Source organism: Pangasianodon hypophthalmus, chromosome 29 (genome assembly GCF_027358585.1).
Source record: "Pangasianodon hypophthalmus isolate fPanHyp1 chromosome 29, fPanHyp1.pri, whole genome shotgun sequence".
NCBI classification, from domain to species: Eukaryota; Metazoa; Chordata; class Actinopteri; order Siluriformes; family Pangasiidae; genus Pangasianodon; species Pangasianodon hypophthalmus.
The window spans coordinates 13,519,495-13,663,673 of NC_069738.1; the positions used below are offsets into that span (position 1 = coordinate 13,519,495).

Genomic DNA, 144,179 nt, shown 5'->3' on the forward strand with positions numbered 1-144,179 from the left:
AAATAGATGTTTTACACACAGTCTGAACTGAAGAATGATCACAGAATTAATGAAAGCAAGCACATAATGTGTTCCTTGGAAAAGATTAAGAATGCAAGAGAAGGCAGGAAAAGATTACAACAGCCACTGCTAATCTACAGCAGGGTCTGACAGTCTGAGTCTATTACGAATAATTATCTTAATGTAAATCTAATCTATTATTCAGGAGTACTTGAATTAAATTTGGGATAAGCATATTTTAGCTGCTTGGGGAATATCTTGGGGGAGAGATGTTAAACCATGTGTTTCATTCACATTTACACACAATTAGCATACTAAGTGAAGCTGAATCAAATAGGATGACCCTCTATGTATATTTGAAATAACGTTTTTATTGATCATAAGACAGTAAGAAATACAGATTTTCTGTCATGAACTGGCCAAAATACTGGGCGCACACACACACACTCACTCTCTCACACACACACATGCTTTCATCTCACACATATACTTTCTCTCACATACAGTTCTTTCTCTATTTCTGCATATTTGTCAAACTGAATGGCTTCAGATCCTCATACAAAATGTTATATAATAATATAAGACAAGAAGAACATGAGGAAACACAAACCACAGTTTTAAAGGAAAGTTATGCAGCACCTATATCACCCAACTGAAAAAGTAATTGCACCCTAAATTTAATAACTGGTTGTGTCATCTTTAGCAGCAACAACTCCAACCAAATGCTTCTGATAACTGGAGATGAGTCTTTCACATCGCTGTGGAGGAATTTTGGCCTACTCTTCTTCGCAGAATTGCTTTAATTCAGGGCTTTCAGGCACGAACTGCCTGTTTAAGGTCCTGATACAGCATCTCAGTGGAGTTCAGGACTTTGACTAGGCCACTCCATAACCTACATTTTGTTTCTTTTGAGCCATTCAGAGGAGGACTTGCTTTTATATGTTTATAATTGCTGTCTTGCTGCATAACCCAAATGTGCTTGAGCTTCAGATCACAGACTGGTGAGCAGATATTTTCCTTCAGGATTTTTTTTGTAGAGAGCAGAATTCATGGTTCTATCAATTATCAATCAATTATGACAAGACTCCCAAGCCCTGAAGCAGCAAAGTATCCCCACACTATTACACTACCACCACCATGTTTCACTGTTGGTATGATGTTCTTATTGTGGAATGTTGTGTTATCTTTAGGCCAGGTGTAACGGGACCCATGTCTTCCAAAAAGTTCACTTTAACATTATCGCAAAAGGCTTGGGATCACCCTTTATGCTCCTCTTGGTTAGTAGTGGTTTTTGCCTTGCAACTCTCCCACGGATAGAATTTTTGCTTGCTATCTCTTTCTATTGATGGAATCATGAATGCGGACCTTATCTGAGCAGAGCGAGGCCTGCAGTTCTTTAGATGTTCATCTGGGGTCTTTTGTGACTTTCTTGATGAGTCATTGATGTGCTCTTGGAGGAATTTTAGTAGATCAGCCACTTCTGGGAAGATTCACTACTGTTCTCAGTTTTCTTCATTTGGAGATAATGGCTCTCAGTGTGGAGTCCCCGAGCCTTAGAAATGTAACCCTCTCCAGGCTGATATATTTCAATAACTTTCTTTCTCATCTCTTCTGGAATTTCTTTTGATTGCCATGTAATGTGCTTGTTGAGACCTTTCAGCCTACTTCACACTGCTGGAAAGATTCTGTTTAGATGAGGATCTGAAACAATTAAGTGTGACAAATATGCAAACATAGAAGAAATACTTTTTCACGGTGCTGTACATACAGTAATGAATAAGGACATATCAAAAGACTGATAGCAGTCGATAGTAGATAGCAAACATTAAAGATGAACACTTGTACCACAGTATAAATGATTAACTGAAGTTCTGTAGGAGACCAAAAATGTGAGAGCCCTCATTCTCGCTCATAGACACGGGTACACACAACATCTCCAGCACTCATAGTCTGAAACAAAGAATTTAAAACAAAAGAGTTATGTCATAACACTCAATGGATTTATCATCAAATCACTGAACTATTGAAATTAGTTCAACAGGCTCTTGGATTCAGGATTTCACTATGGACCTGGCTTCATGCACCATGTACGGCAGTGTGTAGTAAAGTAAACTCCAGTTGCTTGCAGTTCTATGGTTATTTGATTAAAAATCACTGCCATATATTTAAAACTACTTTAGAAAATGGTAGGGGGAATTTCATAACTCTGACACGTTGTCAATATCTTACACTGACCTATGAAGCTGTGTAGCTTATTTGTGCAAGTAGTACTCATTCAAACACATTAGTAATTAAATAAAGTAACTAATTGGATGTGAGGCTTTAATCAAAGTTACGGTGTTGGATGACTAGCCAAATCTAATGGATTTACAGGGTAAGTTCTGATATCTGATAAGTCAATCTTGTCCCAGGTAAATTTTCCAAAAGTTGCCCCAACTATTTTTCAAAATGAACTAAAGTACACTATATGGCCAAAAGTATGTGCACCCCGACCATCACACCCATATGTGGTTCTTCCTCAAACTGCTGCCACAAAGTTGGAAGCACACAATTGTATAGAATGTCTCTGTGTGCTGTAGCATTACAATTTCCCTTCACTGGAACTAAGAGACCCAGATCTGTTCCAGCATGACGATGCCTCTGTGCACAAAGCGAGCTCCATGAAGACATGGTATGTGAAGGTTGGAGTGGAAGAACTCGAGTGTCCTGCACAGAGCCCTGACCTCAACCCCACTGAACACCTTTGGGATGAACTGGAACACCGACTGAACCCCAGACCTCCTCACCAACATCAGCGCCTGACCTCACTAATGCTCTTGTAGCTGAATGAACACAAATCCCACAGCCACGCTCCAACATCTAGTGGAAAGCTTCCCAGAAGAGTGGAGCTTATTATAACAGCAAAGGAGAATAAATCTGTAATGGGATGTTCAACAAGCACATATGGGTGTGATGGTCAGGTGTTCACATACATTTGGTCATATAGTGAATAAAATCTGGTTAGTTCAAAGACCAATTCAGCCATTTATTTAACACCATCCTGTTCACTTTACATGAAATCTATAGTGCATTCAGAAAGTATTCAGGGCCAGTAATTACAATATTTCTGACAATTACTCTTAAAAATAGCCTTAGATGTCTAATCAAGACAGAAAATAATCATCTAAAAGCTGCAAATTTATAAAAAAAAATTGTTAGGAAGGTTCTCAGAGCAACTCTTAGCTTGGAGTAGAGATTAATCCTCTACTCTCTTAATCATCGTACGTTTATGGAATACTACTACTACTACTAATAATAATAATAATAATAACAATCATCATCATCATCATCATCATCTTGATTCGTCATCATGGTTTATAGGCGTATTAGTGTGAAATTTAAAAAAATGTGGGAAAAAAGTATTAAACCACATTAATAGTTTTAATGATTATGAATTTAACACAACTTCCACTGAGGACATCCAGTTACAGCGGATCTGTACTTATTTTACCAGTGTTTTAAAGACTGTGCCTGGCATCTAATTGTTCTCTGTTTAAATGCAAGCTCCACTGGACCAACCTTACCAACCTTATAGATGATTAGAAGGAAGGAAGAAGGAAGGAAAGCACTAAATGGTAGATTTGGGTAAGTGACGTGCAAGTGCAAGTATTTGCTTCAAATCAATCAGCATACAGACATATTCGCTTGTTAAGTCTACAACACTGACTTTGAGGAGGTAACTATACATCAGTCATCACAGTAAGCTGGCTAGACTGAACACGTGAGCACCCAGGGTTTTTCCCCACTTTGTAAGTCATACACACAGAGGTCGAAAATGCTGTAATTCCAGGCTTAATGGTTGTGTCACAGTCAGCCATTATTGTTTTGTTTCTTATAGCTTTGCTAGAGACCTTTGATTACTGAGTAATTTATTTCAAATCACATTAAATTCATCAATCAGTTGCACTACACCCTTATGAAATTATGGAAATTGTTGGGTGTGCATCTTTTCTGTCTCAGAGTTGCCATATTGTCACTATTCTTAACCGTTAGAGACAAATCTGAATTGTCTCAATTTAAGAGTATTTTTAAAGCTAAACAAGGTTTTCAAGTTTTGCTTCCAAATGTCTTTTGAAAAAAAAAAAGCTAGTATCATATTTTCATTAGAAAGCTGCTTCACACTTGGGTTTGTCCCGTCACTATCCATGCACGGATATTAAATATTCCTCGCTGTACTTATAGAACTTTTCCCGCTTTGGAGCTTTTGTTGTCTAACCTGTGTTCGGACGTTCCTCCTCTTGTGACTTTGTTCTACTGAAAACTTAGAGATCTTAAGGAGATCTATAGCCATGAAGAATGATTTAGCTAACTAACACTGTCATTTACATTTAATTCTCAGATGCTATGAACTACTGTCTCATGACATGAAACATGAGTAATTTGGTCAACTTCTATCATTTTTTAATTATGAGGTTAAAATAAAATGCTACAGTATTAATGGTTTCAATTCATTTCATGTTTTTATTTGTAAAAGTATAGAATATTAAAATTCAGCTTAATGTGTTATTGACAATTCCATCACAGATGCAACGTCACCACGATCCCCCCGGGGTTTGCAAACATATGTTTGGGAAACCCTGCTCTAATTCTTAGACCTAAATGACCTGATTTCTAATTTCTGACACTTAAGTCCAAACATTTTTAAATACTATATACATACCTGCCCAAGCCCCTTCACTTAATTCCTCATTTTGTTACTAAAAAATTCTCATCACTTTTCAAAGACTCTCCCATAATTAAAAAAAAGGTTCACAAAGCTTTGTAAATTTATTAAAAAGTAAAAAGCTGAAGTGTTACATTTACACAAGACCATTTCCTCAGTACTTTGTTGAAGCACCTTCTCAGCAGTTGCAGCCTTCTTAGGTTTGATGCTGCAAGCTTAGCACACCTTTGTTTTGTTGATCTTCTCCCATTCTTCCCACAAATCTCTGTGTCAGGTTGGATGGGGAGCGTCGCTGTTACACTGTTTTAATACACATGGGTTCACTTCCAGGCTCCGGCTGAGACACTCAAGCCGTCCCTGTGTTCTCTTGGCTGGTGTTTAGGGTTATTGAATAGTGAACTTTGCCCCTAGTTTGAGTTCCTGGGAGCTCTTGAGCAGGTTTACATGAAGGATGTCTCTATACTTTAATCCCTTCATCTTTTCCTTCAGTCCTGACAAGCCTCCCAGTCCCCCAATGAAATCCACAGCATTCAGAATTCAATTTTAGCTTCATCAGACCATGAGCTCAGAGGTCTTTAGGCATAAACTCCAAGTGAGCCGTCATGTGCATTTTGCTGACGAGTAGCTTATATCCGCAGATATCACTCGAGACCTTAAGCACTGCAGAAATCTTTCAGTAACCCTCCCCAGATCTGCGGCTTGTCGCAAACCTTTTGCTTGTACATTCAGTGTCAGCTGCAGGGCTTTATAAACACAGAGGTGTGCTTTTCCAAATCAAGTCCAAATCAACTGAATTTACCACAGACTTCAATTAGACTTCATTTTATTGTTATTTATAATTAAATGAGTGAGAGAGGCTGTAGGGTGAGGCCGTAACTTAAACATGAGGAAATATATGAGTGTGAATACTTTCTGAATACACTATAAATAAAAGAATGCCATATACAGGATGACATGCTGTGTTTAGCAGCTAATGCTTATATAGCAAATTTAACGACGGCCTTACTAGTATGAGCTCCCCGTTATCTGTCAGCTCACGAGACCAGGATGTCTGAGGTCCCTCGCCTTTCAGCAGTGTCTGCTCACAGCTGATCTTTCTGTCAGTGTCCCATTTCGGAAAACTCTGAATGGGAGGAAAGACAAAGACAAGAGAAGGTGAGTTGGAGCTGAGCATGTAACTGAGCGCTCTCATTACAACCAGCCAATCATGTGGCAGCAGTGCAGTGCATAAAAACATGCAGATACACTTCAAGAGCTTCAGTTAATGTTCACTTTCACCAAAAAAATGTGATCTTTGTGAGATGGTATTGTTGTTGGTGCCAGACGAGCTGGTTTGAGTATTTCAGAAACTGCTGATCTCCTGACGTTTTCACACACACACACACACACACTCTCTAGAGTTTATACAGAATGGTGTGAAAAGCAACAACACCAACAACAACAAAAAAAAAACATCCAGTGAGCAGCAGTTCTGTGGGTGAAAGCACCTTGTTGGTGAAAGAGGTCAGAGGAGAACAGAGATGGGGCCCCAGGAACTCAAATAAGTACTCTTTACAAGTGTGGTGGACAGAAAAGCATATCAAAACACACTACATGTCAAACTTTGAGGTGGATCGACTACAACTGCATTAGACCACATTGAGGTGATGTCTACAGTGGGCACAGACTCACTCCCACTGGACAGGTGAAGATTGGGAAAAAGTCACCTGGTCCGATGAATCTCACTTCAAGGTATGGTTTCAGCTGATAGGACAGAAGAAATGTCTAGCAATAATAAATAAAATGTCAGAAACTTTCACAGACATGCCAAATTACTAAATTTACCGTGCACGGTCGTCCATCTACAGTGGTCTCGTTGAAGATCTGGCCCACGGTGAAGGACACATGAGTAGTGCGAACACTGGTGGATGTCTGTATCGACAGAGTCTCTCCCTGCTGCTTGATCTCAACCGAGGGCCTGGATGCTGCTGCTACTGCGATTTTCCTCAAAAAGACATTTACACCTACAGAAAACACACACAGAATAAGGAATGAGAGCATAGCTGGATCAAAAGACTGCTTCTTGTGGTTACCTGATTTCCTGACCGAATCCGCTAAATGGAATGGAATGCGTTTCCCATAAACATTCCTGTAAGTAATTAAAATCAGATACACCAAACCTCTTTTCTCCCAGCTTGGCCAAGGAAATACCGAATCAGGAATAAATATTTAGCCATGGGAGATGTCCTTTTAGGAAGTTTATTTCACTTGATTAAACAGCAACAGCAAATAAAGTCACTAGCATAAATAAGGGACCCCAGGGCATAAATTCAGTAATGATTCATTACTTTTATTAAAGTCAAATAGCCTGTAGGTCAAAAACATTAAGACATACAGAACTGTAGAATAGACTGAATAGACAAAAATAAGCAAAAAGCCAACAAAACTAACCATAGAAAATCTTACGATTATTACAGAAATTACAGAAATAAAGCAGAGGTGGAAAAGTACAGAGAAACTTTCTTAAAAGTTCTTAAATAAAAGTATTGGTACTGTGTCAAATTCTTACTCAATAAAATAAAAAAAAAAATCTACTTAAGTAAAGTCAAAAGGTGTCTACATTTAAACATTTTCAAGCATTCAAATGGAAAAGTAAATATTTTTAACTGATCAAAAATTAACATGTATTTATTAAATTATGTGAAATATTTTAAACATTCTGGCAAATCAGTCAAGCCTAGAATTTGGTTTGCTTATTAAACTAAAGTTTAATAATGTTTAAAAATAACATTTAATTATATTTAATGTTTAAAATCAATTTTTTAAAAGGGAAAACACAACTGATTGGCATCCCATGTGGGCAAGAAGAAAAAAAAAAGTCTCACGACATTGAATTTTTTAAAGAGCACTTTGAAGGTCAAATGAAAATGCAAAGAGTAGTTACTAGGAGTACTAGGAGTTTTTTTTTTCTTGTAAATTTACTTGAGTAAGAGAACAAATATTCAGTTTTAATACTTGAGTAAAATTTTGGGTGAATTCAGGAAAATTGGGAGAGTTAGACTTAGCAGCATTTATTTTCTGGCCTGATGACTGAACGTCAGAACTTTTGTTACTACGCCGTCGCAGTGGAATTGCTTGACAGAAGTAACATGGCGGAGGTGTGTTCATCACCAAACAGGAAACTGACCCCCCCAAAAAAAACCTGGGGCAGAAAAACAGACTCATGCTTTCGTTATTTTTTTGCTAAGCTTATAAATTGTCATGACTAATTTATTCCACAGAGTAAGCAGAAAGTTAGTTCAAATCATGTAGTGATGTTTCTAATGTAATCATTTTCAACATGGCTCGTTCATTTGAGACAGTGTTATTCAGGTTAATTAGGACAGCCTTAAAATACAATAAGCAGAGGAAGGAAAAGTGAAGGGATGGATGAAACACCAACAACTATGATTAATGATGCACTGATGGATTTTATGTGCATTAACTGGTATTTTTATGAAGCAGGGGAATAATACAGACTGGAAAATTTAGCACATGACCTAGACCTACTACTGAGTATGCAGAGATTTTTACTTAGTGTTCTGTGTTCATATAATTTTACAGCTTGATGATGAGATTGATTTCGATGTTTATTATTTTTTGTAATGATGTGTCATGCTGCGACTGCAAGAAATAAATTATAAAATGTTGCTTACCTTTTAGCGCTGGGTTTTCAACTGTGATTATTACTTAATCTGTTCAAACTGAATTTTAGAAAAGATTGGTTAAAATACTGAATATTTTCTAAACCTTGTTATTGTTGTTACTGCTGGAAGAAACGAATTATAGAAATAGTTTCTTAGGCCAACATTTTACTATGTAGTCAAATTTACTGAGTCCACTGTGTTAACGATATTAGAATACAGCAATGATAAGATTTTTAAAAATCCTGTTATTGGTGCTATTAATAAATATACTACTAATAAATATGATTTGGATGATAGTAAAAAGCCTAATCCAATGGAAATGTGTCCCAAACGTGTACCGAACATGATTCAAATGTTTAGACAAAGAATATCATTCAGAATATGATATAAAGATTTTGGATGGCAGGAAAGCTTAGACAAGTCAAGAAATCCCCAGTATATTGGAAAATGTCCCAATATATCTGAATTCACGTATAAATCTTCCAACATTATATATATATCCTCAGTGCAAGACGAATGAAAGCCCCCTTGGAATTTGCAAATAATAATAATAATAAAAGTTCATGTTTTCAAGCTTTCATGTGTCTTGCCCTGAGGTGAGGCTTCCATCTGGCCCATATGGGTGGAGTGTTGCCATGATGGTTGACCTTCTGCAAGTTTCTCCACACATGATCTCTGGAGCTCAACCAGAGTGACCATCAGGTTCTTGGTCACCTCTCATACCAGGGCCCTTCTCCTCCGATTGCTCTGTTTGGACAGCTGGCCATCTCTAGAAAGAGTCCTGGTCGTTCCAAACTTCTTCCATTTAAGAATTATGGAGGCCACTGTGCTCTTAGGAACCTTCAGTGCAGCAGAAATTTTTTGTAGCCTTCCCCAGATCTGTTCCTCAACACAATCCCGTCTCTGAGCTCTGAGGCACTTCTTTTAACCTCATGGCTTGGTTTTTGCTCTGATATGAATTTTCTGCTGTTAGACCTCATATATAGACAGATGCGTGCCTTTCCAAATCATGTCCAATCAACTGAGTTTGCCACAGGTGACCTCCAATCAAAGTGTAGAAACATCTTAAAGATGAATCAGAGAAATTGGATGCAACTGAACTAAATTTCAAGTGTCATAGCAAAGGGTCTGAATACTTATGTCAATGTGATTTTCCAGTTTTTTTTCTTTGTAATAAATTTGCAAAGGTATCACAAATCTGGATTTTGCTTTGTCATTATGGGGAATGGAGTGGAGATTGATGTGGAAAAAAATAATTTATAGCATTTTAGCATAAGCCTGCAACATAAAATGTGAAAAAACTGAAGGGGTCTGAATACTTTGTGAATGCACTGTGTGTGTGTGTGTGTGTGTGTGTGTGTGTGTGTGTACTTGCATATAATAATGAAGCCTACTGTTACTCATGTATCTTCCAGTCCTGCTCAGCACATTACATTTACTTACACAACATTTTCCATATGATTTCCATAAGATTTCACTCATTTCCACTTCCATTATCATAATATCTTTTTTTTTTTTTTTTCAAAAAGAGGGCGAATTTTTTCGTTTATAACAAGCAGGACCATTTTGTTACTTCATGTCAAAAGTTTTGTTCCCTCGCGCATAATTTTTTTTTATTATTTATTTTTTTACAGAATTGCTTTCAGAACAAAGAGGGGATGAGGTTTACATATCCGTCATCTTTTGCTCCTTGGAACGTTTTCGACTCGCTTCACTGTGTGATAAAAGCAATATCCAGGTTCTTCAGCAAGCTGGTTCACACTGCAAGAAATTATAAACTATATCTTTTATAAAACGATATTTTAAAAGAGCAATCACTTGAAGTGCACTCTGCTTGCATTTACGCATCTTAATTAATAATAATAATAATAATAATAATAATAATAATAATAATAAACCCCTCACCAAGCGCTTTAAGCAGCTCCTCGAAGTTTTCTGAGCTTTTCATTCTCCAGGTTCCAGAAAAATCAGCTACCTGGTCGCTCATGTTCATTTATTCCTCCAGACGAGTTCGCTGTTAAAATTCCAGATGTCCCTCTTTTCCCAGCAATCTCTCTCTCTCTCTCTCTCTCTCTCTCTCTCTCTCTCTCTCTCTCTCTCTGATTGGCTAAGGGCTCTGCTCAGTGCTTTAATTCTCCTCTAGCTGTTACACACTAAAGTCCACAAAGGCTTTGAGTTCTTTATACTTTTCTGTACCGTTATCACGACTTAAATAAACAAAAGTTGTTTTCTTGAGATAACAACTTGTTTTTCATGTGATCCTGAGATAAAAGGTTGTTTTTTTTTGATATAACAAAAGTTGTTTTCTTGAGATAACTTATTTTTCTCGTGATCCTGAAATAACAAAACATTTTCTTGAGATATCAAGTTGTTGTTTTTTTAGATAACAGCTTATTTTTCTTGTGATCCTGAGATTTATTTATTTTATTTTTTTTTTTGAGATAAGAATTTTTTTTTTTTGAGATAACAAGTTGGTTGTTTTTTTTTTTTAGATAACAGCTTATTTTTCTTGTGATCCTGAGTTTTTTTTGTTTTTTTTTTGAGATAAGAAAAGTTGGTTTTTTTTAGATAACAGCTTATTTTTCTTGTGATCTCAAGATAACAAAAGTTGTTTTTTTTTTTTTTAGACAACTTATTTACAACATGATCCTGAGATAACAAAAGCTATTTTCTTAAGATCACAACTTATTTTTCTCATGATGTTGAAATGCATGATTAGGCCTACATGCTGCACATCATGGATGAGCGCAACTGTTTTTCCTTTAATCAGTGACTGACACAAGAGGAAATAGCTGTATGTTTATCAGTGCTAGATCATTTCCAAATTTCCAGTGTCCATCAGAAATCTGCAGCTACAGCGTCATGGACACTACAGTGATCCTGAACAGGGGATCAGTTTCACATCACATTACCAGCCAATGTGATCGACCAGGACATCTCCATGGTTACCACAGGATGTTTGAGACATGCTGCCGAAATGGTTTGTTGCTCACAAGACAAATGGTGAAGAAAATCTTTGGAAATAAGACGTAATTACTGCAGAATCACCAAAATACCAATATATGACAGTGTGCCACTAGCTACAACGATGCAATGCTAGAAAGCTACTGCTAAGTTGCGAGATCGTAAGAAAATTAAGTTATAATCTGAAATCTGAAAATAAATAACTCATGGCCTTTCTGGACTTCTGTAGTTATAGTCTTTGACTTTCTCTCACCCTTTGTCTTATTCTCTTTTTCTTGTCTCACACACATCCAAACACTCTTAGCAGTTGCCTGCCATTCAGAAAACACATGGCACCTCATCGCATTTGTCTTGTCGTCATTGATAGAGAAGAAAAATGCCTTTTCATGACAAAAATTCATAATCTTTAAGCTTTTGTACGTTTGACTGAACCGTACACAAATGGTGGATGTCCATTAAAACCTCTGTTTAGGTGAATTTTACAACTGACTTCATTTTCCATATATACACTAGCATTAATGAATATTCCATGTTGCAATGACATATTTTAAAACATGTGTCAGGCTCAGGTCTCTGGAAGAGAGCTCACGAGCTGCACGCTGTAGGTAATGGAAACAACACGCGGCCGTTTCTGCTAGATTTAACATCCTCCCATGAGGCCTGAAAAAACTTTTGCGTGCTACGTGAGCGATCACAGCTTCAGCCAGAGAAAATAAGTTCTCATCACGACTGTACACTAGGCTACTCTGACTGTTTGATGAAAGAAGTCGCTCACACTGAGATTGATGCACTGCACCAAAGAGTGCTAATGAGGCAAGCGAAAGAGGATTCAGCAGTCCACTGAGAACTGAGGACAACAGACATTCCTGTTCATAATCCTGCTAATCCCTGTTGCCATCATGAGGCCTGTTCCAACACTTTATTAACTCAAGTTAAGACTATTATTGTTTATTAGATGACTCTTTGGATTGAGCTGACATGTCAGTAGCAGGACTCGTACAGAAGGCATCATGATCTGAGACAGTTTCTATTTTCAGAGCAACAAAGAAAAATTTACATATACAGGAGCAATAAAATATAATATAACCAGGCATGAAAACCATGAAAAAAGTATTCAGTAACACACTCTGCTGTAGAGGAGGAGTAATGAGTCTTGAGATTAAACTACAGGGAAAAAAAATATGCATTTCAAGTGAATAAAAAAGTAGAAAGAAATACACCTTCTATTTTATAGCCATTTTTTTTATGGTTATTCTGATTTTTCTAAGTCTTCTGGCACTTAGCATGCCCTGGTCTATCAATTTTCTAAATTACTGTGAAAATGTAATTCTAGATTCCCTTCACCTCGGTTTTGGCCTTCAGGTTTAGCTCCACTTACACCTCGCTCCTGACTCAAGCTGAGCTACATAAACCACATTTTCCCCATTTCCACCTCCCTTATTCTGAACTCAAAATCACAAAAAAAAACACTTCAATTTAGCATGACTGTAACTGCAAAAACTTTACTGAGAACTAAGGAGCTAATTTATCATTAAACATTCAACAGCAGACAGAATTTTCCTTACTGGCAGCAGCTCCAGTGTTCCCAGTTCGATGTCCAAAACCATGCGAGAAGCTGGATTGTCGATGCTAAAGTGCCTGTAGCTGTGAATGAGTGTGTGTGTGTGTGTGTGTGTGTCTGTGTGTGTGTGTGTGTGTGTGTGTGTGCATGGTGTCCCATCTGGGATGAATTCTCCTACATGAGAATACAGGAGTGGATATTGATTGGCCAAGGCTGCTGCATTCATCCTATATTTGTCCTGGGTGATGATTGGCTGGCAGATAGGACCTTATAAAACCAAGCTTATCAAACTGAGTTTGTGTTTGGAGATATAATATTAAACATTCAAATATTACACTAGAAACTTTGTAAAAGTGATGAATTGATGAAACGTATGTGTAGGTAATAAGTACATTTTATTTATAAAGCACATTTAATACAACAAAAATTGACCAAAGTGCTGATTAGGATAAGGCAGAGAATAGACAGCAGGTTACACCAGGTTAGCCCCGCCCATTCACTTTATACCAGGTTAGCCCCGCCCATTACTTTACACCAGGTTAGCCCAGCCCATTCACTTTACACCAGGTTAGCCCCGCCCATTCACTTTACAACAGGTTAGCCCCGCCCATTCACTTTACACCAGGTTAGCTCCACCCATTCACTTTACAGCAGGTTAGCCCCGCCCATTCACTTCACAGCAGGTCACTTTACAACAGGTTAGCCCCGCCCATTCACTTTACACCAGATTAGCTCCGCCCATTCACTTTACACCAGGTTAGCCCCACCCATTCACTTTACACCAGGTTAGCCCTGCCCATTCAGTTTATGACATTTTAGCCCCACCCATTTAATTTACATGTTAGCCCCGCCCATTCACTTTACAACAGGTCACATTACAGCATTCACCTTACAGCAGGTTAGCCCCACCCATTCAATTTATGAAATTTTAGCCCCGCCCATTTAATTTACACCAGGTTAGCCCCACCCATTCAATTTATAGAAGATTAGCCCCACCCATTCCCTTTACAGCAGGTTAGCCCCACCCAGTCACGTCGCAGTCTGCAGCAGTGTTATTGGTGTGTCAGGTGTTGAAGCACTGTTTTCAATGTGCTAAACTATTTGTTAATTCTGTAGCTAGTCATCAAGTCAAATACCAGCTGAATGAATTTTTGCCTATTTTTAATGGATTAAATGGATTAGAATGTGTTCATGTATTGGTGAAAGGTTGTGAAAGATACACCTTAAAATGGCAGTGTGTGTTTGATAGAGGGACAGACTTCGATTAAAAGTGAACAAAGAGGTCGAGAAAGAAAAGAAGCGAGTGAAGAGAGAGTTTGTAGATAAGGGAGGTCGTGTAAACTGAGACGAGATCCCCTTGCTCCAAACGTTCTGAGGTAATCACCAAGTCCTCTTTTTCCCACTCTTCCCATTCTCACCTCCCTTTCTCTTTCCCCATCTCCCCCTCCCTCAAGCCCATTTCAAAAGCTCCATTTCAGCGTGTCTGCATAAACGATACCCCTGGAAAAACTAACAGAGAGAAACAAGGAAGGGGAGAGTGAATGAGAAAGGGAGATGGAAAAAAGTGGGGGCTGCATTTTTTTTTTTTACTCCAAATGGAGTCAGTGGCAGAAGTTCAGTCAGTTCTAGCACTCCCTCTGGACGCTTTATTAAAATGAAATTCAGTGGCCTCTTTTTAGACTCAATAACAATCATTTGAAATGGAAAAACATGGTGTTCCTGCTCCCACAGTCACCTAGCAAAGGCCATTTCTCCTGTATTTAAAAAAGAGTATTTGTATTAAAATTAATCCAATACCATGCTAAAAGCAGCAATCTAAATCCTAACAACTGAGAAATAAATGGTACGAGGAGGGGTGGAGGGTGTTATTGCTTAACCACGTTACACTAAAAATAAAGGGTTTTTAATACATAGTGCATACTCCTTGCATTTACAACATTAACGTTCTGCTTTTTTTTTGGAAAATTCTGTGTGTGTATATTAAAAGTCTTTGTTTTATAATGAATCTGAGTTTAAAAAGATGAAAAAAAAATCAAGCAAGTTCTGCTGTGTATTCACACATGCAAGACTGCAAGAATGTTTGTGACCACTTTCCAACTTAAGAGGGCAGTGTGGAGAAATTATTTAAAGGGAAAATATCATAATAATCAATATGTTTAAAACTCATTTCCATGGTACTCTTCAGTGGACCTGATCCCCAAAAGTGGGGTGGCCCCCCTGAACTTCTTCCTTCCTTGTTCCTTCTCTGTTTTGTGTGCATATCTTTCAACAATCATCTGAACAGAGTGAAGTACACTATATGGCCAGAAGTATGTGGAAACCCCTCCGTATGATCGATTTGCTCGAAATGGTACACCATGCAAACTCACAGAGCAGGGCTGCCAAGTGCTGAAGCACATAACACATAAAAAGCTCCCATCATCTGTTGCATCACTCAATACAGCGTTCCAAACTCTGCGTCCAGAGCTTCATGAAATGGATTTTCATGGCCGAGAAGCTGAACACAAGCCTAAGATCATGACGCACAATGCCAAGCATCAGCTGAAGTGATGTAACGAATGCCGTCACTGGACTCTGGACTCGTGGAAACGTGATCTCTGGAGTGATGAATCACGCTTCACTATCTGGCAGGCTGATGGAGGCCAGGAGAACGCTATCTACCGGACTGCATAGTGCCAACAGTACAGTGTGGTGGAGGAGGGATAATGGTCTGGGGCTGGTTTTCAGGTTTGGGCCCCTTAGTTCCAGTGAAGGGTAATGTTAATGTTGATGCTACAACATACAAAGACATTTTAGAAAATAGCATGAGAGACAGTTTGGGGAAGAACCTTTCCTGTTCTTGCCCCTGTGCACAAAGCCAGCTCCATAAAGCCATGGTTTGACGAGTTTGGTGTGGAGGTAGTCCAGGGACCTGCACGGAGCCCCGACCTCAACCCCACTGAACACCTTTGCAAGCCTGGCCTTCTCGTCTAACATCAGCGTCTGACCTCACAAATGCTCTTGGGGCACAAATTCCCACAGACGCTCTCCAGAATCTTGTAGAAATCCTTCCCAGGAGACTGGAGGCTGTTAAAACAGCAAAGGGCTGGCAAATCCATATTAATGCCCATGGTTTAATATAAGCTCATATAGATGTGATGGTCAGGTGTCCACATAGTTTTGGCCATGTGTAGTGCATTTCACTACCTGTGTACGACCTTCATATGACCACCGTCTCTGACTCAAACACAGCGTAGGGTTGAATGGGAACTAGTTTATATGTTCGTCGTTTCCGCCCGAGCAGCGTTCACTGGTGCACCAACGCAAAATGGCGAACCACCTTCGCTTCGTTGCCCGGACAGTGATGGTTCAGGATGGAAACGTTGACGCCGCATATAAAGCTCTTAATAGGTATTTTATATTTTATGTTATTTAAGTCGCCATAGTGTTAATGCCTGTGCTGTTTCGTTTCTCTGTGGTTAGCATGGCCTCGGTGCTAGGACCTGCTGTGTAAATAAATTACTCAGTTATGTTCTTTCTAATAAAGATCCTTGTATCTGATATCAAACACAGGAGGCAGTGTGTAATGGCAGTGTGTATGGGTGGCGTGTAATGGCAGTGTGTATGGGTTGTATGTAATGGCAGTGTGTGTATGGGCCGTATGTAATGGCAGTGTGTGTATGGGCCGTATGTAATGGCAGTGTGTGTAAGGGCTCTATGTAATGGCAGTGTGTGTGTGGGCCGTATGTAATGGCAGTGTGTGTGTGGGCCGTATGTAATGGCAGTGTGTGTATGGGTTGTATGTAATGGCAGTGTGTGTAATGGCAGTATGTAATGGCAGTGTGTGTAAGGGCCGTATGTAATGGCAGTGTGTGTAATGGCAGTATGTAATGGCAGTGTGTGTAAGGGCCGTATGTAATGGCAGTGTGTGTGGGCTGTATGTAATGGCAGTGTGTGTGGGCTGTATGTAATGGCAGTGTGTGTAATGGCAGTATGTAATGGCAGTGTGTGTAAGGGCCGTATGTAATGGCAGTGTGTGTGGGCTGTATGTAATGGCAGTGTGTGTGGGCTGTATGTAATGGCAGTGTGTGTAATGGCAGTATGTAATGGCAGTGTGTGTAAGGGCCGTATGTAATGGCAGTGTGTGTATGGGCCGTATGTAATGGCAGTGTGTGTATGGGCCGTATGTAATGGCAGTGTGTGTAAGGGCTCTATGTAATGGCAGTGTGTGTGTGGGCCGTATGTAATGGCAGTGTGTGTGTGGGCCGTATGTAATGGCAGTGTGTGTATGGGCCGTATGTAATGGCAGTGTGTGTATGGGCCGTATGTAATGGGCAGTGTGTGTAAGGGCCGTATGTAATGGCAGTGTGTGTATGGGCCGTATGTAATGGCAGTGTGTGTAAGGGCCGTATGTAATGGCAGTGTGTGTGTGGGCCGTATGTAATGGCAGTGTGTGTGTGGGCCGTATGTAATGGCAGTGTGTGTGTGGGCCGTATGTAATGGCAGTGTGTGTGTGGGCCGTATGTAATGGCAGTGTGTGTGTGGGCCGTATGTAATGGCAGTGTGTGTGTGGGCCGTATGTAATGGCAGTGTGTGTAAGGGCCGTATGTAATGGCAGTGTGTGTAAGGGCCGTATGTAATGGCAGTGTGTGTGGGCTGTATGTAATGGCAGTGTGTGTAAGGGCTGTATGTAATGGCAGTGTGTAAGGGCTGTATGTAATGGCAGTGTGTAAGGGCTGTATGTAATGGCAGTGTGTGTAAGGGCTGTATGTAATGGCAGTGTGTGTAAGGGCTGTATGCAATGGCAGTGTGTGTAAGGGCTGTATGCAATGGCAGTGTGTGTGGGCTGTATGTAATGGCAGTGTGTGTGTGGGCTGTATGTAATGGCAGTGTGTGTAATGGCAGTATCTAATGGCAGTGTGTGTAAGGGCTGTATGTAATGGCAGTGTGTGTAAGGGCTGTATGTAATGGCAGTGTGTGTAAGGGCTGTATGTAATGGCAGTGTGTGTAAGGGCCGTATGTAATGGCAGTGTGTAAGGGCTGTATGTAATGGCAGTGTGTGTATGGGCCGTATGTAATGGCAGTGTGTGTATGGGCCGTATGTAATGGCAGTGTGTGTAAGGGCTCTATGTAATGGCAGTATGTGTAAGGGCTCTATGTAATGGCAGTGTGTGTGTGGGCCGTATGTAATGGCAGTGTGTGTATGGGCCGTATGTAATGGCAGTGTGTGTATGGGCCGTATGTAATGGCAGTGTGTGTAAGGGCCGTATGTAATGGCAGTGTGTGTATGGGCCGTATGTAATGGCAGTGTGTGTGTGGGCCGTATGTAATGGCAGTGTGTGTATGGGCCGTATGTAATGGCAGTGTGTGTGTGGGCCATATGTAATGGCAGTGTGTGTATGGGCTGTATGTAATGGCAGTATGTAATGGCAGTGTGTGTGTGGGCTGTATGTAATGGCAGTGTGTGGGCTGTATGTAATGGCAGTGTGTGTAATGGGCTGTATGTAATGGCAGTGTGTAATGGCAGTGTGTGTAATGGGCTGTATGTAATGGCCTGTATGTAATAGATGTAATTCCCTTACCTCTATACAAGCATCAGAATGTTTCTACACAGCTGAACTCCACAGACAGATATGGACATATATATCTACTTATAGCTTTCTCTATCTAGTTAAACACAAATTAAATAACGCACTAGTCCGAGTGAAAATTGGTTATGTGATTTAAATGCCAAACTTCGTATTAGCTATTAGGAGACTAGCAGCACAAACTAAGCTACAAACACTCTCTAGAAGCAACAGTGATGTCTGCTACTTCCTTCCAAGCTTTACTTTTCTTCCTCATGTCTCTATGCACTTTTAATGAGAGGTCTTCTGTGACAGGGTGAAGTGAAAACCCAGTCATAGGTTTTTCTTCCTTTTTTTTTGAGTCGTTTTTTTGAGATAGAAACTAAACTTGTGAGAAAGGGAAGACAAAATGTTGTCCCACACATGCACCATAGGAATCATTCGAACCAGCCATCTGGATTTATCGCTTTACTGCGTCATGTTTAATTTGTATAAAGGTGAGAAAATCTCAATGCACATGTTTCTTTGTTGCTTGCCGCAGAAATCGCAACTCCGTGTTGCATGTGTCTGTAGAAAAGGAACGGTTTGTTACTCACTAGTGTGAACGCAGGGTCATCCTGTTTGGGAAATGGAAAAGTACAGTAAAATGTTATGTGCTGGAGTACTTGGATTACTAGCACCTCTTCTTTAAATTAGGACTGCACACAATATTGTTCATTAGTCCTAATCTCAATATTGGCCTTTGTTATGCAGATGATCATTGTGACTGTGAATGATCACACAGATTCTAGGAAGTTTCATTTATTTGATAAAGGAAGTACTCCTGTGATCATTCCTGTTTGCTTACACTGAAGTGATTGATAAATCTCATCCTCTGTTTGCTGTGTCTCGCTTCAGAGTGTTATCGCTGGATGGAATCATTGAAACCGTAAAGCGCAGGCGCTACTATGAGAAGCCGTGCAGGCGGAGGCAGAGGGAGAACTACGAGAACTGCAAGAGGATCTACAACATGGAGATGGCACGCAAGCTCTCATTCGTCTCCAGGACAAACCGACAAGACCCGTGGCTGGGGTGCTGACCAGCACTGAAGATCATCACCACGTACATTCAGAGTGGACAGCTGGTGTGAAAACATGCTTATCTAGATGGAGAAAGGAGATTCACTCGTACATGAAAACATTATGTAACACTGATGATCATGTTCTGATGGTCTGTTAGTTTTCTGAGATTTTAATTAGAAAATGTTTAAAAAAAAAAGTTGTTCCTGTGGACTTTACTCACAATCTGAAATGAACCATTTAGCATCCAAGCCTTTTCGTAACTATTAAATGTCTCTGGGAAATGAAGGTGTGGGTGTGTGAAGACTTTGTCATTTGTGTGAAGCTGTGTGACTACTGTTGCATTCGACGTACCTTAAAAGTGGGAAGACGGAATTACATTGTTTTCAATCTCTGTGTGTTGTTTTTTGTTAGCAACAAGCTAGTAAATACGAGGATAAAGCTGTGCAGTTATAGTTATTTGCTGTTTAAAGCAGGGATATAAGCAGGGCAAAGCCAGGCCTTGAGTAAATTTGCTTGGTTTTTTGGCAGCTAATTCATAACAAAAAGTCATAAAATCTGGTTTTACGTGCATTAAGGGTTTTTTCCCCAATGGGAGGTGACAATTACTCGTCCCCTGTTCATTTTCAGCGAGAGGAAGACGGGTAAAAGCGACACAAGTGCTGACTTCAACCATGACAAACTTTCAGGTGTATAGCTCCAAATTCCAAGTTATCAACTTTCTACATCAGCTTTGGCTGACTTTCTCTTTTCCCCTTTCGTTTCGGTGTTGTTCTGTCTATTCATAATTATTTATGACCCAGATAGAAGAGTTGAATACATTTTAAATAGAAAATGTTTAAAAAAAAAAATAAAAAATTCCTGAAATATATTTAGTAGTTTGCCACACATTTGTTTTAAAGTATTTCTTGCAGAGATTACGAATATTTTGCTCCAAAGCCTGTTATATAATCCAATTAATTTTAATCACCAAAACCTATTGCAACATTTACATTAAAAAAAAATTCTTTAAAAAGAATTTAAATCTTTTATTGTGCACTACATTAAGCAGGGAACAATAAAAGGCTGTAATTTTACTTCTATATCAAACACAGCAGCTAAAATAAAATAAAACATATTGTAACACTTAATTCTACAATTATTTTTATTACCTAAACACAAAATTAGATAAACAAACATTTATATAGTATACAGTATCGTGTCGAGACCAGCCAAAAAAAAAAAAAAAAGTTTGTTTCCATGCTGTATAAAGAGACTTTTGTTGGGATTAATTTAATTTATTTATCCTGTAGTGTAAGTGAATTTTGTGTGAAGTAGTTCCAATGACATTCAGATATGCCACATGTTGGTTAAACGTATCAGGTAAGAGCCACATGTTCCCAGATGTACTCTGTCTGTGATGGAGAGAGGATAGAAAACCATTTGAAAAGAAAAATCTATTGTAATTTATCTAAATATCAATAGAACTCAAACAAGATCATGTGTGGTATCAGTCTTCAGTGTCGATTGCCTTCACCTCGATAGACGCTCTTTCCAATCACATGAGCTGTATCAGTTTTGGTTGCCACTTTTTGTTCATCTTCTGTAGTTTGCTTTCTTCTGAATATTTGTGTAGCAGTAGTTCCTGGACACACACAGGAGCTGCTCAGACACACAGGACAGTTTGGTATTTTCTACACTATATCTAATTCAGGATTGCATTGTTGATTAAAGCTGTCCTCTAATCAGTGTTCGTACTGAAGAGTCAGGAATAGATAAAATATTAAAATGAAATACTAATACTGAATACTAATCACAGGTTGTGGGTCTGCTTTTAGGTGCAGGATATAGGAACTGCCCCATGCTTCAGCAGGAACGTTTTGACAGAGCCTGTCTGTATTGTTCATTCATCATTCATTCATCGTCAGTAACCGCTTTATCCTGGTCAGAGCTGCAGACGATCCGGAGTCTACCCCAGGAACAATCATTCTACCAGCATGTTTTTGGGAAATGAGAGGAAACCAGAGAACCTGGAGGAAACCCACACAGACACAGAGAACATGCACAGAAGCTCCACACAGACAGTAATCCTGAAGCTGTGAAAAATAGTACAGTACGCCAAATAACCACTCTTTACAGCCGTGCTACGTAGAAAAGAACCCCAGAAAGCCCAGCACAATGAACCATGAGGCAGATGGGCACAGATTCACCCAAACTGGGTCACTGAAGACTGGAAAAAGACAATGCAATGTTTTTTGACACCATTCTGTGTAGACTCGAGAGACTGTTTTGTGTGAAAATCCCAGGACATTTTATAAGCATAGCGCTGCTGCCACGTGATTGGCTGATTGGATAATTGCATTAATGAACTGGGGTACACTGAAAAAACGGCCTTTTGAATTTAATTATTTATTTTATGTCAAGTAGTTGCACAAATTTAATTTGTCTACATGTAAATGAATATTTGTAGTAAAATTTGCAAATTTTTTTAGTTATTTTAGCTTAATTACTTCAAGTGAGTAATTCCAACTACATTTAATCATATTCCATCTACCTGAATAAATCTTATAGATGAAGTCACAAATAAACTATCATGAGTAATGTTAACTTAATCTAGCTGCATGACACTGAAATATAATCAGTAAAATTTCCTTTAAAAATCTGGCAACTTTGCATTAGCATTTATTTTTAAGTAAAATTGACTTCATGTCAATTGAAGTAAAATCTGCTTGATTTAAATGGTTATATACTGCACAAATAATACAAGTAATTCAAACCTTTGCTCCCATTTTTATGTAAATTTTATTTATTACATGCGAGAGAGCTTAAATAAATGATGGAAATCTAAATGCTGTAGAAAAGTACAGATTATCTAAACTTTATTTCTTGCTCTCATTAGGAAACATCTGATGTTGCATATCATTTATTATTACTACTGCTAAAGGACTAATAGCACGTTAAGCTGCTCAAAGCAAAAGTAGTGCTCTAATGAGAACACACACTTACGTCAGTCGTCATAAAGACTGAACTAGTAAAACCCAACATGACTACTTAACCAAATCCTGCAAACACACATGCAACTGACTGAGAAACACAGAGAAAGTGAATTTTACACTTTTAAAAATATTTTACTGAAATACTTGATATTGCAAAACCTTTCATAACACAATAGCCCTAGGCCTTAAAACCAACTCAAAACGAGAAGTAGTGAAAACAACCCTTCCATAACACTTAAAATGAAATCAGTTTAAAGTTCCTCAGGCCAAAATTGAGTGCAAATCGAGTGTATGAAAGGGCCCCCAATGGCTGATCATTTAAATAATCAGAAATTTTCATCCTAAAATAATGCACAGCAACATCTCAGCACCCTTTGTGGGGCGCTATCTCTTCTGAAGACTCGTTTCTGCTCCTGTGTCACCCCTTCACACTCGAGACGCATGAGCTTTAATTCCTGAAAATGAAATGATAGGACACACCTATCTGGCAGCCAGAAGTGCAAGAGAAAGAAGAGGAGGAAAGGAGGAAACAGGACAGCGGTAAGTGATGGAGATAATGACGAATGAAGTAAGGATAAGTAAAGATGAACAAACCCACATCTTCTTGTCCAATTTCAGTTTTATTTCACCTTATTTGCAAGATGGATTCTGTTTTAAGTAGTGTTAGCAATTCAATTCAATTTTATTTGTGTAGCGCTTTTAACAGTGGACATTGTCACAAAGCAGCTTTCTAGAAATAAATACATTCAGATTAAATTGAATCAAAATAAATAGTAAATGTGTGAATTTATCCCTAATGAGCAAGCCAGAGGCGACGATGGTGAGGAAAAACTCTGAGACGACATGAGGAAGAAACCTTGAGAGGAACCAGACTCAAAAGGAACCTCACCTGGGTTTAGCTGTTCTTAATGTGGGCTGAAATGCGATAGGTGTTACCAGACATGCTCACAACACCGGTGGCACAGATTTCCTATTTGTAAAACGCACCATGTATTTTAACTGCTTTTAAATGTACATTGTATAATTATATCTCTGGGTAACATGAAGACAGAATAACAACAAAAATCTGTCAGAAGGGCCCTATGCATTTTTATTTGGGTCCCCACATAAACTAGGTTCGTCTCTGCGTAAAGGAAAAGTCTGAAGAAAAGTAAATATATAAAAAATATATATATATATATATATATATATATATATATATATATATATATATATATATATATATATATATTAAACTAAGTATGAAAAATTTTGGAAGACATTTTGCTGAAAAGTGTTAATTTCCCCTATGTATGGAAACTTTATATATATATATATATATATATATATATATATATATATATATATATATATATATATATATATATATATATATATACACACATACATACACACGCATATAATGTGTTTCAGAGTTGGCTATTTCTTTAAGTAAGAAGTATTTCCACATTACTGCTGTTCCAGCTGATGGCTGCTGTATGAAAGGTTTTGGAAGACATTTTGCTAAAAAGTGTTAGTTGTATATATATATTAAATTATATATGTGTTTATTTCCCTTATGTATGGAGACTTTTGGGATACCCTGTGTGTGTGTGTGTATATATGTATATATATATATATATATATATATATATGTAATGTGTTTCAGAGTGGACTGTTTCTTTAAGTAAGAAGTATTTCCACACCACTGCTGTTCCGGCTGATGGCTGTTGTATGAAAAGTTTTAGAAGACATTTTGCTAAAAGTGTTAATTCCTCTATGTACAGAGACTCTGTATATATATATATATGTGTGTATATATATATATATATGTATATATATATATATATATATATATATATATAAAACTAAGTATATATACAAAGTGTGTGTGTATATATATATATATATATATATATATATATATATATATAACACATATATAATTGTGTTTCAGAGTGGACTGTACGAAGTATTTCCACACTACTGCTGCTGTTCCAGCTGATGGGTGTTGTATAAAAAAGTTTGGAAGACATTTTGTTAAAAAGTGTTAATTTCCCCTATGTATGTATAGAGACTTTTGGGACACTCTGTATATATATACATATAAAAACACACACACACACACACACACACAATGTGTTTAAGAGTGAACTGTTTCTTTAAGTATGAAGTATTTCCACACTGCTGCTGCAGCTGATGGCTGCTGTATGTGAGTTAAACAGCAGAGGCGGTGAGGAGGCTGACTGAGGCTCACACTCTGAGGCTCTGCTGCTGCTGCTACAAAATGGCGGCTGGTGGTGAAGCTGTAAGCGGCAATAGCCGCGGCTCCAGCACTGTTCTCGAGTCCACCTTAGACCGGCGTTTTCAAGGCATTTCAAACACAATGGAGTCCATTCAAGGATTATCCACCTGGTGCATCGAGAACAAGAAATATCACAGTGTCATCGTGCGGTCCTGGCTGAAGTGGCTGCGAAAATGTGAGTAGCAGTTTGGCTAACTAAGCTAAAGCTGAGCTAGCTTAGCTAAAGAATAGTGAATAGTGAGTTAGCAAGTTAGCATGAGTAGCAAGTTAGCTACTTATTGAGCAATGCAATTAAAAATATAACAACAACAACAACAAAAAAAAACCCCACAAACATTAGCCTGGCTAGGACATCATTCAAATGAAGTGTTTAGCGGTTGGATAATTTGATATCGTCATGCTCTGAACAGCTATAAAGCTAACGCGCGTGCTTGCTACTTTAGCCAGCTAGCAGTACAAGCTACATGGAGCTTAGCGTTTGTGCAGGCAGTCAGGTCCAGGTACCTGAAGTACCTTCACACCTCTGTGGTACTCTGCTGGGGTACTCCACTAGCATGCTAGCATGGGTTAGTTAACTAGGATGGTTAACTAGGTTAGTTAACTGGGTTGGTTAACATTTAAGTAACATTTGTATGATTGCGAGTGCTTTTGGTTCTGCATGGTTCAGTAGGTTTAGAGGTCCAGAGCCTCCAGAATGAATAAAAAAAAAAAATAAAATAAGTAAAATAAAACACATAAATTCATATACATATAAATAACTTATTGTCAGTGTGCTTTAACTTATTGTCAGTGTTCTTGCACCATTACATATTTAAGCGATGATTTCTGACTGCTGTTTTTTTGTGCTTAATTGTGAAAAGTCTTAGTTTTCAGTTGACTCATTTCCATATTTCCTGTTTAAAGTTATTATTTTTGGATTATTTTTGTTCACTGAGCAAATAAAAACTCCACTGTACATCCCAGTCCCGTGTGTTTGGTTGCTCTGAAAGCCTTGTTTACCAGAATATAAAACAGCCGGCGTAATATCCCTGCTGAGAAAAACAATATAAGCCCTCACCGAATGGAAACTGTTAATGGGTTTAATGGTTATAATGGGAATTGTAATGGGTTTAATGGGAATCGTAATGGGTTTAATGGTTATAATGGGAATCGTAATGGGTTTAATGCTTATAATGGGAATTGTAATGTTATAATGGGAATTGTAATGGGTTTAATGGTTATAATGGGAATTGTAATGGGTTTAATGGGAATTGTAATGGGTTTAATGGTTATAATGGGAATTGTAATGGGTTTAATGGTTATAATGGGAATTGTAATGGGTTTAATGGTTATAATGGGAATTGTAATGGGTTTAATGCTTATAATGGGAATTGTAATGGTTATAATGGGAATTGTAATGGTTATAATGGGAATTGTAATGGGTTTAATGGGAATAATGGGAATTGTAATGGGTTTAATGGGAATAATGGGAATTGTAATGGGTTTAATGGTTATAATGGGAATTGTAATGGTTATAATGGGAATCGTAATGGTTTTAATGGTTAGCTGATGGTTTGTACTGGTGTTTGTAGTGGGAACCATTAGAATTTCTGTGATGGTTTCTGTTGTTTTTTCAGCAGGGATATTAAGCTATGGCATGGCGAGTTAGTTAAGTACATTAATGAAAATGAAGGAGAGTATGATCTTGTAGTACGTTGCGATTTAAAAAAAAAAAAAAAAAAAAAAATTTTGTTCCAGATTCAGAAAAGATCGTCTCTCATCTCTTCACGCTAATTAACGTGATTCAGAGTTTTCCTGCCTGTCGGATTGCACCTCGGCCGATGTGTGTCGTGCGGCAGGCGGTGGGATTCGGAAGTGTGCGCTATAGTTACGCCATCGAGGTGAATGTGTAGCACATTAACATAAATAACAAATGAAACCTTTGCTTGGTTAAAGTCAATAAAGCCCTATTTGGATTGGTTTAGTTTATCAGCAGGACGTCTACAGTAATTTTTTTACACGTCTCTTCGGTGATAAAAGTCACGTTTCCGGACGGCAGTAAAATTCCCACAGAAGGCGTGATTTTCTACGTTTCTGTTACGTGTTCATATGATCATTCCTTTAGAATGAGATTGCTGCAAGATCTCACTTTACTTAATGATTTTATTTTCTTTATTTCCTGAAAATGCTTTCCCAGGCAGTGTGTGTAGTCGAGGTTTTACCGCCCGGACCGAGTATACAGCTGAGCGTGTCTTCTAAAGCATCCGTTTTTTTGTTTCGTGATTCAGGAAGTGTTTAATATCTCGGGAAGGGACACTGATGCGCGCGTTACGAGGCAAGTAGCTGCAGCCAAACACCTTTTCTTCCCCCCAACGTGAGGCGATTTGAATGAATCCGGTCGATACTGAAATTATCAGGCGACTGCTGAGTTTGCTGAAAAACAGTAGACCTGTAATTTTCATAGAGGAAGACGGAGGAAAACACAGACATCGCCAATCTAGATGCAGATAATATCACAGAGTAGCGCCTGTAAAATAGAAACGTACCCCAGGACATTTAGTCCCATCCAAATAGGGCTTAAGATGTTTGTTTTTTTTTGTTTGTTTGTTTGTTTGTTGAGTCCATTTATCCTATATTTGCTATATTTGGTCCGCTAGTGATTTGTCCACACTTGGTTTCTACAGTGGCTTGAGTGGAAAAAAATTCTGTTTGGCTTTAATTCTAATTTATATCTGTACGCCTCTTAAGTAAGTTTTGTTAAAAACCTTAATGGCGGTATTTTTATGCTTTGTTATTGCTTCTATCATGTCGACCCCCTCGGCAGAAAACGTATGCATCCCTTACATTTCACAGTGCGATACAACTAAAAACAGCAGACTGTCTAATTTTAAGAGATTCACAAGTACACTATGTGACGCTTCCACTTTAACTGTCGCTTTCCTTCTCTACTTTTTCTTCCTCCAAAGCTATGACGAAGGCGGACAACCTCCTCATCGCCATAGTTACACCATTTAATCTTTATCACTGACAATAATATATCTAATCTAGATAGCATGCTAGGCTTATTATTGTACTGATACTAGCTAGGAATGGTAAAAGTGTTGTTATAGTTACTGTTTGTCCATCATTCAAGCTGCTTTTTATATATATATTTTTTCCATTTTGCTCATTTGCTGATTAGCTGATTTGCTGAAGATTAACACGTGCTTCCTCCGAGACACGTGACGCCACATATTTTCATGCTGTTTCACAGGGCGGTGTAACACCCTCGGAGGAAAGCGCTATCCGCCCTCTTCTGCATACATGAGCGAGCTGCTTTTTTATATTCTTATTTCTTTATTATTACAGTATTAGTACAATGGTTAGGCTGGTGTTTTTCCTGAACAAAACAAGAAAAATATTTTCTTCCTTGTTTTATTTTTTGTTGTTGTCATTTCCATTACGAAGTCATCAGTATTACGAATAACGCCGGGTTTATGCTTTTATCCTTTTAACTACGCCTACACAAGATGGCTGCCGCATATATCCTGTGTTCATTCGATATGTTTTGTGATTGTGCACAAATTAATGTGACGATTGTGCGTGTGGGACAGTAGCAACAGACTGAACAAACTCGTTCTGTGTCCTCAATCTCAGACTTACGCACTGGTTTAGATTTTTGCTGCAATGGCTAGATTTTTAATTGGAAAAAACCGTCTCGTGTCCATATTGTGTGACGATCTTATGGATATTGTAGATTAATAAATATTTTCTAATGTAAGATCGTAGATTTCGATTTGAGCTACAACTCGATACGGTGGTGGAAAGTCATGGTTATGGATGAATCTAGAAATATCGTAGACTATTAACTATTCAGTCTCATTCGTTAACCTGTTGAGTCACTTGAGTCAGATAACCACGATTTAAAAAAAAAACAAAACACTACGTAGTATGATAGGGTGATATAATATCAATATCGTGATAAATTGATTCGGTTTAACAGTTTGTAATATTTACGGTTTAATCACCACTGTTGCATTATACTGTACTGATATATATATTCTAGAAATGTTCTCAGGTATCGTGATATAATATTTTTGTCATATCGCCTCACCCTGGCTAGGTAGTGGAAATCTTTAACTTCAATCCTAATAATCGGTGTAGTATCACAATTATTGATTCCAAAACGATACTTTGGCCGAAAATAACAATTCGACTCACTGGTATGCAGCATGTAACGTTGGCTTATTTAAATACATCCTCGAAAGCAGTGAGTTTTAGAGAATTTAAATGTTTACTTCGTTGTAGTAAAGGTATCAAGCCTTTGATATCTCATGCAACTTTATCAGAAACTGACAGCCGAAGTATCTTTTCTCTTTTCACATATTGATTTTTAATGCTGCATTTGGGAAACGATGTTCCAAACGAAATGACAGCATGCAGGCGACAGAGAATTTAGACTCTTGTTTAAAATGCTCGAGGTGGTTTGAAATGCCAGTCGGTGTAATTTGAATAAAAATATAACTCTCGTCAAGTGGAAAACATTAAAACAGAGCTTTTCTAATGGTTAATGTTTAGTTTGCGCTATGACTTTGTTATATCAGTGGCTTTTATTTCCAGTCAGAGCTTCATTTATACCAGGGGTTCACAAACAACCCGAAATGGATATTGTGAATTTTCTGCGACTTCCAAGCCTTGACCACTTTATTTCTGTGTTTCTTTAAATGCGACGTTCACCAGACGGAGCCAAAACATCCCTGTCCATCAGGTTTCCACGCCAAACTGTAAACTTTTCAGCTGTTTCATGCTCAGCAACGAGCTCTGTTTTTCTTTAAAGCATTTTGCCGTCATCGTGATTGCTGTCATGAGCTGTGTCTCAAATAAAAAAACTCTGACTTTACACTCAAAAGTATTTACTAATTCAGAGCAGACATTTCAGTAGGTTTGAAGGCAACGTGAGAGGTTCAAACACTGTAATAGGAAAACTGGTTAGTGTTTAAGACACAATGCTAGTTTGTTTTAGCGGAGGGAGATGGATAGGGAAATTAGTTTCTATTGCTGAACTCTTACACCAGTAACAGCTTAAAATATTAGCATACAGAATCCTTCTTAGCTTCTTCTAAATTGTAAAATAACTCAATAAAACAAAAGAGGAGTTTGCGAATTTCTCTCGTGACCCGGTTTGTAAATCAAATGAAACATTTCATTACTGTATTTGAGTCATTTCTTTATTTTTCTTTCATTTTGCTTCATTCGGTCACTTGTATGTAGGAACTCTGATGATTAAATTGCGCACGCTTGTAGCATTTCTCTGATTATAAATATATATAAATCGTACAAAAAAAAAAAAACATATCACAATTCTTGAAGGCATTTCAATGATATATATGATGTGCATCACGATACGTAGGTTTGCTCGCAAACTGCCAACAATACAGTGATTTAAAAAAATATTATAATTTTAATAAATAAATAAATAAATAACTGTTCAGTGATTTATATAGTGTCTGTAATTTTTTATTTTTAAACATTAGGTACAAAATTTTTAACTTCAGATCAGCTGCTTTCCAGGCAGTTTGAAATTAGATTTATTTAAAAAAATAAATAAAATAAAATAGTTATCATGATACAGATGATTTCTCAGAAAATCACGTTTATCAGGCATCTACATCTTAAAATGTGATGTGCCTCGAGCTTTAAACAGATTAAAAAGAGAAAATAAAACCTATTATAATCTATATAAGGGAATTTTGTAGAATTTGTATTAGACGTGTTACAGGTAAATGTAATTTTATAGTTATTCAGACACGAGCAGAGTGGACTAATTATGTCGACTATCAATGAAACTGCTTTTAATATAATCATTGGTTTGAAAATTGCGGTTCTTGCAGTCTAGTGCTTCATTTCAGTAGCTTTAAAAGACGACAGGAAATAGAAATTGGATTGAATTCTCCACGTGACTCGAATGTCGAGGCCCCCGCGTGCACCTCGATGTGTTTTTGCTCGCTTTTTTTGTGTGAGAACAATTATATTGTCTTCTATGTGATTAGAAAAGGTGAATTTAAGCAAGAGGAAGAAAGGTCAGTTAATCCGTGAGTCCAAAATAAGTTATTAATCCACACACACACACACACACAGACAGTTTATACTGATAGTGAGGATGTGTTGTGTGTCGTAGAATTTGTCAAGTGCATCCTTACACAGAGTATACAGAGGCTTGTGTGATACTGATTTATTTCCCAGATCATGATTTTACGTTTTAAAATATCGCGATAAAACGATTTAATCGTTCAGAACCGACAGGAGAATGCACGTTTCCACCATTTTAGGTTGAAGGAGATTAAAGAGTGTGATTGTGCTGTAATATTACCAGCTGTGCAGTGGGAACTGTGGCGATCGCAGAAACTCAGCTCAGCAAAAATTCTGCAGTAAACACCAACAACCCATAACATTACACTCTGACGTAATCCTCTGAGAGATCGGATGTCTGATTCTCACATGGCGGACATTTTCTCTGTTCGTGTGCGTCAGTGTGATTAATCGCTTTCTAATTATCATGACCATTAGCATTATTTGTGAAGTGTTAGATCTGACGTTTCATTGTAGACCTTATCCTGTAATCTTTTTCTTTTTTTTTAAACTCTTTCAGCTGTAGATTTTCCATGACGTCTCTAATAAATATAGTAAACTGATGTTAAATATGTACTTGTCTAAAGTTCTGTAAGTCGAACGTATACGTATAGACTTTATTTTAAATTAATGAACTCAAAACATTCTCCTTTTCTCGAGACGGAAACGGAGAGCGCTGTGCGAGCCCTGGGTAAAGGGGGCGGGGCTTCCAGTAGGTGTCTGTATTTTTCTGAAAGTTCGAAACCGCCTGCTGTTTTATCGTTGAGGATGTTCTTTTGCGTATTTCTGAGTGATAACTCATTCTAGCGTTACCTTTCCTCTTCTCACAGAGCTCCAGGCCCGGAGCTCGCTGAACTTTCTGCCCCCTGGAGTAATTTCCATATTTTCAGTTCTTTTTAGGGTAAAATTTTTGACGACTCCTTATTCAAAATAGTGCGTATAAGTTGATTATAAGCCGGCTGTTGGTTCTGCTAAACTCTTGGACATCAAGGAAAATATTTCTGATGTTTACAAAAGCTACTGTTGGTGTGAGAACCCACATTTTGCATAAATTTTTTCCCCCAAGGAGTTAAAAGCATTGTAAAGGTAATGAGAAGGCGATGAGGATCATTTATCAATCTTTTAGTAAAGTTGTGTATGAATTGTAAATGTTTGCCAAATTAAAATTTTCTTCTGAATATAGAAAACTCTGGTTTTCTTCGTATTCACGTGTGAGTGTTGATCACCCGTAACGTGCACAGTGTGTTCCTGACGCGGCTCATTTGCATGAAGTGACGCCCACAAAACTCCATAAAATGAAATGAATAATCAGGGTAAAGCCTGAAAACCAGAAGTGGAAGTTATTTTTCACTTGCTTTTATGCCAATAATAATAATATATAATAATAATAATAATAATAATAATAATAAGCGAGCGCGAAATCTGAGGCGTTTGTTTACGGCTTGCGGCTCTGCGCACACAGAGCGGCTCGTCCTCCGTTTATACACCACCGTTTCTTTTGTCATTATTGAATGATTAGTTTTATTCGTCTTAATTTATAGGTTTGTGTTGGCTCCCTTTTTTATTTTTTAATTAATGCCAATAATATAAATGACTGGTTTTCACTGAATGTTCTGGATGTTGCTGTTTGTCCCTGATTTAGTGAACAAGCATGAGGAAGTGTTTTTGTTCGAGACTCTGAAGCTCCTCTATCAGTTGCTCTGGATAAGAGCGTCTGCTAAACGCTGGAAATGTAATAAAAATAAACAATTTAAACTCGACAGTATATTCCAGATAAAAAAAAAAGTGCAGTAATTTGTGCAAATCGCATGATGAAGTTGATCGAGTCGAGGTTTACATTAATTATTCATCCTATGAGATGAACATTTAAAAAAAAAATCATGATCTTCATGATCTAATTTTTTGTCCGAGGTGCCAAAAAATAGGCACCAAATTATTTCTAGGCTTTATGGCACTCGGTAAATCATTTTGCACTTTGAACAAAAAATTAGATCATGAAGGATTTAAAAAAGGGAAGAAAAAAGATGAAAGAAGAGCGGAGAGAGAGAAAGACGCGTAAATACGTCTCAGAGGATAGAGTCTGTCTGTAGTGTGTAAAAGTAGATCAGTTCTTGGCGCGCAGAAAAAAAAACCCAACAATGTCGTAGGTGCGAAGTCGTTTAATACGTCAAACTGGATGGAACTTTTGATTAAACATGGGATTAAACTCCGTCAAAGTTTCCGAAAGCGCTGCTCTCACGCCGATGAGGATTTTCTTGATGGAGATTAATCCTGTGTTTAATTAAATATTTCAGAAAGTTTGACATGAATCGTTAAGATATATCAGCAGTATCGGCTATATGATTAGCGTTAGTTACAGTGATGTGTGATTTTATTTATTGTCACTATAAGATCAAAGATATCAGGGAAAAAAAGTATTGTTTTGGTATCGAATTGGTTACGGTATCAATTTTTAAACAGCAACCCTTCAATAGATGCAGCTAATGAGGATTATAATAATAATAATAATAATAATAATAAAGAGCTCGTATTTCCTTTTTCTGTGAGAGACTTCCGGTTTGATTCCACGCTTGCTTGTAAATGTAGTAAAGTAACCTTAAGTACTGAGTTATTGCTGTCGTTTATGATAATAAACAAAATTATTCTGGAATAACTCGCAAAACTTTAACTTTTAATGCCTAGGTACATTTCCAAGTAATTTAACCCAAGTAGAAATATGAACAGAAAGCCTTTATGTTTATTCAGTACGAGGTTTTTTTACGTTTTTTGATGTTGCGTGTTGAAGTTCTCCTGACGAGACGCCGCCTCGGAGTTTTCCCCGGAGCCTCGGAGCACAAACACTTCTCTGGACACGCAGCTCCTCTGTAGGTTTTCTGTCCAGAAAGTGAAAAGAACAAACGTTCGGTCACTTCAGTGTTTTCTTTACATTCAAAGCTTTTAACCAAAACCAAAGAGCTTCCTGATGTTGAGAAGGAGGAGGAGGAGGATGGAGATCCCATGGTGTCTCACGTCCACGTTCAGCTCTGCTGCATGGTTTACGGTTAAAGCCTTTCGTTCGTGCCAACTCGTAACTGCACGAACAGTCCCAGCGCTCTGCAAATCCATAACTGCAAACATTAGCTATGAGATATTATATAGCAGTGTCGATAGATGCTCTGATGAATACACGCTAACCAGCTAAAATAACTCGGAAATGGCCGACTCGAGGTCTTAAACAAAACCTTTTGAACTCTTCGAGTCCATTGGAACGCTAAAAATAAGGCGGATAGCCTAACTGATACCGCCGTGACTGATACCGTTATTAATCAGTGACTGCAAATTAAAATTAGTGTATTATATAAGAACGAACAGCTCACTGATGATGAAGCAATAAACTAATACTTTGAGAGAACTGAGAACTGGTCTAAAGTTTGTTTTATTCTGTGTGGTCCTTTTTTTACGATTATTACTCGATCGCAATAAAAATTTGACAACATACTGTGCCGTAACACATGTACTTCATGTCAGATTATACGATAAAGATCCTACGATCCTGTGAACCTGCGATTAAATAAAATGACTGCACTCTGTCACACTCGGTTCGCAGCGATGCAGGACAGGTTTGTAGCGCTTCGACTGGAAAGCGGGAAATAATTTCATGTTGTCATTATAGTAAATAAACACGATGAACAGAGCGTTTGCAAGTTTAATCAGCTAACTACACACCAGGAAGCTGTAATTCATCCTCTATTTCTTTCATCCCTTTCAGTCCTGTCCTGTGCTGAGACACGTTATGGAGTCGTTCTCTCTGCTGCCGCGATTCAGCAAACCGCTCGTCTTTTATCTTTACGTTTATCATCACCACTACAGTATTTGTAGCTGCAGCGTGAGCTTTGTGTCCTGTGCCGTCCTCCTATTGGTGGATTTTAGAGGAGTGTTGTAGCGACAGCACTCGTCTCACACTCTGAGATTTTAATCCAAATTTTCTGACACAATTTTCCCGAACGTGTGATAAGACGACCGATCTCAACTCCCGAACAAAAATGATCCTTTACGATGTTTGATTGAATCTTCAACAGTAAAATCAGCCTGAAAACACAATACAGTATTAGTGACGTGTATCAGACATTGAACCTGTTCATTGTACGTCACTTTAAAAAAATAAATAATACTCAGGATAAGATGATGTTTGGGCAAGTTTACGAATCTTGATCATTCCAAACGGGATAAAATTGGTTCTTTGGACGCACTTTAGAAACTGATTATGACTGGATCGGGTTTTTTTCAGACGTATTTGCGTACGTGTGGATTGGAAATGTTCTGAGCCATACATACTAAAAAGGGAAAAAAAAAAATCTCATGAAAAGAGTTAAAGATCTTGTGTGCACAAACTTTTTTGGCATTTTCACATGATTTTTTTTGTGTAATGTTTTAAATGTGATTATTATTGTGTGTGCATCGATTACTTTCTCGTTTTCTTTAAGGAAAATATCTTGTGAAAAACTACGTTTTCATGTGTACACCAGGTAATTTTCCGCTTTGATGAGTCATTTTTAAATTTTATTTTTTGCAAAGGTCCTTTCAGGGTCTGTGTAAGAAAATTGTCATACATGAGATTTGAAACTAGGTGTGGCAGATATATAAATAAATAAAATGTTTTTAACGCTGAAAATTTTTTTTTTAGAATTATATAATTTAAAAATTTAAGTACAAAACATGAAATCAGTTGCTTTCAGTTAGTTTGTAATTATATATTTCAAAAATAACATAACAGAAACAAACGATATCCACAATATTTCATAAAAACACATTGTGACGTAATTTATTGCGAAAATTGATATCATATCTTAGCCCTAGTTGTCCACATCTGGCTAATGAGAATGAGGGACACTTAATGCCTCAGTGTCAATCATTAACGAAATTTCCATGTGCAGAATGTAGTAAGACTCATTACAGTTTAAAGCGACGGTGAGACACTTCAAGGCCCTGAATGAATAAACTCTCGCCTGAGTTTTGGTTAATGTGCGTTCTCGTCTTAAGAAAACGTGCGCAGGATTTATTGGTAAACTGAAGTGAGTGTGTTCAGCCTGTATTATTGATAATGCAATGGGATGTGATGGCTTATAGGTGGGGCGATACGACGAAAATATCATATCGCGATACTTGAAGACATTTCTATGATGTGCGATATCACGGTGTATCACGATACATAGGTTTGCTAAGCAATTGCCAAAAGTGGTGCATTGGGAAAGAATTACAATATCTAGAAGAATATTACTGTAAACTGTAAGTTTTAAATAAGTTTATTCACAAAAATTGATCACGATATCAGTATCGTGTGTATATACAGTATATCGTATCGCCCAGCACTAATCCCTGTGTGAAAAGTACACTCAAATGAAAAAGCTATCCATAGCAGAGATTTATATAAACTCCATCTGCTTAAACATGCTTGTTTGGTTTATGCGGAAGATCATACGCATGTTTTCTGCGCAAATAAATCCCAGCGTGGATGCAGTTTTTCTTCTTTAGACTCGTTATAGAGAATTGAGAGCATGACTAAGTGAAGCGGCACAAAAGGCAGGGGAAAAGAAGAAGAAAGGAATATATCATCAAGCAGTTATCGTCACCACTTCCAACATTGCAAACGAGAAAATCCGACGAGAGTGTGAGAGTGAGTGAGAGAGAGAGAGAGAGTGAGTGAGAGAGAGAGAGAGAGTGAGTGAGAGAGAGAGAGAGAGTGAGTGAGAGAGAGAGAGAGTGAGTGTGAGAGAGAGAGAGAGAGAGAGAGAGAGTGAGTGTGAGAGAGAGAGAGTGAGTGTGAGAGAGAGAGAGTGAGTGTGAGAGAGAGTGAGAGTGAGTGTGAGAGAGAGTGAGAGTGAGTGTGAGAGAGAGTGAGTGTGAGAGAGAGTGAGAGAGAGAGAGTGAGTGTGAGAGTGAGTGTGAGAGAGAGTGAGTGTGAGAGAGAGTGAGTGTGAGAGAGAGTGAGTGTGAGAGAGAGTGAGTGTGAGAGAGTGTGTGTGAGTGTGTGAGAGAGAGAGTGTGTGTGTGCGCGAGTGTGTGCGCGAGTGTGTGCGCGAGTGTGTGCGCGAGTGTGTGCGCGAGTGTGTGCGCGAGTGTGTGCGCGAGTGTGTGTGCGAGTGAAACAACAGAATTTTACCTGTAAAAAAAAAAAAAAAATCCAATTTTTAAAGATGAATTAAAAAAAAAAACAAGTTTAAAAAAATGACAAATCAGCTGCTTCCATTCAGTTCTGTTTAGTTTGTAATGATTAAAAAACGTGAATGAAATTTTTAAAAAGGTATCACAATACCAACGATATTTCTGGAAAGTGTATCGTGACGTCATTTATCGTGATATCGATGTTCTCGCCCAGCCCTACTGCACATGACAAACTGCAAGTAGTAGACGTCAGTGAACGATATTTACTGTTGATTAACTGACTTTTCTGACAAGAAATTTAATTTAATTGCAATTAAATGCAGTTGTCGTATACAAAAGGTTTAATTTATTTTAATTATGACGTATAGCACGCGTACTAAAAGAGATAAAATTGCTGATGTACAGCACAATCCAGGGTCGACACAGAAACGCAAAAATTCACCTTGTTTGCGTACTTTTTGCATGAGACAGAATTTCTCCACGCTGTTTTCTTCACCGATGGTTCACCGTAATGCCGTCCTGATGGCATGGATACTGGATAGGATGTAAATGTAACCTGAGCTAGCTGTTTTTATTCCAGCGTTACGTTTTCAGGTTGCACGTCGGTCTGAGATTCTCGATGGCGCGATATCTCATGAACGAGTGTCTATATGTTTGTAGGATTTATACGGAATTATCATCGTAATCAGGAGATGAACGGATTAGATTTTGGAGTTGATCCAAACTAGGGTCATGTCACAGCAAGGTCAAATCTCTGATAGTGTTTCGTTAATAGCTTCCTTCCTGTTTAAAGTATATATTTAAGGGTATTTCTGGTGTACACGTTAGTAACTAGAAGGGTGGTGGAGGAGGACTCTGTGTCGCCGCTGTTGGCTTAGAGCAACAGTACAAGCAATAGTTGTGATAAAAAAAAACATGTTGTGACCAATACTTAATGTAGTAATAATAATAATAATAATAAAAGCTGCAAGCAGCGTTTTTTTCGGGGGCCAAGCACCCAGACTCGGTGAGCCACACATTCGCAGATACGCTACAGTTGTTGCTTAAGCAATCACAGGAAAGCAGAGCCATAACTTTAGGCAAAGGGATTTGAGGAGTGATTTGTAGTTTCACTCATGATGTGTATGCTTTGACCACAGACAGTGGTGGAATTCTCTGACTGTAGGAGGAAAGATGTAGATGAACAAATGGACAATTACGGACAAACCCTTTGGACTATTAAAAATTCTTTTGATAACTTTTGTGAAGTTATCACAACTTGAACTGTGAACTTTTGCTTACTCTGAAGATGATGTGTGTCAAATTTGGCGGTGATTGGACCACATTTGTAGGAGGAGTAGCGAAAAAGAAAAAAAAAAATTCTGACAAAATCCAAGATGGTGGAAAATCTAATTAGGCGGAAATTGATGTCATAGGGTGCATTGAACTCGTCTCAACCAGGGAAACTTGGCTTTTAAAGTTTGGACACATGGTTCAAAGTTCATCGGTCAGAAATACAGTGATGGAAAAAGGCTAACATGAGATAACTAGTATAAAACATTTTATGTGTCGTGTACAGCATTTATTTTCTTTTTTTGGTGTCGTTTGAAATATCCAGAACATTTCTTCAGTGCTACAGCTCTGTCTTTTGTGTCTCATGGCTCAGTTTAGCACCTAGGAGCTACAAGAAACTCGGATGACTCTTGGTTTGTGACGTGGTGCATTATCCTGCTGGAAGTAGCCATTAGAAGATGGGTAAAACTGTGGCCGTGGAGGGATGCAAATGATCAGCAGCAATACTCAAATAAGCTGTGGCATTCAGGTGATGATTGGTATTAACGGGCCCAGAGTGTGACAAGAAAACATTCCCCACACCATTACACCACCTCCACCAGCCTGGACTGTTGACGAAAGGCAGGCTGTGTGTGAAAATCCCAGGACAACAGCAGCAATAGAAATACTCAAACCAGCCCATCTGGCACCAACAATCACGCCACGGTCAAAATCACTGAGACTGACACGTTTTTTTCCCGCATTCTGGTGGTTGATGTGAACTGCATGTATCTGCATGATTTTATGCGCTGCACTGCTGCCACACTATTGCCTGATTAGATAATTACATGAATGAGTAAATGTACAGGTGTTCCTAATAAAGTGCTAAATGAGAATCTTTTCCTTTACAATTTAAAAAATTCTTTTGGAGTAAACTTGCAGACACCCTGTTACACATGGACGTGTAAGTGTTGTTTCTTTCAGGTGTAATTGTCTCCCACAGATGATGGACAGACCCTCAAGGTGAATTAATGTTATTTATGTGGGTCTTAACTTCCTAACTTTTTGGCGAAAAGAACCTTTTCTGCACCCGAGTGTACCCTGTTTAAAAAGTCTTGCCTGCACCTTGGATTAAAAATTAGGGCTCTGTTTCTAGAAAGATTTAATTTTGTTGTTTGTTTCTAAACTTTTGCTGAAGTTAAATGTGTTTAAAGGAGTTTTTACTCAACACTCAGTACTAGATTTGACTACTTCTGGGTTGTGTATGCTCACAAAGTTAACCTATAGAGAAAAAAAAGCAGCAGCAGTTTTACAGCAAGACAAAAATTCAGACAAATGCATCAGTTGCTGTTGAAGTTTTTCATTACTCATTTATAGAGCTGTTAAACTCTCCCCACTATGTGCTCCCTGAGTCAGTACATTTACAAGGCATGATTTTTGTTAATTTCTCACCAGCTAGTGTCTGATTGACAAGTCCAAATTTGAACTTTGAGTGTGTGAATGGAATGAAGGCCCCTTTCCCAGTCTGTCATTAGTCCAAAGTTTAGTTTAATACTTAACGCATGACATGACTCGTCTTGCTGTCTCGCCTACATCTTGAAAAAGCAACCACCATTAGATGGCACATCAGAGCCAAAAACATTCCTGTGCATCTGGATTCCAAGTCAAACTGTAAAATTTTCATGACGGTGGTGTTAAACACGCTGAAGAGCTCTGTTTCTCTTTGAAGCTGTCGTCTTGATTGTTGTCATGAGCTGTGTCTTAAATCGATAACTCTGACCTTACATACAAAACAGACCTTTCAGTAGGCTTGAAGGCTTTTAAAATTTAAACATTACCAGTAATAGGAAAGACAGGGAGTCTTCGTACTCAGGAACGGTCTAGAATAGTACAGAAGTATGTGATTTGAGACACAGCGCTAGTTTGTGATTGCTGCCCTCAGTATTTATATTGATAGTGAACCATCCTGATGCGTAGCATTAATTTCTGAGGACGTGCGCAAGTGACGCTCCAAACAACCGCATGATAACATGGCAGCTATTTCGTGTAGTTAAACCTGAGTATAATTCAGCCTTAAAGCCAAACTACACAGTTAGAAATGATCAAAATAAGACTTTAAGATTGTGTTTATTTTTTTAAAATTAATTTTGCCAATGTTTCTGTTCAACTGTATCCAAAGAAACTCCTCTAATAAATAGCTACTCTACAGCAGCACTTGCTTGGTGGTGGTGATGAATTAAACCAGAAAATCCCGCTTCTATCATGTATAATTTATTCCATTTATGCTCTAAAAGTTCATTTGCTGATGATGTGCATATGCTTTGCATACACCCTCGTCTGCGCAGACTTCTGCTGCACGTACATTAGCTTGTTATTTATAGTTTCCATTTTGGCTTCTAACACAAGTCCATATTGGATTTCGTGGCCGACAGACGTGACTTCATCAAAATTAGCAACGGAAAAGTTTCCATAGATAGCATCACTACAGTATATATGTTTAGCACAGATCTGAAACGTACTCTGATAGTGAGCTGGTCAGGTCTTAGTATGTGTTATCATGTTCGTATGTTTTAATAAACATACGTATTTATTTTAGACCAAAAGATATGACGGATATTAGACCGATAAAGTCTATTTCATTTATTTATGCTATGTCTTTCATCACCTGTATCATTTTCATCATCATTCTTGACAAAACAATGATGCAAATATAATTGTAATGTAACATTTTCATTAATATTGATATAATTTTTGGAGTTACTGTAGCCTTTTTTCGTTAATTTCCGTCTTCCAGGTCGTCAATATGTATCAAACATGTGATGCTCTGTCCCTTTCCTGGACTCCTGTGACTGATCCAAAATACAATAAACAAAGATGAACAAGTTAATAAATAAATATTCACTCTGATAAAGAGTTTTTAGAAAGATTTTTTATTTTTTTTTAAATCTAGCATATCCACTAAAGAGGAGAACGAGCTGCGTGTAGTTCCTCAGTAGAGCACAGTGTCTAAACGCTGGTTTATTCACTGGATTGTTCACATACGCTTGCCTGTGTAATTTACGTACATATTAGGATTAAAAAAATGACGTCACCTAGACGATGCATCAGATCCAAAACCAACTATCCAAATCCAACTATGCGGCAACGTTAAACACACTGACGAGCTCTGTTAAAACCTTCTGCCATCGTCTTGATTGTTGTCATGATCTGCGTCTCGAATTGAAAACTCTGACTTTACATTCAGAAATATTTACTAATCTAGAAGATCCAGAAGACCGAGCTTTCGGTAGCTTTAAACAGTACATGAGAGGAAGCATGATAGGAAAACCGGCTGGTGTTAGTACTCGATAATGGTCTAGAATAGTACATAAATATGTGATTTGAGACACAGCCCTAGTTTGTTTAGTCACAGTGTCACATGATGCTATACTGCCCCCCCATTACGTTGATATCGTACTGTGTATAAACACAGTGTTAATGTCTGATGTTGTGCATAAGTTGCGCTCCGGACGGCAGACATCTTGCGTACGCGAGTATAATCCAGCAATTAAAATAATTATGTGAGGTGACTAACAGAAGTCTTGAAGTGTTACCGCATATCATTACAAACAGAAATTGATTTTTGAATGTAAATGATCTTTATTTATCGTACTCTGCTGCTTGACTATGTGTTGTGTGACTATATTAAAGCAGATTATTCCAAATCTGTGGTCACAAACTGTTGTTTATTGTACAGCTGAGCAGTCAAGGGTTAAGAGTCCTGCTCAAGCACCAAACAGCAGGTGATGCTGGGATTTTTTTTTGGCTTGCAGATGTTTCTTTTCTACCTTTTTGTTAGATGCAGACCTGCCAACCTTGTGGAACTCTGCATTTTAAGTATGTTGAAGTAAGCTGCGACGTGTGATCACTCAGAAATAAGCAAAATGAACCGGCCAGTGTTTCCCTCTACGTTAAAACAGCAGAATGTTTGACAGGTACAAAGGTTTCTGATATTAACTCAGATCCTGGAAGTCCTGCACCTTCACCTCATCTCACATTAGTAATATCTTTTCTCCTTCTCGATTTTCCCCAGGTTTGAAAACCACATTTAAAAAAAATGGATTAACCACTTAAAAAAAAAAAATAAAATAAAAAGATTATACACTTGAGCTAGAGATGAAAATGGCTCTAGGTATCTGCTAATGTAAAGTCATTTTATTTTTATTTTCTCCTCATTTTTTTTTTTTTTTGCCCACAAGGGGGCATTACATCATATATTTAAGCATCCTCTGTAGAAATTATAGACTGTGGAGACTAAAAGGTGATCTGGTTTTTGCTGTAAAAAGCAGGTTGATCTTTTTTTTTTTTTTTTGGTTTTAAAAAAGTAGTGTTGTGACTGACAATAGCTTCTTCTGGTTGTTATTGTTAGAAGTTGTTATCATTATTGTTATCACTATTGTTCAGAACCATGATGTAGAATGTTATTGGTAGTCGAAAAGTTCAGGATGCTGTTGACCTCTGCTTATACTTCAGTGACTCGAACAGAAGTGTCCTCAGATCTGTCCCTCACACATGCAAATATACACACATTTTCTGAACTGGATTTCTTTTTCCATTTTCAGCGGAAGCTTCTCACAGGCTCAATCTCTTCTACCTGGCCAATGATGTCATTCAGAATTGCAAGAGGAGAAACGCTATCGTCTACCGCACCACCTTCACTGATGTTTTGCCCGAGGCTATTAAGCTCATCAGGTGAGACTTTTCCCCTCTTACATTCTCAAAACCTCGACCAAAGCTTTGAAACCTTTCTGGTTATCCTGACTAATTTTCCTGCACTGATTTTATTCCCCATCTGTCATTAGACTTGCACTTAAAAATGTCTGTTTCACCTTCTCTTTGCACATACCTAAGCATTCTCTCTCTCTCTCTCTCTCTCTCTCTCTCTCACTCTCTCTCTCTCTCTTTCTGCAGTACTGTGAAAGACGCCAAGGTCCGGAAATCGGTGCACAGGATCCTGTCCATCTGGGAAGAAAGAAATGTTTACTCAGAGGAGCTTATTAACCAGCTTAAAGGTGGTCTCATCCAGCAAGAGGAACCACCAGGTAACAATCTTTCACCACGTATTCCACAGATCATCTAACTGTTTCTTAAATCACGGCTGTGCAAAGTCAATCCTCTGACAGTTTACAATCTGGATGTGCTCAAAAGAAGGTTTTGGTAGATGAGGTTTAAACCAGTGACTGTATATAAAGGTGGACGTCCTAATAGGGGTTTAAAAGTGAAACCATAATGTCTGAGGCCCTCTAGTGGCTGGCTGCAGTACAATTTCTAACCCCGCCCATTCCTATTTTACTGAATGGATAACAAGCTAAACTTAGGTTTCATCTCCATGAATTATTTCGAGGAATCTGCCACGGTTCTGTCGTTTTTACAAGATCTGTTGACTTTGTTTGCCTCTTTATAGGCGTTATTTGATGATGAATAAAAGGGTGTGGTTGATGAGGTGATTGACAGTTTTACACTTTCCAACACACGCCTAATGTTCTGGATGGTTCTGTAGCAAAGCCATGTCTTGTTCTGCTGTAAATTATTCTAACAGACTCTCAGCAAGGAATTCAGTTTTTCTGGTATGTAGCTTATTTTGATGTTTAAGCTAACTCGTCGTATTGATATTATAACCAGCAAACCAACTTGAGTGAATGGCATTAACCGTGGCAGCTAACACAGCTAAATTTCATAACAATTGATTGACAGTATGACCTTCACAAACACTCGAAGTAGCTTGATGAGATTAGCCTTATCGCCTTTTTAAACAAACTCCACAGACAGAACGAGTGGAGCATAAAATATCACTCCTCTGTTCAGATGGCTGTAGAGATCAAAGCCTGATGAAAACCATGGAGATTTTTTTTCCCTTAAAAAAAAAAACAGACCGTGCTGAGTGTAAATGCTGGCTGCTATTTATCAGTATGTTTTCAGTTGGTATCTTACATTATCTATTTATACTTACATTACTTAAAATTAAAATGATGGATTGGATAATGTCAGCTCGCTAGCAAAGAGTAGCTCAGTCAGTCATGATTCAAACTTTCCTGTTGTCAGGAAAAGATTTTAAAATCAATATATTTGCGCAAATTATATGACTACAGTTAAGCATTTTAGATATTTATTAATTAATTGCACTGCACTTTGAGATCACGTTCTATCTTAAGCTGCACTTGAGATAATAGTACTAAATGTGCAGGAGTTTTTCCATTAACAGTATGGGTGGAGTGAGAGGCAAACCCACTGTCTTTCCGGCCGTATCTACTGCACATGCTCTTTTGCAAGATGGCGACTCCCACTTTGACCAAAAAAGGCCTTAAAACCGCACAATGGCAGTAGATGGCGCCGTGTTTTCCACTCATATATACAATGACTGGTTTAAACAGTGTTTCAAAACACGTGACGATGCATATTACAGTTCTTTACACTAATCCTAACAGGTTTATTGTATATCTGAATAACATGTATTCATCCAAATTTCATTTCAGCTCCCGCCAACCCGAAAGCTGAACTAAGATCCAAGATAGTCGCTGAGTTTTTGGTGAGAGTTTTTAACTAGACGTGGATGAATGTCATCTGAGAGACTGTAAATAAAAATCTAATTAAAATGCCATTTCTGTAGCATGTACTCGCTGTCTGATCGCATGATCACTTCTGTCTGATCTTTTCTTTGGGCAGCCCTCAGCATTTATCGAGCATCTCACCAAGTACAGGAACTCCATGGATGAGATTGAGCTAAGAGAGAAGCAGCTAGCTGCAATGAGAGTGGATGTCTGCAGCACAGTAGCTCTGAAGAAACTCAAAGGTAGTAATAACAAATCTTTATACGGGAATTTATGTAATCATCTTACCTTTTTGGATCAAGCTTATGCTCTACGGTAGCTTCATGATACTGCATCTTGGATGGTCAGCATGCTTTTGCATGAAATTAAATATTATTGTTCTGCATTCCTTTTTTATTTTTTTTAGATAAAGCAGGTGGCAAACGTTTTTCTAAAGATTTTGAGGATGGTAGTGCGAAACTGCAGGACTTTGTAGCCTTTCTGGACGGAGAGGTAAAAAAAGGACCTGCTCTGATTGAGGCTCTGGAGAATGCTGACATTTTCTATGAGATGCAGTACAAAGAGGTCAAGATTGTGACCAATGTAAGTCACACTGGTAGTCTATCTTTGGGTTTAATACAAGGTGCCTGTGAGTTCAAAATAAATGAAGACAATTTAGTATATAAATAAATTTTATTCCATTATGTAGCTGATTAAAAAACCTGCATCTCCTCAGGCTTATCAGACTTTCGCCAACCGAGTGTTGCATCTCAAGAAGAAACTGGACGCACTCAAAGCTTCTTTACCTGACCCAGATGACTCGCCAATCCCCTCCCCCTCTGAGGACGCGCCATCACCCACAGGTTCTGAGTCACCCTTCCATGGCTTAACGCGAATTGGTACCCCAGACCCAGAGCTGGACGGTCAGGCATTGGAGGAGGACCTGATCGCTATAGGTGATGCACCTAGTCCACTCTCTTCCCCTGGGGATAAAGACAACCGTGACGTAGAGGACATGGAACTCTCAGACGTCGAGGAGTTAGCGGAACCAACCATCATAGGTAAGAGTAAGTATCGACTTTCATGGTGTGCATTTGAAGGATTTGTGAAACCTATCTGACAAGCTTTCTTTGCTATTTTTCAACTCCACAGTTGAAGAAGGAACAGAGCAGCCTGGTCCTGCCAGTGTGTCCAATCCAACACTGGCTCTTAGTGTCACTGAACCATCTCAAACCAGTCTGGCTGCACCAGAGAGCGAACCTACGACCCCAGCAGCAGCCACGACCCCAACAGCAGGGTCCCTTCCCATTAACCTGGCTGGTGTGGATTTGGGCAAAATCAGCTCTATTATTAGCACACTCACAAATGTCATGAAGAACACTGGTAAGACCATTACAGATGCATCCTATAGAAGTGGAAATACTGACCCACTAAATCTATTTTAACAGTAACCACTCAAACCATGATAGTGGAATATATGAATCATTTGTTTAAAGGGTATCTGGTGCCATATCATCAGCTTTGCATATCTATCCCCCCCCTCCTCTCTCCTAGCTACAGGAGTAAACCCAGCATTTCGCCCATCCACCAGTACTTCAAGCACTCTTTCTTCAGCAAGTTCAACACTGAAGAGCCCCACGGTCTCTTCCTCACCAGCTGTTCCTGCTTCTAACTCGCTGGCCAAAATACTATCCAGGGTGGACATCAACCCTGGCACCCTGCTAAACGTCTTGTCTAAAACCCAAGCACAAGGGATTGGCCTTCAGGGTATGATATTGAGTGTTTTGTGAAACTAAAAATCATTGTACGATTACTGGAACTGTTAACCAGAGAGATCTACATGGTGTCCCAAAAGTCTCCATACATAGTGGACTGTGTTTGCCAGCAACACGTTGGTTGTGTCTTCGTCAGTGGATGTTCGTGGACGTCCACATCTCGGTTGGTCTGCAACACTTTCAGTCTTTTTGAATTTGTTAATAAGTTTGGCTGCAACGTCGTGTGTGATGTGCTCATCATGTTTCCTGTTAAAGTCCAGTACAACCTAGCGACAGCTTCTCGATCCAGCCATGAAAATGATTTCAATACCTTCGTCTTTGGTCAAAGGTGATCTTAAAGGCTAGCTGAAAAAATACATAATATGAACTAAGTATGAAAAAATTTGGAAGACATTTTGCTAAAAAGTGTTAATTTCCTCTACGTATGGAGATTATTTAGGACACCCTGTATCGTGATGTGGTGATTGTGCAAAAGCAGACAGAATGCAGATGTCCCTGTCTCTGGCACAGTGTACAATCATTAATTTGATCTGGAAGTTGGGTTTTTCTTACGAGGTACAAGAGAGCGCTTCCCAATAGAGAATCTTGGGTTGAACAGTTGAGCTTTGTTGACTTTGTTGATTATTGCCCCCTTATCTTTTTTCTTTCTCTCTCATTCAGGACTGTCTTCTTTCCTGAACAATCAGACCACAGTAACCTCAGCTCCTTCAGGCTCACATTTGGACCCATCTCCAGAAGCCCATGCCTCTCCCAATACCAATCCAGTGCCACCTGCTCCTACAGTGGTAAGAGGCTCTACTCCTCAAAGGGCTGTGACTCTCCAGTCTTCTCAATCTCCCAGCACTATTCAGACCAGGAATCTCCAGAAGGAAGCAGAGGACAAAGACAAAGAGGAGCCAGTTATTTCTGTCAGTTCTACACTGGACTCCAAAATTGATGGTTTCCTTCAGGGGAATCCAGGGTTGAGAGGCATAAATATGGGTTTCCCACCTGTTCTTCCCTGGACTAAAGCTGTTGATAGTCCTTCAGCGAGCGCAGAAAACCTAGGGGGAACTCCTGTGAGGGATGAGTCTGGTGCAACGCCAACTCAAGATGAGGTTATGGATGAGCCTGCAGTACAACCATTCTTATATCAAGGAAGACCTCTGCAGACAGCTTCAACAACATCTGCTTCTGCACCCGCAGTGGTCAGTGGACTGCCCATGTCAACGTATGCTAACGATTCCTGGCAAGAGCAGAACAGGCACGTTTTGCAGTATGGTCCTGGGTCACAGCATAGTGGAAATCGGTACAAGAGGGACTTTACAGTAAAACAGGACTTCCCGAGTTCAGGGCTACCTCTTATAGAAACAGGACGTCCTCAGCACGTTGAATCTTTGTTGCCATCATCAATGGCAGACAAGAATCAGAACTCAAATAAAAACAATGAGACCCTGGAGCGAATTAGCCTGGCAACACCATTCTCCAGTACTGGAGCAGACAATGCTAGCTTGGCAAATGATGGCTGGTATTGTGATGCACGTGGACACGATCAAGAACAGCGTGCAGGTGCCAACTCTGAATCATATAAAGGAAAACAGCACCAGTCTGAAGAACATAGACATGATACCAACCCTCCAAATTTCTTCAACACCCCATTACCACCCCCTCCACCAATCCCCCAGCTTCCACCTCCTCCTCAAGACTTTGTTCCTCCAGTGGTAGGTGGAGTCAAAGATCCTACTGAGCTGACAAATATCGCCGACAGTGTACAGGCTGGTGGAGATGTCCCGGTGTATCGCTCAACAAATCCTGTTTCTCACGATGATTACGATGAACGTCTCTTCAATCGGATCCCAGCCACAGAGACTTTTCATCCTCATCTCAACACGCCAGGGCCACGGCATAGTGCAGTTACGCCACATCCTGTTCGTCTGGGCCCCCAGAACGGCCCTGTGGACTTTAACCATCGTCCCAGAGTTCCTGTACACAATCAGCACCACCCTGGTATGCCCCGTCCAAGTCCCCCATCTACAGTTCGGGGTTACCATGAGGCTCTTAGTCCATCACATGCTCCATCTGAGGATGCGTATCTGGACCCACACTGTGATGCGCCGCCTCGCAGCCCTTCTCCTCCTCTTTACAACGTTGAGCGCCCGGTGTCGCCTCATACGCGCACGTTTTATCCCGAAGAGAGAGCTGTACCACTGCACCATCCAGAACCTAGATTACGTCCTCAGCTCGAGCACAGGCCTCCTCCACCGCATCACTATCGTCCTCCACGGCCTGGTCACTACCCACCACAGAGACCTCTCCGTCGTCCTCCACCGCCACATATCCCTCATCCCGGTGAGCCACCATTCCAGAGAGGGAAGAGACACGGTCTTCCTTTTGGAGGTCCTTCAAGACCTGCGGGTCCGTTTTACCCTCCGAAAAGACCTTTCATGCCTCCACGGTACTGAACTGTTAGCACATCCAAGAGCTAGAGTGCAGGATTTACGTGCTGACAGCCACGCAACGCCGATCTTCCACTAGGCTTCATTAGATTACACCCTGAAACTCTACACTGACAGTCAGTACATGTACGAAAAACACCGTGGTCTCATGCAGCTTGAGGATCTGTACTCTGTTGCTTGAATTATGGAAAGAGCTTCAATCTCTATATGGGCTGTGAAGGGGAGCGGCTGCGTCGTCCTGTAACGAAAGCCGAGTCAGCAAGAGAATGGGGGGAAAAAAGATGACTGAAGTAGAAGAATGAAGAGAATCACTACAGGAATCCTGGAGAGAAGATGGATCATGGAAGTGGAGCAGCCAAGAAATTGCAAGATAAAGAGAAAATGAGGTGGTTATACTTTTATTTGATTGTTCTTTGCCATTTATTTTTATTCACAGTTCTAAGGCAACGTTCAGAATGATTCGATTCTAGTCATCCATCTTTCCTTCCTTTAAAGTGTGTGTGTGTGTGAGTGTGTGAGTGCATGTGTGTGACTGAATGCCTGTCTTTGGGTCTGTGCCTGAACAGGTGTATCTGTCTGTTTAAACCAGAGGTGCACAGCTCCTGGTCCTGGAGGGCAGTTTGCTCTTTTCCCTGCACGGAAACATCTGATCCATTTCATCAGTTGCTTACAGGGAACAAAGCAGGCAGGGAAATTGTTAAACTGTGCTTATTTTTAACATCTCCAGGGTAGAAGGTGTGCAGTGCTGGTTTAAACTTTACTATTTGCATTAAAAAAAAAAAAAAAAAAAAAAATCAACTGTGATTTCCTGTTCAAGTTCGGTTCACTAGCTCATGTACGTTTTGTATGTGAATTAAATCTGGATGTACAGTTGCCTTAAGTAGACTAATTTCTACTTGAGTAACGGGGAAACTGTAATCCACTGAGTGTCAAGCTAAATCTTTTGAGATTTGACACGTGTTCCATGTCAATGTCATCGTTTGAGTGCGTTACCTTCCGCCGTTCAAGTTTTGGGATCGCCTTCCATGGAGAGTTCTGGAAATACTAAGAGAGCTGAGAGAGAGAGAGAGAGAGAGTGTGTGTGTGTGTGTGTGAGATTTGGGTGGGTGGGTTGGGAGGAGGGAAGTTAAAGGAATTATCAAGTTTTCTGCACTGACTGAAGATGCTGAAGAGAAGAAGTTATTCTGTTGTGAGGCCTGAATCCACATTTTTCCCCCCTCCAGTTCCTCAAGAGTCATCACTGTACTGACTTAAATAAAAGTGTTTGAAAAAATAAAAACTCCATGGGAGAGTGCACTGTTTCTCAACCATGGTGTGTCCGAGTCATTTCATCTTCGATCTACATCACAGACTGCTTTCTCTCGTTTACATACATTTTTTTGGAACTAATTTCATACCAGCCTGCAGTAATTTTCTTGAATTTGAATTTCTTGAATTGTAAATCATAAAACTATACATCCATGCTCGTAAACGTGACTTGTGCAGCTAAAAATGATAGTGTTTCATTTAGAATTAAAAAAAAAAAGCCCAGATAAATTGAAAAAAATTTCTCATGAGCTCCAGCATGAAACCTAATTTTGTTTATGATTTTAGTAGCGCTGCTTCTCTCTTATTAGCTTTATTTAAAGCTGATGGAATGAAAAGACGTCAAGAATTAAAGTAAACTATTTGTGCTAAAATGAATTTAATTTTTATTTTAAACCTTAAAGCTTTTTCTAGATTTGAACTTGGATTATTTAGGTAATTTTCACTGAGATAGCATGCTGGAAGTGTAACTTAAAAAGGTTTTTTTTTTTTTTAAAAAAAAAAAAAACAATATTAATGGTTGTCTTTGGCAGTCTACTCTTCTGATGCACAGATTTATCCAAAGTTCTGCATAATTATTAAATGTAAACAGCCATTCAGATGAAAAATGCACCACTCTCGAGTTATTGACAGAATCATTTTTAATGGCAGTCTTAAGAACCAGGGATGCAAAAGTGTTTAAAGACTACCTTATAAAATTGTTAAACAAAATGGTTATGAACACACTACCAAATAACTTCAGCCTCCAAACCACGATCACAAAGTGTACCAGGGCGAGGTACATGCTGTGCAAAATCGCGTGCTCTCACGAAGTACAACACTTTCAGTCAAGTCAAATGGGATTTATTTTAGGAACCTATGGACCTTTGAGAGCCCTTAAGGACCATTTTTGCTACCTAATAGTTGAATAAAACAAACAAACAGTTCATTAGCAGAGTATCTGCACTCACTGCATCTTCTGGCTCTAAACGTGGCCTTGAATTTTAACACACGTCAAACCCAATTCTGAATAATCTTGGGTGTTTAGTGAAGACCTTTACAATATTGCTATATAACTAGCAATATGGTGTATATATATAGTAAAAATATAATGTAGAGAGGGGGAAAAAAAAAAGTGGAGAGCTCTGTAATATAAACTGGTGATAAATCCATGATGGTAAACTTTGTAATGGCCTGGGGATTACTTTTGAAAATTCCCAAAAATGTGTTAGGTGAGGGGATTTTAACATCAGTAATCGTTAACTCAATTCAGCAAAAAGCAATTGAAATGTTGGAGTCGCAGCTCCACAGTCGATGTCTTGAAATGGCTCACTGCTAGAATCCTAATTAAACCATACAGTTTTTCTGAGAATTCAGAGTTTTGAGTTTGAAAATCTACGGGGTTGTTCGAAAAAGTCGCAAAAACATGCAGCGGCTGTGAGAATGAATACAGCGAAAGGATGAACATGTAGAGCACGTGTTATATAATGTTAAATAATAAATGCAAAATATTTTTAAAAAAAAAAAGTCTATATGTAGTTTTATCCTCATTGTTTTGTGACTTTTCAGATTCCTGGTAGAAATAAAGGTAAAAAAAAATTTCCCGCACTCAAACTAATCTTTGATACTTTTATGAACAAATTAAATTTCATTTTAAATACAGCGAGGTATTGAGGTATTTTTGGAGTATTTTGTTCAGGGTGATTCTTGGCCAAGCAAAAATTTCCACTCATTTGGTTTTGTCAGCTTTAAGATTTTAAGTCTTTTTCACTAATTTTTTATGAATTTGGTTGGTATTTTTCCGTTTATGTTGTTTACAGATGATGTCGCAGTTAAAACTTTGCAGTCTGTATGTACACATAAATGAAAGCAGGCCTACTTGTGGAAAAATCAGAGATTGAAAATTTCCAGTTGTGAAAACAGTCGTGTCCTGACTGTTGAAAGGCTACAACAAATAAACAAACAAACAAACAAACAAATAAAAACCCTAATAACGTTTCGGTCAGTTATCTATTTAGTTAACACAGGAGTTCTAAACCAGGGGTCGGGGTCGCTTGATTTACAAAAGGAGATATGAGAGCGATTCTCAATCTCATTTGTTTTATTCATTTAATTTGTAAATAAATATTACAAATATCGCTCTAACTGTAAGGGCTGAGTATTTTGAAGTGCTACTTGGAGTCATATTCCTACGAAAATGACTGCATGTGCTATTTTGCGCGTACATCTTGTTCGCTATCCTCTCACACTGCGTTAGCGTAGGAGTTCAGCAATAAAAATGGGCAATTTTTTTTTTTCTAGCAGTCTACCTCTGCTAGTTCCTCAACAATATCAAGTTCTTCTGACTCGGCAGAACAACGGCATGAAAATATACCGAAACGTTTACTGAACACGAGTTTACAGCCGTAATGGTAAATAGGGAGGAGAAACCGAAATGCTGAGTCTGATGTTTATTTTTTGGTCGTTTGCTCAAACATTTTCAGAACGTCCTACTTCATACTCAGGCAGAAGTCGAGTTATTCCCCACAGTGATCAGTGCTCATACTGAAGACAGCTTTTAAAAAAAATCTCAAAACAATATTTACGCTTTTTGGTGTGGCCATGTGATTAGGCTATTTTTGTGATTTTTAGCAAAGTTCAGCAGTTTGTTTGTTTGTTTTGGAAAAAAAAATGGTTAAAGTAAGTCTTCTCCTTTTCGCCACTTTCTCAACTGTACATATTTATTTATTTAAAAAAAAAAAAAAGGCACAAATCCTGCAGAGTGATTCTGATTGTGGTTTCTTTATCATTTCTGGAAGCATTAGGAAGCAGCTCAGGGACTTGGTGATACTATTAATTTTGGAGTGTGTTTTTAAATCGGAATATATTTTATATTGAAATACTGTACATGGCGTTTGAGGCAGAGCTTTAAGTAGGACCGATTCTGATTCCTCAAGAAACAATGTAATGGCCATGTACCAAGGGTGACCGGGTCAGCATTATCTGCCAGCTGCGTGAGGTGGTGATTTCATAGAGATTAGACTGTTAAACTAATGGAAACCTTTATTAGGAGTACAGAACGCAGTGACTAAAATGAAAGAGTTGGACACGAGGCTTGAGTCTGAGTCGAGTACAAAAGGCTGTGCTGGAAGGAGGAATATTCCTACATTGTTTTTGAGTGCCATATTATAAAAACAGTGGCAATGTTTAGCTACCTTTTTTATTTATTTATTTATAACTGTTTAACTTTCAAAGGTTAAGAGAATTACAAGATATGGGGCAAAACATACCAGGTTTTCAAACCCTACTTAATGTTATCTAATTAACGACTCGAGCAGATCTCCATAAACTGTGAATGTTTTTGAGCCATAAAACCCGAAAACATTTTGGTGCAATAAAATTTGATTGGTCACATGATTTCTCTACACTACAAAAAACTGTGTTGTAGCCAGTAAAAATATCTTTCATATAGGCAAATTCAGCTAATATTTCTGTTTATTACATTATGTTTAAACACATAGAAAATTATTAAGCTTGTTAAATGGCAGATTTGCATATTTCGAGCATTTGTTTCTAGGAAAAAAAGATAATTTTAAGTAAATTAGTAAATATGTCTAGCTTTATGTGTAGTTTAATGTGTAGCATTTTTGGAAGCTAGAAACCCTTTAAAAACCCTTTCTAAGAGTGAAAACAGTGAAAAAATAACTAAAAGTTTAAAATGAATAGAGGGGAATTTGCTAAGCACATCAGTTTTTACACAAAAAGCGTGTCATAGCAGCATTTATTTGAGGAATTCTGTTTTTGGGCTGTGAAAACTGCTCAAAGCTTATAGATGTGATTCTGCTGGAGCTCAAAAGATGGACAGAACCACAAGTGATTCAGGAGACTGTATTCTGCAGTACAACTTAAGTATGGCAACATAGTTATAAATAAATGAATGAATGAAAGCTACTAGGTGTAAGATTTACGGGACTTGGCTGCCCTCTCTGGTGGAAAAATGCTATTGCGATCAACTCGTGAAGATTTCGTAATGTAGGTTGTGCTCCAAAAATATTATGCTTACGTAGTATTAACACCACTGATATGCTGATGTAATAGTTTGTTTGGAAGTGTGCTGTTTGGAACGTGGCCGGGTATTTTTGTCTATGAGGATGTCATTATCTGATCATGTTGTCTCAGTATTACACAAGCGGTGTAAATAAAATCTAGAGTAGCTAGCAGATAGCTAAAACACAAGGTGAAAGGGAGGCCCGTGTGGATACTTCAGTGCTCGGCTTGTACTCATGCAGCGCTGAGGCTAAAAGACTGAATTAAACTTTCAGTGATCCATTTTATGTTCTCTGTCCTGCCTTGTATCTAACTTTATTCTCTACCTTTGGCTCTGTGTAAAGCTGCAATTCAGGGCTAAGGACTACGATTGCCATGAACAGTTTTGCCCTCAGGTCTCCATCAGTGAACAGTGGAACAAACAGACTTCATGTGGAAACTGTAATCAATTTCCTGGTTGCACAATTGCACTATTTGTCCGTATAGTACACAATTATAGAAGGGATTTATTTATAATGGCACTATCTGTTGCACCCAGATGAGGATGGGTTCCCTTTTGAGTCTGGTTCCTCTCAAGGTTTCATCTCAGGGAGTTTTTCCTCACCACCGTCGCCTCTGACTCGCTCATTAGGGATAAATTCATATATTTAAAATTTATATCTTGAATGTATTTATTTCTGTAAAGCTGCTTTGTGACAATGTCCATTGTTAACAGCGCTATACAAATAAAATTGAATTGAACTGAATTGAAGCCGGACTTCTCTTCAAGGTTGGGTTTGACGATGTTTGCATCAGAAAATCCCACCTAATTAAACTCAACAGCCTTGATTGTAAAACTGCTATTAAGGGGTCATGGAACTCTCAAGAAACACTGGCACACTCCTTTTCTTTCCCTTTTCCTTAAAAAACATTTTCATTAAATTACTATACTTCCTGTTTGTGATTTGTGAACTATCCAAAAGTCCATAAGAGCTCATGCCACTAATACCTGGGAGAATTATGAGTGAAGTAGAAATGATGAAAACTCTGAGTTTTCATTAATTTTTTTTTAACTGTTCTCCATGTTTAAATTAAGGTTGTTAATGGAGCAGTAACTGACAGGTTATGTATCATGCTACGTGTTGTTACAGTGGTTAACTCTGCACTGAGGAAAGGGCCGTGTCTGACAGTGGTTCATACAGTGGTTCTCCATTTAGTGTTACTGATTTGGATAATGAACAATAGCAAAATGAATTTCAGTATGGCAGCTGTCTGCTTGTTTTAGATTGGCTCATGGCTACGTTCCAGTACTGCTTTTAAGACCTTGTCGACTTTGCCTCATCTTTTCCCCTTGGAAGTATCCCTGTTGCTACTGTAACTCCAATAAGCTCGGCTTATGTAATGTTTGTTAGATCAGATGTTGAAGGCCTGAGGACCAACATGACTAAACTTCAGGATCTAAATTTACCAGAAGGCTTTGGAAGCTGATGCAGTTTCCTTTTCAAGCCACAAAAAATGGTGGATGAAACAGTTTGTAAATCTGAAGACTAACGTCGATGAGGGCGATAACCACACTGAAACAGAATATTTTGCAAATTTTCCTCAGTTGCTTTACTCAGCTCTTACTTTGATACAAGAGCTAATTCTTCATCCAAGATAATAAGCGAGTGAGTACACGGATGTCATGTACACAGGCTGTTGTAAGTTACATGGTGCCATTGAAGGGGCGTCCTAAATATTATGCTGCCCTAGCTTCATTCAATCCCAAAAATAGAAGTCTGATATTATGTACAGAACAATAAAGGTTACCTTTAAACACGTCATTCTTTATAACAAAGTATTATGATCTATGAAATTGGCTGTGCTCTCTGGGTGGGCGGGTGTCGTTATTCTCTCTCCACCGTCAATCACAGTGTCACTAGACAATCATGGGCATCTGTGAGCTGATGTATGCAGAAGAGGGCAGATAGCACTTTCCTCCGAGTGTGTTGCAGTGCCCCATGATGCAGCATGAGCAGCAGTTTGAAAAGATGTAAAGGAAATTAGCCTTCACCGTCCCTGGTTGGAATCTGGTGTATGATAGGGGGGAGGTGGCAGAAGATCAGATTAGGGAGAAAAGTAGGGTGACGAAATGTGAAAATATGTTTTTGCACCAGAGTTGAGGCATGACTAGAAAATTAAAGATGGGAAGGAAATGGCAGCGTGTCTTTATTATCGTCTAAAATCTCTATGATGATTGAAATCACATAGCCACAGCAATAAAACAGCTTAAAACCTGGTCCAGGTCGTCAAGATTGTCTTTGTTGTGATGAAAAAAAAAAAAAGTTTGTGAAAAGTTTTATGTGATTGTTGAGTAATTCCATAAACTGAATTATTTCCCATGAAAATCCAAAATGATGTAGTTGACCTCTGAGCAAATGTTTAAATTCTTGTGTGATAAATTAGATTTCTTACAGCAAGCATTTGTAGCTATTGTAACACCTGAATAAAAAATTTCTTTTCTTTTTTGTTTTTTGTCCAGAATGACCTGTTGCCTTAGTAACAAATTACCTGTTGGAGTGTAAACACAGAATTTACACAAGACATGAGACGGATTTATCTGTGCAGAGATGAGTGTCCGGTCATATTCACTACTGAAGACTCTGGACATGGCCCGTGGAGTGGACAGAGTACTCCTCAGATCCAGTCTAAGTGCTGATGGAACAGAAGCCAGTGAATAAAAGTGCACACAAACAGCATTGAAAATTTTCCTATCACGCTGTGGAAAGAGAGTGATGTAATGATGAGGGTTTCATGTTGCAGTACTACTGGAAACAAACAAAAAACAATCAATGGGACACAGTGTAGTGCAAATGCAGAGACGTTGTCAGGACCAGCCTGTGTGTTAGACGGTACAGGTGATGGACTAGAGCCCTGGCATGGTGAGTGCACCAGCTGACTGAGAGCGTTTCTTTCTTAATGAAACCTTCTACAACCCACAAGCTGCTTTTTTAAAAAAAAAAATTTATTTTTATTTATTTTTTTTTTGTATTTATTTTTCTCGGTGTCTTGACGTCTTTGTCAGAGATGAAGGCTGTTGTTTTCACTCTCTTGCTTACGATTATAGAACCTAGAAAACGTGAAAATGTGTGCTAGTTGTCACCTAGTGCTTGGTTTTATAGTTAATGCACCATTTACTTGCCAAAAATAATACCAAAAATAAACTTATTTATGGACAGATTATATTTTTTGTTTTGGGACATTTTTGTTTTGCTCTGTAAATTAAATCAGAAGGGCCCATTCTGATTGTGCTTAAATAAAATGTATTTAAACTTGTACAGTGTGGCACATAATTTTCATCATTTCAAGCAAGCGTCTTATCTACTTGTGAGTTAGAGACGGAGACGTTGGTCTTGACTGAGCCAGACTGAATTATCATGCGTTTGTGAGAGCGTGACTGGCCGGTTTATTGTAATGATTATTTGTACCAGTTATAGTTCGAAACTTTACGCCATATCGCTGTTGAATTCTCGAAACTGATTGGTCAGAAGGTGTTGTTTAATTTCAAGAAAAAGAAAGAAAGCAGAAAGCAGAAAAGAGATGCTGGTGAAGGAACGACTTTATAGCTGCTGTAGTGTAAGTGAGAACAGGAACCCGTAACCTGTATCAAGGACATTCCACATTAATTTAAATTGTAAATGGTTAAGAGTATGACATGTCCTTCATCAATAAATAAAACTCTGGCACTATGTCACTGTGGTGTAAGAGGAGTAAAACACTGTGTTGTGCTGTTATAGGAAAATAATCCACTTTCGAGAGGTCATGTGGCATCACACCACCACATTGTGGATTATTTTCCTATAACAGTTAACATTAAAGCTTTTCTTTTGTGCCTAGAGAACTTTCAACACCATTCATTCAATATTTATATATTTCCATAGTTTAGTCGTAGATGGTTGGTACTTAAACCAGTGCTTCAATCTTAGCTCTTACTCCGTAGTCTTTGGTTTTTGCGGTTATTTGTTACTGGGCGCACATGAACGTTATTTGTGTGCTAGTTAACACAAACTCAGCTTCTTAACTACAGAAACACTTTATGGCCAAAAGTATTAGTGAATCTGACCATCACATCCATATGTGTTTCTTCTCCAACCTGTTGCCACAAAGTTTGAAACACACAATTGTATAGAATGTCTTTGTATGCTGTAGCATTACAGTTTCCCTTCACTGGAACTAAGAGGCTCAAACCTGTTCCAGCGTGACAATGCCCCTGTGCACAAAGAGAGCTCCATGAAGACATGGTGTGTGAAGGTTGGAGTGGAAGAACTCGAGTGTCCTGCACAGAGCCCTGACCTCAACCCCACTGAACACCTTTGGGATGAACTGGAACACCGACTGAACCCCAGACCTCCTCACCAACATCAGCGCCTGACCTCACTAATGCTCTTGTAGCTGAATGAACACAAATCCCCACAGCCACGCTCCAACATCTAGTGGAAAGCTTCCCAGAAGAGTGGAGCTCATTATAACAGCAAAGGGGAATAAATCTGGAATGTAAATATAAACAAATAAGTTATTTCAACCACAGTGAGCCTGACCAGGATAAAGCATTTACTGAAGATGAGTGAGTAAATGAATGAACGCAGTAAACGCACCATCTTCAATACGCTCCCGTGTTAATGAACATGGTCTTTCTTTGTACTCTGAGCTTCATATCACGAGAATAAAAACCACCTGCTTCCACACGTTTTTTGTCGTCTCCTACAGAATCCCAATCCTGATGCTCGTATATGAATTTGTACATTTTTAGAAAATTCTCACATGATCCTTTCCTTCATTTTTCAAATTAGCATCTCTGATTGGGCAGAGGTAGGCCGGGTTGAACCAATCAGCAGTGAGGAACCACGCCTTCCCAGTGACCACTGGACAGTGTACAGACACTGAGAGCAGAGATGCTGCAGAGCATTATAATCACACATCATATTCGATATAATGTACAGATTAGTTCGTGTTACTGAGAACGGATTGAGCGCAGGGATTTGAATATTAAGGCAGTGGAACTCAGTATGTGTTTGAGAGTGAAAAAAATCTATGTACTTCTTTCCACTGGGGTCCAAATTGTGTAATGAGCATTTTGAACAAACAAAAAATAAACTCTTCTTTTTCTACACACACTACACTCATCCCGGAAGATCTTTTAGTGGATATTAGGGTTGTTTCACCAGGGGAACTCTTAAAGGTTCATAAGAGACCTGATTTTTAAGAAAAGCTCAAAAGGTTCTTACCAGATTCTTTTTTTGTTTTGTTTTGTGTTGAATTGAAATGAGCCCAACATGTGATAGATTTTCTTAGTGATACGCAATGTCCCTTTTCTCAAGCACGTCTTTTCCTTTTCTGTATCAATTCCAGCTGTGCCCATGGACACTCCCTATCAGGAAGAATTTGGTCTGCCTGGCAACAGAGTGGCTTCGAGAGCGCTCAGTGTTCACCTGCTTGTAATGCGAGGTAATCAGTACTTTCACTAAACATGCTTTATAAATGTAGAAAAGTTGTAGTTTTAGCAGAGCTTTGTAATGTCCATTAGACGGCATTCACACTCCACTCAGATCAGATTTGCCTCTCAGATTGCCATTGTGTGTGTGTGTGTGTGTGTGTGTGTGTGTGTGTGTGTGTGTGTGTGTGTGTGTGTGTGTGTGTGTGTGCGCGCACCTGACAGGATTTATGAGGTTAGTAATTGTGCTGGAATAAAGACTGGCTGCGATTTGAATGTGGCCCTGGTGAGAAAAGCAGAGAGGACCTGGTGCTATATTGCATTATATATTCTACAATAAAGCTTATATCAGAGATATGGGAGATATTAAGAGACCACTCAGTTCTCTAGTCTGCATTTATTTGTTCTGATCTGTGTGTGTGTGTGTGTGTGTGTGTGTGTGTGTGTGTGTGGTGCCTGTATACACTGTTTTCACTCCACAGGGATCAAATGTCCCTTCTCTGATCGGAAAACATGCAAATTCCGATGTTGTGCAGCCATTTTGATGGACCTTTTGAGGAACAGTCTTCTTTTTCCTCTTTTAAAAAAAAATACACTGAAAGTGGTTTTTACTGAACAATTAGAATCATCCATTTTGGTTTCTTGGTTTGTAGGAAAGATGGAGGTGTTTATAAAGGGCTGAAGTGTCCTTGAGGATTGTAATATGGCCTAAGTGTTTGTGTTTTGAGGAATCCGGCACATTGCATGTTGTCTTTCGGAGCGTTTTGAGTCGATTCAGAATCCTGGATGTTCTGTGTGTGTGTTGTGTTTTATGGTATTTACTTTTCCAACATGAAGCGTGTGTGTGTGTGTGTGTGTGTGTGTGTGTGTGTGTGTGTTTGCTTGCTGATACATCTCCTATAAGGATCCAGAGGAGTACCATACCATACACGAAAGACCTTGTGGGTTTTTTTCTGATTTGTTTGTATTGTACATCTGTCTTGTGAACTCGTTTGTGTTGATTTAAATGTAAACTATCAGTAAGCCTGTGGCTTGTGTTTTTTTTTTATTACTCTAGTCATTCTTCTTTGTCTGTGATTACGTGTAGAACCGCCAGGTGTCGTTAGGCATGACGCCAGGGTCATTTCTGTGCTCTTAACCAGGTCTGATGAAGCTTGTGTCATTGTGTATTGAGCGGATCCTGGCTTTCTGACGTGTGCGGATTGAAGCTCGGGTCAGGAGGTGAGGAACCTTCAGTGTGCACACTGGGATGTGGATGGGATTTTAGGAGCATGAAGCAGATGGCCACATGAAAGAAGACATTCCTGTAAATCCACACCGTTCATCTCTTTTTGTCTGAGAAGGAGAAGAAGGAGGAGGAGGAGGAGGAGGAGAAGCGCACAGCCCGGTAATAATACACAAAGCACGCGATGTTTGCGTTGTGAGTGAGTGTGTGTGTGTGTGTGTGTGTGTGTGTGTGTGTGTCGGCTTGTTGTTGATTTTCAGTATTAGCAGTGTGGCTGATGTTTTTCCTGTCCTGGGTGATTTTTTTTAAGCCGAGAGACTGGATGGTGATAAAGCTGGAACACACACTCACACACTCACACACTCACACACTCACACACACACACACACACACACCGGGGGGTGCTTTGAGTCACGGAAATCGTGATCGCGGCGGAGTTTCAGCACCGCGGCCAGATCCCTGCGAGAACAAAAGGCGGATTAGCGTCCTGAAGTCAGGCACCGTCTCTAAACTCCTCTCACACACACTAAACGAACAGGTCCAGTATTGTTCCCAAAGATTGCTTTCCTGAGCATGTCAGTTTAACAAATATAATAAATAGATCGCCTAAATATTTGGTAAATATTAACCTTAAGGGTTGTGTAGGAATATATGATTAGTCATTTAAGAGAAATTATTATGTATAATGTACATTAAAAATATTACGTTCTTATCAAAACCTGATTCTTCATTGCTTATACACTGAAAAACATGGACAGTCAGATTTAAGAGAATATATTACATATAGTTTAGATTTAAAAAAACTTACGTTTCTTATTGAAACATGATTTCATTGCTTATACTAAGCTTAATTTAAACATGTTTCTAGTTACTAGGTTGAATTTTGTAGAGTGAGCCTGATCAATTCACATAGTATGAATGTAAACCACTTACATTATGAAATGTTTGCACTGATGGGAACTATGACTATAGAATTAAATGAAATTGCGATTAGGACATGTGCAGTGGTAATGTGGCTGTGGGAGAACGTCAGTGACTTGGGTTCGATCCTCAGCTCAGGTCAGACTGTGGAGTTTGATTTTTATTCATGGTTTTGGAAATAAACGAACAAATCATGTTGGACGTATGAAAACAAATTGTCTTAATGTAACTCAATTCAATCATGTGGAACTGACACATTTACACATTTGAATTATGTAAATTTAGTGAGCTTTTTTCAGTGTACTAAATTTAATTTAAACACTAATCTAATAGTTGAATTCTACTGAGTAAATGTTATCGTATAATATTAACATGATCCAGTTACATTATAAAATCTCATGAGGATGTTTGCACTGAAGGTATTAGTTTTAGTATGCGCAGAGTTTATTTTTATTCCACAACTTTGAAAATATGTGATAAAAATATGTTGGATTTATGAAAACCAATTGCATTAATGTAACTCAGTTAATTCGTTCACGTGGAAACGACGTGCACATTCGACTGAAGTAAACTCAACAAACGTTTTTCACTGAACATCACTGTACACTGAAGAAACGTAAAGCTAATTGAATTTATTTAATTCAGATGCGTACATCGGTTCCGTGGAAATGAAATGAGCTACACTAAGACAATTTGTTTTCGTAAATCATGTATTTTTAAAGCTCTGAATAAAATCAAACACTCCACTTTCACCAAAACTCTCAGGATCAACCCCGGGTCGCTGCTTCCCTATCATTTCACACGAGTTAACGAGGTTAATTTAATACTATAATTATTTCTTATTAATTATTGATTATTCCATCAGTGCTAACATTCTCATGAGATTTTATAGTGTAATTGGATTACGTTAATTCTACGTGTATGGATCACGCTCACTCTACATAATTCACTCTAGTAATTAGAAACTTAATTTATAAATTAAAGTATATTATAAAGTATAAGCAATGAAGTCAAGTATTGATTTCGAAATCTAATATTTTTATGTGCACGTAATACGTTCTCTTAAATCCGACTGCTGACACATTCTGTTTTTTTCCACTGTAGTCTGTTGTCAGCTTGTAAGCAGATTTAAATGTATTGCATTTGCAGTTTAGAGTCATAAATGCTAAATATAGCGTAAATGTCTGACGTATCGTGTGCGTGGTGTGGTGTGGTTTTTATTTTTTTTATTTATTTTTGCGGTTGGGAAAATGTCGACGCTCCCTTGAGCAGTCATCCCGCTTTCCTACACCCAGGGGGAGGTCTGGACACGGACAGGGGGAGACACCGGCTTACGACGTCAAAGCAAAGGGCTACACAGATTCAGAGCCCAGACACTGAGTAGCCTCCAATCTGTCCGACTTCTCCGCCATTACACGGATCTGGGTTTGTTTGGTTTTGCTTTCTCTTTTTTTTTTTTTTTTTTGGGTTTGTTTTTTTTTTGTGAGGCTTCGTGTTAGGGATCAGGACACTGAGCATCTCAGTGTGGGTGGATTATCAGCCTGCCAAAGCCTTCTCTCAGGAGTGAAAGTGTGGAAAGACGCGATCAGGACGGAGTAGAGGTGATGCACACATTTCTGTTTGTCTGCATGTCGCTGCTTTGTGCCAAGGCGCGTTAAAGACGCAACAGCGCGCGTGCGAGAAAGCAAACAAACAAACAAACAAACAAACATCAGGATTAACAACAGAGAGAGAGAGAGAGAGAGAGAGAGAGAGATAACGGTGTATTTGCACTTCTCCTAAAAGATGAGCACTGAAGACGACAGCACGTTTTCCATCAGTGGATTTCCTCCTAAAAGCCCGTTTTGTGTTTTAATGTAGAAACGTGTTGCGTTATGGTTCTCAGTCAGCGTGCGCTCGCGCTCATGACAAAGAACAACACACACACACACACACACACACACACACACACACGCCTATATGCATCTATGGCGGATTAAACAAAGAAGCGTCGGGGCGCACAGCTCCTGCCCTACATTTCTAACGCCGCTGCTCTTTAACACATCAGTTTCCAGATCAAACTGCACTATAATTCCCTTCATACCCGCAGAGCTCTGCTGAAAAGTGCATTTTCATGATGACATTTGTGTTGTGTTTGTGTTTGTGATCGTGTTTTTGCTGTGTGTTTATTGTCACCCTGACGGATCAGCTGCTCGAGTCAGTATGCATGAGGTTTGATTTCTCACTTCTTCATAATCTGTATGTTCCTTTCTCTCTCTTCTTCCTCCACAGGCTTTTCAAAGGGAAGCTTTGGGAAGCGCCGGACCTCGTAAAAGAAGAAGAAGAAGCAGAGTCGCAGAGTCGCCGCTGTCCCCAATGAAGGAGCCGGACGCCATCAAGCTCTTCATCGGCCAGATCCCTCGCAATCTGGAGGAGAAGGACCTCAAGCCTATCTTTGAGCAGTTTGGCAAGATCTACGAGCTGACCGTGATCAAGGACAAGTACACGGGCATGCACAAAGGTAATTCAGCCTAATGTGACACTGCCGTATCGAGCGGACGCGCGCAAGGAGACGCGAGAGACAGATAAGCAGGACCTCGGTAGTGAGGGATGTCTCCAGACGGTAGTTGTTTGAGTTATGAAATCTAATAATGGTTATTTTTATAACCGATCTATTTATTGTTTTTATACTTTTTATATTTTTATATATAAATAATATTATCTGTTTCAGTACATTTTTTTTCTTTTATAATGTTCAAGAACGACTGAATCAATATTTCTGAGAATTACATACCCACAATCGAGACAAGAAAACGAGTGTAGTTGTAGTTGAAAGATTGTACTGTATGATTTTTACGTTTGTGAAGAGCTTCGGCGCTCTGTTGTTCTCCAGGTCCCTGCTCTATTTATCGTGCCATTTCAGTTAATGGCCGTGATGATGTGCAATCAATTCATCATTTTTTTTCCCCCTTGCCTCTGACAGGATGTGCGTTCTTGACGTACTGTGCCAGAGAGTCCGCACTGAAAGCCCAAAATGCGTTACACGAGCAGAAGACACTGCCAGGGGTGAGTATCTGCTCATAACATTGTTACAGGCTGGACAGCGAATTGGTCATTACAGCCCTAAAACGTAAAAGCTCCTCAAACTGTATTGTGAAGTTTATTATTCCAGAGCTTTTTTTTTTTTTTTAGTGTTAAATATTAGAGTTGCATTATGAGTACACACAATTTGCGCGGACGGTGCTTTGTGCTGTGGGGCCCTGGACGTCTTTGCCAACTGAGCAGACCCTAATTAAGAGATGTAGGAGGGGCGTAATCCTTGAGAAGCATCCATGATTGTGGTGCTCTCTCTGAAGTTGTTGATTAGCTAACTTGCTCGGGCCATCTGCTCGATCCGCGCAATAATGAGCAACCTGCGAACGCAAAAAACCTTCAAACTGCCTCCCCCAGAAGAATTCAATCTTCCCAGCCTTATGCTCTGCCTCAGATCAGCCCTTGCTTCCTTCTCACTGCTTATATCCGAGTCTGGATTAGCAACAGGAATATGCCTTTCCTTGCCGTTCAGACGAATACTGAGGGTCCCGTAGTGGAGAAAGGTCATAGAGGGTTCACTGCATTAATAACAAGGCTTTATTAGGACTACTCTCCTCCCAGCTACCATCAGCTGGGCAATCCAGTAGGTCATGAGGCATCAGTAAAGACCAGGAGGCCTCGTCTTCTTCCGTTCGCAATTAGATTTGGGAAAATGTAATTGTCACAAAAGGAAAGCGGAGAATGTCAGACAGTCACAACTGAGACATGAAGGAAGCACGGCATGCGTGATTTAACTTCAGTACGCGATTTACACACATGGAACTAGCAGATGCTGTCAGCCTCGTGTGATTCAGGGTGTGTGTGGTCAGGGAAGCAGAACAGAAGAGGCTGCAGGGGGATTACAGATGAAACCCAACTGTTCATGCAGTTGGGATGTCGGCTAACACTATGATTCATAGCTCCTTAATGAGGCTGGTAACGATTTGGATATTGTTCCAGGGCAGGATAGTTTTTGCTGGATCGATCCAACACAATTTGATTGAACCGGGATTGAAATAAAGCACAGTCTACTCCTGGTTTATGTTCTCAGCACAGGTATTATTTTTAGTGCATTGGTAATAAATGGATGATATATATATACACATGCATACATACACACACACACACACACATATATATATATATATAGTGTGGGGGGTTTAGGCACGCACCCCTGTAGAGTCTCCTTCCAAATCCTGTTATTAGCATGACAGTAGACTGACCTCTGTGACCTTTCAAAGACGAGCCCAGTGGGTTCCCCCCTCCCTTTAATTCCTCCCCTTCTTCTCAATCCCTCCATCCTCCCATTCGTCGGCCCTCATCACCTAAGCCTCCAAACCTGAAAACCCTTCCCCCCTTTCTTTCAGTACTACAATGAAATGTGCATTAAACAACAGCAGCCTCTCTATTTCTCTCTCTCTCTCTCTCTCTCTCTCTCTCTCACAGACACACACACACACACACACACACACACACCCACCCACACTGACAGCACCTGCCTTGTGAAGAAAGCCACGCCCCCTCTGTCAGTCATATAGAATTGCCATGACAATGCACCTCCATTAATGTGTGTATGACTCAGATAAGGACTGTAAGCTGGATGCAAAAAAAAAAAAAAAAAAAGAGCATGAGTCATCCTTTTTAACCTTCAGCCATTTCTATTATTTTCTTTTTTTCTCTGTCTCTATTAAATGTCTCATGTTTTTCTTGGGTCTCGCATACATTGAATGGTTTAGTCGAGCGCCGAGGGACCGTTTAGTGAAGAGCCCTAGGAATGGAGGAAAGACAGGAAAGAGATGGAGGGAGGGAAAGAGGGAAGGAGGGAGGGAGGGATATGGGCAGTGTGGGATGGAACAGATGGTATAGTGGCAGTGGCACCTGGCCCTATGTTTAATTTCAGGTGAGAGGCACACAGACTATGGACAGAGCGAGGTGATAGAACAGACAAAGAAAGAGGAAAGGGTTTGTGTGTGTGTGTGTGTGTGTGTGTGTGTGTGTGTGTGTGGTGGGGGGAAGTAGTCTGTTTTTTCTACCCACACTCTCCTTTCGTCTTTTCATCTCCCCCACCTATCTCTTGCTATCTCTCGCTCCCTGTATCCAGTTGCCATCCCAACGTGTTGTTTGCTCAGGCACGGCTCGTCACGCACTCGGGCACAACAAAGCTCCAGGCACACACACACACACACACACACACGTACACATAATGGCATCCTTATGTAAATCTGGCGTGGCACTCATACCCTGGGGCTCTTATTCATCACTCTTCATATTAATATATATTTATATATCTTCACACATAAATATACTCTATACTCTTCTGTCCTACGAGAATCTGATTTGAAATGAAGCCGGTGACTCTGTGAAGACATTAAAATGATATTTTCTGATTTCTTTTTTGCTTTTGCTTTGTGTAAATGACAAATGAGGTAAAGCACTTGTAATGTGAATGCTGGGCGATCTGATGATATAGTATTTCATGATAAATTATATCACGATACAGTTTGAGATACGATACGGTTTGAGATATCATTGACATCTTTTTTTAATATTGTTTGTAATAATTACAAACTAAATGGAACTGAGTGGAAGCAGTTGAATGGTCATTTTTTTACTTTAGCTTTTTTTTAACATCATTTTTAAAATTGTAATTTTTTTTAGAGCTTTCTGTTTATTTTTCCCCTTTTCAGTGTTAGAGTTTAGTTTTTGTCAGCATTAAATAAAAGCATCAGTTTAACAGTTTGTAATTTTTACTGTTATTATGCAACAGTAGCATTGCAGTAAAAACACAATATTGGGATTACACATCATTTAGAAATGACCTCAGGTATCGTGATATGATATTTTTTCTCCTATCGCCCACCCTTACAACGAGGCCTCATCTCTGCAGCGACTGCTCCTTTTCAAGTGGGCTCAGTCTGAAAATTAGATACGAGTGAATGTCTTCTAAAGTGCACTGAGTTTAAAATAAAACCGGTGATCCTATCTAGATGCTGAAGTTCTCCGTCCTGTGTACGTAAAACGACACTGGCCTTGAGGCTCGAGCGCTGCCTGCTCCCCAGCCGAGCGAGAGAAAACAAAAACACGCTCGCGCTCTGTCCATAATCGGAGCCATTATGTTGCTGCGTTAAATTTGGCCTCGGATCAGTTACCGCTCCTGCGTTTTTAGAGTATTTAACCGAGGTCAGTTTGAGGCAGGACGGATGGAGCCCTGCTTCATCTGTAGATCAGAATCTTGTTTGTGCCGGAGCCATGGTTCTCATCAGCGTGTGTAGAATTAACCCTGACTTAATTAACATTTAACAGCATTAGCATGCTTCATGTTCTGTCTGCTCGAGGACAGCTCTGCTTGGAAAATGGCAGGGAAGGTCAGTGTAAGCTGTGTGTGTGTGTGTGTGTGTGTGTGTGTGTGTGTGTGTGTGTGTGGGAGCACTAGGGTGTGTATGTGGTTTGGGGAGAACGTGATGTGCTGGTGTTGTGGGTGAGGGGAGGGCAGGTGTTGTGACTGAATGTTGAGGGGGTTTGGGGTGTGTGTGTGTGTGTGTGTTTTGTTATCTTTATTGGATAATATCAGAAGCAAAGTATTTTTTTTATCCTGTCATTTTTACCTTTATATCGTCTGGAATAACATGCGTGTATCTGAGTGAACGAGTGTGTGTTTGAGTTTTTTTTTTTTTTTTTAATACGAGTGTTAGAGTTACAGTAAAATGAAGTGCACAGTAGTGTCAGTTTCTGTACGTTACACAGAGATAAGATGGATTCATTGTGGGAATGAATGAGTGGGTGAAGGGCTGGAGCGACGGGAACAAGGAGCAAGGCAGCGAGGTGAAAAGAGGGGTAATTAAAAAGAAATTGGAGGCATAAATGAAGGGGAGAGGGGGAAGGGGAGAAATGAATGAATGAAAATTTGACATAATGAGCTACGAGTGGTCGGGGGGGAGGGGTGTGTGGGTGTGTGGGTGTGTGTGTGTGTGTGTGTGTGGGTGTGTGTGTGTGTTGGGGGCAGCATCTATCAGCTTAAACTCAGACATCTGTTAGGGTTTGTGTGTGTGGCCTTTGGTGATTAAATTCAGATCAGATAGATGTGATCCGTTCCCAGCGTATTAACACAAAGACTCTTAAAAAACTTTTTGGCTTTAACGCAAAAATGCTTTAATTTTCGGTAAAATAACACTAAATGCTAAAATAACTACTGAATATCTTCAAAAATAACTATTGAACTCCAACTTCCCAAACGAAATTCTGTCATTTATTATTGTTTCTGCTTTTCTCACAGTCAGGTTATTTTTTTATTCGTATTTTTCATAACTAAAGCAGTGTATAGAATTACAGTAACATGAACAATGCCTTCTGTCAGACGAATAAATCACAGGCGGTCGGCACGTGATGAGGTTATTAATCACAGCCCTCTGGATGTCTCATGGTGCGTCTGTGCTGTTTGATTGATACTTTAGTCGTAGTATATTTATTTTCTCGAGCAGATCACCAGCGCCAACAATCTGCGCCGTTCTAATTCTTCAGACGAGGTTCACTTCTGTTCATAATTGATAACACACAGTATGGGATGAATGATGAAACTGTACAACATTAGATGAGATTGATTAGAAGTTATTGGAAATACAATTATCCCTTTTGTCTAGATTTTAAAAAAGGCTGCAGAAAACTGATTTCCAGTCCGGAAGCTTGTTTGTGGTTAGATGCATCTCCTGTCCGTCATTTAATAGACGCTCTTCTCTACAGGGTAATGTAGATCCTGGGGGCGGAGCTTCGTGAACATGGGTGGGAATCATTTAAATGTCGAACCCACCTAACTAATAGAGACGTAATCTTGGAAAAGAAAAAGACAAATTTTACCCAATGCATGTTTAATCACTAGAGAATGTTTAATCCAGGTTATTTATAAAATTAAAAATTGTGTTACTGTCGTAAAGTGGTGAGTCAAATGAAAACCTTAAAAGTGCAACGAATCAATCCAGACACTCGTTAAATGCTGGAACACTTGCATTGAAAAAAAAAGCGTAGAGAAATGATGCACCTTTGTGAGATCTATGTGTAATAATACGTGAAATAATAAATAAATGAATGAAACTAATTAAGGTTTTCATTTGACTCACCTTCGTATTTTTGTACTACAGATAAGACCGAAATCAGAATGGATAACAGCTACATTTACTTAAACGTTAACTCCAGTTGAGTAGCTGTAATTGGTGTTAACCCCGAGGAGATATCAGAGAGTAACCACATGTTTTCGCTTTTTAAGCTATTGATTATTGGTGATACACACCTTCTGAGAACGGTTAACTGATTCAGTGCTATTGATTGGTTCAGACGGTGAAGGATTTGACCGCTCGTGTCAGGACAGCAAGGATATTCAGCAACATGCATCACAAAATATATCATTTAATGTTGCGTGATTTAAACTGGCGTCCATTTTGGATTCATCAGATATCGTCTGAAATTATTATTTTTTTTTGTTAGGGTGGTGTGTGTTTGTTCATGACTGGGTTTTAAATGACGTAGCTCATATTGGCATTTAATCTGTTTGGCCTGTATTGTGTAACCCGTGTGTGTGTGTGTGTGTGCGTGTGTGTGTGTGTGTGTGTGTGCGCGTGTGCACGTGCGTGCGTGCGTGCCACTGTGCATGTTTACAGGAGAGACCAAAAGGGGTTGTTTACACCATTTCGTAGCTCGGTATTGTTTGAAGAATTGAAGATAAATGAATGACGCTCCCTCAGAGTGCCAGGTTTTTCTTCTCCCATCTTTGTTTGTGACACGGCAGGAGAACAGAGCACTGAAAAAAAAGAGGATTGGAGAAAGGGGGAAAAAAGAGTGTGTCATTGGGGGTGGGGTAGCAGGTTGATTACGGTCGCAGGGCCTGTTGCCGGGAGACGGCTGGGACGAGGGATGCTGGGTTGCTAGGGAACGGGAGTGATGCGATGACCAGCGATGTGTTTTGATTGGATGGAGGGGGAATTAAGTGTTTGTGTAGCGGTACACAGACACACACTCATTCTTTGAGATTACATGCATGCATATTTACACACACTGGCCACGTGAACATGCGTGGACTTGCAAACGTGTGTGTGTGTGTGTGTGTATGTGTGTGTGTGTGTGTTTTGTGAGTCATTGTCCATTTGACTGGCTGAGTGCTCATGCTCACTGCATGCCCAGAATGAGAGGAACAAGATGCCAGGAAGTTTCCATTGCATGGTGTGTGTGTGTGTGTGTGTGTGTGTGTGTGTGTGTGTGTGTGTGTGCTTAAATGTAGGTAAAGTATCTTACATAGGTGTGGGTTTATTCAGGGTGTTAGTGAGGGGGTGTTTTGCAGTATTATTTTGGTTTGTCATGAATTGTGTTTCACTTTTCAACATAAGATGCATGTTATGCGTGTGTGTGTGTGTGTGTGTGTGCACAGATAAAGCTTAGGGACAGGGCAGAGTAATGCGATTTGATTGAATCATCTATGGATTTAATATCCTAAATCCCAGTAAAATCTCCAGCCATGGGACATAAGAGAGGGAGAGGGAGAGAGTGTGTGTGTGTGTTTATGGTTTATGCCAGTAAATTTGCCAGTGTGTGTGGTTGTTCTGTTGTTTAATATAATAAACAATGATTTGTGCTTGTCTTTTTTTGCGTGAGTATATTTGCAGTGTGCGCGTGCGTGTGCGTGCGCGTGTGTGCGCGTGTGTGCGCGCGTGTGCGCGTGTGTGTGTGTGTGTAAGCTAACAGGTGCCTGTAAGTTAGTTAGCTTTTCTTGCTCAGGCAGTGAGATCAGTTATCAACTGCTCCATTTTCCCTTCACCTTTTCTCAACATCTGATTTTTTTCTCATCTCATCACTGGTCTCTTTCATTTTCCTTATCTCTTTCACTCATTCTCTGTCTCTCTCTCTCTCTCTCTCCATCCCTCCCCCTGTTGTCCACGGCAACCCTGTTTACCTGCTGGTGAGCCCGGATCCCTGTTGTCATGGCGACAGCCTTCTGGTTGCCGGGCCGACTTGAAGTGGCAGTGTGATGACGCTCGTTCTCTCTCTCTCTCTCTCTCTCTCTCTCTCTCTCTCTCTCTCTCTCTCTCTCTAGCACTCATCTCTTTGTATACTCTCTCCCTCATCTTGTTGCTTCTCCTCCATCTCATTCTCTATCCATCAGGTTCATTTTGAAGACGTTGGAGCTGAAACAGCACGGCTCGTATTTGTCTTCATTCATGCTGTTCCTCGCAAACAAACATGGCAGTTGTGCTTGTAAAAAGAAGCTGGATTTTTATTTTTAGGTTGATTTTTTTTTTTTTTTTTTTTTTTTTTTTTTGCAGACACATGAACCTGTTCGCAGGTGTCTCTGTGTAAGAAAAGTTCATTTCTAATTAGTTCATGAACAAGAAGCAAAGGTTTCATTGCTGCTCTGCTCTGTTTGAAGCTAGGCTCGTGTGATTGATTTTTCCCTGATCATGAATTTCCTGTTTAAAATATCGCGATAAACAGTTTAATCGTCCAGAAAAGACAGGAAAACGAGCATTTCCACCGTGTTAGATTTAAGAAAGGAGAGGAGTCATAATAATATTACCAGCTGCGCAAACTCTGGCAATCACAAAAACACATCTGGATGGTGGATTTTTAAGTGATTCTTCAGTAATTTCTTTATATTTCTTTATTGCACGTTCTACCGCATTGTGTCCTTCCTTTCTCTCTCTCCTTCCCTTCTCTTCTCTTCTCTTCCCTTATCTCTCCTTCCCTCTCCTTCCCTTCTCTCTCCTTCTCTTCTCTTCTCTTCTCTCATTTGAATTTTTATTGTAAAATCTACAAGTAGAGGACATTTGTTCATTTTATCTTACAATTTAGAAAACTTCAAATCAGCTGCTTCCAGATTTGTAATTGTATATTTTTGTTTGTGATTATAGTGTTTTTTATAAAAAGATATCCTGATACCCACAATATCTCAGAAAAGTCGTTTCTCCCTGGTCTAACGAGCAGTATTAATTCACTGTCAGACAGTTTGCTCTCACTACACTAAAATCCTGAAAAAAAAGAAAAAAAAATGTTTTTTGGGCTCTAAATATGATGAAATGATATCCCAGGCCAATAATAAATACACACGTGTGACACAATTAAGTAATTAATTAATAATATAATTCCTGAAAAGTCCAGGAAAAAGTTATTCTTTTGAAATATATGAGGAGACAGTATCTTAATAGGAAATAAAATCAAGCTGAAAATCATCGACTGAAATTGACTTTATATGGATAAAATTATGATAAAATAAAATTTACTTCAAGTTCAAATAAATTTTTATTGATTCAACGACTCAATAGCGAATTTAAAGCATGAGGATCAGATTTCGATATAATGACCTTGATTTCAGATCTCATGGCCACATTAAATTCTGCGCACAGTTAACTGTTGGCACATGATATTAAAAAAGCATTATTGTGACTCGTCCATTCGCTTATATGACGCATCTCTTAGCAGATAGAAGCTTCCTGCTTACTCGCAGTGTACTTCTGTTTCATCGTGTAATAAAATAGGATGTGCTGGATCAAGTGCTATTTTATGTGCTGCTGAATAATGAGTGTGGAAGCCATTTTGTGAAATTGAGCCACATTTGCAGGAATATAATGGCAGTGTACTACACTTTCTTTTTATTTGTTTATTTTTTTATTTTTGCATCTTCAGTGAATGTGGTTCTTTCCTTGGAGTTTTTCATTTTTTTAATTGAAAAAGCTCCAGTCTCAGACACGTTTACTGGGTGTTGTGACGTTAAAGCGCTTAAGTACTGAACCGAGATACCCAAAGTTACAGAAGGACACATAATCAGATTTAAAAACACCAACTACTGCATAACCTCCTGATCTATAACACCTATAGAACCATATGAATATGATCCGATTGGCAGTGATCATATAACACACTCTCAGTATCTTGAATAACAAAACACATTATGAAGCACATCATGACATACAGCAGGTCCATCTGTAGAAATAACATGACAGGGAGGAAAAAGAAAAGGATTAAAGCCAAAAGTATAGATGATGTCATTTTTTACATATTGACATGTACAGCATGTGTGCAGTTGTGGATTGTGTCATGATGATTTCAGAGGTAAAAATCTTCATCTTGTATCAATTCAAATAAAAAAAAAACTTTAACATTTAAAAAAAAGCCCAAGGCACTTTGGGATTTTGTGTAGAAGATCTGTACAGATATACCAGAGACACGTAGCACTGAGAACACACAATTAGAGAACAACAGAAATCAAGATGATTATTTATTTAAAAATTACAGTAATGGTCTCGAGTGATATGGAGGAGATTTTGTATATATATATATATATATATATATATATATATATATATATATATCAATCAAGAGAATGAACACACAAATGTACAGCCGTGTCTATGAAACTCTGGGGATGGAGACAACTGAAGTCATGCAGCTGTAATTACAACAGTGGCACGAGACAGTGGAGCAGTGACGTGTGCAGTGTGTGTGTGTGTGTGTGTGTGTGTGTGTGTGTGTGTGTGTGTGTCTTGAGTATCACTGCTGTACATGTAGTATGCAAAAGCAGCTTACACACTCATAACATCTTTGTAGATTATGATTTGAAATAAAGTTAATGGAGTTTACACACTCTACATAGTGTACAGCTCGAAGTGTAACGCTGTAAATACAACGTGACAACATACACACGGTCAAACTCGCCGTTACATCACATCACTTCAATAACTGGAGCTCACAGCAGCAGAGTACGTGATGTAAACTGACAGCAAAACCTTGTCTCCTTGATAAAACCTTGATCAGGGTCTCAGGCTTTGTTAAAAAAAATGTGTATAAAAAAACTCTAAATGGACGTCAAGGGTCAAAGCAGCGTGAAGAAACCTCGTCTTCCCCCAAAAGCCCCCACACGAGTCAGAGCACAGCGTCGTTTGTGTTTGCTTACCTTTGTGTGTACTAGAAGAAGAAAGTCGTGTGTGTGTGTGTGTGTGTGTGTGTGTGTGTGTGTGTGTGTGTATGTGTGTGTGTGTGTGATCAGTGCAGTTTGTGGTTGAGCGATCAAATGACTGATTCAAAAATAGATCCAAGGTTCATCTGCTACATAATTAAGACATTTATTACTCTCTTCTTTTCTTTTCTTCTCTTCTCTCATCCTCTTATCTCTTCTTTTTTCTTCTCTTCTCTTCTCTCCTCCTCTCTTCTATTCTCCTTTCTTCCCTTCTCTTCCCTTCTCTTTACATCTCTTCTTATCTCTTCTCTTCACTCTCCTTTTCTTCTCTTCTTTTCTATTCTCTTCTTTTCTCTTCTCCTCTCTTTTCTTCTCCTCTCTCAGTAAAGTGAAATGTAGTTTTATTGAATTTTATTAAACACATGTACTCTGCACAGTTGACACTGAAGGGTTTCCAGTGTTTATTTCACGCAGATGTCAGCCCCACTGTACGCAAAGAAAAAAAAAATCACATCATTTTAAGATATGAAGAATGCTTTTGGAATAAAATGGGATGATTAGGAAGCCTGTGTTGGCCCTCCTGGACTTTTTAGTTACTCATTATTTCCTATCGCTAGTTTGCGTCTTCTTTCTATCTTGTTTGCTTTTTTTTTCCACCACACCCCTCCCTCGTGACTCTTTTCCTCCTCTCTCTAAATCTCTCAGCATTTTAATCTGGCGAAGGGCTCTAAACCAGATTAGTCGGCGAGTGTGCTTAATCCCATCGCTCCCCTAAATCTCACAGGGACGTACGCTTTTTTTCCTGGTGTCAACTGAACAACAGAGACAGAGAGAGAGAGAGGGGGAGAGAGAGAGAGAAGGAGGGAGGGAGGATGAGAGAGAGAGCAAAGATGAAGTGTGATAAGGTGTGTGAGAGAAAGAGATATGCGGATAGGTACAAAGAGCACAGTGATGTGGAATACATGAAAAGCCGTTGTATGGTTAAGAAATTTGGCTGAAAGACACACACACACACACACACACACACACACACACACACACTTATGCAATGAGATTTGGAATGAGGATTATGATGTGAATTTTGTGTGTGTGTGTGTGTGTGTGTGTGTTCCAGATGAACCGACCCATTCAGGTGAAGCCAGCAGACAGCGAGGGCCGTGGAGGTGACATATATACACACACACACACACACACACACACACACACACACACACACACACACACACACGTTTGTCTTACTATGCTTGTGAGGATGCTCCATTAACAAAATCAACACAGCTAATTATTCTTCTCCTTTTTTTTTGTCCCATTTATTCTTCTCTTCTCATCTCCTCTCCTTTTCCTTTCTTCTTCTCTTCCTCTCCTCTCTTCTTTTCTACATGATTCTCTTTTCTTCTCATTTATTCTTCACTTCTTTACTCTTTTTTGACTCATTTATTCATCTTGCTAATTCTCTTTTTTTGTCTTTATTCTTCTTTACTTCTTCTCTTGTCTCATCTTCTCTTCTTCTTCTTCTCTTCTTCTTTTGTCTCTCTTCTTCTCTCCTCTCGTTCTGTTTATTTTAAATCCTTTAGAGCGCAGAAGAAAAGAATGGGAAGGCAGTATAATACAGAAATGTAGTTGAAGTGAATTTTATTCAATTAATTAATGCTGTGAATAAAATAAAAGCTGGAGTTTTCCTCATGGGGTCCAAACAAATGTCCCCACGAGGTCAAAACCGTCAGATATTCCTACCGTTGTGGGGACATTTGGTTTCCACCAAGATATCAAAACATGACCACGCACACACACACACACACACACAATTAAATCATAAATCACTGCATTTACCTGAATGTTCCTGTAGTATTTCATTTATGTGAGTTCATTGTTGCGTATACAATGTCAGTGAAAAATAAAATCATGCTTACGTGAGATTACAAGAAACAACAAGGCAGTGTCAAGTCCCTGAACAATTTCTAATTATTGTTGCTATCCTTGCTGTAAGTGACATCATGGAAAACCTAATTGTTTCCTCTTGCCCAACAGAATTATGGAATATGTTTCCATGTGCACACAAACACACCTTACAGTAGAAAAAAGGTGCATTGTGCTCCCTAGTGGACAAAACTGGCACAGCAGCTCAAAAGCTATAGTTGAGTGATCGAATGCGAGTGCCATTACGCTTGTGTCTAAATGCTAGACAAATTTTAAAATGATTTTGAAATAGTGAAAAAATACAAAAGAGTACAACATACACTTAATACACTTAAATGTCGTATTCATGATATCTTCTTTTCATTAAGCTACTTGAGCTACATTGCAGTTTCTTGTGCATACATTCACATTAAAAAAAAACAGATGCATGGAAAGCTACAGTGTCATTTAGTGTTCAGTACTTAATAATAACAATAATAACAATAATAATAATACTTAATAATAGCGATAATGACGTACCTCTGTGCCTCCAGACAGGAAGCTGTTTGTGGGTATGCTGGGGAAGCAGCAGTCAGACGCCGATGTGAGAAAGATGTTTGAGCCGTTCGGCAGTATAGAGGAGTGTACTGTGCTCAGAGGACCAGACGGAGCCAGCAAAGGTGAGCCACCAAGAAACACAGCTCATCACTATGTGCATACACGTTCGCTTTTATTCATCTATCATCCAAATAAATAGAAGTGAAACTATTAAAGTCTGTTTAAAGAGAGAAGATGATACATAGTATAAAATATAAACTTACACTAAACAGCCAGCAATAATAAATTAAATAAAATAAAATAAGTAATAGTAATGAAATACAGCCCAAATCTGATAGCTGTTGGGCGTGGCCTAATATTCTAATGAGCCCACTTGGACATTCCTCTGTCCAGCCTGCCTTCATTCCTTCGGCTTACCTCAGAAAGCAGGAAGTCAGAGCTCGGAATGACGTCATTTTCAAACTCATGTGCATTGTGGCTACAAAGTGGGGAAAAAATGATGGACATCTCCATGTTTGTGTTTTGGTAGCCAGCTAACTGTGATGAGTGATATCAATCTTATAGATTTACCAAGTGAATTAATCTAAAGTAAATACTTGCATATACAGTGTAACTCCTGTAAAGGTAAGAAGTACTGCTGTGTTTTCTGTTCGTGCTGTGAGCAGCCATGTTGATTTCACGTCACTTGCTGAACTCGGGGTTGAGGAGGCCATCCCAAATTTCTTAGTAGTTGAAGGGGTGTTTTCTTTCTTTGTTTCCCCCTAGTCAGAGGTTTTAAATTACGAGTTACAACCTTTAGTCGAATGCAACATGCACAATGTTTTTTCGAGACACGTGAGTGTTTGTAAGATGCTAAAATAAAGACAAAGACTATAGGCCACTATTGATTATTGTTAGTAATGCAAAGCTAAAGAAGCAGACTTCAGGCACCAAGCCGTGTCTTGGCTGATCAAATACATTTACACTTCATGCAACACTACATAAATGGAAACTTGTGTAGATTTCACGAAAAAAAAAAAAAAAAGTAATTTAATACTTTAATTTTCATTGTCTGACCAATCACAGTGCCCTCTGACCAGGTTACACACTTTGCTCTTTCTTAACACATTGAGCAGACACTAGACAGGAGAGTTGAGACCTCTATTGTCTTATTTGTTAAATTTATTTATTTACTTATTTATTTGTTTACATGTGACATGTTATGGAAATTTAGACTAATCTTTAAATATTAAAGAAAAGGTTGTTTTCCGCTGATTTAAAATAATAAAATGATAAAGTGCAATTAAACTATTCTGTTCCTTGTGAGGGATAACCATAACTTCATTTCTAGGCAAAATAGTTGATTGAGTATTATTTTAGTCATTGTATTATGCAGCACTAATTCAGACACACGCACACACACACACACACACACACACACACACACACACACACACATATATATATATATATATATATATATATATATATATATATATATATATATATATATATATATATATACACACACTTTATTGCTCCCAGAAGATTCATTTCATCGTTATAGCAGACATCAGTTCATCAGAAGACAAAGAAATCCATACAAGATGCATTTAAGAGCAAACAGGTTATTAAATAAATACTGTAATAAAATATATGGGTCATGGAGGATACATTGAGGTCTATTTATTCTCTAAAACTGATGTGTTAAAAACAACCACACTATTATCTAATCACACAGTTTGGCGACTGGATGATGAGGACATGCAAGACTTTGGCACTGTATCTTGTATTTTAAGTCGTATCCTAGAGAAGAACAAGGCCAGGTTGTGTTGTCAGTGGCATGTTAGAATGTCGTTTAATTTCCTGCTTCACTGTGAGAATGTTTTTTTTTTTTTTATTTTAGAGATAATTTTTTTTGTCTTTTGTTGTTTGCAGGTTGTGCATTTGTGAAATACCAGAGCAATGCAGAGGCTCAAGCAGCCATTAATGCTCTTCATGGCAGCCGCACTCTGCCGGTCAGTGTCACTGTCTCTCTCTCTCTCTCTCTCTCACACACACACACACACACACACACACACACACACACACTCAAACATGTGCATACACTGCTGTGCATAGAAGGTCATTAAAGCTACTTTATTTAGCGCTATAAATATAGCATCTAAATGTTCCACAAGGAAACTGTTATCTGGAACAATAAAACAGAAAATCAAAAAACCAGTCTGGAAGGAAATTAATCAATAAAACAGGATGCCATATATAAATACACATCACACAGAAAAGAAATCAGAGACATAAAAAATAAAAAAGATCACAAAAAAGCAGTATTTTTTTGTTTAATGTTTGTTGAATCAGTGTCAAACACGCAGATGTTCAGTACATTCAGGACTCCACCCACAGTCAGATCTACCACCTCAACAGAAGACCATTGTGAGAATCGCCCTTTAGACACAACAGAATGAACGCATTGTATCGGCTTCAACCCCATCATATTTTCCCCTGAGCACAGCTGTCTCAGTCGTAGCACTGAAGTGCACACAGACCTTTTCTGTTTCTCTTTGTTCGTTTGTATTGTTTATAATGCTTCATTGGTGTGGTATAGTATACAGTACATACAGTACACGCCGTACAATAAAAAAAATAAAATTCAATAAATTAAATGATACAGAAGCTGCAGTGCAGCTGTAAAGTTCAGCATATTACAGACAGGTAGAACAGTAATAGTTACAGGAGTGGACTGGGGCAGTGTCCCGTTTGTTTATCCTACATACAGGCTTCAGACATACTGTGCTGCTATACTGACTGATGTAACTTCCTCTGTGAGTAGAACATGCAGATTATTTCTCTTCTGCTCACTCCAGGGAGCCTCTTCCAGTCTGGTGGTGAAGTTTGCAGATACGGAGAAGGAGCGAGGCATCAGGCGCATGCAGCAGGTTGCGTCTCAGCTGGGCGTCATCAGCCCCATGAGCCTCCATCTGGGGGCCTACAACGCTTACACACAGGCCGTGAGTACTAACCTACTACTGTACTAAACCCTGACAGCGCTTACACACAGGCCGTGAGTACTAACCTACTACTGCACTAAACCCTGACGACGCTTACACACAGGCCGTGAGTACTAACCTACTACTGTACTAAACCCTGACGACGCTTACACACAGGCCGTGAGTACTAACCTACTACTGTACTAAACCCTGACGACGCTTACACACAGGCCGTGAGTACTAACCTACTACTGTACTAAACCCTGACGACGCTTACACACAGTACTAAACCCTGACGACGCTCATACACAGGCCGTGAGTACTAACCTACTACTGCACTAAACCCTGACGACGCTTACACACAGGCCGTGAGTACTAACCTACTACTGCACTAAACCCTGACGACGCTTACACACAGGCCGTGAGTACTAACCTACTACTGTACTAAACCCTGACGACGCTTACACACAGGCCGTGAGTACTAACCTACTACTGTACTAAACCCTGACGACGCTCATACACAGGCCGTGAGTACTAACCTACTACTGTACTAAACCCTGACCACGCTTACACACAGGCGTGAGTACTAACCTACTACTGTACTAAACCCTGACGACGCTTACACACAGGCGTGAGTACTAACCTACTACTGTACTAAACCCTGACAGCGCTTACACACAGGCGTGAGTAATAACCTACTACTGTACTAAACCCTGACAGCGCTTACACACAGGCCGTGAGTACTAACCTACTACTGTACTAAACCCTGACGACGCTTACACACAGGCGTGAGTACTAACCTACTACTGTACTAAACCCTGACAGCGCTTACACACAGGCGTGAGTAATAACCTACTACTGTACTAAACCCTGACAGCGCTTACAACACAGGCCGTGAGTACTAACCTACTACTGTACTAAACCCTGACAGCGCTTACACACAGGCGTGAGTACTAACCTACTACTGTACTAAACCCTGACGGCGCTTACACACAGGCCGTGAGTACTAACCTTCTACTGTACTAAACCCTGACGACGCTTACACACAGGCCGTGAGTACTAACCTACTACTGTACTAATCCCTGACAACCCTTACACACAGGCCGTGAGTACTAACCTACTACTGTACTAAACCCTGACCACGCTTACACACAGGCGTGAGTACTAACCTACTACTGTACTAATCCCTGACGACGCTTACACACAGGCGTGAGTACTAACCTACTACTGTACTAAACCCTGACGACGCTTACACACAGGCCGTGAGTAATAACCTGGTACTGTACTAATCCCTGACAGCGCTTACACACAGGCCATGAGTACTAACCTACTACTGTACTAAACCCTGACAACGCTTACACACAGACCGTGAGTACTAACCTACTACTGTACTAAACCCTGACAGCGCTTACACACAGGCCATGAGTACTAACCTACTACTGTACTAAACCCTGACAACGCTTACACACAGACCGTGAGTACTAACCTACTACTGTACTAAACCCTGACAGCGCTTACACACAGGCCATGAGTACTAACCTACTACTGTACTAATCCCTGACAGCGCTTACACACAGGCCGTGAGTACTAACCTACTACTGTACTAAACCCTAACGACGCTTACACACAGGCCGTGAGTACTAACCTACTACTGTACTAAACCCTGACGACGCTTACACACAGGCCGTGAGTACTAACCTACTACTGTACTAAACCCTGACGACGCTTACACACAGGCCGTGAGTACTAACCTACTACTGTACTAATCCCTGACGACCCTTACACACAGGCGTGAGTACTAACCTACTACTGTACTAAACCCTGACAGCGCTTACACACAGGCCGTGAGTACTAACCTACTACTGTACTAAACCCTGGCGACGCTTACACACAGGCGTGAGTACTAACCTACTACTGTACTAAACCCTGACGACGCTTACACACAGGCGTGAGTACTAACCTACTACTGTACTAAACCCTGACAGCGCATACACACAGGCGTGAGTACTAACCTACTACTGTACTAAACCCTGACAGCGCTTACACACAGGCGTGAGTACTAACCTACTACTGTACTAAACCCTGACCACGCTTACACACAGGCGTGAGTACTAACCTACTACTGTACTAAACCCTGACAACGCTTACACACAGGCCGTGAGTACTAACCTACTACTGTACTAAACCCTGACAGCGCTTACACACAGGCATGAGTACTAACCTACTACTGTACTAAACCCTGACAGCTCTTACACACAGGCGTGAGTACTAACCTACTACTGTACTAAACCCTGACGGCGCTTACACACAGGCCGTGAGTACTAACCTTCTACTGTACTAAACCCTGACGACGCTTACACACAGGCCGTGAGTACTAACCTACTACTGTACTAATCCCTGACAACCCTTACACACAGGCCGTGAGTACTAACCTACTACTGTACTAAACCCTGACCACGCTTACACACAGGCGTGAGTACTAACCTACTACTGTACTAATCCCTGACGACGCTTACACACAGGCGTGAGTACTAACCTACTACTGTACTAAACCCTGACGACGCTTACACACAGGCCGTGAGTAATAACCTGGTACTGTACTAATCCCTGACAGCGCTTACACACAGGCCGTGAGTACTAACCTACTACTGTACTAAACCCTAACGACGCTTACACACAGGCCGTGAGTACTACCCTGCTACTGTACTAAACCCTGACAGCGCTTACACACAGGCCATGAGTACTAACCTACTACTGTACTAAACCCTGACGACGCTTACACACAGACCGTGAGTACTAACCTACTACTGTACTAAACCCTGACAGCGCTTACACACAGGCCATGAGTACTAACCTACTACTGTACTAATCCCTGACAGCGCTTACACACAGGCCGTGAGTACTAACCTACTACTGTACTAAACCCTAACGACGCTTACACACAGGCCGTGAGTACTAACCTACTACTGTACTAAACCCTGACGACGCTTACACACAGGCCGTGAGTACTAACCTACTACTGTACTAAACCCTGACGACGCTTACACACAGGCCGTGAGTACTAACCTACTACTGTACTAATCCCTGACGACCCTTACACACAGGCGTGAGTACTAACCTACTACTGTACTAAACCCTGACAGCGCTTACACACAGGCCGTGAGTACTAACCTACTACTGTACTAAACCCTGGCGACGCTTACACACAGGCGTGAGTACTAACCTACTACTGTACTAAACCCTGACGACGCTTACACACAGGCGTGAGTACTAACCTACTACTGTACTAAACCCTGACAGCGCATACACACAGGCGTGAGTACTAACCTACTACTGTACTAAACCCTGACAGCGCTTACACACAGGCGTGAGTACTAACCTACTACTGTACTAAACCCTGACGACGCTTACACACAGGCGTGAGTACTAACCTACTACTGTACTAAACCCTGACAACGCTTACACACAGGCCGTGAGTACTAACCTACTACTGTACTAAACCCTGACAGCGCTTACACACAGGCATGAGTACTAACCTACTACTGTACTAAACCCTGACAGCTCTTACACACAGGCGTGAGTACTAACCTACTACTGTACTAAACCCTGACAGCGCTTACACACAGGCCGTGAGTACTAACCTTCTACTGTACTAAACCCTGACAGCGCTTACACACAGGCGTGAGTACTAACCTACTACTGTACTAAACCCTGACGACGCTTACACACAGGCCGTGAGTACTAACCTTCTACTGTACTAAACCCTGACGACGCTTACACACAGGCGTGAGTACTAACCTACTACTGTACTAATCCCTGACAACGCTTACACACAGGCCGTGAGTACTAACCTACTACTGTACTAAACCCTGACCACGCTTACACACAGGCGTGAGTACTAACCTACTACTGTACTAATCCCTGACGACGCTTACACACAGGCCGTGAGTACTAACCTACTACTGTACTAAACCCTGACAGCGCTTACACACAGGCCGTGAGTACTAACCTACTACTGTACTAAACCCTGACAGCGCTTACACACAGGCGTGAGTAATAACCTGCTACTGTACTAAACCCTGACGACCCTTACACACAGGCGTGAGTAATAACCTGGTACTGTACTAATCCCTGACAGCGCTTACACACAGGCCGTGAGTACTAACCTACTACTGTACTAAACCCTGACCACCCTTACACACAGGCGTGAGTACTAACCTACTACTGTACTAAACCCTGACGACCCTTACACACAGGCATGAGTACTAACCTGGTACTGTACTAATCCCTGACAGCGCTTACACACAGCCGTGAGTACTAATGCTATCTTGGTAGTTAACTACTATACCGATCATGTGACGGAGGGATATGTGAAAATATTATAATAATGTAAGGGGGAAATTTTAATTAAGTGATTACAATCATTACACACAGTAAGTAATTACTGAGTATTATACTACAGTTTAAAGTGTATCCTGATGTTGAAATATGTAGATATGAATATCCTATTTGCACACCACTGGCTTTAAATTATGAAATTTTAACGCACTCATGCTTCAAACTGTGTTAGCAACTAAATTTTGAGCTTTTTGAGCTTTTATCTACTCATATCACTGGAATAATATAACAATGTTTTTTCTTTTCTTTTTTAGCTGGTCCAGCAGCAGGCGTTGGTAGCTCAATCCGCCTATCTGTCTCCCGTGGCAACAGTTGCCGCGGTGCAGATGCAGCAGTTGGCTGCTCTTAACCCAAGCAGCATCATAGCGACACCCATCGCGTCAATCACCCCATCCTCAGGTGACCACGCCTCTTCAACACCTCAGAATACTGACTCCTCCTTAATATAATGACTGATAGTCTTTTTCTCATGACGCTTTCTTCAGACATTTGTAAATACAGTATGTGCTACCACTGCCACAGCCCTGACGAGGATAACGTCACTGTAACGTGTGTGATTTTGTGCTATAGGTGCGAGCACTCCTCCAGCTATCGCCGCCACACCAGTGCCTACTCTTCCTCCACCGATTGCAGTCAACAGTTACCCGGCTGTGCCTGCGCCCCCCAGCGGGCAGTCAGCCTCTGAGACCCTGTACACCAACGGCGTCCACCAGTATCAAGGTGAAGCTCCGCCCACAGTCTCAAGCAGATTTCTAATCAGCACTTTGATTAAAACTTTCGTTTTATATTTCTGTAACATGTCTTATTGTTTGTGTTGGCATTCCCTACATTCCCTTCATCTCTCTTCATCCATCTCTCCCTCTTTCTCCGGATTCTTCTCGTTTTTTTCCCCTTCTTATGCATCGTGCAGCTCAGAGTCCTGCTTTGGATCCTCTTCAGCAGGCTTACACTGGCATGCAGCATTACACTGGTGAGGATTCCAGGCTTTGTTCACTTTCCTACATTCTGTATTTTCTCATCATGTTTTATGTAAATGATAATTATAGGCAATCACTGTAGATAAGACCCCATAACCTATGTTTCCAGCTATGACTCTGCCCACAATATTTTGCTAAAAGAGTTTATACAGTGTTCACATTAAATTTGTTGGAAATTTGAAAGGGAATGCTTTTGGCTGTCCAATTATCCAGTGTTCATATCTAATGTTTCCTGCCATGAACCTGTCCACAGCCACATATCCTGCTGCTTATGGTTTGGTTGGTCAGCCGTTCCCCCATCAGCCCACGCTAGTAGCTCAGCAAACCCAACAGCCTCAGCAGCTGCAGCAGCGAGAAGGTAATAAACACTTCCTGTTCCATTTACCACCGAGACCACAAATATCCTTTTTAATACTCGCTGTCTCTTCTCGCACGAAGGAGCATTTTCTCATCCATATAACACTCTTGTAGTCTTACCGAGAATGTTGATAATCAACCTTTATCAACCTTCACTATCAACCTTTCTTTTTTGTTTCATTTTTCTCCTTCGTGTTTTCCTCGTCAGGTCCAGAGGGATGTAATATCTTCATCTATCACCTGCCACAGGAGTTCACCGACTCTGAGATGCTACAAATGTTTCTGCCGTTCGGCAACGTCATCTCAGCCAAGGTTTTCGTCGACCGCGCAACCAATCAGAGCAAATGCTTCGGTGGGTTGAGAGAGCGAGAGAGAGTCGAGAGAGAGAATCTCTAAAAGGAATAACAAACAGTTCAAAACAGTGGGCGGTGCAGATATAATGGGTCTCCTGATTGTTTGAGAGGATTGTGTAGGATTTGTGTTCTCTGCCTCATGCTTTTGTGCTGCGCTTGTTTTGTTTGTTTTTTTTCAGGTTTTGTAAGCTTTGACAACCCCGCCAGCGCTCAGACTGCCATCCAGGCCATGAATGGATTTCAGATTGGCATGAAAAGACTGAAAGTGCAGCTGAAAAGGCCCAAAGATGCCAACCGCCCATACTAACATGGCCAGGTGAGAGAGAGAGAGTGGATGGAAAGGGCACATCAGAATTATTAGACCAGAAGTAATGTATCTTAATGACAGGCTGAAACATTGAACATGCTTCCAGTGTAAATTTGGCTCTTGGCCTCCATGATTCAGAGTTAATTTTAACTAAACTTGTTATGATGAGGAACAGGTTCTCACAGCAGTTCTAGTTTGATGATTAGACTATATATTTGAAGAATGTATTATGAACTGAATATAATATGTGTTTAGACATGCTTTGAAGAAATGCTTTAAAGTGAACAAGAGTCTAAGACAATAATCAGTTGATTAATTTTTACTTTTCATTTATTTTTTTTGTTTTTGTGCTGTGTCATCGCTCATTCTCCTGAAATCAAACAAACAAACAAACAAACAAAAAACCTCATCCCCACCCAAGGCTGCCCTGGCCAATCATAACTCGTGCGGAGACCACGTCGCTATGGCTGCGGTGGCCATAGCAACCAATAAAGCTTCCCCCTTCCTGTCACAGCGTTTGTTGTAAGTTGATTGGCCTGTGTTGGTTGCTGTGGCGATATTTCTGCCTGTGATGGTTGCCGTTAGCAATTTGTTATTGTTTTTTTTTTTTTTCTCCTTTTCTTTTCTTTTCTTTTCTTTTTTTTTTTTTATTTGGCCCTCTTGTCTTCTATCCTCCATGCTGAGAGTGCATGGCGGGTTACTGTGGTGAAAATGGAGTGTGTTTGGTGCGTTGTGCCTTTCTCTTTTTGTTTTGTAAATACTGATCAATGACACTACACTTTGAGTTAACGTCCTGTAACTGTAATTAGCTAATGCAGCAAATCAAAGTCATTCAAAGCTATTAAGTACTTTATGAGCCATTTTGAATGCCCTAGTGTTTTGGGTGGATTTTGTTTTTGATCAGTCTCCTCTGTGTTTTGTTTGGTCATGATTATCTCTTTACAGCTCCTCCCATATGTAGTCTGGTGGTGTTTTAGTTTTTGTGACCGTGGGGGATTCAGTGTGTATTCGATGACAGGAAAGTTTGTGCTAGTGGGTATGGTGTTTTGTCCAATGAGTGAGAGAATGAATTAAGTGTGTGTGTGTGTGTGTGTGCGTGTTCAGAGAGAGAAAACGAGAGAATGCTGGAACAATTCATTCACTATCTCTCAAACCTCTTGCGTGAGGCTTGAGGTGACAGCATTGTGCTGATCGATAAGCAGCGTTTCCCTGTAGGAATTCTGGGTTTAATAGTGGACAAAATACATGCTTTCATTAATTAAAAAAAACAAAACAGTGTGTGTGTATATATATGTATATATATATATATATATATATATATATATATATATATATATATATATATATATACATATATATATATATGCAAATGTATATACACACACTGTTTTATTTTTTTTTTATATAAAATTAATATAATAAATACATTATATAATAAGTATATAAAATTTATAATTACATAAAGTTTACTTAACACATTAGTGAGTCCTAATACACGCTAAAGTGCAGCCCAGAATTCCTACGGTGCATGTTGGAAATTTGTATGCCTGCCAGAAGCCTTTCCCACTGAGACACTAACACACTGAACACACATTTGGCCATACACCCATTTACTGGCTTACTACATTAATTGCATGGAAGTATGGTAAGCGTAAAATCACTGCTAAATGCTCCAGCACACGTCCCATTTGTTACCTGTGTCCTCAGATCCAGAGTCATTTCGAATGATCTAACTCTTTCATTTCTCTCTCCTTCTTTACCCTCTTTCTATCACAGGTAAAAAAAAAAAAAAAAAAAAGAAGACTGAAGAAGTTGGTTTGGAGAAAAAAAATATTTTCCTCAGCTGTAAATTAATTATGGGACCAACTGCTCATTTTAAATACCTGATACAAAGAACACTGAAACAAATATATACATTTAACAGATTAACACTAACCCGCTGCACAAGACTTGGGTTAATAATATACATTTACAGCCTCGTCAGTATACAGCATATGACCAATAACTGTTTATAGGCACATCCTTGTACAGCTAATAACCGGCTCAACACTATTCCTGCAATGCCACACTCGTTCATGCACACTATTTAAAAGTGTGTGTGTGTGTGTGTTTGGGAGTTTGGAGGGAAGGCTTTCAAAAGCTCCATCTGGCCTTGAACTGAAACTGCACATAAAATGGGACCAACATCATTGTGTAACAGCTGCACAGCAAGGCATTTTTCTTTTTCTTTCTTTTTTTTTTTTGCTGGTTTGTGCTTACTGCACACTATGGGGATCTACTCAGCACCAGTTATGTGTATATAGAAATTTATTTGGGCTACGTGAAGGCATATCAGTGGGGAGGGAAGGAGGGAGGGGAGGTGAGGTAGGGTAATTCGGGTGGGTTTTTTTCGGGTGGGTTATTTAAGCTCAAAACGCAGAGCATCATGGGTATGTTAGCTAGGGAAGAAGGACAGAAAATGACTGAATATTTGTCCATCATGGTCAAGCTGTAGTTAGATTTTACATTTCCAGATATGTTTAGGATGATTTGATGGGAAAATGTAATGAGCAAATAGAGTGGAAAAGCATTTTAAAAATTTATTTGTATTTCATTGTATATATCATGGTTTGAAAATTGAGGTTAAGATTATTATTATTATTATTATTATTATTATTATTATTATTATTATTATTGTCCTTCTATCTAATTTTTCTAATCTTTTTTCCCAACAATTAATTAACTTATTGATTTCCTGATTTTTTTTTTTTTTTAATTATTATTATTTATGAAACTTTTATGAAGGTTCACTGGCACATGTGTGTAGGAGTTAAATTATTTTTAGATCTTTTATTTACAGAATTACAATTGAGGAACAATCATTAATATTTATTTATTTTCTTCAGCCATTGTTTCCTAACCTGTCAATTACAAGAAAAAAAAAAATAAAAGTTTTAAATAACTGGTTGTGTCTCTGATTTTTGACAGATTTTGGACATAGTGTGTGTGCAACGGTATGATGTCTCCCCTCAGGGAATTCTTACATGAGCATATTTAATAATTTATTGCATTTTTGTTATGCTTTTACACGCATTATTACCACCGTGCTGTGTAGTGAAAGGCAGGTTTTTGAAAAGATTGAATATCTTGAATGTTTGGAAATGAGGCACTGTGTTATCTTCATATTGATGTAAATAATGATTCCGGTTGTTAACACAGAGTTTTTCGTATGCTAATGGTCGTGCAGTGTGCAGGCTGAAACACGTCTCTCCCTCATCACACAAGACCCTCACTATTTCTCAAGAACTGTACAAGCTGATGTAGAGATAAAACATGAAACCTACATCAAATCACTTACATGCTGCCACACAGCATCCAGCTGATTTATTCATTTTAGTTCAAATTAAAGATTGCTGAGTGTAATTTCCTGCTTGGACTTTAACTAGTAAGAAAGTAAGAAAGTATTCATACCCCTTCACTTTTTTTTGCACACTTTATTGTGTTGTATATGTAATTTAAAATGGATTAATGGATGTTAATCTACACACTAACCCATAATCACCAAGCAGAAAAAAGTTTTTAGAAATTGTTGCTAATTTATTAAAAATCAGAAATGTGCACTTTTCGTCAGTATAGTAATGCAATGTTCAGCAGTGCAGCATCGCAGTTTCAGCATTCAGAAAAAGTAGCTACACATATAGCTACGAGATCTGTGGACTTTCTTTAAAAAGACAACAAACAAGCAGAATAATCAGTGAAACATGTCTGGTGTACATTTAAATATTTAATTACAGTATTCCATGTCATATTAATAATACTTTCTATTTAAATGTGTGTGTGTGTGTGTGTGTGTGTGTGTGTATATATATATATATATATATATATATAAAATACACACAGTCAAGTCTGGAAGTATTTGGACAATGACGGAGTTTTTGTGATTTCGCCTTTATACACCACCACAATGGATTTGAAATAAAACAATCACGATGTGATGGAAGTGTAGACGTTCAGCTTTATTTTAAGAAGTTCCACAAAAATATGGCATTTACCATTTAGGAATTACAGCCATTTTAAGCAAAGTACCTCCATTTTCAGGGGCTCAAAGGTATTTGGACAATTGACTGACGAGAAGTTAATTGACCAGGTGCAATCCTCATTACTTCAAGACAAATGAAGCAGATAAAAGGTCTGGAGTTGATATCAGGTATTGAGTTGGCATTTGGCAGCTGTTCGAGTGGAGCTACCAATATGAAGTCCAAGGAGATCTCAATGCAAGTGAAGGAGGCCATCATTAGGCTGAAAAAACAACATAAATCTATAAGAGAGATAGCAAAAACCTTAGGTGTGGCCAAATCAACAGTTGGGTACATTCTTAAAAAGAAAGAAAGCACTGGTGAGCTCAGCAACATGAAAGGCCTGGAAGACCATGGAAGACAACTAAAGTGGATGATCGCAGAATCCTTTCCTTGGTGAAGAAAAACCCCTTCGCAACATCAACAGAAGTCAAGAATACTCTGGAGAAGGTAGGCGTATCATTGTCAAAATCTACAATCAAGAGAAGCCTTCATGAATGTAAAAACAGAGGGTTTACAACAAGGTGCAAACCACTGGTAACATTCAAGAACAGGAAAGCCAGATTAGACTTTGCCAGAAATATCTAAAAAAAGCCTCCCATGTTCTGGAATAAGATTCTTTGGACTGATGAAACCAAGATGAACTTGTACCAGAATGAAGGGAAGAGAAAAGTATGGCAAAAGAAAGGAACAGCTCATGATTCAAAGTATACCACATCATGTGTCAATCATGGTGGAGGCAGTGTTGTGGCATGGGCGTGTATGGCTGCCAATGGAACGGGCTCACTGGTGTTTATTGATGATGTGACTGCTGACAGAAGTAGCAAGATGAATTCTGAGGTGTACAGAGCTATACTCTCTGCTCACATTCAGCCAAATGCTACAAAACTGATAGGATGCCGCTTCACAGTGCAGGTGGATAATGACACTAAACATACTGCGAAAGCAATATGAAGACTTTTTGAAGGCAAAGAAATGGAATATTCTTCAATGGCCAAATCAGTCACCTAATCTAGTAGAGTCACCTAATAGAGCTGCTTTTCACTTACTGAAGACAAGGCTGAAGGCAGAAAGACCCACAAACAAGCAGCAACTGAAGGTGGCTGCAGTGAAGCCTGGCAAAGCATCTCCAGGGAGGAAACTCAGAATTTGAGTTTTGAGAACATGGTCTCCAGACTTCAGGCAGTCAATGACTGCAAAGGATTTTTATCCAAGTATTAAAATTATTGTCATATTTACAATTATGTCACTTTGTCCAAATACCTTTGAGCCCCTGAAAATGGAGGTACTTTGCTTAAAATGGCTGTAATTCCTAAACGGTAAATGCCATATTTTTGTGAAACCTCTTAAAATAAAGCTGAAAGTCTACACTTCAATCACGTCTTGATTGTTTTATTTCAAATCCATTGTGGTGGTGTATAAAGGCAAAATCACAAAAACTCCGTCATTGTCCAAATACTTCTGGACCTGACTGTATGTGTGTGTGTGTGTGTGTGTGTGTATATATATATACACACACACACACACACACACACACACATACAGGGTGGAGGATTGTTTTATCCAGTTATGATGCAGCAGCAAAAAGTAAACACTGGGTTCTATTGATATCCCAGCTATTATGTAGGGAATAAAACCCAGTGGGGCATGCAGTTACAGGAAAATAATCAATGATGGGATGGTGTCATGCAGCCGAAATGAAGCGAAAGCTGAATATTTTCCAAAAACAGCATGTCCTGAAGTGTTTTATTCCTCTTATTCCACGGCAATTTGCCAACCATTACCGTTTTCAGTTTATTTATGAACACCACATACTTTTACTTTTAACTGTTTATAGTTACGTTTTAAGGTTGTGGAATTCCAGGAGACAAGTTAGTTCCTGTTACTGTTTACGTTATAGCAGCTTAGTCAGTCCCTCACCAGCCTCTCTTATCTCTTTTGAAGACAAAAAAAAAAACACAACGTATGATACCGACAAACCAGAAAGTGCAAAGTCCTCTGTCCTGAAGACTGAAGACTCCCCCGTGGCAGAAAACTTACTCCTTCCTTAAATGTTAAATAAAAGTCTCCTTAAAGAAAACTTCATCATATCAATTACACATTTTTGTTAAATAACAACATGATTTTGATTCATTTATTGTTAGTCTTTATGTGGAGCGTCTGCTACACGTCTGTATGAATGACATGTTAGTCTACTATAGAAATGATAATGTATGAGCATTGATATAAACCTGTGATTTGAATTACAGACAGCACTACTGTCAGAGCTGCTGTTATGGAAAACTAATCAACACCTTCTGACCAGTCAGATTAGACAAATCAATAGTATGGTATAAGCAAGAAATAAAACATTTTAAATGAAAATAATCAGTGATAGGGTGGTGTGATGCGTCCCAGTGTGAAGCGGAGGCCCGTTTCCTCTCCTGCGTGGATTATTCTGCTTTCCTCTAATACCACAGCAATTTGCCAATGATTACAGTTTTTAATTTATTAATAAATGACACATTGTGCTTTTTAACAGTTTATAGTTACATTTAAAGTTGTGGAATATAGGAGAGACAAGTTAGTTTTTGTTATCACTTAGGCCTACATTATATCAGCGAAAAAGTCATTCTCTTTAGCTCACCAGCTGAGTAAGACACAAAATAAATAAATAATGCACAGCTGGTCATAAACCACAAATCCCTTTGTCCTGAAGATTCTGCAGAAAACTGACTGACTGTTACAAAGCGCTGGCACCGGAAACTCCTTTCATAAATGTGATAAACATCCCCTAACATGTTCGATTATGTGGAGCGCCTGTTGTCCAATAAAGTGATATAATAGCTAGGATTTTTTTGTGTGTGTGCACAGCTTTATAAACATATTTGCTCAGCAATTCTTTACCACTGACAATCACACTGAAAAATAAATGCTAGAGATCATTACTTTAATTTAACCTCTACAACATTTCACTGAAACCACTGATAAAAACCTGCAGAAGATGAGTCACAAGTTTCAGGATATTCAACCAATGTTCATTTTTTAATAACTAATTTGAATTTAGCTTTAGTCTTAGTCTTTTGATAAAAATAGACAGCTATAGTCACATTTTAGTCATTTGGTTATTGTTAGTTTTAGTCTTTAGCTGGTGAAAAATGACATCAGTTTTAGCAAAATAAACATGAACAGTTTTTACTCTTTACCAAAACGCAAATGCAATAATTTCCTATGTTGTAATTTCTTTCATAAATGAAACCCCAGATCATTTCACAAATGTTCAACTCAACTAAAAACTTCTCTCTCCTTTTTTTTTTTTTATATGTGTGTTGGCAAAATTAAAGCTCTTCAGTGACTAGAACTATTGCTGCATTTGACTAAAGGTCGTAACTCGTAGAGAAAAAAACCCTCAACCCTGAGCTCAGCAAGTGACGTCAAATCAACATGGCCGCTCACAGCATGATAAAACACAGGAACTTTAAAAGAGTTATACTGTATATACAACCCTGCTGAAAAAAAACCCAATAGAAACCATCAAAGAAATTCTAATGGTTTCCACTACAAACACCAGTACAAATCATCAGCTAACCATTAAAACCATTACCGGTCCTTAATGATATCCACTAGACATAACATGCCACCAATAGAAGGCAACAAATTACCAGTAGAGACCCACAGGGACCATTACAGTTTCCAATAAAACCAATACAATTCCCATTATAACCATTAAAACCATTACAGATCACATTATAACCATTAAGACCATTACAATTCCCATTATAAGCATTAAACCCATTACAATTCCCATTATATCAATTAAACCCATTACAATTCCCATTATAACCATTAAACCCATTACAATTCCCATTATAACCATTAAAACCATTACAATTCCCATTATAACCATTAAAACCATTACAATTCTGTGAGGGTTTCTCTTGTTTTTTTCAGCAGGGAAGTATTTGCTTTAGATGAATCAATATACAGCCATGTTCACTTGTTAAATCTGTCACAGTGACTCTACAGTTCTCTGTTTTTTTCCTGAAGAGGATCATAAATAAAGATGAACATAGACAAGTCCAGGTTTTTTTCTAGCCTTTTTCTCCACTTTGCAGCTCGAGTGCACTGAGGTCGAAAATAACAAAAATGGCGCCTGTTTAAGAGAACGTCATGACATGTTAGCCACGCCCACTTCTTGTTTAACCCGCCTCCTCTCTTCTTCTCTGCTGCTCCATCCGGCTGAATGCGAGTCTGCTGACTGGCTTCAGGCTCCACACCAAACCCGTCCGCAGATATTTAGCAAGCAATGCGCGTAAAGGTGGAACCTACAAACCCTACATCACCTATTACCATCTGAACAACAGCCGAGGCCTGTGGAATTTCTTCTAACTGCTGTTGTTGTTGTGTTGTTGTTGTGTTGTTGTTGTTTTTTAGAAGGGCGGTCGCTTGGAAACCCTGCCGAATGAACCCGGAGCAGCAGCAGGCGACGTGGAGGAGGCGCAGCTCCGGCCATAAACACTCCTGCTTTTAAAGTTTTCTTCACAACTTTCAGAGAAAATGCCTCAGGATTGCGGAGCAGGGACTCTGCTGCTCGACTGGCCTTGAACAACTCTGGACTTTGCTTTTTTTAGGACAGTTTTTTGGGGAATAGTTTGGTCTCGAGTTCACACCCTTTTTTGCGCTTCGTACCTGCGTTTGGCGGAAGTGAGTACCGTTATACGAAACACACACAGTTTCACAAACACACACACTCACACACTCACAAGAAGCAGCTGTCTCCATTTCTGAGCTACTCTGTAACCGCTAAAGGGCGTGTTTTGTGTTACAATGTGCCTGTTACCTCGCCGTAAACACACAACAGCTACACAACTTGTGAAAGTAACCGCTTCAGCTCGCGCGCGCTCAGGGCCTGTTTAAAGGGACAGAGTTCAGATTGAGGTTTGCTCTACTTCCGGTACAGGCTTGTTTTGACTCATCCCCGGGGTGGGGGGTATCCAACTATTCAACTAACCCCGATCTGTTAACAACTGAGCTCAGACTGAGTCTGGGTGAGTTACTGAGTTACTGGAGTCTGGGTGAGTTACTGAGTTACTGGAGTCTGGGTGAGTTACTGGAGTCTGGGTGAGTTACTGAGTTACTGGAGTCTGGGTGAGTTACTGAGTTACTGGAGTCTGGGTGAGTTACTGAGTTACTGGAGTCTGGGTGAGTTACTGAGTTACTGGAGTCTGGGTGAGTTACTGGAGTCTGGGTGAGTTACTGGAGTCTTGGTGAGTTACTGAGTTACTGGAGTCTGGGTGAGTTACTGGAGTCTGGGTGAGTTATTGGAGTCTGGGTGAGTTACTGGAGTCTGAGTGAGTTACTGGAGTCTGGGTGAGTTACTGAGTTACTGGAGTCTTGGTGAGTTACTGAGTTACTGGAGTCTGGGTGAGTTACTGGAGTCTGGGTGAGTTACTGGAGTCTGGGTGAGTTACTGGAGTCTGGGTGAGTTACTGAGTTACTGGAGTCTGGGTGAGTTACTGGAGTCTTGGTGAGTTACTGGAGTCTGGGTGAGTTACTGAGTTACTGGAGTCTGGGTGAGTTACTGGAGTCTGAGTGAGTTACTGGAGTCTGGGTGAGTTACTGGAGTCTGGGTGAGTTACTGGAGTCTGGGTGAGTTACTGAGTTACTGGAGTCTGGGTGAGTTACTGAGTTACTGGAGTCTGGGTGAGTTACTGAGTTACTGGAGTCTGAGTGAGTTACTGAGTTACTGGAGTCTGAGTGAGTTACTGGAGTCTGGGTGAGTTACTGGAGTCTGGGTGAGTTACTGGAGTCTTGGTGAGTTACTGAGTTACTGGAGTCTGGGTGAGTTACTGGAGTCTGGGTGAGTTACTGGAGTCTGGGTGAGTTACTGGAGTCTTGGTGAGTTACTGAGTTACTGGAGTCTGGGTGAGTTACTGGAGTCTGGGTGAGTTACTGGAGTCTGGGTGAGTTACTGGAGTCTGGGTGAGTTACTGGAGTCTTGGTGAGTTACTGAGTTACTGGAGTCTGGGTGAGTTACTGGAGTCTGAGTGAGTTATTGAGTCTGGGTGTGTTTACACTTCAGGGTAGCATCATGTAGTCAGCAGGCATGTGCCATGTAACAGAGCTTTTAGTAATCACTTTGAGTAAGTGCTCAGGGATGTGGTAGATCTGGAGGAATGTTGGGCATATACACCCAGTCCGTCCCAGGGTACCATGCACACACACACACACACACACACACATATATATATATATTCACTCATTTATTATAGCCAGTCCGACTACCATCATATCTATTGGACGGCAGGAGGAAACCAGAGAACCCGGAGGAAACCTCCGCAGAGAGAACATACACAGAAACTCAACCCCGACAAGCTCAGGATCGAACCTGCAACTCTGACGCTGTGAGGCAGTAACGCTTCCCTCTGCCAGTGTACTCTCTGAGCAAAACCTTTTTCTATTAGGCAGACCCTTATGCTGTTTGAGCACAAATACTCGATGAACTGCGAGTCACACACTGCGACTGCTCTGCCCCTGCCTGGGCAGCGTTAGCCAGCTAGCCTCGGAAAGACAGCTCTCTGAGATTTATGCTGCGTTCGATTCACCTCGGGAGCGGAAAGTCGAAACTTGATGTCGAATTTGATGTCATTTGTGAACATTCGAGCTACAAACCGGGGGAAAAACTTGGACGCGTACATGTTCGTCTTTTGTTCGCAACACATTAGCCAGCTAATTGTGATGAGTGATATATATTTATCTTCTCATAACAGTGATAGTCAGTGTTATAGATTTAACAAGCCAACATGTCTGTATGTTGATTGATCTAAAGCAGGGTTTCTCGACCTTATCCACTTTAAGGCCCACCTGTTATTAACGCAGAAGCATGACAGCAAAACAAAACCTAACTTACTTGTGTTAGCTAACTCCAACAAGATCAGTTTTAGTATAAAAAGAGAAAATACTTTTGTGTGTATATTCAGTAAAACTCATTTGAAGGTAAGAAGCGCTGCTGTGTTTACTGTTCATGCTGTGAGCGGCCATGTTGATTTGACATCACTTGCTGAACTCGTCCTAAGTTTGCAAGTAGGAACTCTGTGTTAAAGGGGCATTTTCTTTCTGATCTTCCGAGTTACGAGTTTTATTCGAATGCAGCATTAACGAGTCATTGTCAGAGGAGTTGAACAATTACCATGGCTTGCTAAGCTCACAGCCAGTGTAGCTAGCTAGCATTATTAGTGGTTGGGACTGAATTTGGTTGGAAGCAGGACTGTCTCTGTTCTGATGCGTGTTCTTGTTTAAGCTTTCAAAAAATAAGAAAAATGCTGTTATGAGAGTGACGCGTAACTGCGGCTGGTTCGACCTGCACTGCAATCATCTCCAACTGACTAACTTTTATACCCATTTGTGTGTCTGCATTCTGCGTGGGATTTTATTTTATTTATTTTTATTTTTTCATCTTGGAGGAAACAGTGCTTGCTGTGTAAACTATATTTATTCATTTTTCCCTCACTGAAAGTTTGTTTTTTAATCATCTGTTTGACCATACACAGTATGCCTTGCTGGTTCTCCATGTTTTCTTCTAAGTTCCACGGAATCGCTGGTTTACACAGCATTAATGTGTGTAGTAAGTAATAATATAACATTGGCTTCAATTCAAAGCCTCGTTTTGCAGTATGGTGCAGTTCATTACGCTGTTCTTCTCTTAATTAATACGGCTGGGTGATGATTAATATGTGAGCTCGCCCACGTCATTACTAACATTTACTTTAAAAAGCCCAAATGGCTGATCTCAGTCCATGATCCAAGCATTTAATTTGTACAACAGAATAAATAAGCACTTCTTTGTCTGTACAGTAAAGTACACTCTGAAGGCCTCCTCCTTGGAGACAGAGTGAGTGCTATCTGCCTTCGGTGATGACCTTCCTCACAGCCTGAACCTGCGTGTAGACATCCTCATGGCCAGGTCCAGTGCTTACACGGTCTCAGGTTCACTCTAAAGAGAGCATGTGATGTTACTGTAGTCTTACAGGCACGTTGTTGACACAATGAGACCAGAGAGACACTACTATATCATCACGTGAACCAGAGGAAGAATGTCTCCTCCCAGGTGCAGTCTATAGCAAACATTACTCAAATTAAGTGGCTAAAACCAATAAAGGCTAAAGACCTTCATTCCAATCTTATCTTATGTCAAGATTTTCTTTATTCTTGTGAAACCGTACTTTAGTTTGCTAGCCTTAGTTTACTTGTTCGTAGCTAACATCATTCACCATTAGGCACACTTAACCAGTCCTCGTCTCATTTTACTCTTTTGGAGATTAAATTGGTCTGCCCGGAGGTCACACTTTTTTTTAAATTTGGTTCTTTAGAAAGTAAATCTTTTCTCTCTGTAACAGCCAACACAGTCTTCTCATCTTCATCCTGTCATGAAAATGCATACTTGTTGATGTGGGCGAGTTAATGGCACTGGGGAACATCAAGGCAAAAATTCTATATAAATGTGGGAGAGTCTGATGTTGCAGGCAGTTTGTCAGTCACTGTGGAAGGATAGTACTCGGGGTATAAACTTAACATCCCCTCTTTAATCCTTGATGATGATGATGATGAAGATAATGCCGTCAGACTTCTTGCTGTTGGCTACAGAGTGAAATTAAAGTACGCCTAGACCTGAAATTAGATTCCGGTTAAGGGAATGATATATCCAGAAGCAAAACATCTTCACAAAAAATCTTTGGCTTGTTCTTTTTTTATCCTCTGTTTTATTTGATGGTAAATCTTAAATTCTTTGAGGGTGAGTCAAATGAATACTTTAAAGATGCACCATAGATTAGACCTGAATCGATTTGTTTCCTAGAGGAATCCGGGCACTCGATAAGCGCTGGGAGACTTGCGTTGAATGAAACGGAGATTATTCATTTTCAGAAATTATACACTTTTGTGACACTTATTTGTAGAGATGGCACCAGGCTGATCCCCAATATCTGTATCAGTCTGATACCAACAAAACCTGGTGGATTGGATATCAGGGAAAACTTAGCTACTGTAACAAATGGCAAAGATTGGAATTGGATTTGGGAATGAAATTTATTTTCGGAATTGGAAATGTTTACCTATAAAGAGACTTGACTGGTTTTTTTTCTTTCATTAGGATTGATTTGATTGAAAAGTGTTGAATTTAGACAAATTATTGCTACTGACCATTAGTTAAAGCCATGTCATCTTGTAAAGTAGGCAGTTCCTGGTCACGTTTGATTGATGAAATATACCAGACACACTCGTGGTCTTCATTTGCACAAGACTGTAGGGTGTCCCAGTTCTCATTTTAGGCTTCAGAAGTGTGTGTGCCAGCACCCTCTGTGCACTACGCTCTTTCACTACGCTCACAGCAAAGGGGACTCAGCAGAGGTCTCTTACCCACAAGCCCTTGCAATTATGAGCAAGAACTATTCGCAGAGAAAGGTCAGTAAACAACAAAGAGAATTAAGCAAGAGATAAAGATTAAACGCAGTATGATTAGTTACCTAATGTAAATTATTACCTAATTGCCACGTTTGTAGTCTACACATGCATTTATATTGAGCTGCTGCATGATGACAGCTGATTTCACCAACAAGGTGTTTTATTTGAATTTGGCGTTGAGCATTGGAAGTGAAAATGAAGCATTTCTTATGGGATGCTCGCGGTCTTGCGAAAGAAACTTGCTATGGGATAAGCTTATATATGTTAATGTTTAACAAATTACACAATGCCATGACTGTGTATATAAGAATTTCCTAAAAATCACAGCCTATTTTTTTAATGTACAATTATGCAAAACACAATGATCTATTTATCGTTAATTGATCTACTGCAAGGATTTCAGCGGTATTCAGTCGCAGATCCTGCCCAAGTTCACTTGTAGTAGCAGATATAAAGAGAAATAAGAAATAAAGCACGGTGAGTGAGGTAATGACGTGTGTGTCAAATACAGCTTGTTATGTTACTGATGAACATCAACGTGCAAAGTCCTCTCAGCTGATGACTTTCCTTCTGCCAGAAATCTTAAAGGAACAGCTTTAGACATGATTGTTATGATGCTCTGACACTGGAGAATCCTTCCGTAGATCAGACATAAGCAATCGTTTTACTAATTTCTTTCTCATTTAATTTGTTACGTCTTCGTCTCTAAATGACTGGTTAGGGTTAGGGTTATACGCTCCTCAAATATTTCATCACTCTGAGTGACTTCTGCATTGGACTTTGTATCAGCATCTGACTGGGTTTCCTGCTCGTATTGCAGTGCATGTTGATTAATCTGTCTTGCAAAATGGCAGTAGGGTTTTCCTCCATCTGTAATGCCAAAACCTGAACACTGGTTTATTACTGGTTTTTATACTGCAGCGCAGTTAAATGCTGGAATCCGATTGGTCAGAAGGTGTGCATTATTTTCATATAACAGCACATTTTCATATAGAGTAGCTCTGGCTGTAACATAAACTCTAGGTTTATATTAATGCACGTTCTAATAAGTTATGGTTTCTAATGTAACAGAGACTTGTACGGAGGACTCTCCACATAATCTAAGATTAATAATAAATGGATTAAAAAACATGTTATGTCACAAAGTCAATTGTATAATCGTTGATGTGGTGACATTTTAGTAGGAGACATTTATTTAACATTTATAAAACGAGTCCCCAGTGTAAGCACTTTGTACTAGTCAAAGTTTCCCAGCTCAGGAAAGTCTTCAGGACAGAGGAGTTTATGCTTTCCTGTTGCTTTCTAAAATTACAAGTTGTGGTTTTTTTTGAGAGAGAAAGAGCGGTTGGTGAAAGAATGACTGTTTATCAGTGCTATAATGTGGGTAAGAACAGGAATTAATTTGTCTCTCGGACATTAATCTAACTATAAACCTTAGATTAATTAAAAAGCGTGACGTGTCATTCATTAATAAATTGAATATTGTAATTGTTGGCAAATTGCTGTGGTATAAGTGCAATAACACACGCTAGACCATACTGTTATAGGTAAATAATGCACTTCGGGGGGAATAGAGGCACTCAGCTTGCACGTCATGTTGTATCACACCACCCCAGCATGGATTATTTTCATATTTTCATTAGAAATTGCATAATTACTCAGGTTTTTTTTTTATACGCAATTAGTAATGCAAGGATTGTATGCCTGACTTTTTTTTTTTTATTATTCATCAGGTATTTCAAGAATAGAAAGCAGTAATTTTACTGCAGTACCCTCTTGAGTTGAAGTACCTCTTGAATGACTTGTGTATTGCATCTATAGAATGAACATCATAAGAATGTGACCGTAAAACCAGAACTTGCACATCTTTATCACCTTGATCTACCATTCCATCTAGGAGACTTCCTGAAATACAATACAATGGAAAAGAAATTCCTCACCAGTTCTAGCTTTCAGTATCAGTAATACATAGTCAGAAGTCGAGTGAAAATTGGTTTTGAAAACCCTTTGGCGTCATCCAGCACACATTGTAGCTATGTAGATAAAAACAGCTATATTAAAGCGGATACCTCATTGGGCTATGGCAGACGCGTCAATAAAATTACTGCACTTTTTTTTTTTAAAAAAACAGTGCATAGCTACATTACCATGGGAATGAGTAATGTCAATATACACAACTATAACTGAGAGCTGAAACGTGTTCTGGCAATCTGGACAGACGAACAGCAATAAAAAAACAGAAAAGAAAATAGTGGATACAGTACACAAAATGTTTTAAAGGTGCAATAGTCAATATTTTTATTCCTTTTTTTTAGTCCTTACTTGAACAAATAACCTGGAAGATATGTAGAATATGATACAAAAAAAAGCCTTAGGAAAAGGGTATAAAATCACTGTGAAAACCCTTTTAGAAAACAGACTTCCTGTCCAGGAGCTTGTTTGCATTTGGATGTGCCTCCTGTCAGTCATTTTACAGACACTCTGTGGACCACTTAAGATTCTGGGGCGGAGCTTCATGAACATGGGCGGGAATCATTCAAATGTTGAACCCACCTAACCGTTGGAGGCCTGATCTTTAAAAAACAAACAAACAAACATGACTAATTTTACCTAATGCTCCTTTAAAGTGTGTAGATGGCTATAGATAGATGAATGTACTTTACCGATTGAGCGCTGGTGCGGAGTTCCCCATGCTCGGATGATTTCAATGATTTCAAACGCACACTTGCCAAACATTTGTTTACTTATTCCCATTGCCATATCTCTGAACAATGAACAAGAGTTGAATGAGTACATATCCAGCCCGGTCACCCCTACAGGGGATTGCATGTTTTTTGGAAAGGACAAACTGTCGACTAATGGGGAAAAAATGGACACTAAACTGTCCATTAATCATTTTTAGTAGTACCACTGCTGCACCTGTACATTTTGCAGGCAGTTATGTCATCATTGCTGGAGCGATCACTGTCTAAAGCAGACGTTTTTTCTCACCCTAGTTAATAAAATAAAGAGTTCTCTTACAGAAAATGGCAGATGTAGTGCCAAGTTGCAAAACAGACCCACTCCTCCCAAACTCACACATGCTGAGGAGCTTTCCGTAGCTATCTGATTAGGAAGGTGCTCAATGTAGGAAAAAAGTGTCCAAAAAAGAGAACTGCAGTCTAAATATCAAATTAGCTTCATTTTTTTTCATAACTACTACAAATGCTTCATACAGAAACCTCCTGGTGCTAAGATTAGATTATTTTGTGGAGATGTTGTGCATCAAGGTCCATCTATGAACTCGAGTGATGTAGCTGAGGTTCAGGAACTGTCAGAGCCAGAATTCACACACCATGCTGACACTGCTGCCATTTTTACTTCTGCAGTTTTCCAGGGTAGGGTTAATATTTAATTCCAAAAAAAATCCCTTCAGGTTTAGGCCACGTCTACTTCGGGTTTACATCCAAGTACAGGTACGGATATTGTAGAAGTAAACAGAATCAGTATCATTGCATTACTCCCCTAATACTAATATGTAGACGTGGTAAAAGGTTTCCAGAGAAACAGGAGGTTTCGGACAAAAGTCTTTCATCAGCTGCATAGACAGATTGCTTCTGAGGCTGTAGGAGGTGGAACCTCCAGTAGTTGTTCGAAGAGATGAGTGTGTATGTGTACACCAATCAGCCATAACATTAAAAAAAACACTGACAGCTGATGTGAATAACATCGGTGTGTGTGAAAGTGAAGTGACGTGTGGCCAAGTATGGTGACCCATACTCGGAATTTATGCTCTGCATTTAACCCATCCAAGTGCACACACACAGTAGTGAACACACACACACAGTAGTGAACACACACACACAGTAGTGAACACACACACACAGTAGTGAACACACACACAGTAGTGAACACACACACAGTAGTGAACACACACCCAGAGCAGTGGGCAGCCTTTTTTGCCAGTTAGCATGACCCCACTTCAAAATTCTGTCGTTTGCTAAAACATTCATCACCTTTGCTGGTGTTGGTCTAGACTCGTTTGAATCATAAGGACAATCTGTCTCATTTATTAATCTTCTAGTAAAATTGTGTGTAAATGTTTTTGTAAGCCAAACCAAACTTCCTGCCAGATTTACAAACGTTCCAGTACCACTGATTTTCTTTGTCCTCACGTGCGTATATTGATAACTGCCTGTCATGTCAGTACCATGATGATGGTATCAGGAATCGCTGACAGATTCCAACAGTTGCGATGACAATTAAGCTTTATGGTTTAATTGTCTGTGGGGAAACGTGGTGTCTGCTCCAGAACACCAAACTGCTTTTATAGAGCTAGTCACACTTTCTTGATGATTAACTAAGCTTATACATTTCATTAGTAACACCTGGCTGCTGATTATTCTCTTAATAATTGTGGAAGTAGGAAGGCTGTATTTATTATTTCCCACCTGGTTTCTGAATGTTGGTTTACTTTTTAGGGAAAAACGACAACATTTTTTTTGTTGTTGTCACCTGAAGTTATTTGTTTGTTTGTAGAAGTTGGCAAGGAGCACACAGTTGTTATTTAGGCCCTGATAAATGTATGTTTGGCCACGCCCCCCTCTTTTTTTCGGGCTCAGAGCCTGTCGTCAAGCAGCGATACTAACTAACTATCAGTGACTCACACTAACTAACTCTTTTTACACAGTGCTGTTCCCTTTGTCCTAGTTGAATAGCTGGTCTTATGGTGGATATAAAGTCTACATGCCCCTGTTAAAATTGCAGGTGTTTGTAATGTAAAAAAATGGAAACCAAGATAAATCATGTCGCATCTTTTTCCACCTTAAATGTAATATACAGTGGCTTGCAAATCAACCCCCTTGAAACAAATGACACACAGATTCCAGCCAATAAGCAATATGCTCTTAAAGTAAACTTTCAAAGTTAAAATTCATTATTTGTCAGCAGATCTTCAGAAAATAAATAAAAACTGAAACATGCTGTTTTTATAAGTATTCAACCCCTGTGCAGTTGAAGCTCCGAGTTTACACAGATGGGAGATATTGCCCTAACGAGGACCCAGTTGGCTTACAGTTGGCCTCGATCTGTGAATGATTAAAAAAGTTTTTGGATAAAAGACCCCTGTAATTCAATACCATTGGTCAGACTGAATGTGAAGGAGAGCTGAAGAGCATTCTAAGGAAATTAGAGATAAAGCTATAGACATGAACTCAAATTTCAAGTGACAAACATTTTAAGGGAAAAAGTAAAAATGTACAATAACCTGGTTGCACAAGTGTGCACACCCCTTCACCTACAAAAGCACCTTTGGCTTGTAATCCAGCACTCAGTGTTTTTAGATAAGAGTCTACCAGGTTAGCACATCTTGGTTTGGCAATTTCACTCCACTCTTCCTTGAAATAATTGCATCAGATCTGTCAGATTGTGAGGGGGGTCTCCTGTAAACAGCCCTCTTCAGGTTATTCCACAGGGTTTTGATAGGATTTAGATCTGGGCTCTGACTGCGCCATTCCAAAATGTTGATCTTTGTCTTCTGAAGCCATTCTTTTGTTGAGTTGGTTTTGAAAATTTTGCTTATTTTCAGTTCAGAGGCCTGCAGGTTTTGTGCCAGAATAGATAGGTATTTGGAGCGATGCTTCCCTCTAACTTGACTAGAGCCCCAGTCTCACCTGAAGAGAAGCAGTCCTATAGCATGATGCTGCCACCACCATGCTTCAGTGTGGCTATGTTTGGGACATAAGCTGCTTCACCATGGGTATGTTTGGGTGATAAGTTTGGGTGTGTCCACCATATTCTTTCGGGTGATAAGCAGCCAAAACATATCTTATAGAATTATGCCCAAAAGGTTCTGCCTTGGTCTCATCAGACCATAACACATTTTACCACATGGTTTGGGATGATTTTGGTGAGCGTGGATGATGATGATGTTTTCTGAGAAAGAGCTTCCGTCTAGCCACCGTACCCCATAGCGCACACATGTGAAGAATATGAGAGAATGTAGGGAGTGACTAGTTCTTGTCAGGTGTTCCTGCAGCTCCTTTAATGTCACTGTTGGTCTCTTGGCAGCCTCCCTGTTAAGATTTCTCCTTGTCCTTTCATCGATTTTAGAGGGACATCCTGTTCTTGGTAAAGTCACTGTGTTGCTCCATTTTCTCCACCTGTCGATGATGGCCATCACAGTGTTCCATGGTACATCTAATGTGCTGTAAATTCTTTTGTACCTCTCTGCTGATCAATACCTTTTGACAGTGAGATGCTGTACATGCTTTAGAAGCTCTTTGGCTTTAGCAGTCAGATGAAACCAAGAAAATCCTACAGAAACAGCTGATCTTTACTTGGGGTTAATCAGAATCACTTCATTGATGACGGGTGTATGATCATTACTTTTGAACATGAATTTGAATGTGATTGGTTCATTCTGAGCACATTCACATGCCTCTTTTTGAAAGCGTGTGCAACCAGGTTATTGTAAGTTTTTTTTCTTTTCTTTTTTTGTTTAAAATGCTTGTTTGTTTTTCACCTGAATTGTGTTTGTTGCTATAACACATTAAATGTGGAAAAACATGATTTTATCTTGATTTATTTTTTTATTTCACAGAAACCTTCTATTTTAACAAGGGTGAGTAGACTTTTTATATCTACTGACCCATTTGTAGTAAATCCATCAAGTTCACATTAGTGAGACTCCTATATGTAAATTTACACAAACTCAGGACCTATCTACAATACTAAGTGGAATTTTATGAATATCAAACTTCTTGTGTAAATACTCATGCGAATGATTGATGAAATAAACAATATCAGTAACAATGTTAAGCATTATCAGTATTGCAGTATTGTGAATTGCCTTATCTCTGAGCATGATTATACTTAATGATCCTTACTGAATGTACATTTGGAAGAGTGAGCAGCCTTCAGCCCTTGTACCTCACTAATATTTATAACCTCGAGCACTAAATTGGTCTGAGATGTAGCTACTGTGTTATCTGTTACCTGAGCTCTGGTGAGTTAGTTTGCACAAGCAAAAGCATCTGTTCGAGTGATCAAAGTCCATTTGGCCGGACTGTAAAGAGTCATAGTTAGCTTATCTTTAGAGATTAACTGAAGAAAAAAACAGCTTTGTAAGGTAAGTATGTAGTGTGTCACCCCTCTGTAGAGAAAGTAAGCGAGCAAACGGGCAGACACGCGTTTCATTAAAACAGTCTGAGTGCTCGATGAATGATCTAACAGGAAGAGTTTTGTCATGTGTTTAGTAGAGGGATTAGGATTTGACAAATAACTCCGTAAATGTGAATTAGCATTTCACAGATGTAAAACTGGTGATCAGAATTAGAACCTCTTTAAGTGGACCTCTGTATACGAGGAACAGAATTTATGTGAAAAGGCTTAGAGAGTTTGGGGATTAAAACATTTCGACATGTGCTGTTTGGTTTGTTGACTCTTCCTGCTACTGACAGGACTGTGTGTCCTCAACTCTCCTGAACTTTTACTCCCGCCTGTGTTCATCACACACTGCTCACACCTGCACTCACATTTCACTGACATTGTCCATGCCATTTCAGATCTTGGGTTTGTCTTTCTGTCTGTCTCTGTTTCTTTCTTTTTCTGTCTATCTGTCTCTCTCTGCCTCCCCCCCTATCAGTTTCTGTGTCTCTCTCACTCTCTCTCTCTCTCTCCCTCTCTCTCTCTATCTCAAATTCAAATTCAAATTTGGCATGACTGTGTTGTACCACAATGTTGCCAAAGCACTGATTAATACACATTTAGTATATTTAAAAAAAACACATTTAAAGCATTAAAAAAAAAAAAAAGATATATGGGCACGTACACAAAAAAGAAAACATTGCAAACAAATTACAAAAAGAGAACAATGGTAAAGAAGTGGAAAAGGTAACTGAAAGTAGTAGTTTCAATAGAACTATACTGTATATTAATGGAGAGTCAGCCTCTCTCCCTCATATAGTGACAGAAGGACACATACTGAGCTGCCAGCTGAATACAATCTGTCTTTTCTTTTGCAAAAGATAGGAGAGTTTGTCTAGATTACCTATCTAAAGGAATTCAGGTAGAATTTGCCCTAGGAGTGTAAAGTATGTGTCTCTAATGGCTGCGTATTTGCTGCACTCAGTGCGGAAGTGCAGCTCGTCCTCCACCACTCCTTCAGTGCACTGTGAGCACTGTCAGTCCTCTCTCCACAGTAAGGCCCGTCTCCACAGCCACGCTGTGCTCACTGAGACGGCGCTTTGACAGGAGCTTTCTTTGTTGATAATCTTTAACGTTAATAAGGTGTGGTGCCAATTTGTAATCAGTTTTAATTCTGTGGAAGTAGATTAATTTTACTTCCTTGATTTTGTTTTGCCAATCATGAATGTATCTTTTCTGTGGGTTTTTTTTTTTTTTTTCTGTTTGTTTTAATTTTGCCTGTCTGAACTACATGGATGGGTTTAACTGGTGTTTTTCCCTCCAAATATTGTAAAGGGTGTCCTGTTCTGTGTATAAACGCACTGTGGTGGTGGTTATCTGGGGGTGTGTCTGACAGGTGGAACCAGAACTTAGTTGTTCTCTTTTCAATATCAGCTAGAAGAGGAAACCTGCCTACCTCACTCTTTCTCTTTCTCTTTCTCTTTCTCTCTCTCTCTCTCTCTCTCTCTCTCTCTCTCTCTCTCTCTCTGCTTCTCTGTCTCCCTTTGCCCCCTCACTCACTTTCCCTTTCTACCCCTCTTTTTCTCTCTGCCCCTCTCTCTCTCTGCCCCTCTCTCTCTCTCGGCAGTGCTGGTTGTTGCAGGTAACAGTGGTGTTATTGTGCTGCTGTAGTCAGTGACAGCGGCCATGCTGTCATGGTGACTCACAGAATGACTCCATTGAGAGTTGAGGCGTGTAACCGTGCTGGTGTCTTGTTGGCTCGGTCTGTGCAGCTGCCAGTGTGAGGACGACAGGAAAGTGATCTTCTGGTGCATTTCGTAATAGTGGGCGGTACCAAGCTGAACTTCGCATCACTACTGTCCTTTAAAAAGCGTCTCTCTCTTCCCTGTCATCACACCCATGTGTTCCCTGTGGAGCGCTGAAAAGAAGTTATAAATTAAAAGGTCACTGAAGTGCTATAACCAGCACCACTTTAATGCTCATTTTAAACCCAGAAAGTGGCTTTGTGCACACTAAGCTTATTTCATTCCACTACAGACAATTTACACATTACTGCCTCATCGTGAGAAAGCACGTAAATAAAGCTCAGGGCTTCAAAGAATAAATGACGTCCAAATAGTGCAGGGCAATATGACGATCTAATATCAATATCGTGAATAATTATGTCACGATACACTTTACTGAGGGTATCATGATCTCTCGTTATTGCATTTTTTAAAAAATATTTTTTGTTGTTGATAGTTACATTACCATACACTGGGTTTAATCTTTTAAAATGTAAGATGTTCACTTTTTTACTGATTATTTTGTTCTCCTTCAAGTTAAAATATTTGATTATTTAAGAATATTTAAGAATATTTGGTGTATATTTTTATAAATAAATTGAAAATACAAAAATACATTTATTGAGAAAAAAATGATTTTTGAGAACATTAAGTAGAGCATCATTGAACAGTTTATTTTGAATGCAACGCTACTGTATTGCTAGGAAATTGTTTGTCCAAAAAACCCTAAATATTGCGATACATATCATGAACTGCCGTTTGAGAATAGTGATGTGATATTTTTTTTTTTTTTTTTTTGTCATTTTGCCCTCCCCTTCATCCAAAGAACTCTGCCATACAGTCTTAACTCAGCTACGACCTTATCATACTGAGGTCTGGACTTCTCGTATTTGGCTCAAATAAAACTGTTTAATAATGTGCAACAACACAACAGTTGTGTCTGTGGAATGTGTGATCATACTGAGGTAGTTTTGGTCGCTAAACGACGTCCAGGGGTCACCCGTCAATACTGCTGTAATCTGGCGCGCTCCTTGATCCGCCATAGTGGTGTGTTTCATTTTTACTTGTAGGTAAAGACAAAATGTCTTTAAGCAATGAATCGATCTGTGGTTGCAAACTACAACACCCTCGTTCACTGAACCATCTGCGAGTGTTTTAAAATGAAAATAATCATGTAAACACTCCCATTTCTTCCCGAACGATTTTCTCTGTTTTAATTTCCGTCCTACATAACCACAAAAGCTCAAACAAAACAAAACAAAACAAAAAAAAGAGTATCAGAGTACAGTTTGATTTTAAAAGCACATTACCCTAGTGTCTGTGTCTACCTTAGTAACATGTACCTTAGCAATGGCTGAGTGTTACTGCAATTAAAAAAAAAAAAAAAGGCAATTTTTAATCACATTAAAAAAAAAAAAAAAATTAATCACTCATTATGTTTTTTTTTTTTTTAAACTGTCATGTTTGAAACAATTTTAAAATGACTCCAGCTTACCGATAAAACCTCTCACCACTACCTGGTCTCTACAACTATACATTTATCAGGAGAGATTTGCAGTGATTAGTCAGGTCAAAGATTTGTTTGTAACTTCTTTGTAAAATTGATTAAAAAATGTATAATACAGCTTAAAAAGCACATTTCTTTATGAAATTTTCTTTAAATCAAATTTCTTGTTAATATCTAAGTATAGAAAGACAACCAAGTCATTTTTATTTTGCTGTTTAGGAAATCACTCAATGAACATGGCTTCGTCATCAAAATTCATAGCACATTTTATTTTTTTATGCTGCACGTGTGTGAAACAGCTTGTGCATTGTGCTGTGTGAACTATCCAGACCTGCTCTGTACATGTAATAATAATTCTGTTGTGGTTTTGGTTGTTTTAAACCCTCACCATGAAAGACCAGTGTGTGAGCCAATCACAGCGCAGCGTTAACGGGTGAAAATGAACATCATCTCTAACTACATTATATACAGTCAGGTCCATAAATATTGGGACAGTGACACAGTTTTGGCAATTTTGCCTCTGTACACCACCACAGTGGATTTGAAATGAAGCAGTCAAGATGTGACTGAAGCGTAGACTTTCAGCTTTAATTCAAGGGGTTTAACAAAAATATTGCATTAACCGTTTAGGAATTACAGCCATTTTTTACAGAGTCCCTCCATTTTCACAGGCTCAAAAGTAATGGGACAATTGACTGATAAGCAGTTTCGTGGCCAGCTGTGGCCTGTTTCCTCCTTATATCATGATAAATTAAGGAGATCAAAGGTCTGGAGCTGATTCCAAGTGTTGAATTTGCATTTGGTAGCTGTTCATGGGAACTCTCACTATGCCGTCCAAAGAGGTGTTGATGCAAGTGAAGGAGGCCATCATTAGGCTGAAAAACCAAAACAGCCAAATCAACAATTTGGTACATTCTTAAAAAGAAGGAATGCACTGGCGATCTCAGCAACACCAAAAGGCCTGGGAGACCACAGAAAACAACTACAGTGGATGATTGCAGAATTCTTTTCTTATTGAAGAACAACCCCTTCACAACATCTAGCCAAGTCAGGAACACTCTGGAGGAGGTAGGCCTATCATTGTCAAAGTCTACAATCAAGAGCCACCTTCATGAATGTAAATACAGACGGTTTACCTCAAGATGCAAACCGCTGGTAACACTCAAGAACACAAAGGCCAGATTAGACTTTGCTAAAAAACCTCTAAAAAAAGCCTGACCAGTTCTGATGTAAGATTAACTTGTACCAGAATGATGGTAAGAGAAAAGTGATGATGGAGAAGGAAAGAAAGGGCTCATGATTCAAAGCATACCACATCATCCGTCAAACATGTGGAGGCAGTGTTATGGCATGGGCATGTTTGGCTGCCAGTGGAACTGGGTCACTGGGGTTTATTGATAATGTAACTGTTGATAGAAGTAGCAGGATGAATTCTGAAGTGTACAGAGCTATACTTTCTGCTCAGATTCAGTCAAATGCTGCAAAAACTGATAGGACAGCGCTTCACAGTACAGATGGATAACAACCCAAAACATACTGTGAAAGCAGACCAAGAGCTTGGAAATTAAATGTTCTTAAATGGCCGAGTCAGTCACCTGACCTCAACCCAACTGAGCTGCTTTTCACTTACTGAAGACAAATCTGAATGCAGAAAGACCCACAAACAAGCAGCAACTGAAGATGGCTGCAGTAAAGACCTGGCAAATCATCTCAAGGGAGGAAACTCAGCATTTGGTGATGTCCATGGGGTCCAGACTTCAAGTAGTCATTGACTGCAAAGGACTTACCTTCAAGTAATAAAAATAATCCTAATATTTATGATTATATTAGTTTGTCCCATTACTTTTGAGCCTGTGAAAATGGAGGAACTCTGTAAAAAATGGCTGTAATTCCTAAACGGTTAATGCAATATTTTTGATAAACCCCTTGAATTAAAGCTGAAAGTCTACGCTTCAGTCACATCTTGACTGCTTCATTTCAAATCCACTGTGGTGGTGTACAGAGGCAAAATTGCCAAAACTGTGTCACTGTCCCAATATTTATGGACCTGATACTAATATATTTATTTAAACAATTCAGATTTATGCCTGTTGTGTAATGTAGACATTAGCGTGTTATAATAACGGGTGCTGAGTTTCATTAAAAATGATTATTTAAGCAGTACAGACTACACAGGCGTTAACTTTTCTCATCAGTATAAATATATTTTGACAGTATTTTAGTCTTTATATCACCTTTTTTGTTGTATGTTTTTTTAAATTTATTTACTGACCGATCAATAACGTCACTTTGGAAGTGAGAGCAGACGAGTGAAATCCATGAGCGATTAACCAGCGTGGATGCCGCGATAGAAAATAATTCTGAATGGATTATGTGTAATGTGTTGTTTTTCCTCATGTGAAAGTGCTCCATGGTGGTATAACTGTAACCATAAACCCACACCTAGCCACCCAGCACCTCACCCCATGGAGATCAAAGTTTAGCTCATGCGACTTTGTCATGTTTTGCAAGCGATTACAAATGAATCAACAGTTAAGGAGATTACAGAGTCATCTCTTTTTTTAGTTCCTCTTCTGTGTCTGACTTTGAGGAAACATTACCATGTGCACAGATCTTGATTGCAGCAATTGCATCACACATTTACCGAGCTTAGACATGGTCTGTTGCTGTAACCCAAATTATTCAAATGTCTGCAAATAGAATTGCAGTCGCCTGCGTTTCCACACCTGGGTGTTTACGTTAGTGTGCTCAGAGTTGCCAGTTGAAGACTTGAGAATAGCTGCTGTGTCAATTTGCCAGCTCTTTGGTTATGGCACAAAAAAAGTGGACAGGCTTTAAAGACAGATAGGCGAGGTTACGGGAGGATACTGACAGAATCTTCAAAGCAGATACAGAATCATTAGTGCCGTTGTAATTAGAGAGACAAACTTTTCTATTTCCAGTCACATTATATCAAATCCTAAATGCTGTTTTATTCAGGATACAATGTAATATACATCTCTTTCATTGCTTCCTTCCTGTTTGTCATAGTGAGTAAAATGCTCATGTTCAGGAGCTCAAGGCCCATTTTCCATCTGTTTAAGATTTTTGCCATCCGTTTGTCCACTCATGTGTTTATCTGTGCATCTGTCTGAGATTCTCATTAGAGTGATATCTCAAGAATGAGTGATTGAATGTTTGTAGGATTTATATGGCATTATCATCATAACCAGCAGATTGAACTGATTAGATTTTGGAATTGATCCAGACAGGGTGAAGGTCACATCAGGCTTTTTCTTCAGTAGCATCTCTGTCGAGTTCTACTTGTTTTCTTCAGGAACAGATTTTGAAATGTGTGGAGGACGAGAATGTGAACTGGCACTGAGGCAAATCGCAAACTTGTTCAGATTATCAAATAAGAAGGAGAAAGGAATGAAATGATTGAAGGTTAGTTAAGCGATTACATTGATTCAGTAATGATCAGTGTTAACTTTGCTAAGCTTGATTTATACTTCCATCCATACAAAGACCAGAAAAATATTATAGGAGCCCATAACCTTGTTCATGCAGGAAGAATCATGTTCATGTTCCTTCATCTGTCAGTGAACAGAGTTTGTTAGAGGTCTTTCTTAACATTTAATATTAAGTTGTTATGCTTATGATAAGCTTCTTAGATTAATTCTGGGCCCAAACTGGCTTGTTTCAATTGAAGGATTAAAGGAAACCAGCTTTGCTTCAGGTCTCTTTAAATCGCTGACATTCTCCTCTGTGTAGTGCTATTTGATTCTCCAGACAAGCCTGTGATGGTGGTCCAGCAAATCAAATGTTATGCCATAATTTGCTTCCATATGTTCATGTAACGTCTATAACAGACATGCTTTTTGTATTGAAATAGTCTCGTGATCTGTAGAATCTAAAACTATGAATATTTTAATAGATTTAAGAAGTACAGAAGTACCAATTTAAAAAAAACATGATCTGTTGGATTACATTAATTGTTAGCCAGTTTACATATGATAGACATTTTAGGTCAGGGATTTCCAGTGTTGCTTTTTCCTCCTTTACTTCACATGCAGTGCACATTTTAGTTTTCTCTAACACACCCATTTTAACTAGGGCCCAGTCGATAGAAAGATTTTATTCACTGATACCACTAAAAATAGCTAAATTTCTGAACAACTGGGAAATGCTCTTTTGCCTTTAACCCTCCTGGTCCTGTGTTAATCACATGGCTATTTCTCTCTCTTTCTGCAGCAGTATGTTGTCCAGGCTGAGTGAGTGGTTCTGGAATGAGCGCCTGTGGTTTCCAGTAGGTTTGGGATGGGCTGACCTGCATGATCGTGATGGTCTCGTCTATGCCAAAGGCTCTGACCTTTGGGTTACCCTTCCAATAGCCCTGGCCTTCCTCATCATACGCCAGATATTTGAGAGGTTTGTCAAGACCAACATTTTTATACATCAGTACAACATCAGTGTAGAGGTGTATGCAGGACTGTTTTTTGTTTTGTTTTTTGTTTTGTTTTGTTTTTTTTTATTCCCTCTCCCACCCACTTGCAGTATTTTCTCATGAACTTAAAAACAAGCAGATTAGTCATTTAAACCACCATGATGCTGACTAGGAGCATTTACTGAAGACGATGAAGGAACACAGTACACTGTGCACTTCCATGTAAATGAATGCAGCCTTGCGTCATCCAGCAAGCTTCATATCCTACCACCTACACCTGTGTGTAGCATGAAAGTAAAAACCCAGTCGTGACGCACCTCTAACTCAGTGGCTGTGTAAAAAGACAGTGATGTGATCCAGAAGAATTGGGCCACATTGATATTTTTTCGTATACTGGGATGCACATGCAACTTTGTGAGATTAATTAATTACAAATAAATAGTCACAAGCTTTTTGCACATTGGAGGATGTAAGTGCTAAGCATGTGCAGACACTGGGTTAGATAATACGTAATATTCAAGAGGCACAATAATATGACAGACATTATCCCAGTGTTCTAATCAGGAAGCAATTGCCTGTGCGCAGCAATGTCCTGGGCAACATTTACACACTTCCGATAACGTCTGTCTCATTCCGAAGGGAGCATGATGGTCTTTCCAATCTACCTTACGCTGGCAAAAAAAAAAATTTTAAGTCTGCATTTTGCTCAGCGTTTTCTGTGAATGGAATCCAATAATCTGCTTACCACAAGAGAATCCTGTATAACCTTGAAAAATACAAGAGATGGACTTTTGTAGTAATTGTAGTGAATTTGTAGGACTGTGGCACTTCGGCTGGCCTCAGCGATGGGAGTGAAGGAGAAGGTGAGAGTGCGGGCAGCACCCAATCCAACACTGGAGTCGTACTTCTGCACCACGAGTAAACATCCAGCACAGGTATAAAATATTACATTCTGCATAATACAACAATAAAACCTTGCATACAGGGTGTTATTTAACAAAGAAAATGTATAATCATTGATAATGTAAAGCTTTGATAATGTAAAGTACAGTGTTTAGTTAACCTTTATGGAAGGAGTCTCCAGTGTCAGGGGTTTGTAACACTCGGATTTAAAGCTGTTCCTTTAAGTTTTCCCCTGCAAGAGAGAGGACTGTTTTGCAGTTTATTTGTAAGCAAAAAAAAAAAAAGAGAGAGAGGCTGATGATAAAAAATTTATAGCTGTTTTAACGTGAGAACTGTACTAACTTTGATAAATTGCTGTGGTATAAGAAGAATAAAACATGCCATACTACGTCACACTAACCGTTTGCTGATTAGTTTCCTGGAACATCACACCCTGTCATGGTTTATTCCTTACATAACAAAAGCCCAGGTTGGATTTAGAATTCTTAAACTTATTTCTAGACATTACAAGCTTGAAATGGTCTTGTTCTGTTGGAAGATAATGTTTTGCAAGTTTTAAGCATTCATTTAAAAAAGAAGAACCTGCTAATGGAATAATAAAATTTAAACCTCGAAATTAGTAAACATGTCTAGAAATAGTTTTAATAACCTTATATTTGGTTTTTGGTAACCTTTTAATAGAAAGTACTAGATAAATCTGACTATATTGTGGATATTTTCAGTTGATAAGATGTAATTTTTTTGCAGTCTGTTTCACTCCTCGTGTCTCTTTTCTGTTTCTGTATCTGTACAGAGTGTGGTGGAGAGTTTAAGTAAACAGACAGGCTATTCCCAGCAGCAGGTGCAGAGGTGGTTCCGGAGACGGCGCAACCAGGAGCGACCCAACCAGCTCAAGAAGTTCAGGGAAGCAAGGTACATGCAAAACTTCCAGTATTTGCATACAGGTGATGAAAGTGGCCATTAAACCATCTCTCTGCCTCCTCAAAAATGTAGGCACTTTCAGACATGCAGAAAAAAAATCACTGAGGCAGAGGAGTTCAGTTTCGGCTACTTGGTGAAATGTGTATCAAACTGGTGCTGGTTCAGTCCTTTCATGAAGATGAAATTCAGTGCATTGATAACCACGCTTATAACATCATGGGTGTCAGGCTTATTTTAGGTAATGGGCCACATTACACTTAGTTCAGTGTCACATGGGCTGGGCCAGAAAACTTACTTCAGTAGACCAACAGCATATCAACCACTATTAACAAATAAAAAAAAACGTAAAAGTTGTAAGAAAAATTAGAACCTGGATAAGCAACCAAGATGACTGATTAGCAAGAACATCTATCTTTTAATGGTTAACTACTAGTAGTGATAAGTTCATGCTTATTACTGATATAAGATAAGGTACCAAATATGATATTTTTTACAGTTATCTTAGTTTGAGTATTACCTCATAGACAAATTAGCATTTCAGAATTGTAGGGCTGTACTTCATTTATAAAATAAAACTTTATTTGTAACAATAACATATTTGCTTGATTATGCATTTGGTAAGAAGTGATAGATGGAAGTGTGTTTTGTTTTCTACACCATGGCTGAGAATCTGTCTGTGTGTTCTTGCAGTTGGAGATTTACATTTTACCTTCTTGCGTTCTTTGCTGGTCTGGCTGCTCTCATTGATGTGAGTACATCTGAGCTTGGCCTGAAATCAGAGAAACATCATTATGTATGTATGTAAATATATAAAACTGTGCATCTGTGTGTGCAGAAACCCTGGCTCTACAAAATGGAAGAGATGTGGAAGGGCTTCCCAACACTGGTAATGTCCTCTAACATAACCCTCTGGATCATATATAGTTATTTGACACACATGTGGCAAAATCAATTATTTCATTATGTTTCTTAATGATTTTTTTTAACAAATCCAGTATTCTCCCAGTGTAGTTGTAGCCACTTCTGAGTTGCGTCTATCACATGATGAGGGCTAGCACATGCTTCCTTTGAGATGTGTATATCAGCTGCTCATGCAGTGTCATGGGGCAGATGGACATGTTTGGAAGACAGTGCCAACTGCCCCATTTCATAGACATGAGCTAACGGATTGCTGTGTAGTGTCGAGAAAGAGGAACACCATCTTTCCCAGGCAGAACAGAGCCAGTTATGCTGTTCTTCACTCTCGGACACACAGCACACAGGGATTCAAACTCGAAATCTCCCAATGATGGGGTGAACACTTAAGCAATGAGTCATAACTAGCAGTTCTGGATGGCTGAAGTCCAGCACAGTTTGATGATTACATTGCTTAGAGGCTTAGCAGGTCTGCTAGAGCAGGGAAATGACCCTTGTCTCCAGGAGAAATCAATTATTCCAGCAACTAAAGGACACATTTTTAGAGCAGTCTCTTGCAAGTTGTTGAGTAAGTCTGTGTTGTGGTTCCTATTCAGTATTTAGTGTAAAGTATTGCCATATTTTCTGGACTGCAAGATAAGAGGTTTTTTTTAGCAGGCTCTAAAGTGCCTGATTATATATAACTTTTGTGTCCAGCCAATTAAAACAAACCCTAATGTTAGCGTCACACATGCTCATGTAATGTTTTATATGATTTAGTGGTTTGAATATATAGAACATTATCGGGTTATTTACAATTAATTCTATTTATGTGCCAATATCTAATGCTGGGTGGATCTGACATCAGAAATATTCATCTTTTCACAATTCAGGAAGTGTTTAATACGGCACAAATAAATACACAGCGTACACTACATGGCTGAAAGTATGTGAACCCCTGACCGTCACACCTGTATGTGGTTCTTCCCCAAACTGTTGCCACAAAGTTGAAAGCACACAATTGTACAGAATGTCTCTGTGTGCTGTAGCATTACAATTTCCCTTCACTGGAACTAAGAGGCTCAAACCTGTTCCAGCATGACAATGCCCCTGTGCACAAAGCGAGCTCCATGACATGGTGTGTGAAGACATGGTGTGTGAAGGTTGGAGTGGAAGAACTGGAGTGTCCTGCACAGAGCCCTGACCTCAACCCCACTGAACACCTTTGGGATGAGCTGGAACACCGACTGAACCCCAGACCTCCTCAACATCCCAACATCAGTGCCTGATCTCACTAATGCTCTTGAAGCTGAATGAACACAAATCCCCACAGCCACGCTCCAACATCTAGTGGAAAGCTTCCCAGAAGAGTGGAGCTTATTATAACAGCAAACACACGGGGAATAAATCTGAAATGAGATATTCAACAAGCACATATGGGTGTGATGGTCAGGTGTTCACATACTTTTGGCAATTTAGTAGAGCAAGGGTGAGAAAAACATAATTCCAGAGGTAGCATCATTTTGCAGAATTACAGCTGCGTTTATCCGAATGGGATTAAATCAGACCATTGCACAGTTGGTTAAACAAACAAACAAACAAATAAATAACTAAGGTCTGTAATTTCCTTAGGGGAGGGGGGAGAAATCTTCAACATGGCCAGTCTGTATTCAAATAAAATCACAGAGTAGCACCTGAAATTGCCCCAGGTCCCCATGTAAATCTAATCCTAAAGTTTTTTTTATCGAATGAATTCAAAGATTTTAAGTGTTAAATTAATGATCGATTTAACGTGTATTATCTCTCTCTGTTTCTCTTTGTCTTTCTCAGACTCTGCTGCCTTCTCAGTACTGGTATTACATGATCGAGTTGGGTTTTTACATTTCACTCCTCTTCAGTGTGGCATCAGATGTGAAGCGAAAAGTAAGTATCCAGATGTGTACATCTGCCACAGAAAATCATTTTCAGAAGTGTTTGCTGTTACTTTAACTAGTGTAAAGCATGAGCAGGGAGGGTACAGTATGGAATAATGTACTGTATGATAACTATTATGATTCACAGTTTTCAGTACATCACACTTTCTGTTAATTTCACTTTAAAGAATTAAAAAAAAAATTTTTTGACCTGTAATTTCCTTAGAAGGTAATCTAGCCTGTTTTTAATAATGTACTTTTGGTAATAGTTTTTTTTTGTACTCTATACTGGTATAATGTAATGCTAACAGTATATACGTTCACATTTTTCATTATAATATAGAGTCGCACAGTATTTTTGGAAAAGACAGACTACATTATTGTAGTGCTCAATTGTGTGTTTAGATATTGCTGGTTTATTTTTAACCTAGCATCTTTAAATATTAATAATAATTTAAAAACACTTCTTACACAGAAGCCATAGTGCAAACTCCAGTCTTAACTCTTAATTAATAACTCCAGTTGGCACTTCTAAATGTCATTTCAACACCATTTACATTACATTTAGGGCATTTGGCAGACTCCCTTATCCAGAGCAGCTTACAGAAGTGAAAGGACATTTATTTCATTTATACAACTGAGCAGCTGAGGGTTAAGGGCCTTGCTCAAGGTCCTAGCAGTGGCAGCTCTGGAATTTGTAGTCCAATGTGTTAACCACTGCGTTACCAGTGCCCCATACATCAAAAGTCTTTTATTCAAATATGCCTTTTTTTTCATAAAGGGATATTAATCTTGAAACTAAATGTGATGGGGAAAGATTACCTGTTTTTTTGTGCAAGACGTGTGGTACAGCCAGACACATGGAACAAGTATTTGGTTTTCAAATTAGATGCACAAACGCACCCTTTGCCCGGTGAACAGCTGCAGGTTAGCAGAACAATTTTCTACAAGAAGCTAGAAACTCACCTTGATAAAAGGCTACATACAGCATTACACAACCTTCTGTTTTATTTTCCTTACTGATGTAGGTAGCAGGTTGCAAAATAAATTATTTATATCACTACTGGTGTCTGTAGGTCTGCTACTATAATCAGGTATAACATGAAGTCTAACCTTCACAATAGCTATGAAGTCACTTGATCTCAAGCAGGCAATGCAATATTAAAGATATATATATTCATTTTGTTATTGCTCAGAGCTGTAATTGGTTTATGTGATGCTGTATAGTGTGTAATAAGGATTATTTTATTTAAAACTGAGTAAATACTGACTGTTGTGTTCAAGAAATAATCTCCAAGTGCACCATCAGTTGGGAAGCCATATCCTGACATCCAGAATAACTGCAATCCTGATCAATACAAAACTTTTTTTTTTTTTTTCCTTCTTACATCATCTCACCTACAAAATCTTTTGGCACTAAGACTTGTTATTGTTTAACTGTGTAGCGCCGCTGTGCAGCTTATCTGAACTTTGGAACTTTCTAATTCGACACTTACACCAAACTGCATAGTTACTTCATTTTAAATGAAAATGTAAATTGTGCAGCTGGACATTGCAAACAGGAAAGCCTTTACAAGAATGATAAAGTTGCATTTGAAAATGCAGAACAAGCAGCGCAGTTCACTCCTGTGGCATTTTGTGTTTTATTGGCTCACAAACGCAGGTGAGGGGATGATGCAGGGAAACGTTCATATTCTGTGTAAGTGAGTAATACATTTTTTGGTGAAAGGGCAACAAGCAATATTTGAATATGGGATTTTTGGACAATGTTATGTAAATTTATGTGGTAACACGACAAATGCAAATTATTAGCTTGAGTAAATTCCTTTGATTATGCCCATGGCACAGGATGTCCGACATGCACCAATTGTCTACTTAGTAACTTCAGTTCCCACCACAGCTTCATTTGGAGTCAACCCTATTTGAAGAGCAGAAAATGACAATTTATAACTTTTGCTTTGGTTTTTATTACAATAGTGAAATATAATTAGGACAACCCTAACACTATATATGTACAAATTATACAGTAGATATATTGTATTCTCCTCCCATGGTGCTTTAAAAAACCTGGTCATTACACGCCCACAAGCGTGGATCATTTGGTAGATAATTTGCTTCTGATGATGCTTCCTCTCTCTCTCTCTCTCTCTCTCTCTCTCTCTCTCTCAGGACTTTAAGGAGCAGATTGTTCACCATGTTGCCACCATTCTTTTGATCAGTTTCTCCTGGTGTGTGAACTACATTCGAGCAGGAACTCTGATTATGCTCGTGCACGATGCTGCAGATTATCTGCTTGAGGTTAGACTGTCGCAATCTTTATTCACTCATCAGCAACCGCTTTATCAGGATTGGGGTCGGGGGTAAAGTCGATCCCAGGAACGTTTTTCACAAGGCAGGGATACAGCCTGGATTGGACGCCGGTTTATTGCAAGTCAACACTTGATGCTCAATTTAGCATAGCATAGCATAATTCAACTACCAGGTGGGAGGAAGTTGGAGAATCTGGCAGAAACCCAACACACACACACACACACACACACACACACACACACACACACACACACACACACACACGAGAGAGAGAGCATGCAAAACTCTGCACAGACAGTAACCTGAGCTCAGGAGCCGTGAGGCTGCAGCACAACCTGCTGCACCACAGGCATTAATGGAGACTTTTCTCATGTAGTATTCTGTAGAGCATCTGAGCACTGAGGCAGAATTCACTTTTTTTTTTTTCTCCATTTTTGTTGTGTTTATATCCATCAGTGTTTGGTTATAACAAGACCCAGTATGCATTACATAAATGTCATATAGTCACCACAAACAACCAAAAAAATCATTAGTAGCGTGGCACTTGTAAGTAGGACTGGACGATATAACAATACCAATTTTTTTTTTTTTTTTTTTTTTTTCCCTTCTCCTCCCCCCCCCCTCCATAAGATATCATGATTCTCTGACATGAACACACCTCACGTCAAAACAAAATGGCGGCATGCACACAGTCAGCAGCAAACAGATTTGCCTTTGCATTTACTACTTGATGAAACTTTTTTGTTTTTTAACCTGATTTGTAGCTTTTGTGTTGTAAAAACGTGTTTTAACAGCTTTATAAGGTTAAATTTGTAACATAAGTCTGTTGGTTTCAACCCTAATGCAATAAGACCATAATGACAGATCATTTTTATGAGCAAAGATGAACAATAATATCTTGCAGAAATAGACTAATTCATGTAGATCTTCTTAATATGTTCATCTAATTCAGAGACTAGCCACACAAATTTGACCTTGTTTTTCCGAGTGTAGGCACTGGAACACGTTTAGATCAGAACTTGACTTCTCCAGTTCTGAGTACAGTGGATTTCAGCATTAAACAACACTTCAAGATATATAATGTTCCCTGATAAATCAATCTGAAGCATCTGTGCTGCTATAAAAATATTAAAAACAGACGTACGGTTAAATTACAAAATTCAAGTAATTTTAATCAAATCCTTTTTTGCCAGTTTGGAAGGATAGTGTTCATCTGTAATTAAACGTTCTTCAGAAACTCTGCGTTGTTCTAGTTCTAATATCACAATGTAAAATGCAGTTTAATCAACAGCTATCTAACGCTGACACCTGGTGTAATCTCAGAGACATGGCAGTGGAGATAACTGTCTCTCTGTCTGTTTGTCTTGTCCTCCTTTTAGTCAGCCAAAATGTTCAACTACGCTGGCTGGAGAAAGACATGTAACTACATCTTCATCATCTTTGCTGTTGTGTTCTTCATCACAAGACTCGTGATCTTCCCATTCTGGTGAGAGATTCATTTACTGATCAGATGTGACCTGATATTGTGATAGATATGCGGTCGTTTTTCCTTTTTGTTATTTCAATATCTATTTCCTTTAAATCTACAAACCAGGTTTAATTCATTTATATTTTTATTTTAATGCACTTAATTCAGTTAATAAGTTTTACTTAGTACCTACTCTGTTTCTCTTTCAGGATCATGCACTGTACGTGGGTCTATCCAGTGACCATCTATCCTCCCTTCTTTGGTTATTACTTCTTCAACGGGCTTCTGCTGGTGCTTCAGTGCCTGCACATCTTCTGGTTTGCGCTCATTCTGCGCATGGCGATCAAGTTCCTCCCTGGCAATGTGAGTCTCTCTTTCTTTCTATCCTCTCTTGCTCTTGCTCTTGCTCTGCACTTCTTTATCCATGTTTAAGCGCATGCAGTTTTACTTTAGCTACTTCCACTGACGAACTGAAATGTTACATGATATTTACTGACACCTGAATTTGCCTATGGAACCAACAAGCTAGCCATGCTTAGTGTAAAGTATAACAATATAATATATTATCAGAAACTTTAACTTTAATGTTAATCATGTCAGTAGAAATAATTACCAATTATTATTCTTAACAATTAATAATTATTAACACCCAATAATTATCTACCAATAAAGAAACTAAACTGACAAGAAATGCACTTTCAGATCAGTGCCTAAATAATACACTGTATGGCCAAAAGCACATCATAAATATATAACTATAAACATTTCAAGTGTGTCAGTGAGGAAACTTTCTTTTGGCTACTAGATTTAAAAAGTGGTAACCGACTCGCTGCGTGATTACAGCTTCTTACAATAACCTTAAACAGCACTCTCTTTAAGTACATTGCTCTTGATTAGATGGCTGTTTATGGTGCTGGTAAATAAGTACAGAGAAATATTCTGTAGTGATCCTGTGCTCAATCTGCTCATGATTACGCATTAGCAGCATATCTAACAAACTAAAACACGAACAGTTAAACATTAGCTCTCTAGTGTGCAGGGTTGCCAGATCTCAGCAAATTTTCTACCCCAACGACTTCTTGTGTCTTAATCATTTAAGTTTTTCTTCCCACAACCTTACTTCAAATCTCTCTGGGTTTGGTGTTAAAATGGCAACCCTGCCGGTGTGACTCTCAAGAGGGTGTGTGTGTGTGTGTGTGTCTGAAGTCACCCAGCTCTCTGCAGCTCAGATGTGTTTTTGAATCCTGTCTTCTCCATTAGCAAGTCTCATATCTGCAGCTCTGAACTTCCCAATCACTGTGCTGATTTTCTTTAACTCGGACAGAATTAGCTGCTGAAGTTCATTTTTTTCAGAAGAGGGAGTGTGGGTTTGATTAAGTTCACACGTTTATTATACCTCACGTAATATCAGCGATATTTTATTTACTTTATTACGCACTGTGTTGAGGGTGTTTTTAATGTGCAGTGGTATCAAACCGAGAGCCTCGTATCGGGTGATATGATGCGTAATGCCATATCTTTACACCCCTAGTAGGTATTTTCTCACTACATTAGCATGCCAATTACTAACCAACACCAAACCCCCCAGAATGTTCGGTTACAATACATTCTCTACTTTTTTTAACTACATGTCACTGACTTCTTTGTCATGCAGCATATTGTGGAAGACGAGCGGAGTGACAGAGAAGAGACGGATGACTCGGAGGATGAGGATGAGGACGAGGACGAGGTGCAGGAGAGTGAGAGACGACCCAAGACGAAAAACGGACCGCTGCAGAACGGCCATTCTGCCTCAAACAACAACCACCACCGCAAGACGGAGTGATGGGTACGGATAGGAGGAGAGAGGGGAGAGGATGAGCAGAGGTGTAGTCCTCCCCTGCCCTCTGTAACACACACACATATACACACACACCCACATACACACACACACGCCCAGACTGATAGATTGAGGCAGGGATAGAGGCTGCTGGTTTGGAAAATTGGCTTATACATATACAGTCACACACATACATTTGACCAAGTATTAGGTTCACACTTAAACACTAATCCCAAAAATTATGTTTCAGTTATAATCATAAAGGTCAACTTTAGAAAATGCACTAAATTCTGCAGAAGAAATCTCGAGGCAGTGAATTTTCCTTTGTGCTTTTTGTATGACCTGCCTATTGCCTGGTTAATGTGAAACCCTCACTCGTTCCCTGTCTTTCTTTCTTGCCTTACTACTGCTGTTTCTCGTCACACGTGATCATTATGTAAATCCGTCACGCCTCCGTTTCTGTTCTGTGAATATTTGCTAAGCTTGAAGAGCACCGATCTTTGGCTTTGTATTTACAAGCAACCTTATGGATTTACCTGAAGTCAAGCTCAGTTATAAGTGCAGAATTGTTTTCACCAAGCGGCCTTTAGTTAAGTCTCCAAACACATTCCTAGTGTATGTATGAACACGAACACACACACACACACACACACACACACACACACACACACACACACACACACTTGCACTGTTGTGAGCCCTCCTGTGTACTGCCCACATTTCAGTTGCACTATAGTTTAATTTTGCTACACACTACCACTGCCCTAGAGATTATCTCCTAGAATCTGATCTTTGAGGACCACGAAAAAACTGATCAATGTCCCCGCTTAAACACACTTGATGAGAACCTGACACGTTGATATTAAGCTGCGCAGAACTGTGCAGAACAACTAGAAATCTCTTTTAGCTCGGCTGAACCAGCTATGCTGCCCAGACACCCCATCATGAAGCTGAATGTTTAATTCTACTGCCTTTGGTGCCTTATGTTTGTCCAGCACCTTGATTGTCTCTCATCAAAATCTGTCAAATCCAGTTTTAGATGTTATTGGCTAATTCAGTATGTGCCAGCATAAAAAAACTCATCTCAGTTAAAGATTTGCTCAAAATCAAAGTTGTATGTCAAAGAAAAAAGATATTTTGTGACATTTCATTCTTCCTTATTTTATTTGCCTGTTTGTCTTTCTCTTTATTAACAAAAATTACTCAGATTAATATGATTTTACTGTATTTTTATTTTACTGTTTGTTTTTTATGTTTTTCATTACATCATTTTATTTGAGGTCCACATTTATTCATGAAGATTCCAAGAAGTTCCAATTTTGTTGATGCAAATAATGTAATTTAAGAAAAACAACACAGTTTCTTATTGATTATGCTTTAGTTGTTAAATATCATGTGACTGATACTCTACATTTCAGTAAAATGAGTAAAGAAGGATTTCTGTTCCGTACGGGAGTCAGCTGTTGGGGGGAAAAAAAACATTTAGATTTGTAAATTTAATTTCAATAGCAACTTGTTCAGCATCCTGTTTACAAACAGGAAAAAAAAGAGATGTCTTACCAAATAAGTTCTTAGAATGTAACAGTTCTATCTTATGCCAATAACTTTTATATCAGTTGTAGTATTAATAAGATGAAGAGTCAGTATTTATCACTCTTTTGGCCATCAGATGCACTTTATAAAACTTGATCCATAGAAATAAAGCCAGAGTTAGACTGGAGATTGACGTGCTTTATAGTTGAGTCAGTTTGTAACACTATGCATCTGTAAAACTCATACGCTTCCACAAGGCTGAAATAGACACATGAGGTTTATGGGTTTAAAAGTTAAACATGTCCATCTGTAAAGTCATTCTGTAATGCTGTAAATTCTATCTGAGCTCAATATGTTTCACAAACCCACTGAACTCTACATTACATCCAGTGTTAGAATTAAAGATGAGAAAATACCTAAGACTAGGAATAGGAATATGATTACACTTAAGGTTTACATGTTGTGGTCTTGTTGTTTATTTCACTGCAGCTAATGACGATAAATCTTTGTTTAACCATTGATCCAGCTGTCAGTGTCTGGTTTTAGGTTTTCTTACTGCTTGTAAGTGCTTTATTTCTTAAATGCATTTGTTACCTTGTATTTGCTGATCCTTCTCTTGCCCTCCAAGCTTGCCTTCTTTATTTTGGTACAATCCATTCATGCCAGTAGGCTTAGCTTCTTCTTAAATACTGAGAAGCAGCCATGTTTTGTTTAACTACATAGTAACTGGAAAAATAATGTGCGGTGCAGATGATATCACCCTGAATCTAAAACAAATACCATTCTGAAGCTGATATGACGAGCTTAAACTTCCAGACTACAAGTACTCTCTTTCTTTTTTTTTCTGCCCACTTTTTCATTTTTATTCACCTTTTTTTCTGTTCTTGCCTCTCCTCCTCATCTAAATTAATCACCCCTTACAACCTAATGCCAAAACCAATCCAACCAAATCAAATCTCACCATTGTCTACATCCCTGATACACACAAAAACATGATCAGTGTCACAACTGCCAGTGTTTTTATGTTGTATTTTGTATCATCTTTATGCAATTTAAGATAAAAGACTGTGGATAACCAAACCTTTGGGCTTTGTGTATTTGTTTCCTCTGTGGCTGTGGTTTGGGGAAGAGGGAAGTATTATACAGCAAGCATTGTTTTTTTTTTTTTTTAAACATTGTGTTTCTATCCTATTATCTGACATTATATCTGAATATGCTTAGTAGTAGAAATACAACAGCTATTTGTTTCAGGAGTCTTTCTGTGATTTTAAATCAGGTATACAGAAATATCTGACCAGAAATATAAGCTATACAGGAAAGGAACATGTATGGATTTAAAACATTTGTAGTTTACCAATAATAGATTGCACATTTAAAGTAAACACCGCCATTGTACATTTATATACAGTCACGGTAAAAAGAAAGTACACTCTCTTTCTATTCTATGTTTTTATTTATCAGGACCTAAATAACAATTATGTGGTCCTCACCAACTTCAATAAACAAACAAATAACCTCAAGTGACAACAAAAAAAACACAACAAATTTCAATACATAGTCATTTTTCCCCAAAAACATTCAGAAAACATGTGGGAAAAATAAGTGCACCCTTCCTACTTCCACAGTCATTAATAAAGAAATTAGCAGCCAGATGTTACTAATGAAATCTATAAAAGCAGAACTTGCAGTTTGGTGTTCTGGTGCGCTCAGGTCTGTCTCTACATCATGCTAAAAATAAAGGACATCAGCCATGACCTCAGAGAAGCAATTGTTGCTGCTCCTCAATCTGGGAAGGGTTATAAGGCCATCTCCAAACAATTTAAAATTCACCATTCTACAGTGAGAAGAACTGTTTACAAATTGAGAGCCTTTAAGAGAGTTAAAGTTATCTTCAGGGGAGTGAGAGTCCAAGGTCAGACTGTTTAATGCTCAGAGATAAACAAAACCGCAAGAGCTACATCATATGACCTACAGGCCCCTGTAAGCGCATTAAATGTTTATGTTCATGACAGACTGAACAAGCATGGCTTTCATTGAAGAGGGTGGCTAGGAAAAAGCCCTTTCTCTATTCCAAAAAGAATATGGCAGCATGACTTAGGTTTTCAAAATTGCATTTGAACAAACCACAAATGTTCTGGAACAATATCCTTTGGACTGATAAGACCAAGATGGAGATGTTTGGTCATCATGCACAGCACCATGTGTGGTGAAAACAAAACACAGTGTATCGCCAAAAACACCTCATACCGACTGTCAAGTATGGTGGTGGAGGGGTGAGGATTTGGGCTTGTTTTGCGGTCATAGGACCTGGGAAACCTGCAGTCATTGAGACAACGATGAACTCCACTTTATACCAGAATATTCTTGAGACAAATGCAAGGCCATCTGTCCAGCAGCTTAAGCTGGGCCAAAACTGGGTCATGCAACAGGACAATGATCCCAAGCACACCAGCAAATCTACATCTGAAAGAATAAAGAAGGAAAAAATCAAGGTGTTGGAATGGAGTCGAAGTCCAGATCTCAACCCCATTGAGATGCTGTGGTGGGATCTTAAGAGAGCTGTGCATAAATAAATGCCCTCAAACATCACTGAACTGAAGCAGTGTTGTAAAGAAGAGTGGGCCAAAATTTCTCCCAAATGATGTGAGAGACTGATAAACTCCTACAGAAAACGTTTACTTCAAGTTGTTGTTGCTATATGTGGTTCTACATGTTAATGAATTATAGGGTGTACTTATTTTTTCCCACCTGGTTTCTGAATGTTGGTTTACTTTTTGTAAAAAAAAAAAAAAAAACGAATGGTTATTTGTTTGTTTATAAAAGTTGGTGAAGACCAAACAATTATTTAGGCTCATGATAAAAACATAGAATTAAAGGAGGGTACACTTTCTTTTTTCCATGACTGTACATTGTGTACATTTAATTTGACCAGTTCATTCTTACAAGTCTGTGTCTGTAAATGCTGATAAGATGTAAATTACCAAGAGCGTCCACTGCACAGCTGATTTGTGTTCAGTGACGTACAAAAAGTCCATAAAAGGAAAAAAGCTGAAAACGACAACATGATAACTAAATGGTGAAAGAGCGCCTCCTGTGTACTAGTGTAGTGTGTGCTAGTGCTGCATTTGACTAGGGGTCATAATTCCCGATCTTTAACCAGGAAATACCAAAAAAAAAAAAGGAATACCCCTTCAACTCAGAATTCCTACTCAGGAACTCGAGACAGTCTCCTCAACCCTGCACTTCTGTTCAGCAAGTGACGCCAAAATCAACATGGCCGCTCACAGCATGATCAGTAAATAATAGTACTTTTTACCTTTAAATGAATTATACTGTATATACAAGTATTCACTTTAGATTAATTCGCTTATTAAATCTACACCAATCAGCCATAACATTAAAACCTCCTGCCTAATACTGTGTAGGTCCCGCTTTTGGTGCCAAAACAGCTCTGACATGTTGAGGGATGGACTCCACCAGGCCTCTGAAGGTGTGCTGTGGTATCTGGCACCATGACATTAGCAGCAGATCCTTTAAGTCTTGTAAGTTGTGAGGTGGAGCCTCCATGGATCGGACTTGTTTGCCCAGCACATCCCACAGATGCTTGATCAGACTGAGATCTGTGGAATTTGGAGGCCAAGTCAACACCTTGAACACTTTGTCATGTTCCTCAAACTATTCCTGAACAATCCTGCTGAAAGAGGTCACTGCCATTAGGGAATACTGTTGCAATGTTTAGGTAGGAGGTACGTGTCAAAATAACATCCACATGAATGCCAGGACCCAAGGTTTCCCAGCAGAACATTGCCCATAGCATCACACTGCCTCCACCGGCTTGCCTTCTTCCCATAGAGCATCCTGGTGCCATCTCTTCCTCAGGTAAGCGACGGAAGAGAAAAGAAAAATGTAAAATGTAAAAGAAAACATGATTCATCAGACCAGGCCACCTTCTTCTATTGCTCAATGGTCCAGTTCTGATGCTCACGTACCCATTGTACTCATCACATACCCATCCCCACACACATCATTGAGCCTTGGGTGCCCATGACCATGTCGCCAGTTCACTTGTTGTCCTTCGTTGGACCACTTTTGGTAGGTACTAACCACTGCATACCGGGAACACCCCACAAGACCTGCCGTTTTGGAGATGCTCCGACCCTGTCATCTAGCCATCACAATTTGGCCCAAATCAAAGTCACTCAGATCCTTACAATTGCCCATTATTCCTGCTTCCAACACATCAACTTGAAGAACTGACTGTTTACTTGCTGCCTAATATATCCCACCCCTTGACAGATTATAATGAGATAATCAATGGTATTCACGTCACCTTTCAGTGGTTTTAATGTTATGGCTGATTGGTGTATATAACCCTTAATATACAGTTTGCTGTTTTGAGGAGGTAAACATCACTCGTCAGTTAGCTAGCTAGCTTATTGCTAACAAAAGATGAAATATGGAGGTGTCCATATTTTTCCCACACTTAATAGTTCAAACACATGGAGGCTGAAAATGACTAACTTCAACTTCCAACATCCAAGGTAAGTTGAACGAAGCAGAAATCTTCCAGTAATATAGCTCAGGCATTGTTCTGCATTGCTTTCTTTCATGTTATTAACCTGAAACAACTGGGTGTTCCAAATTTTAAAAAAACATGTGTAATTGGAATAAATAAGCCATTTATAGCCAGTTATATGATCTGAAGCTGATCAGTCGAGGTTCACATTAGTGAGTCTCCTAACACATATGAGCACACTTATTCTTTTCCCACTTATTATTATAGCATTGCTATGGCAGAGGCTGATTAAATGAAATCCATCCAGCTACATGTACATGACAGAATCAATTTCATGTTTCCAACCAAATACTGAGTTAATGCTATTTAGAAAGGCAAGGTATAGTCACGCATGGAGGCGTAAGCTTTTATTATAATAGACCTTGGACGCCTTTCAGCTACTGAACTGATATCCTGGTATCAATTACTGTCATAGTATTCTTGAACTTCTGTGGCAGTATGGTGGGGGCAGGTGATCCTGGAGGAATAATTAGGGGCAACATGCACAGAGAGCAAGAGTAAGGAGATTAACTCTCTGTTGTTCTAGTCGTCTGTGTTCCTGTCTCTCTGCATCCTCAACCCATAAATTCTAGGCATTGCTGTGCATCCTCTAAGCCCCTGCTCTCTAACTGCCTGCTAGTGTAAACAGAGTACGTCTGAAAAGCCTCATTGAAAGAAGAGAAGCAGATGCTGATGGGATGTGTGTGACACAGGTGAGTTAGCATTAAGGTTGCTGAAACCCTGTACAAGTTCAACTCATTTGCTTAATAGGAAATTGCTAAAGGCATTGCTAAAGAACACAGCAAAGATCTACTTTTAAATGTGCTTAACAATGATGCAGTGAAGGAATTTGCTTTTGATTACTTCTTATTTGAAGGCACCGTAAGTAGACATAACTGTTTGTGCTCATGGATGCTTCATTCACCAAGTAGCCCTCATCTGGTGGAAAGTAAATATTCATTTTTATTCCTTGTTTTTCCATTCTTAGTTCTTTTCTTGTGAATTCAATCTGAGTTGCTCAATAAATTCAAAGTTAGTATAGTTTCCAAAAGGATAGAAACTATACTAACTTATTCAAAGCTTGAGTTTTTTGATATGGAAGTTGCTTAATAATAATCACAGAACTATGTGGTTAATTCGTATAGTACTTTATAACATTTAAGCAGTGTGATACAGTAATGTTACATAATTTTTTTTACATCATTTAATTGTATGCAAGATCTTTTGTTCCTGAATTTCTCTTCATATTGTGGACATGTTCCTGGGTTTCTCTTGGTGAAAATATAAATCAGTGTATATTTACAATGAAACATGATACATTAGAAAGGCAGCAGATTGATGAGAACTGGATTGATAGATATGGCTTGGATATGTACTGATAGAGAACTTCAATCTATTCTCCATAAACAATGCAGACACAGTAGCCTTGCTTTCTAGGTGATAGGGATCCATTACATGCTAAGTAGCTGGCACCAGCCCCTCATTTTTGGAAGGAGAAGTGAGTTGCTTTCATTAGGCACTGAATGCATATTGTATGACTCAGAAAAAAAACATTTTACTAGAATTATAGCCTACTTTGTATATCTTCACATTTATTATACATAAATAACAATTATTAGAATTATAGATTCTTTTATGCAACACAGATGTGGTGTTTCAGTGATCTCTGCTGAATGCATTAGTTTAGAAATAGATTCCACCTGAACATTCCTGTACAGATAACCTGATCTTACGCAAAATGCACAGGAATTCCCAAGACCGAAACCAATTTCACTGAATTTCATATGAATGAGACGGAATAAAAGCTACCACTACGTTTTCCTGCACACTTGGCTTGTGCAAATTCTTATGAACTTACGGTCATAAGACTGTGTTGGATAGAAATGTCTGAAATTGAGCCATGGCATGAAATCACATGTTAAATGATTTAAAGTGATAATAGTATTGATAGTTTTATGATGTTTCTGTGTAGCACTACTATGAAAAATGATGCTCTGTGATATAATAATATTGGCTTTTAAATAAACCCTATTAACATATTCTATCATTTCTTTCTGTTGCTTCCATTTTCATTTGTGCTCCTAATTGGGCAGCAGATCAGTAGACATTTCAGCTAATTACAGAAGAGCAGGATCACTTTCCTGCCTCACCCCCCTCCTGGCCTCTAATTTTACATCTGTCCTCCAAACAGTAGCAATATTCAATCTGGAACAGTAGACTCTGTTTCCTTCCAGACTATCTTTGATGAGCAACTTCATTTCCTCCAAGGATCACATTTCTTAGTACCATCTGGTCATTCCCTACACCGCTTCACTGCTTCTCCCTCCCTCTGGAGGTGTTGAGGTGTTGGTTGTCTTGTTTTGGTGGACTGGATGTTTGCCCTGCCTGAGAACAAAAGGCTACAGACCTTTGAGCCACTACACTCATCACTATCCAACCTCCTGTTAAACTATTGATAAGAACTGAAGTGCCATGGGGAGGTCGACCTGCCCTGCTATTACAGTGATGACAGAGAAAGACTAGGATTAGAGGAGTGTTGTGAATATGTATTAAGCAACCATAAGGAGAAGATTGAGGATCTAAAGTCACGTGGGTTTTTATTGTCATTCCTGTATATAGCTTGTATACATTGGAATGAAATGTCATTTCTCCAGGACCATGGTGCAACACAGAACAGTACACAAGACTACATAAAGTGTAAATACACAACACTGGGAGACGAGTGCAGGACACTTGTAAACTATTGTGTAGTGTAACAGCAATATTGGCAGCAGGTAATGAGTGTAAAGAGGATAGTTGGTAGAAAAAGGTTTTGATGCTCTTGTAGCTGAATGAACACAAATCCCCACAGCCACGCTCCAAAATCTAGTGGAAAGCTTCCCAGAAGAGTGGAGCTTATTATAACAGCAAAGGGGGAACAACTGTATATTAATGCCCATGGTTTTGGAATGGTGTTCAATAATCAGGTGTCCACATAATTTTGTCCATATGGTGTACCTGCACTGTTTTAAAAAATAAACCAAAAAAAGAAAAATTGTGTTGCCAAATGCTTAAGTTATTTTTGTTTTTATTTATCAATGGTATAACATTTTGTTTGTGTTGTCTCTTGCAATGATGTCTTTTACACTGTGTGTGAATTGTTAATGTGTAGAATGTATGACTTTGTCTAGTGCATCAGTGTGTTCTGCTGGTGTAGATTTGGTGTGGATTTCCCCTTGGGAATCAATAAAGTCCATTCATCCATCATTCAATCAGTCTGTCCTGTAGATTCCACTCCACAAAATGTCTGTCCGTTCCTTTATGCCATCACATACCCATTCCTACGCTAAGTATATGTAATAAGAGCTACTGTTCCTTTTCATGCAGGAGATCTTAACCAATGTGCCTTTCTTCACCATCTAACCCACAAATCAGTTTATACTGAAGATTCAACAAATTGGTACGTTTTCTGTATCAACAGGATTTTGGCTTCATCCCTGATACACTGGTACCTTGGTAAAGCAGCAAGCAGAAGAAACATCATCACACTGGTTTACAGAGCCAAGGGAAGTTAACAAAGACTACAATATTGAAAAACAGTGTTTGTGTTACTACATTTGATGCTTTACTGAGATCCTGAGTGTCATTTCTGCAACATGGACCATCCAGCACAGAGACAGTCCTGGTTAGAGATCGATGTGGATTTGGGATTTGCATTGTTCTTCCTGGTCCTCCTCTGCCTCTTCTTGGTCATTACAGTCGTCCGCTGTGCCCAAACGGTGGTTGACCCTTATGGCTCCATCCCCACCTCCACCTATCAGGAGGAGCAGATCACTAACTGACGGTTGCTTTGGCCCATCCCACGTGGTGAATACACCGCAGGTGTTGGGCCTGAGCTTTTGTGAGGACCATACATGCAAATGTGGAGGAGTTTTGTTAATGGATCATGGTGCAACAATAATAGTGTAAAAATAAGCTTTATATCACAATATGACAAAAGAAAAATCGTAGTCATGGTTATACAGTAGGCCTACTGTACAGATCTTACCCCATAAATGTTTTAATATAAATTTCGTCTTTGTAGTATATCTTTTTTACTGTGTTAGTATAAAATCGCAAATTTAAAATGTCCACACCTTAATCTTTCAAAAAAAAACAAAAAAAACAAGTGAGAGTCAAAAGTGGCAAGTTCTTTAAGATGCTTGACCACCAGTGGCTTGCCTTCTAAAACTGCATGACTGTATACTTGAGAGAATAAGTGGGATTGTAAAGGGAAGCGTGCTCACGCCAAATATTGATTTGATTTAGTTTTTTACTGTTCTTTATAATATTTTCTATATTTAGAAACTTGTCATTTAATTATTTTTGAAAGCATCTTTGCTCTACATATATAGTTTTAAATATGTGCACAGTTCAGTAGAAACTAATTATTTGGGCTATCATTGATCATGGCCTACTGTACTTAGCCATCATATTTTTGGTTAATTTCATGGATATTAAAATGTTAAAACATTATTTATTCAAAGTATTTTATATCTTCATAACAATGCATAATATTTCCAATTGTTAAAAAAAGAAAATTCAAGGGATCAATGTCATTCACCTTCTTTTTGTATAGTAATCAGTTCTCACGAGTAATCTTGCAAAAATGTAACATAATGCAGACTGATTTAAACTATATATATATTTAGGAGATCATTTCCTGGGCTCTTTATGTCTTTACTTCTTGCAAATTTTATGCTTTTTATTTATTCATGTCACTGGACATAACTTTTGTGTATGGATATAATGTTGAGATTGTAACTTCATGAAATTCATAAAAAATGTTGTGAAAATGTACGATCAAGGTAAATGACAATGTCAGAAAAGGAACAGTAAAACCTGTATTGTTGAAAGCAATCCACATCACTTTGAAGAAATGTGACCTCTCCAGATTTGGCAGCTTGCACATGCCAACAGAGCAACATAAAGGCAGTAGATATTAGGTTTATTAGACTGGGTCCAGACCTTGTGGATTCACAGCCAAGCTGACTTAACTTGTTCAAACTGTAATAAAGAATTTGAAAAAATTATAAACTGACAACTTCTTCAAAGAGTCTCTTCTTGAAAGAAAAAATGGCAGACAACCCACCACCACCCTTACACATAAAGTGTGTTGTCCATACACATGTCCTGAAAGTATAGCCTACTATTAACCACACACACCTCCTGAAAACAGAGAGTGACAAGGAACAGTGAAAATGAGAACTAAGGTGTAAATTGATCTGTTTATGTGGTGTACCACTATACTTTCATACATACTGATATACTTTTTGACAAACATGCATCGTTCAAAAGTGAAATTCTCAATTCTCTTTGTGAGGTCTGGTTACTCTGAAATGTATGAAAATGTAGATTTGCCTCCTGACAGCGAAGTACAGCACCGTCACTCACCTGACGGTGACAGCAGACTGTGTTAACACTGTCAGTTAAAATACAAGAGCCTTTTTTATCTAACTACACCTATGAATTAATTAACTGAATGATATTTAGTTATGGCTACAGACAAAAAGCGCAATGTTAACAGTGAGAAGGGGCGATTTCAAAAGAGCTGGAAATCATTACTCATGGAAAACCTTTCGTTAATTCTTGAAAGAGTCCTTAACTAAAGTGGATTTGCAACCAAAATGACAATAAAATTTTTTGATTGTTAGTTTGTCCACTTACTTTGGACATCCTGAAATTGGGAGGACCATATATAAAAGGTGCTGTAATTCCTACACCATTCACTAAATTTAGACATAAATGCCCTCAAATTAAAGCTGCAGTTCTGCACTTTGCTCATATTCATTATTTAATTGCAACTCCAACATTGTGCTAGACATATTTATGACTGCGTGTGTGTTTGTGTGTATACAGTATATGTATGACTGTGTGTATGTTTACGTATGGTGAGTCCTCAGGTTTTTTGAGAAGCTCTAATCTGGCCCCTTGTGAAAAAGTTTGGACACCCCTGGTGTAATACAACAACTGCACTGTATAAAAAAAAAAAAAGCAATTTAATAAAAGTTTGAAAGACTATTTTTATTAAGTTGATTGAGCAAAAAAACAAACAATTTCATTCTTAAACTGAAGATTATAAGTTTGATAAACAATATTTAATGAGTTCATTTTAAAATTCCTCCGCCATCTTGTTCTCCTGAGCTGAGCCAACCGTCGAGTTTTGGTGATGACGTCATATTCGATTAGACGGATGTAATTATCTTTTTAGAACACTGTTTATATTATTATTATTATTATTATTATTATTATTATTATTATTATTATTATTATTATTATTATTATTGCTTTGTAGCTATCTGAAATATTTTCTAGAAGTTAAAAATGTAGAAGTTTTAAAATGCTGAAAGCTGATTGGTCAACGTCAGCGCGCGCGCGGGAAACTGGCAGTTTTTCCAACTGTAGCGATTCAAATCTTTATTCCACAATAACGGCTAACAGCTAACAGCTTTGTGTCGGCGGCTGACTTTAACTAGCAACTCGGCGTTAAACACGGTAAGAATGTTTATATATGATGTTAATATCTGTTTTCTTGATTCATATGGTTGTATTTTATTTGTATAGCTAGCACAGGCGGATTTTTATTGGGGCTCGAGCTAAATTTCTTCTCAGCACACCTAAAATATATATTAGTGTCATAGCATGGGTTATATTTTTATCTAAGTTATTGTTATTGATGTTATTATGAACTGTATTAAATCAAAATTAAATTAAAGGCAGAGTAAAGGTTTTGTTTAAGACTTCCGGTTATTTTAGCTGACTAGCTTACACCATTACACCAGTAGGTGGCGCCTTTGAGAGTCTTTTTTTTTTTTTTTTTAAAGATAATAATGAATAAATTATTGTTTCATTCACCTAATACATTCATTTAAAAACGCCAAGTTTTCAAGAGACAAGTTTTAATATTATGATTTATTAAAATCAATTAATGTTCAGTCCACAAAGAGAAGATCTGGTGAATTTATTTTGAAGAAAGATATTTTCAGACACTTTTGAGGATGTGAATGTAATTTAAAAAAAAATGCAAAAATGTGTATGATGTAGTTTTCAATGCAATAATTATAAAAAAACAGCCATCAGTCATTTTTACACATTTACACAGGAAAGAGAGAGAAAATATTCTGAAGTCAAGATGATAAGACTCTCAACCAAAAAGACTGAGTGGTGCAATAAAATCAAAAGGTGCTTAAACAAAGTGCTAGTTTAGGGGTGTGCAAACTTATGTAACCAGGTTATTGTGAGTTTTTTATTTTTCCTATTTTTCCTTAAAATGTTTCTGATTGTTTTTCACTTAATTTTTATACGTTGTAATTTCACATTGACGCTGGACAAAAAGTTCTGATATGATTTATCTTGGTTTCGTTTTTTTACATCACCAAATCCTGCCATTTTAACAGGGGTGTGTAAACTTTTTGTATCGAGTCAGTACGTGGAAGTGAACGAAAACGATTCGTTCACTTAAAATATTTGTTTAAAAACACTGATTTGTTCACAAACAAAACACTATTGGTTGCCGTAACAACTGGCACAAACAAAATAGTTTTGTTAGAGCAGCTATGTTTTAACCGTAAACCACGCAGCAGAGCTGAACATGGACGTGAGACACCATGGGATCTCCATCCTCCTCCTCCTCAACATCAGGAAGCTCTTTGGTTTTGGTTAAAAGCTTTGAATGTAAAGAAAACACTGAAGTGACCGAACGTTTGCTCTTTTCACTTTCTGGACAGAAAACCTACAGAGGAGCTGCGTGTCCAGAGAAGTGTTTGTGCTCCGAGGCTCCGGGGAAAACTCCGAGGCGGCGTCTCATCAGGAGAACATCAACACGCAAATGTAAGTGCGACTGCGTGTGAATGAGGTTAAATGTTGCTGAGATTAAGTTAGATTCTTTGCCCAGTGATGTCCAGTGTCCCAAACAAGCAGGTGATGCAGACAACAATAAAGTTATTTCAGGAGTTATTTGTTCTCTGATATAACAAATCGCCAAATATTCGGTATTTTGTAAAGTTAAAGTGCTGAGAGTTGTTGCAGTTAATGAACAGTTTCTATTAATGAAACCTGAGTGACTACAGACAGGAGTTAGCTGTTGATGTCTTCCCTCTCACAGGTCTCTTTAACAGAAAAAAATAATAATGATGATAATAACATCTCCATTATAACAAATAAGAGCAGTAACTCACAGTACTTTTGTAACTTTACCACATTTAAAAGCAAGTGCAGAATCAAACCGAAAGTCTTTCCCAAAAAGGGGAAATACACTCTCAAAACAGATGTGTTAAAAAAAAACAAAAAAAAAAAACACCAGTGTGTCTAGTTAAGGACAACACTTCTTGTGTTGCTTTCAACAGCTATGTGTTAAGGATTTCCACACAAAGATGTGTTAAAAAATAACAGAAAAATAACACAGAGACGAGTTGTTTTTACTTTTCTTTGTTTCCTAAAGTGCAGTTTGTCTGTTTGTTTCTACTCAGGTGACATTAAAATCATTAAAACATTTGACACATATAATCATACAATATTCACACACATTGTGCAAACTCTTTGTCAGAAGCAAAATAATTTGAATTTTCTCTCTAAAAATGAACCACACAACTAATCAAACAAAAAAAATTTTTTTTATTTTTTTTTAAAAATAATATCTGTGGTGTATAGCAACATACATTCTTGGTGAGTCTAATCTGTAGATGGAATATAAGCTTTTCTGGAAGGTCATAACCCATTGTAAATTGAAATATAGATCTGTTTTACAAAAATATTTACATTACATTGTGTTTTACAGACACAAAATACAGTAAATACTGCATTTTGATTAGACAAATTGTCTTGTGACATTTGAGGAACTAGTTAAAAATCAAACTTGACAAACTATTCAGGGCGAACAGAAGTTCATTTGAGATAATTTCTAAAACAATGTGCTAACCTGCAAATGCTCGCTGCAGGGGACCGTCATAAATCTGCAGGACCACAAGTGAGCTGCCTCTCCTAATGGTTACAAGTAAGTGCTTGGCTCAGGTATGTCATCGAAGGTAAAGCACTTTACAGTAATGCAAATTTAAACATCAATTTCTATCTTGGATTTACATGCAGCTGGTTTCCACTGAAAGATGACAGCAAGTCTAGTGGTCTGACGTCTGCTACATCTTCTACATTGATCATTTCATACTCCACTTTCCGCTCCACCACATATGAACACAGATGATCATCAAAGTATTTCACAGTTAAAATTCTAAGAAAAATTACTACCTCTTCCTTTTCACAATTGGGAATCATGTGTACAATCTCTCCAAAGACTCTTAAGTCACATTTTAAAGCAAGTACACAACCAGTTCTGTATGTCTGACCAAGTACACAGATAGAGCGAGCCACATGAGTTGATCACTAAATTTCCAATTGAACATACTTTGAACTTTATTCTTACAAGCCAAAGTCTTATAAGAAATATTTATGAAATTACACACAACTTGAAGATGCCTTTCAGGATTCAGGAGACCATGCTTACTCTCAAATCTCATACACCATAACTTCAAATGTGGGCCAAACTTTATCATCTTGCGCCAAAGGTGAGTCATAAAATGATGTTTCGGGGCGAGCGACCTGGCTGGATAAAGACTCTTGAACAACTTTTGGTGATCTGTAACCAACTGGTTTAAAAAGACAGAAAGTCCTTTGCTAACAACTTGTGCAAATACTATGCTACATATTTTTCTCAGGAGGAGGAACAAATTCCAATGCTGATCATGTTCAGTTATAAAATCTCTGATTAGGAAAAGTTAAAAAGAGTAAGAGGCACCACATCTGACTGGCTTTTTGTTTTATGGGAATCTCTGATGTTCTCAAGTTAAGAATGAGACAAGGTTTGTTTTTCTCATTTGCACAATCATAATCAAAGCTTACCTAGTCTGTCATTGACCTGCTCTAAGGTGAAAAGCTTTTCATCATAGTGTAACTGTTTTAACACCAATTTTACTTCAGCTAGAGCCACGCCCTCTAAAATGTCATGCCTAATGTCTTCACAAACGTTTTTGGTCACATGAAAGTAATTGAGCAAGTTTAAACAGGAATCCTCTTTAAAGTTGGATTGTTAAGCACGACATATTCTTTAGTTTATAGTTTACTTTATTATGAAACTCCTGGTGATCATCATCAAACACACTGGGCAGCTTTTGTTTGTCAGTTAGATAGAAATGGCAAAATTTGTTGGCTGAAAAGCTTTCTAAAAACCCTCCAAGTGAATGGCAGACAAGACTCTGTGTATAGAATTGAAGATATACAAAAATGAATATTTGCAAGAGAGGCGTTGAATTCCACAGGTAAGTTTCTCAAGCAGAAGTAAACAGCTCCCATTTTGTGAACTTTACTTTTTGAGCCCAAAGGATTAGTTGTTTACAAGTCATCAAAATAAAGTTGAATTTGTAGGGCATTGCATTGGGATACCTGCTGTATAATGTATAATTTGCAAACTGTGTGCCATCACAATAATCATGCAATTTACCATCATTTTGTTAGATTGCTTAGAGAGTCTCTGCATCTTTTCACTTCCAAAGAGAAACTTCATGCTATCAGTAATGGAGATATACTGGCAAGTGTCTGTAGCCAGTACTTGAGTCAGTTTTTCTCCTGCTTTCTTGCTGTGTCACCTCTGTACCTTAAGAAAATTTCTGTGGGCTTGAAAAGGGAGTTTTTCAGAAAAATGTTTGCACAATTTGTAGGGAGTATCCACCTCTGAAAACATGTTTCGTGCATTTTCAGACTCCTGCATCAAAGATTGGACAGCATCATCAATTGATGTATTAATCACAGATGCAGTTTATTCCTTTAAAGAATCCAGTGAAAATAGCTCTTTGGTGTACGCAGTGCTTTTTTGCACATCATTTAGGGTGGAATTAGATGCAGAATATCAACAAATGAAGCTGCACAGTCACGGTGGTCTGAAAAATGAAGATCCTTTGAAGTGTCCAAATAAGAGTCCAAATTATTTTCCTAAGTGTCCATAGCGTTAGAGCAAGATGCCAAAGAAACATCCTCTGACACATTACTGAAATTGACCATTTGTTCCAAATGAACTGGGTTCGCATCCTGAGTGTGTTCCCCACTGAGATTTTTGGCATAAGAATTGAAGTTATGGTAACATCTCTGAGAGTGGTTTTGACTATATACAATTGTATAATCCTGTTCATCTGAAATCGCATGGACTTGCCTAAGATGTATGATAAGTGTCCTTATGTGTTTTGAAATGGATTTCTTGCACTTGGGACAAGTTTGCATGGTAGTCCAACTTACAACACTGCCTGGAGCTTTGCGATAAGCTCCACAACTTTTGCTCTGTTCCCACCCGAGATGGGCATGTCATAAACATACTCAAAGAAACCGTAGACTGATTCGAGTTGGGCAGGATATGCCATATTGCAAACTTTGAACAGCTTGTGAATGGCACATGTTAAACACTCATCTTGAAGTTGCGACTTTGCCTCTTTTGCCATGATGATATACTGAGCTGTTGTACTGGGGTGTTCCAAACACACGAGCTTGGGCTGGTGGACTCCCACTGCTGCCTCATGAGATCCCTCTAGAAGGCTGGGGATGCTCGTTCCAGTCTGGAAAAACACAAGTTTATCAAATAGGGCTGGCAAGATATCAGTATTTATCATCTGTGTTATCATATAATGGGTTTTTATTATATCATAATGCATAATTTGTTGTCTAAATTCATGATAAAAAACAAAATATATAATTAAGTCAGATTTCACACAAACTTATGAAAATGTTCAGTTTCCCCACAGGATTTCGTGAGACTATAGTGGGTGGAGCTTCTAGGGGGGTCCGGGGTCATACTACCCTCTAAGAAATTTTGTACATTTTCAAGTTAAATGCATGAATCAGGTACACTTTTAGAGCAAAATAAGAGGCTAGATCTATGAACAACTTTGTGCTCTTGTAAACAATTTTGTGCTCTAGTAGTAATTTAATCATAAACACATTAGTTGTATAGATATGAATGGTGATGACACAACAAAAAAGTCACACCCAGAAAGCATAGTAACCGAGATGTGTTTAACGTGGTTCACAAATGATCAAAACGTAAAATTGACTAGAGCATACATTTGAGCCATCAAAGAAATGAAGCAAATGCGATTACCTGTGTTGAACTGGTTTATTTTTTTTTAGAAAATAAAACTTTACTGGATGAGGAGGACATGGTATTGATCAACTCTTCCTACATCCCTACTGGCAAACTTTACACCCTGAATTTGGACATTTAATTTTCCTGGGCTTTGAGAAAAACTAGTTCTAATGCCATTTTGTAGTTGAATTCCTCTAGGCTTGGCCCACTGATGGAGACCCTCAGGCAGGCAGCCAGTTGCTTTCTTTGCAGTCTGTTACTAAGATCTGATTTGACCTGAAAATGAAGCTAACTACAATTAGCCAAATGATTGAGAATAAAAGGTGCATTTGGAGCACACTGTTTGCACTTTTTTTTTAGTTAAGAAGAATATGCAGTTTATCATGTAAGTGCAATGGGGTTAAATGTTAAGCACATATCTCGGCAGTCATACCGCCACGTCCTCAGTCCATACCCTGTTCATTGTGGAGAAATCTCTCACACTTGAAGCTTGACACCAGAAAGACAAGTGCCATTGCCAAACGGCTTAGTAATGGGTAGATCCGTTCCATTCGTCGCACTCACTGACTACCAGGGTCTGAAGGTGGGAGTTGTTCTGATTATCACCTAGTGCAGCTGCTTGGGTCCCAAACGCTGAAGGCCCCAATGTCCGGATTCTGGAACCTGCTTTCTAGGTGGAGTAT

At 38.9% G+C, this 144,179-nt stretch overlaps 6 protein-coding genes and 1 long non-coding RNA gene across 16 annotated transcripts in view; 6 read left to right on the forward strand and 1 right to left on the reverse strand.

Annotated features, from left to right (window-relative positions):
• Positions 1–351: 351 nt before the first annotated feature.
• crabp2b (cellular retinoic acid binding protein 2, b) lies at positions 352–10,428 on the reverse strand. Its single transcript, XM_034301498.2, has 4 exons — positions 10,273–10,428; positions 6,527–6,705; positions 5,709–5,825; positions 352–1,950 (listed from the first exon to the last, which is right to left on the reverse strand). Exons 1-4 carry the CDS (start codon positions 10,358–10,360, stop codon positions 1,900–1,902), a joined length of 435 nt encoding a protein of 144 aa, XP_034157389.1. The 5' UTR covers positions 10,361–10,428; the 3' UTR covers positions 352–1,899.
• A 5,694-nt stretch (positions 10,429–16,122) lies between these two features.
• Positions 16,123–19,784, forward strand: mrps21 (mitochondrial ribosomal protein S21). The gene is made up of 2 exons (XM_026928310.3): positions 16,123–16,282; positions 19,336–19,784. The coding sequence occupies exons 1-2, from the start codon at positions 16,200–16,202 to the stop codon at positions 19,514–19,516; spliced, it is 264 nt and encodes an 87-aa protein (XP_026784111.1). The 5' UTR covers positions 16,123–16,199; the 3' UTR covers positions 19,517–19,784.
• A 4,882-nt stretch (positions 19,785–24,666) lies between these two features.
• On the forward strand, positions 24,667–49,804 carry rprd2a (regulation of nuclear pre-mRNA domain containing 2a). Of its 2 annotated transcripts, none has more exons than XM_053231269.1 (10): positions 24,667–24,930; positions 42,836–42,965; positions 43,185–43,315; positions 44,747–44,799; positions 44,937–45,063; positions 45,228–45,403; positions 45,537–45,867; positions 45,953–46,183; positions 46,355–46,567; positions 47,236–49,804. In XM_053231269.1, exons 1-10 carry the CDS (start codon positions 24,738–24,740, stop codon positions 49,014–49,016), a joined length of 3,366 nt encoding a protein of 1,121 aa, XP_053087244.1. In that variant the 5' UTR covers positions 24,667–24,737; the 3' UTR covers positions 49,017–49,804. The 2 variants fall into 2 exon arrangements, with proteins under 2 accessions (XP_053087244.1, XP_053087245.1); XM_053231270.1 differs by having other exon boundaries at positions 24,668–24,930; positions 45,537–45,861.
• On the forward strand, positions 49,262–90,478 carry celf3a (cugbp, Elav-like family member 3a). Of its 7 annotated transcripts, XM_034301555.2 has the most exons (16): positions 49,262–49,396; positions 56,821–57,220; positions 59,688–59,783; positions 60,912–61,156; positions 64,187–64,415; positions 64,878–64,960; positions 76,012–76,060; positions 77,348–77,473; positions 79,269–79,348; positions 80,195–80,338; positions 84,970–85,114; positions 85,286–85,435; positions 85,626–85,685; positions 85,946–86,050; positions 86,258–86,401; positions 86,582–86,720. In XM_034301555.2, the coding sequence occupies exons 5-16, from the start codon at positions 64,271–64,273 to the stop codon at positions 86,707–86,709; spliced, it is 1,359 nt and encodes a 452-aa protein (XP_034157446.1). In that variant the 5' UTR covers positions 49,262–49,396; positions 56,821–57,220; positions 59,688–59,783; positions 60,912–61,156; positions 64,187–64,270; the 3' UTR covers positions 86,710–86,720. The 7 variants fall into 7 exon arrangements, with proteins under 7 accessions (XP_034157446.1, XP_053087248.1, XP_034157449.1 ...); XM_053231273.1 differs by lacking the exon at positions 60,912–61,156; XM_053231272.1 differs by lacking the exons at positions 49,262–49,396; positions 56,821–57,220; positions 59,688–59,783; positions 60,912–61,156 and adding exons at positions 63,347–63,516; positions 88,486–90,478 and having other exon boundaries at positions 86,582–86,718.
• A 4,462-nt stretch (positions 90,479–94,940) lies between these two features.
• On the forward strand, positions 94,941–127,885 carry cers2a (ceramide synthase 2a). 3 transcript variants are annotated; one of them, XM_026928028.3, is made up of 13 exons: positions 94,941–95,061; positions 95,178–95,447; positions 106,783–106,803; positions 114,852–115,028; positions 115,862–115,979; positions 116,741–116,859; positions 117,559–117,616; positions 117,704–117,754; positions 119,593–119,685; positions 121,845–121,973; positions 123,365–123,471; positions 123,663–123,816; positions 125,108–127,885. In XM_026928028.3, the coding sequence occupies exons 4-13, from the start codon at positions 114,856–114,858 to the stop codon at positions 125,276–125,278; spliced, it is 1,173 nt and encodes a 390-aa protein (XP_026783829.1). In that variant the 5' UTR covers positions 94,941–95,061; positions 95,178–95,447; positions 106,783–106,803; positions 114,852–114,855; the 3' UTR covers positions 125,279–127,885. The 3 variants fall into 3 exon arrangements, with proteins under 3 accessions (XP_026783829.1, XP_026783827.1, XP_026783828.1); XM_026928026.3 differs by lacking the exon at positions 106,783–106,803; XM_026928027.3 differs by lacking the exon at positions 106,783–106,803 and having other exon boundaries at positions 114,855–115,028.
• A 125-nt stretch (positions 127,886–128,010) lies between these two features.
• On the forward strand, positions 128,011–136,374 carry LOC128317697 (cortexin domain-containing 1 protein-like). Its single transcript, XM_053231376.1, has one exon. It carries the CDS (start codon positions 134,996–134,998, stop codon positions 135,179–135,181), a length of 186 nt encoding a protein of 61 aa, XP_053087351.1. The 5' UTR covers positions 128,011–134,995; the 3' UTR covers positions 135,182–136,374.
• A 1,387-nt stretch (positions 136,375–137,761) lies between these two features.
• LOC117596416 (uncharacterized) overlaps positions 137,762–144,179 on the forward strand; it is an 8,720-nt gene continuing 2,302 nt past the window's right edge. Inside the window, exons 1-3 of the long non-coding RNA XR_008301228.1 lie at positions 137,762–137,873; positions 139,106–139,208; positions 140,315–144,179. The exon at positions 140,315–144,179 is cut by the window's right edge and continues 2,302 nt beyond it. This is a non-coding gene — a long non-coding RNA (uncharacterized LOC117596416). The remainder of the gene's footprint in view (positions 137,874–139,105; positions 139,209–140,314) is intronic.

Excerpts from the sequence above, each read along its gene's own strand:
- crabp2b (XM_034301498.2), bottom strand. The coding sequence starts at position 10,360 with ATGAACATGAGCGACCAGGTAGCTGATTTTTCTGGAACCTGGAGAATG. Across the intron at positions 6,706-10,272 it reads GGAGCTGCTTAAAGCGCTTG|GTGTAAATGTCTTTTTGAGG; the intron begins GTGAGGGGTTTA and ends TGTTTTCTGTAG. Across the intron at positions 1,951-5,708 it reads ATAACGGGGAGCTCATACTA|ACTATGAGTGCTGGAGATGT; the intron begins GTAAGGCCGTCG and ends TCTTTGTTTCAG.
- mrps21 (XM_026928310.3), top strand. The coding sequence starts at position 16,200 with ATGGCGAACCACCTTCGCTTCGTTGCCCGGACAGTGATGGTTCAGGAT. Across the intron at positions 16,283-19,335 it reads GCATATAAAGCTCTTAATAG|AGTGTTATCGCTGGATGGAA; the intron begins GTATTTTATATT and ends GTCTCGCTTCAG.
- rprd2a (XM_053231269.1), top strand. The coding sequence starts at position 24,738 with ATGGCGGCTGGTGGTGAAGCTGTAAGCGGCAATAGCCGCGGCTCCAGC. Across the intron at positions 24,931-42,835 it reads GCTGAAGTGGCTGCGAAAAT|CGGAAGCTTCTCACAGGCTC; the intron begins GTGAGTAGCAGT and ends TTCCATTTTCAG. Across the intron at positions 46,184-46,354 it reads AAATGTCATGAAGAACACTG|CTACAGGAGTAAACCCAGCA; the intron begins GTAAGACCATTA and ends CCTCTCTCCTAG.
- celf3a (XM_034301555.2), top strand. The coding sequence starts at position 64,271 with ATGAAGGAGCCGGACGCCATCAAGCTCTTCATCGGCCAGATCCCTCGC. Across the intron at positions 64,416-64,877 it reads GTACACGGGCATGCACAAAG|GATGTGCGTTCTTGACGTAC; the intron begins GTAATTCAGCCT and ends TGCCTCTGACAG. Across the intron at positions 79,349-80,194 it reads ATGGCAGCCGCACTCTGCCG|GGAGCCTCTTCCAGTCTGGT; the intron begins GTCAGTGTCACT and ends TGCTCACTCCAG.
- cers2a (XM_026928028.3), top strand. The coding sequence starts at position 114,856 with ATGTTGTCCAGGCTGAGTGAGTGGTTCTGGAATGAGCGCCTGTGGTTT. Across the intron at positions 117,617-117,703 it reads GTCTGGCTGCTCTCATTGAT|AAACCCTGGCTCTACAAAAT; the intron begins GTGAGTACATCT and ends CTGTGTGTGCAG. Across the intron at positions 117,755-119,592 it reads GGAAGGGCTTCCCAACACTG|ACTCTGCTGCCTTCTCAGTA; the intron begins GTAATGTCCTCT and ends TGTCTTTCTCAG.
- LOC128317697 (XM_053231376.1), top strand. The coding sequence starts at position 134,996 with ATGGACCATCCAGCACAGAGACAGTCCTGGTTAGAGATCGATGTGGAT.